The 119334-nt window shown below is 33.5% G+C and overlaps 8 protein-coding genes and 1 long non-coding RNA gene across 15 annotated transcripts; 1 reads left to right on the forward strand and 8 right to left on the reverse strand.

The window, feature by feature from the left end:
• Positions 1–27118: 27118 nt before the first annotated feature.
• On the reverse strand, positions 27119–30145 carry LOC107432974 (probable glycerol-3-phosphate acyltransferase 8). The gene is made up of 3 exons (XM_016044208.4): positions 29717–30145; positions 29305–29617; positions 27119–28269 (listed from the first exon to the last, which is right to left on the reverse strand). The coding sequence occupies exons 1-3, from the start codon at positions 30037–30039 to the stop codon at positions 27388–27390; spliced, it is 1518 nt and encodes a 505-aa protein (XP_015899694.3). The 5' UTR covers positions 30040–30145; the 3' UTR covers positions 27119–27387.
• An 8270-nt stretch (positions 30146–38415) lies between these two features.
• On the reverse strand, positions 38416–41896 carry LOC107432991 (aquaporin PIP1-1). Its single transcript, XM_016044224.4, has 4 exons — positions 41398–41896; positions 40369–40664; positions 38809–38949; positions 38416–38707 (listed from the first exon to the last, which is right to left on the reverse strand). The coding sequence occupies exons 1-4, from the start codon at positions 41723–41725 to the stop codon at positions 38612–38614; spliced, it is 861 nt and encodes a 286-aa protein (XP_015899710.1). The 5' UTR covers positions 41726–41896; the 3' UTR covers positions 38416–38611.
• A 4189-nt stretch (positions 41897–46085) lies between these two features.
• LOC107432989 (signal peptide peptidase-like 4) lies at positions 46086–54505 on the reverse strand. The gene is made up of 14 exons (XM_048465017.2): positions 54239–54505; positions 52789–52944; positions 52546–52657; positions 52052–52168; positions 51549–51700; positions 51220–51402; positions 50307–50341; positions 49271–49436; positions 48681–48734; positions 47744–47836; positions 47380–47522; positions 46891–46961; positions 46701–46784; positions 46086–46434 (listed from the first exon to the last, which is right to left on the reverse strand). Exons 1-14 carry the CDS (start codon positions 54374–54376, stop codon positions 46316–46318), a joined length of 1623 nt encoding a protein of 540 aa, XP_048320974.2. The 5' UTR covers positions 54377–54505; the 3' UTR covers positions 46086–46315.
• Positions 54506–60678: 6173 nt separating this feature from the next.
• LOC107432970 (U-box domain-containing protein 33) lies at positions 60679–68560 on the reverse strand. Of its 2 annotated transcripts, none has more exons than XM_048465227.2 (9): positions 67558–68560; positions 66716–66837; positions 66307–66428; positions 65288–65392; positions 64592–65042; positions 64295–64435; positions 63250–63777; positions 61753–62517; positions 60679–61162 (listed from the first exon to the last, which is right to left on the reverse strand). In XM_048465227.2, the coding sequence occupies exons 1-9, from the start codon at positions 67814–67816 to the stop codon at positions 60980–60982; spliced, it is 2676 nt and encodes an 891-aa protein (XP_048321184.2). In that variant the 5' UTR covers positions 67817–68560; the 3' UTR covers positions 60679–60979. The 2 variants fall into 2 exon arrangements, with proteins under 2 accessions (XP_048321184.2, XP_048321186.2); XM_048465229.2 differs by having other exon boundaries at positions 64295–64432; positions 67558–68558.
• Positions 68561–77907: 9347 nt separating this feature from the next.
• Positions 77908–80957, reverse strand: LOC107432984 (uncharacterized). The gene is made up of 3 exons (XR_007238232.2): positions 80546–80957; positions 78476–79753; positions 77908–78298 (listed from the first exon to the last, which is right to left on the reverse strand). It is a non-coding gene; the product is annotated as an uncharacterized LOC107432984 (long non-coding RNA).
• Positions 80958–84325: 3368 nt separating this feature from the next.
• On the reverse strand, positions 84326–87623 carry LOC107432977 (pentatricopeptide repeat-containing protein At2g20710, mitochondrial). Of its 2 annotated transcripts, XM_016044210.4 has the most exons (3): positions 87244–87623; positions 85305–86603; positions 84326–84683 (listed from the first exon to the last, which is right to left on the reverse strand). In XM_016044210.4, exons 1-2 carry the CDS (start codon positions 87550–87552, stop codon positions 85341–85343), a joined length of 1572 nt encoding a protein of 523 aa, XP_015899696.3. In that variant the 5' UTR covers positions 87553–87623; the 3' UTR covers positions 84326–84683; positions 85305–85340. The 2 variants fall into 2 exon arrangements, with proteins under 2 accessions (XP_015899696.3, XP_060669040.1); XM_060813057.1 differs by lacking the exon at positions 84326–84683 and having other exon boundaries at positions 85124–86603.
• A 4193-nt stretch (positions 87624–91816) lies between these two features.
• LOC107432982 (pentatricopeptide repeat-containing protein At2g20710, mitochondrial) lies at positions 91817–94850 on the reverse strand. Its single transcript, XM_016044215.4, has 2 exons — positions 94487–94850; positions 91817–93726 (listed from the first exon to the last, which is right to left on the reverse strand). The coding sequence occupies exons 1-2, from the start codon at positions 94784–94786 to the stop codon at positions 92491–92493; spliced, it is 1536 nt and encodes a 511-aa protein (XP_015899701.3). The 5' UTR covers positions 94787–94850; the 3' UTR covers positions 91817–92490.
• Positions 94851–100169: 5319 nt separating this feature from the next.
• On the reverse strand, positions 100170–103257 carry LOC125419418 (pentatricopeptide repeat-containing protein At2g20710, mitochondrial). 3 transcript variants are annotated; one of them, XR_007238370.2, is made up of 3 exons: positions 102854–103257; positions 100647–102001; positions 100170–100482 (listed from the first exon to the last, which is right to left on the reverse strand). XR_007238370.2 is itself a non-coding variant. In XM_048465299.2 (2 exons), the coding sequence occupies exons 1-2, from the start codon at positions 103124–103126 to the stop codon at positions 100766–100768; spliced, it is 1509 nt and encodes a 502-aa protein (XP_048321256.2). In that variant the 5' UTR covers positions 103127–103257; the 3' UTR covers positions 100170–100765. The 3 variants fall into 3 exon arrangements, 2 of the variants coding, with proteins under 2 accessions (XP_048321256.2, XP_048321257.2); XM_048465299.2 differs by having other exon boundaries at positions 100170–102001; XM_048465300.2 differs by having other exon boundaries at positions 100170–102048; positions 102854–102994.
• Positions 103258–105061: 1804 nt separating this feature from the next.
• LOC107432981 (probable disease resistance protein At4g27220) lies at positions 105062–111160 on the forward strand. Of its 3 annotated transcripts, none has more exons than XR_009634688.1 (3): positions 105062–105282; positions 106371–109375; positions 110425–111160. XR_009634688.1 is itself a non-coding variant. In XM_060812491.1 (2 exons), the coding sequence occupies exon 2, from the start codon at positions 106373–106375 to the stop codon at positions 109301–109303; it is 2931 nt and encodes a 976-aa protein (XP_060668474.1). In that variant the 5' UTR covers positions 105062–105282; positions 106371–106372; the 3' UTR covers positions 109304–110309. The 3 variants fall into 3 exon arrangements, 1 of the variants encoding a protein (XP_060668474.1); XR_009634687.1 differs by having other exon boundaries at positions 106371–109368; XM_060812491.1 differs by lacking the exon at positions 110425–111160 and having other exon boundaries at positions 106371–110309.
• The last annotated feature ends 8174 nt before the right edge of the window (positions 111161–119334 follow it).

Consider the following 119334-nt stretch of genomic DNA (forward strand, 5'->3'; position numbering starts at 1 on the left):
AGGCAATTGTTAAAACTCCACATTGAAATTCATATCTTAAAATCCATAGCATAAAATAAAATATGCACGCTTGTAATGGAGGTACGTACAACACCTTCTACATGTTACGTAATCCATGATTCCAACTGTCGCCGACACTCTGCTACCAATACAAACCAGGGTGGTTGCCTATATTGGCCGTCCAATTCCCCGGGCTCGTAGGCAACATGATCATGGGGCTAGCTCTACATGGACCACATTGGTTCGCCGCCTCCATATGGTGCAGTATAATATCAAACAATATAACATACAGATACATGTATGAACACAAACCAAAAATACTTGAATAAAACACCTTTAATTTCAAATACCACTTTGAAAAGTATTTAATTTTGATAATCGATCGGGAAAATATTTTGACGCCTTGAAATCGATCGATCGACACACATCCTTAGACAATCATCTTTCTCCTCCATGAACGAAACGGATACCATTCACGATGATAAGCTTGACCTTCAAAAAGAAAAGGCATCCTCGACCATCGACTAGGCCATAGGAATTTCCTGTTAGGCTAGATGATCCTAATTGACACCCTCGAAGATTAGAGTTATTCAAACTCGGGCAACGAATTTACTTCGAGACAAACAGAAAGAACGCTTTCACACGGGTAAAACGAGAGATTAAACACGGATAGGATGCACAACAATGCACAGTCCCATAGGAATACTAGAACCTAGAGCTCTGATACCAACTGTCAGGACCCGTCCAGAATTCCTCCTCCGGAACCCTAGACAGCCCTGATCCCAGGGAAATACCACCGAACCTTCCAACGGAAAATCCGGCAGCACCTCCCCTAAGGGATTTACTTACCACAAATTTACCTGCACTGAAAACACACTTCAAAAATATCCCCTTATTCCTCCCACAAACTACAAATTGGTTCCACAAATTGCAGTACTTAAAAAAATAAATACAGTAATCCAGTGCAAAATAAATACAACAAGAGTGAAAGAAATATTACAACTGCAATAAAAGAATAACAGGGTACTGCCGAACTAAAACAGCGAGGAAGATCAAGTCCGCTCCGAGTGAACACCGACAACCTGGTACCTAGAGGAACGGAATTTAAGAGTGTGAGATGCTAATCATCTCAGTGAGCGACCCTACTACTATACCATATATTATCACAGTAATAAGTATAAATAATAATTATTTGGAAATAATATTTTCTCTCAAAACCTTTACAATTCACTCAGTTGGAAAGGTTCCCCTTTTAAAACAATTTCACAAAACCCTTTATCCATATTCCCCGAAAACCAAGACATCAATTAAATACCAGAAGCGGTAACAATTATATTTTTAATTCCAATTCAGTTTCCAAACATTTTATTTTTAAAACACAGTTCTGAAAATCATTTGATGCACCCACTATATACCAGTGGCGCCAACAGTACCCAGCGTCCCAAGGTACCGCCAGACAGGAGGTTATAGAGAGAAACCGGCATACGGTCGCGTGGCGTCCCACAGCGCCGCTGCTAACCTGGTGTCCCGGCCAAAGGGGGGTGGCCGCCCTCTCCGATGGCATCCACAGGACACCCTCATAATATCAACCGCGCGCTACTCACACCCACCTGCGCGCTAATCACATCACCTGCGCGCTAATCACACCCACCTGCGCGCTAATCACAACCGTGTGCACACTAACCATATCACATATACCATATCACATAATCAGAACACCAGTACGTGCACGGTGCATCTAAAAATTATAAAATCCATAAATTTAAATCATAAAACAATTTTCACATTTTTCATAAGCATAGCGGGCATAATCCATCTGCTTGAACCGGGAAATTCTCCACAATTTCCTTATAATCTATACCATAAATTCCATGATTTTCAAATCCACCAACTCCCAAATCCATCAATTCAAATATCCACATTTTTTTTTTCAAGCATAAATAATTTCTCGAAATATCATAATCAAATCCCATAATATTTTATGGGCATATTTCATAAAAATTGAAATCACCAACATAACCAAATATTTTCCTTGAAATATTTGAAAATCAAATCGTGCCCAATTTACCATTAAAACCACACCAATTTCAAAATCCTCAAAACCATAAAATAATTCCACACGGCATAAATTTGTAGAATTCGCATTTTCTTAAATCCAATAAGTTCATAAATACTTTTACAATAAATCCAATAAATATTTGGCACATAGAAATTAAATTCCAAATATTTAATTCACACATAATATATTCATCAATTAAATTCCCCAAAATTAATTTGAAGGTGGGTCACTCACCTGGAGCACGCAATTAACCCATGATCCACTACGGGATCAATTCTACAACTCACCGGTGCTCCTAGAACAAAATTCACAGACAGTCAAATAAATTAATATTTTATTCGGGTAAATAATACCCGGTACCCGGGGGGTCAAAACACAAACGATAACTAAAATTTACGAATTATATACCGAATCGAAGCTCGAGTGATGCTAATCACAGATCCGGTCTTAATTTCCGATGATCGTACCCGACGGGGTCGGAATTTTATCGGGAAGCTTTTCGGGTTTCGGCTCTGCAATTCTCCCAAACCGTCGCGAATTGGTGGAAACGGAAGTCGGATTTGGGTTCAGGAGGTCGAACACTGCGGACTGGAGCTGGCCGGAATTTTCGGGTACTCGCCGGAACAGTAATTTCCGGCGGGCCGCCACGTCACCGGCAACCGTCGCCGGAACAGTAATTTCCGACGGTGGCCGTTTGCTGTGAAATTTTGCAGATTTGTAGATCGTGAGGAGAGCAATCCAACGGGACTGACGGTGAGCAAAACGGAGGTCGGACGGCGGAGAAATCACCGTTTGAAGATTTTCGACCCCTCGCCGGAAAACGCTCCGATCCCGGCGCGTCGGTGGTCCGATGGCCGTGATTTTTGGTGGGTAGGCCGGACTTGAGGAGAGGATGCTGGGTGTATGGCGCGTGTACTGTATATCGGCCGGAATAGTGCCGATTCGCGGTGGCCGGCGGTGGAGGGGAAAAATCGCCGCCAAACTTCGGACGTCCGATCCGGGCGCGTCCGGCGGCCGTTCGCCGTGAAATTTGGAGGTTTTGCCGGAAATGAGGTGGGCAATCTGGCTGGCCGGCGCGTGTACAGTAACTAGGCCGGAAAAACGTGAAAATGGCCGGCGGCCGGCGGGTCCTCTCTCTCTCTTTCTCTCTCCTCTCTCTCTTTCTCTCTCTTCTCTCTCTTTCTCTCTCTTCCCCGAGAGTTTTTCAAAATTAAAACCCTGTGTGACACTGTTCATGCCACGTGGACCACTCAGAAGCTGACACGTGGCATTTCACTGTTCACGACCCAAAAACATTAAAATAATACGGTATCCGGTAAACTTCAAACGTCCATAACTTTTTAACCGGATGTCCGTTTTGAGCGTGCCGCTAGTCTGTGAACTCGTATCGACGAGCACTTCACAACCATGCATGAGTCAAAGCTCAATTCCCCATAAACAAAAAGTCAACTCCGGCACCCCTTGGACAGTTTGGACCGCAACTTGTTTCGTCCATAACTTTCAAACCGTAGCTCCATTTTTGACGTGCTACCAGTCTACGAACTCGTGGCATCGTGCACTTCGCCACGGTACCCTAGTCAACTCAAAATTCTCACCGAGTCAAAAAGTCAACTTTTGACCCCCTTCGGTCAACGGTCAACCTCGGTCAACGTGCACGGATTCCGGTGCGATTTGGGACGGGGTGTTACAGCCTTCCCCCCTTACAAAAATTTCGTCCTCGAAATTTCCACGCGTCACTGGAACAAACAAGGGTTATGATCACGCCTGCGCTTCGGGCTCCCATGTCGCTTCCTCGACTAAGTAGTTCCTTGCCAACTAATCCATGCCCAACACTACTTCAAGTCTGGAGAGATCCAACAGGATCAGGTCTGCTTCCATCACTTGATCTGTGAAATCGTCGGGCATAGTCCTGGCTCCCTGCTGCGTCATAGCAAACACCCGGCCTTGACTTGTCTGCTGGGGTCTCCTTCCTCTACCTCGACTCGATCCTGCAGACGGCTGGACTGATCCCGAAGAAACTCCTACTGGCTGACTTCCCTGGGAACTCTGTCCTGGAAATATCCCCGTATGCTGTGTCCGTCGACCTGCTTCTAGCACACTGCCGCTACCATAAGGGCAATCCCTCCTTATGTGGCCTGGCTGCCCACACCGAAAGCATAAACCATCCATCTGACACTGCCCAGAATGATTCCCCCTACAAAGTGGACAAATCCGCGGAGAACTAATGCGTGACTGCTGATACGAGCTTGTATCCACACTGATCGAATGGCGAGCTGGCTGGGGCATGCGATAACTATCTCTCCTCTGGAATCTGCCTCGTGGGCTTAACCCATCACTGTCTGAGCCTGAGCTATGGCTCTTCTTAGCTGCCCCCTGTCGAGGTACTCCGCTATACGATCCTTCGAATGATCTGCGCCTCGAGGGTCTGTGTATCTCCTCCTGTCTCTCTAGCTCGAGCGCTGCATCCCTGGCGGACTGATAGGTGGGATGTACTGATCCAGAAAGGGTGTAACCGATGCTCTCTTTCAATCCGTCTATGAACCTCACCTTCTTCGTGTGATCGTCGGGAATCAGGTGCATGCAGAATCCTGATAGTTCTCGGAATCTCCTCTCGTACTCGGTCACTGTCATGTTCCCCTATCGCAGTTCCTCGAACTCTCTCCTTCTCGCCTCACGGTACGCAGGAGGACAAAACTCTATCAATGGCAGTTGTTCATCCCAGCTACCACGAAACTGCATAATGCAAGACCTTAGCAGGTCTTCTAATGTCTGAATTGTGCACTCTGCTTGTCCATCAGATTGCGGGTGAAAAGCGGTGCTGTAGTTAAGTCTTGCTCCTAGTGCATCAGCCAATTTCCGCCATAGTCGTGAAGTAAAGCGCGGATCTCGATCGGAGACGATGGCTAACGGTACTCCATGAAGACTTACAATGCGTTGCACGAACAACTAAGCTAACTTCTCGGGTGAAAAATGTTCTCGTACCGGTAGGAAGTGTGCCGACTTGGTGAGACGATCAATGATTACCCAAATGCCGTCGTACCTTCTAGGTGTGGAAGGAAGCTTGAATACGAAGTCCATATTGAGTTCTTCCCACTTCCACACGGGAATCGGTAAAGGTTGGAGTAGTCCCGAAGGCTTCTGTCTTTCTGCTTTCACTTGTTGACAAATCAAACACTTTAATACGAAGTCTGCCACTTCTCTCTTCATACCAATCCACCAATAATACTTAACAAGCGTCCGGTACATCTTGGTACTTCCCGGATGCATCGCATACATCGAGCTATGCGCCTCCTCTAAAATCTCCTTCTTGAGTCCTGGAATATCCGGAACACAAAGTCGTCCTTTATACACGAGGGCTCCATCCCTCCTTATGGAAAATTCCGGATCAAGACCTTCTTGTACCTTGCCCTTAATTGTCCTCAACTTAGGATCTTCCATTTGGGTCTCTACTATACGATCCACCAACACCGGTCGTACCTGGAAGCTAGCCATGAGAACTCCTGAAGGATGCATATGCATTAACACCCCCATCTTCTTCAACTCCACCATGAGAGGTAGTTGGATGACTTGGATGTGAGCAAGGGATCCAGTAGCCTTCCTACTCAAAGCATCTGCCACTACATTCGCCTAATAGTGACTTTAACTTCCCTCTTGTGCAACTTTCCTTCTCATGCCCACTAATTAAGGATAGTCAAATTGGTCCACGAGAACACGATCTACAAGTCTTGGTCATAGTCGAACGCTAACCATAAGGTGCTTCTAAAGCATGCATCCTTAAACCAACAACCAACTCTCGTGACTCGATCAGCACTTTAAAAGGTTAGATTAGAACTTAAGTCTAATTTCCTCAAATACTGGTATCACCAAGTTAAGGTTGAGATTAATTCACTTATCTTCGATTACCCTCCTAGTACTTACAATTATAAAGCCCCTGCTCCTCATTGATTAACCAATAGCCTTAACCTCGACAAACATCAATCTTTCTTTTAACTAAATTCATCAAGGTCATGAATAAAATTCTCAACATCCAAATATCATTCTTGAAAACCCTAAGTTTCCCTTATTTCAAATAAATTCCATGAATCCACACCTCAAGCAATAAGAAATTTAAATCCTAATTCTAGCATCACCACCAATACTATGAACAAATCACTAGATCCTTAACCCAATAAAGTATTCCACACTTCTTAAATTCTAACTCCGTCCCAAAAATCATACTCCTTATCATTGTAAATTATCACCAACAATATCAACCACCTTGAATCGATGAAGCACCATCAATACGAACCTTAAATCTCCAAGGAAATAAGATATCAAGATCTTAGCTTCTAGAATGAAAAATAACCATGCTTAAACATCCAACCATGCCTAAGGAATCATCCTCATCTCATTAACCTCATCAACCACCAAGTAGAACTTTAGTCGCTATCCGGATCTTGCTTGATTCTCTCAACGCTGTCGTACCTTCTCTTTGTGAATGATAGTTTAAGCACGAAATCCATATTTACATCTCCCTACTTTACTTGTCGGTGACTTAAGTACCTTTATTCGGATCTTGCAACTTCCTTTATCATGCCAAACCACCATGTCATCCAGTGAGCATTCCATACGTCTTGGTACCCTTGGGGTGTATCGCATACTTTGAATCACGTGCTTCCTTTAAGATCTCCTTTTTGAACTCAACGATACCCTGCTTTGGATTCTTAATTGGCGATACTTAACCTTAAGTCGCTTTTGGAAAAACCATAACAATAAACAAATAATAAAATATATTTTTCAAATATACCTAACTTGCATAGGCAATTGTTAAAACTCCACATTGAAATTCATATCTTAAAATCCATAGCATAAAATAAAATATGCACGCTTGTAATGGAGGTACGTACAACACCTTCTACATGTTACGTAATCCATGATTCCAACTGTCGCCGACACTCTGCTACCAATACAAACCAGGGTGGTTGCCTATATTGGCCGTCCAATTCCCCGGGCTCGTAGGCAACATGATCATGGGGCTAGCTCTACATGGACCACATTGGTTCGCCGCCTCCATATGGTGCAGTATAATATCAAACAATATAACATACAGATACATGTATGAACACAAACCAAAAATACTTGAATAAAACACCTTTAATTTCAAATACCACTTTGAAAAGTATTTAATTTTGATAATCGATCGGGAAAATATTTTGACGCCTTGAAATCGATCGATCGACACACATCCTTAGACAATCATCTTTCTCCTCCATGAACGAAACGGATACCATTCACGATGATAAGCTTGACCTTCAAAAAGAAAAGGCATCCTCGACCATCGACTAGGCCATAGGAATTTCCTGTTAGGCTAGATGATCCTAATTGACACCCTCGAAGATTAGAGTTATTCAAACTCGGGCAACGAATTTACTTCGAGACAAACAGAAAGAACGCTTTCACACGGGTAAAACGAGAGATTAAACACGGATAGGATGCACAACAATGCACAGTCCCATAGGAATACTAGAACCTAGAGCTCTGATACCAACTGTCAGGACCCGTCCAGAATTCCTCCTCCGGAACCCTAGACAGCCCTGATCCCAGGGAAATACCACCGAACCTTCCAACGGAAAATCCGGCAGCACCTCCCCTAAGGGATTTACTTACCACAAATTTACCTGCACTGAAAACACACTTCAAAAATATCCCCTTATTCCTCCCACAAACTACAAATTGGTTCCACAAATTGCAGTACTTAAAAAAATAAATACAGTAATCCAGTGCAAAATAAATACAACAAGAGTGAAAGAAATATTACAACTGCAATAAAAGAATAACAGGGTACTGCCGAACTAAAACAGCGAGGAAGATCAAGTCCGCTCCGAGTGAACACCGACAACCTGGTACCTAGAGGAACGGAATTTAAGAGTGTGAGATGCTAATCATCTCAGTGAGCGACCCTACTACTATACCATATATTATCACAGTAATAAGTATAAATAATAATTATTTGGAAATAATATTTTCTCTCAAAACCTTTACAATTCACTCAGTTGGAAAGGTTCCCCTTTTAAAACAATTTCACAAAACCCTTTATCCATATTCCCCGAAAACCAAGACATCAATTAAATACCAGAAGCGGTAACAATTATATTTTTAATTCCAATTCAGTTTCCAAACATTTTATTTTTAAAACACAGTTCTGAAAATCATTTGATGCACCCACTATATACCAGTGGCGCCAACAGTACCCAGCGTCCCAAGGTACCGCCAGACAGGAGGTTATAGAGAGAAACCGGCATACGGTCGCGTGGCGTCCCACAGCGCCGCTGCTAACCTGGTGTCCCGGCCAAAGGGGGGTGGCCGCCCTCTCCGATGGCATCCACAGGACACCCTCATAATATCAACCGCGCGCTACTCACACCCACCTGCGCGCTAATCACATCACCTGCGCGCTAATCACACCCACCTGCGCGCTAATCACAACCGTGTGCACACTAACCATATCACATATACCATATCACATAATCAGAACACCAGTACATGCACGGTGCATCTAAAAATTATAAAATCCATAAATTTAAATCATAAAACAATTTTCACATTTTTCATAAGCATAGCGGGCATAATCCATCTGCTTGAACCGGGAAATTCTCCACAATTTCCTTATAATCTATACCATAAATTCCATGATTTTCAAATCCACCAACTCCCAAATCCATCAATTCAAATATCCACATTTTTTTTTTTCAAGCATAAATAATTTCTCGAAATATCATAATCAAATCCCATAATATTTTATGGGCATATTTCATAAAAATTGAAATCACCAACATAACCAAATATTTTCCTTGAAATATTTGAAAATCAAATCGTGCCCAATTTACCATTAAAACCACACCAATTTCAAAATCCTCAAAACCATAAAATAATTCCACACGGCATAAATTTGTAGAATTCGCATTTTCTTAAATCCAATAAGTTCATAAATACTTTTACAATAAATCCAATAAATATTTGGCACATAGAAATTAAATTCCAAATATTTAATTCACACATAATATATTCATCAATTAAATTCCCCAAAATTAATTTGAAGGTGGGTCACTCACCTGGAGCACGCAATTAACCCATGATCCACTACGGGATCAATTCTACAACTCACCGGTGCTCCTAGAACAAAATTCACAGACAGTCAAATAAATTAATATTTTATTCGGGTAAATAATACCCGGTACCCGGGGGGTCAAAACACAAACGATAACTAAAATTTACGAATTATATACCGAATCGAAGCTCGAGTGATGCTAATCACAGATCCGGTCTTAATTTCCGATGATCGTACCCGACGGGGTCGGAATTTTATCGGGAAGCTTTTCGGGTTTCGGCTCTGCAATTCTCCCAAACCGTCGCGAATTGGTGGAAACGGAAGTCGGATTTGGGTTCAGGAGGTCGAACACTGCGGACTGGAGCTGGCCGGAATTTTCGGGTACTCGCCGGAACAGTAATTTCCGGCGGGCCGCCACGTCACCGGCAACCGTCGCCGGAACAGTAATTTCCGACGGTGGCCGTTTGCTGTGAAATTTTGCAGATTTGTAGATCGTGAGGAGAGCAATCCAACGGGACTGACGGTGAGCAAAACGGAGGTCGGACGGCGGAGAAATCACCGTTTGAAGATTTTCGACCCCTCGCCGGAAAACGCTCCGATCCCGGCGCGTCGGTGGTCCGATGGCCGTGATTTTTGGTGGGTAGGCCGGACTTGAGGAGAGGATGCTGGGTGTATGGCGCGTGTACTGTATATCGGCCGGAATAGTGCCGATTCGCGGTGGCCGGCGGTGGAGGGGAAAAATCGCCGCCAAACTTCGGACGTCCGATCCGGGCGCGTCCGGCGGCCGTTCGCCGTGAAATTTGGAGGTTTTGCCGGAAATGAGGTGGGCAATCTGGCTGGCCGGCGCGTGTACAGTAACTAGGCCGGAAAAACGTGAAAATGGCCGGCGGCCGGCGGGTCCTCTCTCTCTCTTTCTCTCTCCTCTCTCTCTTTCTCTCTCTTCTCTCTCTTTCTCTCTCTTCCCCGAGAGTTTTTCAAAATTAAAACCCTGTGTGACACTGTTCATGCCACGTGGACCACTCAGAAGCTGACACGTGGCATTTCACTGTTCACGACCCAAAAACATTAAAATAATACGGTATCCGGTAAACTTCAAACGTCCATAACTTTTTAACCGGATGTCCGTTTTGAGCGTGCCGCTAGTCTGTGAACTCGTATCGACGAGCACTTCACAACCATGCATGAGTCAAAGCTCAATTCCCCATAAACAAAAAGTCAACTCCGGCACCCCTTGGACAGTTTGGACCGCAACTTGTTTCGTCCATAACTTTCAAACCGTAGCTCCATTTTTGACGTGCTACCAGTCTACGAACTCGTGGCATCGTGCACTTCGCCACGGTACCCTAGTCAACTCAAAATTCTCACCGAGTCAAAAAGTCAACTTTTGACCCCCTTCGGTCAACGGTCAACCTCGGTCAACGTGCACGGATTCCGGTGCGATTTGGGACGGGGTGTTACAGCCTTCCCCCCTTACAAAAATTTCGTCCTCGAAATTTCCACGCGTCACTGGAACAAACAAGGGTTATGATCACGCCTGCGCTTCGGGCTCCCATGTCGCTTCCTCGACTAAGTAGTTCCTTGCCAACTAATCCATGCCCAACACTACTTCAAGTCTGGAGAGATCCAACAGGATCAGGTCTGCTTCCATCACTTGATCTGTGAAATCGTCGGGCATAGTCCTGGCTCCCTGCTGCGTCATAGCAAACACCCGGCCTTGACTTGTCTGCTGGGGTCTCCTTCCTCTACCTCGACTCGATCCTGCAGACGGCTGGACTGATCCCGAAGAAACTCCTACTGGCTGACTTCCCTGGGAACTCTGTCCTGGAAATATCCCCGTATGCTGTGTCCGTCGACCTGCTTCTAGCACACTGCCGCTACCATAAGGGCAATCCCTCCTTATGTGGCCTGGCTGCCCACACCGAAAGCATAAACCATCCATCTGACACTGCCCAGAATGATTCCCCCTACAAAGTGGACAAATCCGCGGAGAACTAATGCGTGACTGCTGATACGAGCTTGTATCCACACTGATCGAATGGCGAGCTGGCTGGGGCATGCGATAACTATCTCTCCTCTGGAATCTGCCTCGTGGGCTTAACCCATCACTGTCTGAGCCTGAGCTATGGCTCTTCTTAGCTGCCCCCTGTCGAGGTACTCCGCTATACGATCCTTCGAATGATCTGCGCCTCGAGGGTCTGTGTATCTCCTCCTGTCTCTCTAGCTCGAGCGCTGCATCCCTGGCGGACTGATAGGTGGGATGTACTGATCCAGAAAGGGTGTAACCGATGCTCTCTTTCAATCCGTCTATGAACCTCACCTTCTTCGTGTGATCGTCGGGAATCAGGTGCATGCAGAATCCTGATAGTTCTCGGAATCTCCTCTCGTACTCGGTCACTGTCATGTTCCCCTATCGCAGTTCCTCGAACTCTCTCCTTCTCGCCTCACGGTACGCAGGAGGACAAAACTCTATCAATGGCAGTTGTTCATCCCAGCTACCACGAAACTGCATAATGCAAGACCTTAGCAGGTCTTCTAATGTCTGAATTGTGCACTCTGCTTGTCCATCAGATTGCGGGTGAAAAGCGGTGCTGTAGTTAAGTCTTGCTCCTAGTGCATCAGCCAATTTCCGCCATAGTCGTGAAGTAAAGCGCGGATCTCGATCGGAGACGATGGCTAACGGTACTCCATGAAGACTTACAATGCGTTGCACGAACAACTAAGCTAACTTCTCGGGTGAAAAATGTTCTCGTACCGGTAGGAAGTGTGCCGACTTGGTGAGACGATCAATGATTACCCAAATGCCGTCGTACCTTCTAGGTGTGGAAGGAAGCTTGAATACGAAGTCCATATTGAGTTCTTCCCACTTCCACACGAGAATCGGTAAAGGTTGGAGTAGTCCCGAAGGCTTCTGTCTTTCTGCTTTCACTTGTTGACAAATCAAACACTTTAATACGAAGTCTGCCACTTCTCTCTTCATACCAATCCACCAATAATACTTAACAAGCGTCCGGTACATCTTGGTACTTCCCGGATGCATCGCATACATCGAGCTATGCGCCTCCTCTAAAATCTCCTTCTTGAGTCCTGGAATATCCGGAACACAAAGTCGTCCTTTATACACGAGGGCTCCATCCCTCCTTATGGAAAATTCCGGATCAAGACCTTCTTGTACCTTGCCCTTAATTGTCCTCAACTTAGGATCTTCCATTTGGGTCTCTACTATACGATCCACCAACACCGGTCGTACCTGGAAGCTAGCCATGAGAACTCCTGAAGGATGCATATGCATTAACACCCCCATCTTCTTCAACTCCACCATGAGAGGTAGTTGGATGACTTGGATGTGAGCAAGGGATCCAGTAGCCTTCCTACTCAAAGCATCTGCCACTACATTCGCCTAATAGTGACTTTAACTTCCCTCTTGTGCAACTTTCCTTCTCATGCCCACTAATTAAGGATAGTCAAATTGGTCCACGAGAACACGATCTACAAGTCTTGGTCATAGTCGAACGCTAACCATAAGGTGCTTCTAAAGCATGCATCCTTAAACCAACAACCAACTCTCGTGACTCGATCAGCACTTTAAAAGGTTAGATTAGAACTTAAGTCTAATTTCCTCAAATACTGGTATCACCAAGTTAAGGTTGAGATTAATTCACTTATCTTCGATTACCCTCCTAGTACTTACAATTATAAAGCCCCTGCTCCTCATTGATTAACCAATAGCCTTAACCTCGACAAACATCAATCTTTCTTTTAACTAAATTCATCAAGGTCATGAATAAAATTCTCAACATCCAAATATCATTCTTGAAAACCCTAAGTTTCCCTTATTTCAAATAAATTCCATGAATCCACACCTCAAGCAATAAGAAATTTAAATCCTAATTCTAGCATCACCACCAATACTATGAACAAATCACTAGATCCTTAACCCAATAAAGTATTCCACACTTCTTAAATTCTAACTCCGTCCCAAAAATCATACTCCTTATCATTGTAAATTATCACCAACAATATCAACCACCTTGAATCGATGAAGCACCATCAATACGAACCTTAAATCTCCAAGGAAATAAGATATCAAGATCTTAGCTTCTAGAATGAAAAATAACCATGCTTAAACATCCAACCATGCCTAAGGAATCATCCTCATCTCATTAACCTCATCAACCACCAAGTAGAACTTTAGTCGCTATCCGGATCTTGCTTGATTCTCTCAACGCTGTCGTACCTTCTCTTTGTGAATGATAGTTTAAGCACGAAATCCATATTTACATCTCCCTACTTTACTTGTCGGTGACTTAAGTACCTTTATTCGGATCTTGCAACTTCCTTTATCATGCCAAACCACCATGTCATCCAGTGAGCATTCCATACGTCTTGGTACCCTTGGGGTGTATCGCATACTTTGAATCACGTGCTTCCTTTAAGATCTCCTTTTTGAACTCAACGATACCCTGCTTTGGATTCTTAATTGGCGATACTTAACCTTAAGTCGCTTTTGGAAAAACCATAACAATAAACAAATAATAAAATATATTTTTCAAATATACCTAACTTGCATAGGCAATTGTTAAAACTCCACATTGAAATTCATATCTTAAAATCCATAGCATAAAATAAAATATGCACGCTTGTAATGGAGGTACGTACAACACCTTCTACATGTTACGTAATCCATGATTCCAACTGTCGCCGACACTCTGCTACCAATACAAACCAGGGTGGTTGCCTATATTGGCCGTCCAATTCTCCGGGCTCGTAGGCAACATGATCATGGGGCTAGCTCTACATGGACCACATTGGTTCGCCGCCTCCATATGGTGCAGTATAATATCAAACAATATAACATACAGATACATGTATGAACACAAACCAAAAATACTTGAATAAAACACCTTTAATTTCAAATACCACTTTGAAAAGTATTTAATTTTGATAATCGATCGGGAAAATATTTTGACGCCTTGAAATCGATCGATCGACACACATCCTTAGACAATCATCTTTCTCCTCCATGAACGAAACGGATACCATTCACGATGATAAGCTTGACCTTCAAAAAGAAAAGGCATCCTCGACCATCGACTAGGCCATAGGAATTTCCTGTTAGGCTAGATGATCCTAATTGACACCCTCGAAGATTAGAGTTATTCAAACTCGGGCAACGAATTTACTTCGAGACAAACAGAAAGAACGCTTTCACACGGGTAAAACGAGAGATTAAACACGGATAGGATGCACAACAATGCACAGTCCCATAGGAATACTAGAACCTAGAGCTCTGATACCAACTGTCAGGACCCGTCCAGAATTCCTCCTCCGGAACCCTAGACAGCCCTGATCCCAGGGAAATACCACCGAACCTTCCAACGGAAAATCCGGCAGCACCTCCCCTAAGGGATTTACTTACCACAAATTTACCTGCACTGAAAACACACTTCAAAAATATCCCCTTATTCCTCCCACAAACTACAAATTGGTTCCACAAATTGCAGTACTTAAAAAAATAAATACAGTAATCCAGTGCAAAATAAATACAACAAGAGTGAAAGAAATATTACAACTGCAATAAAAGAATAACAGGGTACTGCCGAACTAAAACAGCGAGGAAGATCAAGTCCGCTCCGAGTGAACACCGACAACCTGGTACCTAGAGGAACGGAATTTAAGAGTGTGAGATGCTAATCATCTCAGTGAGCGACCCTACTACTATACCATATATTATCACAGTAATAAGTATAAATAATAATTATTTGGAAATAATATTTTCTCTCAAAACCCTTACAATTCACTCAGTTGGAAAGGTTCCCCTTTTAAAACAATTTCACAAAACCCTTTATCCATATTCCCCGAAAACCAAGACATCAATTAAATACCAGAAGCGGTAACAATTATATTTTTAATTCCAATTCAGTTTCCAAACATTTTATTTTTAAAACACAGTTCTGAAAATCATTTGATGCACCCACTATATACCAGTGGCGCCAACAGTACCCAGCGTCCCAAGGTACCGCCAGACAGGAGGTTATAGAGAGAAACCGGCATACGGTCGCGTGGCGTCCCACAGCGCCGCTGCTAACCTGGTGTCCCGGCCAAAGGGGGGTGGCCGCCCTCTCCGATGGCATCCACAGGACACCCTCATAATATCAACCGCGCGCTACTCACACCCACCTGCGCGCTAATCACATCACCTGCGCGCTAATCACACCCACCTGCGCGCTAATCACAACCGTGTGCACACTAACCATATCACATATACCATATCACATAATCAGAACACCAGTACGTGCACGGTGCATCTAAAAATTATAAAATCCATAAATTTAAATCATAAAACAATTTTCACATTTTTCATAAGCATAGCGGGCATAATCCATCTGCTTGAACCGGGAAATTCTCCACAATTTCCTTATAATCTATACCATAAATTCCATGATTTTCAAATCCACCAACTCCCAAATCCATCAATTCAAATATCCACATTTTTTTTTTTCAAGCATAAATAATTTCTCGAAATATCATAATCAAATCCCATAATATTTTATGGGCATATTTCATAAAAATTGAAATCACCAACATAACCAAATATTTTCCTTGAAATATTTGAAAATCAAATCGTGCCCAATTTACCATTAAAACCACACCAATTTCAAAATCCTCAAAACCATAAAATAATTCCACACGGCATAAATTTGTAGAATTCGCATTTTCTTAAATCCAATAAGTTCATAAATACTTTTACAATAAATCCAATAAATATTTGGCACATAGAAATTAAATTCCAAATATTTAATTCACACATAATATATTCATCAATTAAATTCCCCAAAATTAATTTGAAGGTGGGTCACTCACCTGGAGCACGCAATTAACCCATGATCCACTACGGGATCAATTCTACAACTCACCGGTGCTCCTAGAACAAAATTCACAGACAGTCAAATAAATTAATATTTTATTCGGGTAAATAATACCCGGTACCCGGGGGGTCAAAACACAAACGATAACTAAAATTTACGAATTATATACCGAATCGAAGCTCGAGTGATGCTAATCACAGATCCGGTCTTAATTTCCGATGATCGTACCCGACGGGGTCGGAATTTTATCGGGAAGCTTTTCGGGTTTCGGCTCTGCAATTCTCCCAAACCGTCGCGAATTGGTGGAAACGGAAGTCGGATTTGGGTTCAGGAGGTCGAACACTGCGGACTGGAGCTGGCCGGAATTTTCGGGTACTCGCCGGAACAGTAATTTCCGGCGGGCCGCCACGTCACCGGCAACCGTCGCCGGAACAGTAATTTCCGACGGTGGCCGTTTGCTGTGAAATTTTGCAGATTTGTAGATCGTGAGGAGAGCAATCCAACGGGACTGACGGTGAGCAAAACGGAGGTCGGACGGCGGAGAAATCACCGTTTGAAGATTTTCGACCCCTCGCCGGAAAACGCTCCGATCCCGGCGCGTCGGTGGTCCGATGGCCGTGATTTTTGGTGGGTAGGCCGGACTTGAGGAGAGGATGCTGGGTGTATGGCGCGTGTACTGTATATCGGCCGGAATAGTGCCGATTCGCGGTGGCCGGCGGTGGAGGGGAAAAATCGCCGCCAAACTTCGGACGTCCGATCCGGGCGCGTCCGGCGGCCGTTCGCCGTGAAATTTGGAGGTTTTGCCGGAAATGAGGTGGGCAATCTGGCTGGCCGGCGCGTGTACAGTAACTAGGCCGGAAAAACGTGAAAATGGCCGGCGGCCGGCGGGTCCTCTCTCTCTCTTTCTCTCTCCTCTCTCTCTTTCTCTCTCTTCTCTCTCTTTCTCTCTCTTCCCCGAGAGTTTTTCAAAATTAAAACCCTGTGTGACACTGTTCATGCCACGTGGACCACTCAGAAGCTGACACGTGGCATTTCACTGTTCACGACCCAAAAACATTAAAATAATACGGTATCCGGTAAACTTCAAACGTCCATAACTTTTTAACCGGATGTCCGTTTTGAGCGTGCCGCTAGTCTGTGAACTCGTATCGACGAGCACTTCACAACCATGCATGAGTCAAAGCTCAATTCCCCATAAACAAAAAGTCAACTCCGGCACCCCTTGGACAGTTTGGACCGCAACTTGTTTCGTCCATAACTTTCAAACCGTAGCTCCATTTTTGACGTGCTACCAGTCTACGAACTCGTGGCATCGTGCACTTCGCCACGGTACCCTAGTCAACTCAAAATTCTCACCGAGTCAAAAAGTCAACTTTTGACCCCCTTCGGTCAACGGTCAACCTCGGTCAACGTGCACGGATTCCGGTGCGATTTGGGACGGGGTGTTACAGCCTTCCCCCCTTACAAAAATTTCGTCCTCGAAATTTCCACGCGTCACTGGAACAAACAAGGGTTATGATCACGCCTGCGCTTCGGGCTCCCATGTCGCTTCCTCGACTAAGTAGTTCCTTGCCAACTAATCCATGCCCAACACTACTTCAAGTCTGGAGAGATCCAACAGGATCAGGTCTGCTTCCATCACTTGATCTGTGAAATCGTCGGGCATAGTCCTGGCTCCCTGCTGCGTCATAGCAAACACCCGGCCTTGACTTGTCTGCTGGGGTCTCCTTCCTCTACCTCGACTCGATCCTGCAGACGGCTGGACTGATCCCGAAGAAACTCCTACTGGCTGACTTCCCTGGGAACTCTGTCCTGGAAATATCCCCGTATGCTGTGTCCGTCGACCTGCTTCTAGCACACTGCCGCTACCATAAGGGCAATCCCTCCTTATGTGGCCTGGCTGCCCACACCGAAAGCATAAACCATCCATCTGACACTGCCCAGAATGATTCCCCCTACAAAGTGGACAAATCCGCGGAGAACTAATGCGTGACTGCTGATACGAGCTTGTATCCACACTGATCGAATGGCGAGCTGGCTGGGGCATGCGATAACTATCTCTCCTCTGGAATCTGCCTCGTGGGCTTAACCCATCACTGTCTGAGCCTGAGCTATGGCTCTTCTTAGCTGCCCCCTGTCGAGGTACTCCGCTATACGATCCTTCGAATGATCTGCGCCTCGAGGGTCTGTGTATCTCCTCCTGTCTCTCTAGCTCGAGCGCTGCATCCCTGGCGGACTGATAGGTGGGATGTACTGATCCAGAAAGGGTGTAACCGATGCTCTCTTTCAATCCGTCTATGAACCTCACCTTCTTCGTGTGATCGTCGGGAATCAGGTGCATGCAGAATCCTGATAGTTCTCGGAATCTCCTCTCGTACTCGGTCACTGTCATGTTCCCCTATCGCAGTTCCTCGAACTCTCTCCTTCTCGCCTCACGGTACGCAGGAGGACAAAACTCTATCAATGGCAGTTGTTCATCCCAGCTACCACGAAACTGCATAATGCAAGACCTTAGCAGGTCTTCTAATGTCTGAATTGTGCACTCTGCTTGTCCATCAGATTGCGGGTGAAAAGCGGTGCTGTAGTTAAGTCTTGCTCCTAGTGCATCAGCCAATTTCCGCCATAGTCGTGAAGTAAAGCGCGGATCTCGATCGGAGACGATGGCTAACGGTACTCCATGAAGACTTACAATGCGTTGCACGAACAACTAAGCTAACTTCTCGGGTGAAAAATGTTCTCGTACCGGTAGGAAGTGTGCCGACTTGGTGAGACGATCAATGATTACCCAAATGCCGTCGTACCTTCTAGGTGTGGAAGGAAGCTTGAATACGAAGTCCATATTGAGTTCTTCCCACTTCCACACGAGAATCGGTAAAGGTTGGAGTAGTCCCGAAGGCTTCTGTCTTTCTGCTTTCACTTGTTGACAAATCAAACACTTTAATACGAAGTCTGCCACTTCTCTCTTCATACCAATCCACCAATAATACTTAACAAGCGTCCGGTACATCTTGGTACTTCCCGGATGCATCGCATACATCGAGCTATGCGCCTCCTCTAAAATCTCCTTCTTGAGTCCTGGAATATCCGGAACACAAAGTCGTCCTTTATACACGAGGGCTCCATCCCTCCTTATGGAAAATTCCGGATCAAGACCTTCTTGTACCTTGCCCTTAATTGTCCTCAACTTAGGATCTTCCATTTGGGTCTCTACTATACGATCCACCAACACCGGTCGTACCTGGAAGCTAGCCATGAGAACTCCTGAAGGATGCATATGCATTAACACCCCCATCTTCTTCAACTCCACCATGAGAGGTAGTTGGATGACTTGGATGTGAGCAAGGGATCCAGTAGCCTTCCTACTCAAAGCATCTGCCACTACATTCGCCTAATAGTGACTTTAACTTCCCTCTTGTGCAACTTTCCTTCTCATGCCCACTAATTAAGGATAGTCAAATTGGTCCACGAGAACACGATCTACAAGTCTTGGTCATAGTCGAACGCTAACCATAAGGTGCTTCTAAAGCATGCATCCTTAAACCAACAACCAACTCTCGTGACTCGATCAGCACTTTAAAAGGTTAGATTAGAACTTAAGTCTAATTTCCTCAAATACTGGTATCACCAAGTTAAGGTTGAGATTAATTCACTTATCTTCGATTACCCTCCTAGTACTTACAATTATAAAGCCCCTGCTCCTCATTGATTAACCAATAGCCTTAACCTCGACAAACATCAATCTTTCTTTTAACTAAATTCATCAAGGTCATGAATAAAATTCTCAACATCCAAATATCATTCTTGAAAACCCTAAGTTTCCCTTATTTCAAATAAATTCCATGAATCCACACCTCAAGCAATAAGAAATTTAAATCCTAATTCTAGCATCACCACCAATACTATGAACAAATCACTAGATCCTTAACCCAATAAAGTATTCCACACTTCTTAAATTCTAACTCCGTCCCAAAAATCATACTCCTTATCATTGTAAATTATCACCAACAATATCAACCACCTTGAATCGATGAAGCACCATCAATACGAACCTTAAATCTCCAAGGAAATAAGATATCAAGATCTTAGCTTCTAGAATGAAAAATAACCATGCTTAAACATCCAACCATGCCTAAGGAATCATCCTCATCTCATTAACCTCATCAACCACCAAGTAGAACTTTAGTCGCTATCCGGATCTTGCTTGATTCTCTCAACGCTGTCGTACCTTCTCTTTGTGAATGATAGTTTAAGCACGAAATCCATATTTACATCTCCCTACTTTACTTGTCGGTGACTTAAGTACCTTTATTCGGATCTTGCAACTTCCTTTATCATGCCAAACCACCATGTCATCCAGTGAGCATTCCATACGTCTTGGTACCCTTGGGGTGTATCGCATACTTTGAATCACGTGCTTCCTTTAAGATCTCCTTTTTGAACTCAACGATACCCTGCTTTGGATTCTTAATTGGCGATACTTAACCTTAAGTCGCTTTTGGAAAAACCATAACAATAAACAAATAATAAAATATATTTTTCAAATATACCTAACTTGCATAGGCAATTGTTAAAACTCCACATTGAAATTCATATCTTAAAATCCATAGCATAAAATAAAATATGCACGCTTGTAATGGAGGTACGTACAACACCTTCTACATGTTACGTAATCCATGATTCCAACTGTCGCCGACACTCTGCTACCAATACAAACCAGGGTGGTTGCCTATATTGGCCGTCCAATTCCCCGGGCTCGTAGGCAACATGATCATGGGGCTAGCTCTACATGGACCACATTGGTTCGCCGCCTCCATATGGTGCAGTATAATATCAAACAATATAACATACAGATACATGTATGAACACAAACCAAAAATACTTGAATAAAACACCTTTAATTTCAAATACCACTTTGAAAAGTATTTAATTTTGATAATCGATCGGGAAAATATTTTGACGCCTTGAAATCGATCGATCGACACACATCCTTAGACAATCATCTTTCTCCTCCATGAACGAAACGGATACCATTCACGATGATAAGCTTGACCTTCAAAAAGAAAAGGCATCCTCGACCATCGACTAGGCCATAGGAATTTCCTGTTAGGCTAGATGATCCTAATTGACACCCTCGAAGATTAGAGTTATTCAAACTCGGGCAACGAATTTACTTCGAGACAAACAGAAAGAACGCTTTCACACGGGTAAAACGAGAGATTAAACACGGATAGGATGCACAACAATGCACAGTCCCATAGGAATACTAGAACCTAGAGCTCTGATACCAACTGTCAGGACCCGTCCAGAATTCCTCCTCCGGAACCCTAGACAGCCCTGATCCCAGGGAAATACCACCGAACCTTCCAACGGAAAATCCGGCAGCACCTCCCCTAAGGGATTTACTTACCACAAATTTACCTGTACTGAAAACACACTTCAAAAATATCCCCTTATTCCTCCCACAAACTACAAATTGGTTCCACAAATTGCAGTACTTAAAAAAATAAATACAGTAATCCAGTGCAAAATAAATACAACAAGAGTGAAAGAAATATTACAACTGCAATAAAAGAATAACAGGGTACTGCCGAACTAAAACAGCGAGGAAGATCAAGTCCGCTCCGAGTGAACACCGACAACCTGGTACCTAGAGGAACGGAATTTAAGAGTGTGAGATGCTAATCATCTCAGTGAGCGACCCTACTACTATACCATATATTATCACAGTAATAAGTATAAATAATAATTATTTGGAAATAATATTTTCTCTCAAAACCCTTACAATTCACTCAGTTGGAAAGGTTCCCCTTTTAAAACAATTTCACAAAACCCTTTATCCATATTCCCCGAAAACCAAGACATCAATTAAATACCAGAAGCGGTAACAATTATATTTTTAATTCCAATTCAGTTTCCAAACATTTTATTTTTAAAACACAGTTCTGAAAATCATTTGATGCACCCACTATATACCAGTGGCGCCAACAGTACCCAGCGTCCCAAGGTACCGCCAGACAGGAGGTTATAGAGAGAAACCGGCATACGGTCGCGTGGCGTCCCACAGCGCCGCTGCTAACCTGGTGTCCCGGCCAAAGGGGGGTGGCCGCCCTCTCCGATGGCATCCACAGGACACCCTCATAATATCAACCGCGCGCTACTCACACCCACCTGCGCGCTAATCACATCACCTGCGCGCTAATCACACCCACCTGCGCGCTAATCACAACCGTGTGCACACTAACCATATCACATATACCATATCACATAATCAGAACACCAGTACGTGCACGGTGCATCTAAAAATTATAAAATCCATAAATTTAAATCATAAAACAATTTTCACATTTTTCATAAGCATAGCGGGCATAATCCATCTGCTTGAACCGGGAAATTCTCCACAATTTCCTTATAATCTATACCATAAATTCCATGATTTTCAAATCCACCAACTCCCAAATCCATCAATTCAAATATCCACATTTTTTTTTTTCAAGCATAAATAATTTCTCGAAATATCATAATCAAATCCCATAATATTTTATGGGCATATTTCATAAAAATTGAAATCACCAACATAACCAAATATTTTCCTTGAAATATTTGAAAATCAAATCGTGCCCAATTTACCATTAAAACCACACCAATTTCAAAATCCTCAAAACCATAAAATAATTCCACACGGCATAAATTTGTAGAATTCGCATTTTCTTAAATCCAATAAGTTCATAAATACTTTTACAATAAATCCAATAAATATTTGGCACATAGAAATTAAATTCCAAATATTTAATTCACACATAATATATTCATCAATTAAATTCCCCAAAATTAATTTGAAGGTGGGTCACTCACCTGGAGCACGCAATTAACCCATGATCCACTACGGGATCAATTCTACAACTCACCGGTGCTCCTAGAACAAAATTCACAGACAGTCAAATAAATTAATATTTTATTCGGGTAAATAATACCCGGTACCCGGGGGGTCAAAACACAAACGATAACTAAAATTTACGAATTATATACCGAATCGAAGCTCGAGTGATGCTAATCACAGATCCGGTCTTAATTTCCGATGATCGTACCCGACGGGGTCGGAATTTTATCGGGAAGCTTTTCGGGTTTCGGCTCTGCAATTCTCCCAAACCGTCGCGAATTGGTGGAAACGGAAGTCGGATTTGGGTTCAGGAGGTCGAACACTGCGGACTGGAGCTGGCCGGAATTTTCGGGTACTCGCCGGAACAGTAATTTCCGGCGGGCCGCCACGTCACCGGCAACCGTCGCCGGAACAGTAATTTCCGACGGTGGCCGTTTGCTGTGAAATTTTGCAGATTTGTAGATCGTGAGGAGAGCAATCCAACGGGACTGACGGTGAGCAAAACGGAGGTCGGACGGCGGAGAAATCACCGTTTGAAGATTTTCGACCCCTCGCCGGAAAACGCTCCGATCCCGGCGCGTCGGTGGTCCGATGGCCGTGATTTTTGGTGGGTAGGCCGGACTTGAGGAGAGGATGCTGGGTGTATGGCGCGTGTACTGTATATCGGCCGGAATAGTGCCGATTCGCGGTGGCCGGCGGTGGAGGGGAAAAATCGCCGCCAAACTTCGGACGTCCGATCCGGGCGCGTCCGGCGGCCGTTCGCCGTGAAATTTGGAGGTTTTGCCGGAAATGAGGTGGGCAATCTGGCTGGCCGGCGCGTGTACAGTAACTAGGCCGGAAAAACGTGAAAATGGCCGGCGGCCGGCGGGTCCTCTCTCTCTCTTTCTCTCTCCTCTCTCTCTTTCTCTCTCTTCTCTCTCTTTCTCTCTCTTCCCCGAGAGTTTTTCAAAATTAAAACCCTGTGTGACACTGTTCATGCCACGTGGACCACTCAGAAGCTGACACGTGGCATTTCACTGTTCACGACCCAAAAACATTAAAATAATACGGTATCCGGTAAACTTCAAACGTCCATAACTTTTTAACCGGATGTCCGTTTTGAGCGTGCCGCTAGTCTGTGAACTCGTATCGACGAGCACTTCACAACCATGCATGAGTCAAAGCTCAATTCCCCATAAACAAAAAGTCAACTCCGGCACCCCTTGGACAGTTTGGACCGCAACTTGTTTCGTCCATAACTTTCAAACCGTAGCTCCATTTTTGACGTGCTACCAGTCTACGAACTCGTGGCATCGTGCACTTCGCCACGGTACCCTAGTCAACTCAAAATTCTCACCGAGTCAAAAAGTCAACTTTTGACCCCCTTCGGTCAACGGTCAACGGTCAACCTCGGTCAACGTGCACGGATTCCGGTGCGATTTGGGACGGGGTGTTACACTAGTACTGTTGAAGCAATAATTTGTACAAGAGATTGGTTGTTTGGAGAAAAATTTAATTATTTTTATTAATGTTTTTTTTATTTCATTTGTATATGTGAAACTTTTAAGGTTATATAACTGTTAATTTGTTTTCAATTAGACTTAACATGTTAGTAGAGGTTAAATTTATTTATTTTGTAAACGATAAAATATGTTTGATTTTATATTCATAACTATTGAGCTGAGCTTTGGATAAAATGTAGACAACCAATATCTTACGAAAAATAGAGAATTATTATTATTATTTTTTTTTTTGCAATTCAATTTTTTCTGCTTTCTATGTTTATTATGATAAATATTAATGATTTTTTGGTTTCACTAATTTTTCAAGCACAGCTTGATGATCTCATAAAGATGTTTTGAGTTGTGATATTAGTAAAGAAGACTCTTTAAATCAATGCTCTAATTATGCCAATACTCAAGCATAAGGTAATATCAATCTTAAAAAAAAAAAAAAAAAAAATTAACTTATTTATTATATTTTAACATTTTATTTTTCATTTTTTATTTAGTTGATTTTTTTTTTTCTTTATTTACTTGAACATGATGATTCTAGGCCGGATTGTTCAACATCAAAAATTGACATATTTGGTTTGGAGTTTGGACATTGACAAAAAAATTTGAAAACATAATGATGGTTTTTTTTTTTTCTTTGTTTTTAAATGTATTTGTTATAATTGGAGACTATATCTACATGGTTGTGATGCCATTTATTTTATTTTGTATTTGAAGTAGTATCATCAGCAATTATGAACAGTGAAATGTTAATGTTGGTGCATTAAAACGTTTTTTTGAAGCACATGTATTGAGACTTATGTATTGTGGATTAAGATTTACAAATATAATTAGAGGGTATATTACCACGAAATCTAAATACTGTATCTTAATTTATTAATGCTTAAATTATTTTTATGTTGTTTTTTAATCACTATTTTTAAATCATTTTCACATAAAGAGCTTGATTTTTAAGTTAGTAGAATAAATATATTAATAAACAAATTAATTTTCAATAAATAGATTAATAGGTTAATTTTCAGATTAATAGGTCAATATTCAGGATAACAAATTATTGAAATAATTATGTTAATTGGATCGTATCTATAAATAAATCGAATTAATATTTTAAATATCTAATACGATTAATAAATAAATTGAATTCAGATTAAATATTTTTGACATAATTATTAAACAATTGACTCGAACCCGACTCGTTGATTGCCACATCTAGTTTTGCCCATCCTATTTTAACTTTTGATAATTATTAATTTTTTATTAATTTTTGAAAAAAAAAAAACAATTATTAGTCGCTATATATAAATAGTTGAATCCAATTGTGTGATGTGGTATCAGAATCCTCAGATACATAATAGCTTCTTCTTCTTCTTCTTCTTCTCTTCTTGGGGCGTGGAGCTTAGATTGAGATTACGGTAGATTATATGAAAGAATTAGTAGAAACTGACGCAATAATTTTATTTTTTTTAATAAATTTGATAAGTGTTCGATAAAATTTTATTTTAAATTTATTAAAAATCATAAAATTAAAATTCTAGATAATAACCTGCTTAATTATCGGCCAAAATAGACAAGAATAACTATTTTTATATATATAAATATATTATTACTATTAATATATGTGTCTTTCTAATAATAAATTAATAACATATTTGCTTTTTTTTTAATTACTCCAACTACGAAAAATACATAACTTTATTTTGTTTTTGATATTATGAGTGGGAAATTCAAATTTATATCGTTATGTAGAAAATTATAGTTATTATTACTAGATTATCCTCATATAGATGAGAATTTTATTGTTAGTTGAAAAGTTATAGTAGTAGTTTAATAACAAAATTCTAACTATGCTAAAAGAAAATTTTAAAAAGCTATTTTTATTTAATTTTTAAATTCTAGCTTTTTTAGGTTATCTAGTGATTATTAGATGATCTAACTTTTATAGATTTACTTTATAAAAAATTCTTTCATATGGTCCAATTTAGAGTGTCTAAAAACAACCCTAAATAATAAATATTAGCTTGATATATAAAGATTTACTTTATTTCTTTTTCCTAGTTTCACTTGTATATAAATTTTGGATATTAATTGATGCAGCACTTTGTAATAGGTTGACAATTCAATAACCGAAAATCTTAAAAAATAAACATAATAAAATAATATTATATTATTTGATAAACAAATTTTACAAGTTTAATTTATTTATCAATGAAAGTTAATAAAAGTGTTAACGCATTTTGTTAACATTTATATCTTCGTATTTATTGCAAAGTATTATAGAACCTTTTACTCTATTCATGATTTTATCTTATATTTGCCAAGATCTAGCCCAGAAGTTCAAAAGTAGTGGACTATCACATCTTGGCAGTTGCAGGCCTGAATTTAATCCATATTGGGCTTCCCAATAAAAGAGACTTAATTACGATTTGAACCACCTGACAGTTGAAAAAAACCGAATGATCATGTTTGCTGTTATTGAATCTTTCCATAAAAAAAACAAAAAAACAAAAAAACAAAAAAACAAAAAATGTTTGCTTTTATCGAAGAACTCTGGGAGCCACATCGAACATATGAGTCTCACTTCCAAACGATTAATGTTTTTATGGAGAGGAGAGACAGTACTATTTTCATTTAAAATTCAAATACAAATCCATATGGCAATTGGGTTTATATCTATATGCGAAAGCCCATAAACTCCAACGTCCCTAAATTTGGCCCAACTTAACAAAAACAAGAAAATAAATAAAATTGAGAGTCCCTCTTAAATTCACCAAATCATATTATACCAACTAATCATCAATCACATTAAGCAGTTGGTTACATCAAGAATTTAACATTCGTTACAATTTGAACTATTATACCCTTCCACATGTATTATGTAGCCCCAAAAAAAAAAAAAAAAAAAAAAAAAAAACACTTTATGATGGACTATTCCTATCCATTGAAATGACCATAATACCCCTAACAGATTCCACAAAAGACGGAACCACTTTCTATACCTCTATCCTCTATCCCTTTTTGGCATTGTGAATGGACTCCACCTTCCCATCATTCCCACCCAGCAACAAGTACTTATCCTTCCTGGTTAATCCAGTGCGCTCGAACCCCAGCACATCAGCCAGCACCTTCTGCACGTGATTGGCCACCTCAATCGCTGATTTCCCACCTGCCTTACACGTCATCTCCTCCGGCAACCTATCCAGAAAAGTCACCTCGTAGACGGGCCTCGGGTTCATGAAGAAGAAATATGGGTCCCAGAACTTGACCCCACGAACTGTGGTCCCGTAAAACATGTTCTGCTTACAATTGACTGCCACGGGTACGATCCTATCACTCATCTCTGCGAACAAAGCACTGAATCGCAACAGATATGGCTCACGGCAAGTGGTCCCCTCCGGGCACACCACGAGATCGCCTTTCTGAAGCAGCGAAGCTATTCTGGCCGCGTCAGCCGCACGATCTCGAGTCAGAGCAACGGCTGGGATTGGAGATAGGAACCTGGAGAGCCTGCTCACGCTGTATGTGACACACGAGACTTTACGTCCGAGCGCGATGGCTATGATGATCGGGTCGAGAGCTGAACGGTGATTGCATACATAGAGGTTTCCTGGCGTCCCAGGGGATGGTGGGGGTGGTCGGTTGCCGCGGATCACGAGCTTGATCCCCAGCATCGCGTACGTGTACGGCACGATGCGTTCGGGGAGTGGGAGATTGAGGTACACGCGCAAGATGCAGAGGACGAATGCGAATGGAAGCCAGATGTAGGTGAGGATGGCGTTGAGTGGGTCAGGACGCTGAACTAGACGGCCATCGTGGAAGATGATTCGGCTTTTAAGGCTATCAAGTGGTATTGGACGTGCTGATTTGCTTGGGTGCACCATATAGCCCTCCTGCTCACCGTAGCACATAATTACCCTTCCAAGTCATTAAAATATTTGAGACCAAAATCTCTATGCTAGTAGCATGTGACATTTTCTACTGAGATAAGACAACTTTAATGGTAGTATGCTTAATAATAAACTCTATTGTAAATGTAATAAAGTAGAAATTATAGTTATTATAACTAGTATAATCATCCATTGATGATAATACGTGTTATTTATATATATGGGTTTGATGGGACATTCCTTAAGTAAAAAAAAAAAAAGGAAAAATGACAATAAATAAATAAAAGAGTGGGACCACCTAATCTTCATAGGTAGAAGGCAGTTGGGGAAGGTTAAAGACTGTGGGACCCAGTGGTCTCAATGGTCATCGACCAATTATTTTCCTACTTTTTAAGACTAGCATTTCCCTGCAATTGACACTGCGAGACTTTCATTTCATACCGACAAAATAAGATTTTGTTTAATAATATTAAATTGTATCCTTTAAGTTACAAATATTAGAGCATTGTTTCTTCTTACACTTGCTCATCAATTCTATTTCATTATTTTCATTTATTTTGTCTGATAAAGATATATTTCAATAATTTAATGGGTTTTCATTAATGGTTAGCCATTTTTACAGTTTAAATATATATATATATATATTTTTTTTTTTTAATTCTAAGACAGATGGTTAATGATTGATTGATAATTCTCTATTTAAATATTCATTTCTATAATTTTTTTTAATTTTTTTGTATAAATTCAAAATTATCATTCATAACTATTTCAAATAATTTCACTACAAATTCAAAATAATAAAAATAAAAATCATGTTGAAACCATTTTGAAAGAAAGTTAACTGTTCCTACATATCTACATGAATACGAACAAAAAAAATGGAATATATGAATATTTTTCATAAATCATAGAAAAACATGTTTCATGTGGACGCATGCTCATGCTCTTAAACGAATTAATGCAACGGCCTTCAATGAAACTCAAGCGTTTAATAACAAAAGAAATAAAAAGAGTGAAACAGTATTGAAGAAGCAGAACCTTGCAAACAGACATGAAATCGTGATCAGATTCACGGTCACCGATCCCAATGTCCGGCGATTCCTCCCCAAATTCCCGCAAGATCGAAATCCTCTTCCATTTCCCAACCAAAACACCTGGCTTCTTCACGAACCCCGTGGCTTTCTTCGTCTTCGGATTCACCTCGATCTCCGTTCCCAGCACTTTGTCTCCGCCAAGAAACTCCTTCACAAACGGCTCCACCATCACCGTCGGGTTTGCCGTCACCACCACCTTCCTCTTGCACCGGTCGAACACCTCGAAGCTCTCCGCCCTCACATCCGCCGCGTAAAACCTAAGCCACCACCACACATACACATCAGAATTCGAATTAGAGTACAGTCACACTACTGTTACCTTTTGGTAGATCAAGTCGATTCAGTACTATAACTACCTAGGCAAAACGGCGCGGGAAACGAGCTCGATGTCACGGATCTTGAGGCCGGAGAAGGAGATGTAGATGAGGATTTGGATGCCGATGGCTTCGGAGATGAAGAGGTAGGAGATGATGACGAGAGGGAGAGAAAGGAGGAGTATGAAGCCTCGGAGGAGGCTACCGGCTTCAATGGCCACGAGCATGAAGTAAGGGATGGAGCTTCTGGAGATGAGAAGCGTCCCGTCCAGATCGGCGGCGATCGATTCGTACGACGTCTTTGTGTTCTCTCTGCACTTTGTCACCGACGGGTAGTCTCGGCCCTTGTGTTTCGGGTTCGACATGTTTCGGCCGGTTCAGAAAAACGGTTTGGTTTCTGTTTTTTTTTTTTTTTTTTTATTCTCTCTCTCTCTCTCCCGGGCTTTTCTTCTGACTTTGGCGTGGTGAGGAGGGAGGGAATGGAGTGTTTGTGTAGTGAGGGAACGTTGGGTTTTAAATGAAGAGATTTATAGGCAAATTACCATTGTATCCTTGCTGTAGGAATTGATTTATGATTTATGATTTATTAATTTTTTATTTGGTTAAAGTTTGCATTGTTGTTTTCGTAAACTTTGATAATTATGGTTATAAAAATTTAAAAAAAAAAAGCATTGATATAATTTTTCGTTCTTAAAAATAAACATTTATTCAGGAGTATAATGAAACATGTCATAATTAAAAAAAATCTATTTTAATTTTATTATGACTTGGTTTGATTATGTTACTTAGACCGATTTTCTTGTTATAAATACACAAAATTATACTTTTTAAAAAAATTATTCATGATTGTTTATATAATTTGAAAAATAAATTTCAATCGACAGCCTAACGAGAAAGTTTTTTTATTTATTTTTTTAGATAAAAATTTAAAGTTCAAAATCTTCATTTCATGAAAAATATGGCCAATAACTTTTGAAAAAATCTATATTGAATTAATACAAGTTGATACTTTTTTTTTCTTTTTCTTTTTCATATATATATATATATATATATTTTGTCTTTTTGTTGGTAGAAGGTAGGGTGGCCTAATTAATATATGAGGAAAAATTTAAGAAAGTATAAATGGATTGGAAGGAGTAGGTAAAGGAAAGCATGTGGTGAATAAATTTTGTTTTATTAAAAAAATTAAAAAGAAAAATAAAGAATAAATTTAAGAGTATGGTTGAGCCGTAATAGGCAGCGGGCCACCGGCCTTAACAAAATTAAGAACCACTTCCTTACTCCTTTGACTTTGTCTCTTGTTTTGGTTTGTACTTTGTATGCCAACCCCCCAAAACTCAAAAAAGTGGCTAATTAATTTCTTTGTTGTTGAAAAAAGTGACTAATTAATGATTTGATAATGAAAACAATATCCTATATAATATTTTTTTTAATCATGTTATTTATTATTATTGATTTGATATATGATTATTAGTTTATATGATAAATTTTAAATAAAATATTTAATTTTATTATTTTTATTTAAAAATTAATTTTTTAATAAAAATAGTTTAAATTATTATTTGATGTGTATACTTCATTGATAATTATTGATTAATAAAGAAAATAATATTTTTTAATATTTTTATCAGCTAGACTTGATAAAAAAAATTTGTTTATAGATTAAAATCATTTTATATTCTTTAATTATTAAGCTTGTTATGCGCTTAATTTATATGTGGTATCATAAAAATTATCATGTTGTCAAATCAGTTCCATCGTGCAATACAATGCGTGTATGATATATGCGGCTAATTTTGTCAGATTATTTAAACAAAATTGCATGACTAGTTAAATTGCATGAAAATAATAATTCAAGAGGTAATGAGAGATACCTTTTACAATTTGGGAAAAAGGCAAAATGAATGATTGTTTAACGAGGTACAATTATAAACCCTTAAATTTAAGATTGTATTGATGTAAGTAATTAAATTAGCCATTCATTTTTTAGTAACTACCAATTTGATTAAGTAATTTCCTAAGAATGTTTTTACTTTTTTTTCCATGCCAAAGAAGAAGAAGAAGAGAGAGAGAGAGAGAGAGTCCCAAAATCATTACAATGTCTGGGAACATAAATGATGTAAAATCCCATATGTCGATTTTCTTTTTTTTTTCATTATTTTTTATTTAGTTGAGGAAAAAAGAAAAAATGAAAAATGACCATATGGAGCATATATTTATTTGGATATGGTATTACAACTTTTAAAATAGTCACTTCTTCTTTTTGTTTTTTTTCCTTCTTTTTTTTTTTTTTTTTTTTTTTTTTTTTTGTTTTGCTTGAAATAAAATAGTCACTTCACGCTTGCCGTATATTGACCATTGCGAGAAACCAACTTCTTCTTATGTCTATGAGTAATAAGCAAGAATTTAATGTCATATATGAGTATGTGACAAGGAGGTATGGCAACATGACATGTGTCTACCCAAAAACTGAAATATTTTGGCTTTGTACAATTTTCAATGTAAGGATGATCGTAATAAATTTGTAGCTTAGTTGCACTTCTAGTACAACGCGGTTTGAAGTTTCTTCCGAGTTTAAAAAAATTATTAAAAGAAAAAAAAAAAAAAAAAAAAAGAAGCATTAAAAGAATGTTAAGACGCTATCTTCCTCAAAAATTGTCTTTGATTTGCAAATCAAAACAAATTCATTTAAATTTTTTCAGCAACATTCTCAAAAAAATGCACATCATGAATGAAATTTTATTCAACATATGCATAATCAAGGTAATGGGATCGTTTTCAATTTGACCCCTGAAGTACGTAATAGAATCCAAGTAAAATAAGAATAAATCAAAACTAAATTAAGTTGTTGATTGTTGGATGTTGGATAAGATCTTCCAAAGTAATATTAAAATTACTCAAAAACTTAAATATTCAAGAAAAGTGTTAGTTGGAGTAGTTGAAGCCTTGAAAGGTTGAACGGTTTTCTGCAAAATCGTTCATACTTTCTTTGGCCCAGACAAAGAAAGCTTGTGCCATCCATGATTGCTGTGCAACTTAAGATCTTACGTCTTTTCTTGCGTGGAAAATTTGGGATATTTGTTATGCGATAAACTATGCCATTCATGTTGGTTGCTACAAATATAAAAAATTATTAACCAAATTTTAAAAAAATTCAATTAACATTTTATAACAATTTTAAGGGTCTTATACCAATTACATTTCTAATCTTTATTTCTAGCTCTCAAACAAAGACTAAGCTCTATTTAACATAATTTTTTAAAAGTTGAAAAAGCTACTTTTGAAGTTAAAAAATTATATGGGCTACTGTTTAGATAATTTTCAAAAAATATTTTAGATTTCAAAAAATACTTTCTAAACAAAGTTAATAAAAAGTGATTTTTTTTTTTTTCAAAAAATATTTTTGAAAAAGCAGAAGAAGAAGCAAAAACTATATCAAACAAGGCATAAATAGAACTAGTTTTTTCTTTTTTTTTCCCACCAAAAAAAGGGTTTCTTTAATTCTTTTGAGTATCCTTGTGTGGTTATCTATCTTCCTCCAATTTTTTGCCGATCACCCAAATAAAAATCTATGTGTATATCAAAGCTGCAAATTTTAAGTAAGATTGAACCAAGGAAGATATATAACGACTAAAGTCATGGTTGGAAGAATAATAATTTCTAAAAGATAAGGACTAATACTTTCTATGAATAAAAGATTGATGGAATAGGATACTCTTTACTTTTTGCAGTAATAATGAAAAAAAATACAAAACAATGGCCAAAAAAACATGTAAAAAAGGAGGGGAAAAAAAAAAAAGAAAAAGTAAACAGTATGTTTAAGTATTTCTATATTTTAAGGAATACAAATTTTGAATTTTTTAAGAGTGTTTTGAAAATTTTGGATCTCATAAACAAATAAGATAAATTCAATTTTAAAAATCCAACAAAATAAAAAAGGTCAAAATTTGAAACATACATATTCAATTCTACCATTTAATTCATAAACCAAACATATTATAAGAATTAGATTTTATTACTTGTAAATTATGATAACAACATTTAGATACAGTATTTTCCATCAAATATGATATGCATGAGTGGTTAATTATGGTTGTCAGCTTATATATCCAGATGTGCCATAAGTATTGTCATTTCTTTCTTTCTTTATTTCTTAGAAAAATGTATTTGTTATTTCCATTGCTGCAAATTTGTTTATTATTTTGGCTAAGATTGATATACATGTCTTTTTGAGTATAAAAGTTGAACAGTACTTTTCATTTCAAAATGTTAAATGATAGAGAAATTGTACAAATAAGTATTAGTAGGCCATATTTAATCTTAATGTGATATAGCGTTACATATAAATCAATATGGTAAAATTATCTACTCCAATAATAATTTGTGGATATCTATATCTTAAAATTGTTATATATATAATTTGTTGGAAGTATACTTACATATTAAATATTAAAAATGTTATTTCAATTAATATTTTAAAATTAAAAATCTAATTAGGTAAATAATAATTTTTATGTTGGCAAAAATATGGTATTTTAATACCATATTAAATGGTGAATGAAATTTGAAATGGTTTTGACTTTTATAACGCTAAATAAATTGGGTCAATGACATATTAATTTAAATGTTATGAATTAATGGTAGATTAATTTGACCATAATGAAAAATTAATCGAGTAACGGTTTTTTAATTTGATTAATCGTTATAAAATTATTTAGGAATATTTCAGAATTAATTTGAACATTATGAAATTAATAGAAATTTTACATAATTAATTGACAGAATTAACTAGGTAATTGGATACCCTTGCACGAATGAGTATATAAATTAACTTTCATTCTTAATTTTCAATAATGGAATTGCGATAGAGAGCTTTTGAAAAGTTAAAAAGCTTATTCTCATTACATGCCCAAAAACTCTTAGTGGTTATAGGTTTAGTATGATAGAAAAAAAGTAATTTCAAATTTAACTAGAGAAGCTCAAAAGTGCAAGCAAAATTTTGAAGTTTTTCAATCCTCCATTCAATTACAATCTTACAGGCTTTTTTATGTTGGTATCTTTTATTCATATATTTGTTTATTTTTTATTATTTGTCCAAATTATCCTTTACAAGCTTTCGTGTGTGAGTTTTATATATATAAATAGCTTGCTTTATTTTTGTAATTTATTGTACTATTTCTTTCAAGCTCTCTGTATAAATTATGTAAATATTCGTATGCATTTTTCATCCTTGCTGCTATTTTGTATATTATATTTTTATATAATACTTTCTAACACCTTGTACTTATCATATCCATACATTATCAATGCATGGGGCAAAGATCTATGTTTTTAATAAATTAAAATTCGATATGGGATTTAATATGAGCTTGTTATGTGATTTATATTTGTCAATTTACAACACTCAAAAAATACGTTATTTAAATATTTTTCAACACATTTAGATAGGGGAAAAAAAAAAAACCAAATTATAAAATCTATATGAGAATCACTAGTAATTATTATCAAATTCTTTTAATGCTAACTGCATTTTTTTTATTTCCTGTGAAGCTATTATGACATTTTCCTCTCCATAATTTTCTTTTATAAAATCCTTATCATATCATAATTGTATTATAAATTTAATTTATTATCAACACGGCAGGATGACAAACAAGAAAATGTTAGTTTGATTAGCATTAGCTTATATTAAATGATTAAGAAAATATATAGGGGACATTTTCTCAGTCTCCTTGATAAGCAAGAAATGTTTCAAATCCCATAGATTTGACAAATTTAAGTAGCTGACATAATCTACGCCTCATCCTCTTGTTAGTGTTAGCGTTGGATTTGTGAACGGTGAGGCCATTATTAAGTTTCACCATGGAGATTAATAACTTTAGATATTAAACCTCTATGAGAGATGTTCATATTTATACTAATCTCTGTGAAAGAATTTGGAGAGAAGGAAAAAGTTTTCTCTTGTTTGAAGGTTTTGAAACTTGAAAGCCCTTTTCTTCTCACACTTTCACTCTTCGTCTTCTCTTTCTTTCTTTTTTCTTTTTTTTTTTCTTTTTTTTTTTTTTTGGGTTTATCTCTGTCTCATATATAGAATTAATGGATGTATGGAGATAATTAACAGTTAATGTTTGTAAATGAAGCACATAAGAAAACAAATTACTCCAAATTCAAACCAGTAGTAAAATGGAAGGCCTAGATTGAAACAATTGAAAATAAAAGTACCATTTTGAAAGTGGGACTAAATTAGAGAGTCCAAAAGTGTAATTAACCCATTTTCTTGAATACAAACCCAAATTTCTTTTTCTTAATGAAAAAAAGAATCCAATTCAAAAACAAAAATTAATATCTTTTTTAGATAAAGTGGAAGAAATGGTTGTTTTACCCAAATTTTGTAAACAGGATAGAGTTGAAAATTGGATGGAAATGCATATAAAGAGTAATATTCTTAAGAAGACATTGAATTTGGGAGGAAATAATAGGAAACCACATGGAAAGTTTTACAAGTTAGACAGGTTTGGTGGATGTAACTCCCACCAACCATACCACGAATGCTCTCTCTCTCTATCTCTCTTATTACATTTAATTTTGCTGCCTTTGTAGGTGATGTAGTTAATATTGTGCCACAGAAATGCATACCCACTTTGCAACCACAATCACTAACACAAAACCCGGGGTTTGTGGCCAGTTGTTGATTTCGATAGTACTTGGGGATGGTCATTAATTTCCAGAATTTAGTCAAAATATTTTTTTTCCAGCTACTGACTCTGAAGTTTTCAGCTCCTTCATATATATATATATATATATATATATATTTTTTGGTATTGTGAGCTCCTTCAATTTGGTAAAGTAATTTGTTCCTCTTTTAATATTGTGATTTTATTTTTTCTATTTTTTGGTTTTTATTTCTTCATTTCTTTTTGCTTTCTTTTTCTTGTTTATGGGGCGGGGGCTGGTGAATAAAAACATTTGTTTTCTGCACAAGTACAAAATTTGAAGGATATCCTGAGCACAGACCAGTTTTGCAGACTGAGGAAAGCAGGTGTGGTAGTGCTGGTGCAGGGCTTGAATCGGATTTCCAATTTTTTTTTTTTTTCCTTCTTTTTTACTTTAATTTTTATTTTTAATTTTTGGGTTAAATGCTGGGTGAGTTCATATGGCAGGTTACAGCTGGCTTTGATAGCTGGTAATGGGAATTTGCATATGAATCTTGACATTGATTCAAATTATAGATGGATGGTACAGGTCCTGGGTGAGTAAATAAATGGTTTTGGGTGACTTTAATTAATGGGTCCCACCAAAAATGCTTTAGGTCCACACCTCACACCAAAGTAGCATACTAAACTCAGTCTGTGAACCAACTCACATGCCATCAAACTGTTCATCCGTGAAGCGTAGAGCCCTGAATTGGAGGGACAGTTTCCCTTTGATTAAATAGCGCACACACACACCCACAAAAAAAAAAAAAAAAAAAAAAAACCTCAAAATTTCTGGTAAATAATTCAAAGCATAGAACAAATTATATATATATATATATATATATATATATATATATATTATTATTATTATTTCTAGGCAACAAGAAACATTGTTAAATTGTTTTCAAAAATAATTTTTAATAAATGAAAAACAAATAATATGTTTAGAAAAATGATAAATTTAAAGTGATCAAATTTTTTTATTAAAATTTTAATATCTATAATTTAATAATTTTTAAATAATTTATCTATTAATATATATACAAGACAATATCAACTTAATATTATTAAAATATTATTATTAACATTATTAAAATATTATTATATAATTTGTTATTAAAATTTTGATAAAAAAATTTGATATTTATACCAGCATGGGTAAAACAATTATTTTTTGTTTTCCAAAAATCATTTGTTTTTTTATTTTATGAAAACACAGTACCCTAACAAAATCCACCTGAGTCTAAAAGCTGTTCGATAATTTTAGCTTTAGGGTTAAATTCCATCGATCTTTCTATAGTACAATCAGTTAGTCTCGAGTGGTAGCTCGGTTGGCAGAGCACCACAATCCATGGCTGGAGAGCTGGGTTCGAATCTAGGGGGGAACGGGGTGCCTGTGGGCATATAAAAAAAAAAAAAAAAAAGTTAGCTTTCTCTAGTTTGGAAAAGAATCACTTTGCATTCTTGGAATAGATTTTGACTAAATCTACTTACGAAATATCTGTTTTTACCTTCTTTTTTTTTTTTTTAAATAAATACATAAGATATTATTTCATCACTTACTTTATATCAAACAAATATCATTTTCGAGACACTACATTTATGCTTGATATTTAACCATGTAAATAGAAAGACTATTAAATAACATTTTTATTAAAATATATTGTTATGTAGAATAAGTTTATTTTATTACAATTTAGTAAAAAAATCAATTTCAGAAAATGCTGAGTGATAATTTTCCAAACATGAGAGGATTAAGTAATAATTCTACAAATCCCAGAATTTTGCGGTTCTTTCATCAAACCTCAACAAGGAGGTATATATGTTGTCTCTATCATATTAGCTGGCACAATGGATCAAGGTGTATATGTGTGTATATATATATATATATGTATGTATTAACTCATATTATGTCTTATGTTATATCATGAGGTTCAAATTCTTGAAAGCAATGTAGAATCTGGATCAGTCAAAAAAAAAAAAAAAATGTAGAATCTGAAAATTAAGAAAGAGTGACTTAATGCAGACAAGAACATGAGCATGATATCATCATAAACATAATCTTACATTCCATAAAGCAGAATAAGTTATACACATAATCAACCATATCCCAAGCCCAATCTCATCAGTATAAAACATAAAAGGAAAAAGGAAAATTACACAATAACAGACTAGAAGTTATAGATGACATAATACACAAGAAACAGAAAAAAAAAAAAAAAAAAAAAGGTTTTTAGAGTTTTCAAGCCCTGGTCTTGAATGGGATTGCCCTGATGACTATCTGGTGGTACAGTGCAGCAAGTGCAGCTCCAATGAATGGTCCCACCCAAAAGACCCACTGAAATTAATTAAATTAAAACATTATAATCTATAATATAAGCTTAATTTGTAAGCTGAATTCCTCAAAAGAAGAGGAATTAAAAACATTATTCTACTCACATGATCATCCCAAGCATGGTCCTTGTTGTAAATGATGGCAGCACCAAGGCTCCTGGCAGGATTGATGCCAGTTCCAGTAATGGGAATGGTAGCCAAGTGCACCAAGAACACTGCAAACCCGATCGGAAGCGGTGCCAAGATCTGCAACCAATTTTACAAATAGGTTCACTAATCAGCCTAGGTTGAAAGTTTAGAAGATAAAAATCTGCTATTTAGGTCTTTATCATTTCCTGTTCACTTGTCAATTGATAATGCAAGAGTTTTAGGTATCTTATCGGTCCTTGTTTCTTCTGGACATGGAAAAAGCATGAAAGTAATTCCAGCTCAATTGGTAATGATCACAAAACCAAAAAGACATCCTGCTTATTTAACAACAATAATTGACCATCATTTGAAATGAGTAAACTTTTTCTTCAAAACTAAAACAAAATGATTAAGGTATATTTTATGGCCAATCTTATTTGCATTTAATTTGCAAACTTCAGGTAAAGACTTTGTATTGATAATTTATGTTAACAAGCAGAAATAACCGCTACCAAGTGTTGCGGCATTGGTAAAATCAAAATTTATTCAGAAAGTTAAAGAGTAATAAGCTTAACAAATGCCAATGCAGAAACCCAGTAAAAAAAATACTATCACTTATAAGGAAAATACTACTCAGATTGCCAGGCGGCATTGCTATCCAGAAACAAAGGCCGGTGGTCAATAGGGAGCTCAACCTTTGTCCAAGAATACCGCCTTGGCAAGCTGTGATGCACTGAATTATTTGTAACATCATACATGATTTCCCATCAACAATTTCAATCAACAATTTCAAAGTAGTGGTAAAGGAATTATCATCTCTATTCAAAATAAAGCAGCAAAGAACCTTTTTCTTTTTCTTTTTTCTTTTTTCTTTTTTTTTTTTTTATCGTTTTTCTTTTTTTTTTTTGGGTACACCCATTCTAGATGGAACAGTTTATTAATGGTATTCAATACTATGTCCTCTCAAATTTAAATGCAAATAATTGTCAATTTATTAATAAACAAATGCAACACATAGCACCTAACGTAGATTGTTTTTGTTATTTCTTGTTCCTCAATCTAACATTCTATGCCGCTTGAGAGCGTTAAAGCTCCCAACCAAACAAACGCTACACATGGCGCCTATCACAAAAACAGAAGTAACTTCCTTTTTCACGCTACACAAAGTTGGTTTTTACTGACGATACATGATAAATTTTAAATTGTGCATATTCGCATGTCTCTTTGCATTTAATAGATCCAGATGACTACGATTGTCAAAGAATTTAAATATGCATCAACTGAATAATCTCCACTGCTACACTACCAAGAGTTATGATGCAATTTGATTTCTTTTTGTTTAAGGCACTTGACATAATTTCAGGCTTCTGAATATCTCTTAAAGTCATAAATGCTAAAGATTGACCAAAAACTATCAGAGGAGGAGGGCTGTTCAAATCAACTTTCCAAACTTTCTATTCTACATAGCACTTCCTAGTAAATTAAGAGCTGAACATTGAGACAAGACTAGACAAGCAAAGACGAAGCGGTACTTACGGGGACATGGGAGTCTCTGGCGTTTCTCTTGGCATCAGTTGCAGAGAAAACGGTATAGACAAGAACAAAAGTGCCAATAATCTCAGCACCAAGACCATCACCCTTGGTGTAGCCATGGTTCACCACATTGGCTCCACCACCAAGGACTTGGTAACGGGACTTCTCGAATCCCTTAATCACACCAGCACCACAAATTGCACCAAGGCATTGCATCACTATGTAGAATATGGCTCTGGTCAGGGACAGCTTTCTTGCTAGGAATAGACCAAATGTCACTGCTGGGTTTATGTGCCCACCTGATCACAACATAAACATATTTGCCAAGATTTAGAGAGATCTCAAAACAACTAAAATGCAGAAAGTGTTGGAAGTGTAAGAAAATTTTAAACCAACAAGTGGAGAGAAAAAAAAGAAAGAAAGAAAAAAAAAAAAAAAAAAAAAAAGGGTTCCAACTTAGAGAGGGAGAGGGGGGGGGGGGGGGGGGGGGGGGGGGGGAAAGAAAGAAAGAAAATTTTAGGTAAAGACCGTGCCTCTCTAAAGAACATAAGAACCCTATACCATATTATTCCTTCTGTTTCTTTTGGTCAATTTTCATGGAAATCAAACAAAATTTGAGTAAATGAACAATCTAAGACCATGTTGTCTAACCCTATACACAATTAGATCAAATTTTTATCTTCTAATTTCCCAACTTCTTTTCCTCAGCAAATACATATAAGAAAGATTCATTAGGAGTTCACTCCTCACGCAGTACCATAACAAAATACAACAGAGGAAAAATGAAAAAGAAGGGAAAAAAAAAATTATTTTTCACATGCAGCTTTTCATGTCCCTTATTTTCCTGAGAACCAAACAGAATGTAAGGGGGAAAAGAAAAAGAAAAAAAGAAAAAAATATGGTCTCTACATGTTGTTCAAGATAAACCCGTTAAACCTTTCTTTACAAAAAAGCAAACAAAAGAACCATAAGGAAAAGAAGTGACCAATATTAGATCAAACCACAGAGAGACAAAATGAGCGAGAAGCTGACCTGAAATACCAGCAGTTGAGTAGACAAGGGCAAAGATGGTGCCACCAAAGGCCCAAGCAATGCCCTGAATACCCACAGAGGCACACTTGTTTGGGGACCTGGAAACTCCCATGACAGTCAAAATAGTGATGTAGAGGAACAAGAAAGTGGCAACAAACTCAGCAATCCCAGCTCTCCAGAACGACCATGACTGCAACTCCCCAGGCTCAAACAATGGTGCTGGTGGTGGCTCTTTGTAGTCCTTGTCTGTCTGTGCTGAGGTCCCTATGGGTTGTCTCTCTGAGAACTTGTTGGCTCCAAGCCTCACATCCTCTTCTTTCCCCTCCATTGTTTTTCTTCTGCTCTGCTCTCTCTCTCTCTTTAAGGAATTTGAAGTTTGCAAACAAAGTGAGAAATGAAACAGCGAAATGGGTTATTATTTATACAGACCAAATAGGTACCAGTCCCAAAAATTTCATGCTTTTCAAGGAAACTAAGAAACTAGTGGAAAAAAACCAAAATAAAAAAAACAGAGAAAATAATTGTAATAGTAAAATATCCAAATTTTCTTCCAAGTTTCAACATTTTTTGTCCAATGCTATGTTGACAACTTCTTGTCACACAGACCTATTAGATGGTGAACTATATGAATTTGTACTCCTCCCTTTTTCTTAACTTTTTTGATAATATTCCTTTTTCTTATCTTGTAATGGAGGACAGTTGGTAACTTCACTATTAATTAATGTAACTTTCATCCAAAGTTTGTCACATAAAAATATATTGATATAAGATTGTATGCAGAATGAAATATATCTTATAGTCTAGGAATTTTTATTTCATAATCTTTTCAAAGTTTAATTTAATTTAATACCATATTCGATATTCAGCTAATCAATAACGGGTAGGATTTTCTGGTGAGATTTATCATTAAAATTTTGTGTAAAAAACATATATGCGATGTTTTTTTTTTTTTTTTTTTCCCTTGGATTTTACTCTTTAATTTATCATATGCTTTGAAGAAGCACCCACCAATAATAAACGCTATTAAATATAGTAAAATGCAATGCAAATCCAAGTTTCAACAACTTTCTACGAAGGTTCCGTAACTCAAGAATCAAAGATAATGTAGAACCTTTTTTTTTTTTTTTTAATTACTTTTTGATACTTTCAGTTGTCAGATGCCAGGCGCTTTCTTATATTAATTAGCAAAAAAAAAAAAAAAAACTTTTTTTTTTACTTTGAAAAAACAAATAGAAAAATCCCCATTTGTTAATTATTTATTCTTTGATGATAATTGGTTCGAACAAAAGAAAAAAAGCAAACATAAAATAAAATAAAATTGAAGAGTGGGTAAATGGAATGAGGGATGATCCTGGAAAGAGCACAAAGTTTGCAGGCAAGCACCTGTCTAAAGTGTCAGGAATGATGGACTGTCTTTATCTTTTTGAAGAAAACCCCCTCCTTTTTATTTTTTATTTTTTTTATTTTTTTTTCATCCCCACTTTTTATCCATTCATTTTTATTTTCAAAACCATAATTATGGATCATAGTTTATATTTACCTAAAAACCAAAAGAAGATAGACCATGATTTATATTTGATTGTTTTAGGATTTTTTTTTTCTTTTAAGTTTTCATTTATTAATTAAATAAAATTAATTTAGTTAATAAATTATTCAAATTTGAAATTGAAAATCACCGTGTACAAGTGCAAAACTGTAAATTCGAAAGCATCTAAGGTGAAAGAAATAAATATAAATGTTCAAAAAAAAATTTTTTTTTCCATTTAATTGAAAAGAAAAAGAAAAAGAAAAAGGAATTATGCATTTTACTTTAATTGGCAAGGCAACGTCGTGTTTGGTGGTATCAACAAAATGTGGGGCCCAAAGGGCCAGTTAAGAGGATTGATAAAGAAAGATCCAACGGTGGCTATATAATGAAAAATTGGATAGTTCATGAAATTTGGCGGTTTTAAGGGCCGTTGAGATAGTGATGGTGGAAGCCTTAAAAGAAGCAAAGTTTTTGGAAGTTTGTGAACCAAAAATAGTAATCACTACCATCCAACGGTCATACCTTGGAATCGATGAAGGTCCATGGTGGACCTTGCCTCATCCAATTACCACTGCCCTCACAAACTTTTTTCAATTTTTTTTTCTAAAAAATATTAATGTATATTATTTTTCCAAACTTTTATTTTTTGATGAATAAAAAAAAATATATTAGAAGGATAAAAATTAATGTACTCCTTTAAAGTCAATCGAATAGTTTATACATATATAATTTTATGGGTATGATTCCACCATCTTGAATAATAGATCTATTTATATTGATTGGACAATAATATTTATAATTGATGATGATGATAAAATTCAAATTTTTAATTTTCTTATCAACTTATAGTGCTTGAGTTATTTTTAAACCTTTACCTACGTAACAAAAGTTTTACCATTTCTAAACCCTTTTACATATATTGAGGAACAACTTTTAAAGCACTAGTCACACCGATCATTATTGGTGTTTTATTGGGGGAAAAAAAATAATAAAACTTGTCATCAGAGTGGAATTATAATTGACATAGTAATAATTAATTGACTTGGTTTAAAACCAAAAATCCATATATATATATAAAGGAACTCAAAGCTTCTATCAATTACATTATCATATCACCAAATATTAGTTCATTAATAGGGCTAAACTCATATACAATCACAATCATTATATGAGTGGCATAACAATTTACAAATATAATTTTTTATTTGTAAATATTTATGAACGATGTGGCGGATTATGGTTGGTCAATATCAACAGCCATGTCACAATTTCTAACTGTGACAAATCAGTATTCTATTTTTTTAGCACACATTATAAAAGTTTATGAAATCTATCATATAATTAACAGGTTTATAATAAATAGGTTTTACCTGTAAATACAAATGAGACTAAAATGGAATTAAAAAATAATAATACATTACATTTTTTTTTCCTTTTATGTTGTTGCCTAATATTTAAATTTTGACAAACCAATTTTGTAATTCTAGTATTAGAAGTAATAAATGGTAAAAAATAAAAAATAAAAATTATTGAATGTAAAATTATTGAAAACCACAATTCCTTTTTGGGACTAACAAGAACTTCAAAGTGGTATCGTAACGTCAGTGTCTAGTGATTGATACGGTTTAGGTTATAACACAGACTAATAATTCTAACTTCAATTTTTTTATTTTTTTATTTTTATTTTTTTTTATGAACGACTTATAATCTTAATTAGTTGACATTGACATATACTCAACTATTATTAAATAAATTTTCCCTTTTCTTCTTAACTTAGGGTTTTCTCAAACTTAGGTTTTCAAGTGTACCTAATTTGACAAGGATGGTTTACACATTGTTGTCTTTAAGTTTTGGTGAATTGACTGAGTTGGAAAGGGAATTGAGCAATTAAAAGGCCACAATAATAATAATGAAAAACAGAAAAAACAGAAACAGAAAGAAGTGGGTGGATCCCATGTGAGCTTACCATTGTTTGAGCTTAGTCTTCTGGGCAAATGGGTTCCATTTTCTTTTGTTACAAGTCATTTCATCATAAGAAGGACTCAAATCATTACCGCACATCTCATAAAGAGGCTGTGCTCTCCTGGTCTTGGGCCCTCACCCACATGCAATTATGGGTCCCATCCATCATCACCATCCCTTTCTTCTTTTCTTTTGATTTTAACCACCACATTCATTCTTCATCATCGATGTCCAAACCATCCCTTAATCCACGTGGCAGCCATCAAATGCACTCAACTTGCAAGTTCTATTCCCTTCCATTTGCAAGGAACAGCCACCAAAACGCCCATGGAATATGTTTCCAATGATAGATAGAACTGCCATTTATTCAAATTTTGTTGCTATTATAGTTTATGAGACAAAATATTTTCATTTATATTTTTGTTTAGACTTATCATCTTGATGAATTGTTGAGTAAATAATGTTTCTTTCTTTACAAAATGAAAAAGAGTTAAAGAGTAGATGATACTATATCGATTCAACCTGTTATCAGATTATGCAGAAAAGCAATGTTGGTGTAACAATATGCTAATTGAAAACGGGGAAAATAATTTTTGAAAAAATCGGTTAGGCATGAAGTTTTTTTATTTTTAGGTTAGACAAAGTTGAATCTAAGATAATAAAAACTAATAATGCAATATATCGAATATAATGATTATTAATAAAATATCACCATTTGTTTGGCATCCAAAAAATAGCTGGAGAAATAGACTAATTATTCAGAGTATGAATATTATATATATATAATTTTCCCGCGTGCCCTTGTTTGGTCATGAAAACAATAAAAATATTGCATCGTATTGATATTGAGAAAAAGGTTACTCTTTGTTTTAAATGTTAAAAAATAAAAAATAAAAATAAAAAAATAAAAAAAATTTCCCGATTATGACCCCATGAAGAGAATGAGCTGGAGTTATAGCCTAACACTCGCACACAGTTTCTTAGTTTTCATCATTTTATTAAACAAGTTGGAAGTTTTATATATATATATATATATATATAAATTATATTATATAATAGTTTATAAATAATATAGATATTTAACCTAACACTGACCCATGGAATGACATGGAGATAATGTTATTTTGGTAACTGGGACTATTAGAAGTCATTTGATCATCGTGCAAATTCTTATGTGAAGCCATGTGAGAGTTATGAAGAAAGAGAAAAGTGAAACGCAGAGTCTTTTTTAAAGATCAGTAGCTACAAACTGCTTCTAGTGTGTTCCCTTATGAGTTGGAAGTTTATAAATATCAACACGCTGAAATTGTTAACATGCTCTCTCCTACAACTTTTACAAGGGAAGAGTTAAAGACTTCCTTTTTTTTTTTTTTTTTTTGGGTGTATGAATCACTGAAAAACTATCATAAAATTACAGGTGAAACGTAGTTACTGCTCCTTTTCTTCCAACGGTTTTAGTTGCACGTGTGGACATGACCTCTCAGGTTCTCCTCTTGTCCACAGAATCTTCAGATCACCTCTCTTCTTTCCCAGTGTCAAAAACGTGCCTACGATCAATCAAAAGACCAGATCATTTAGAATAAAGGAAACTTCAGAAAAAAGCAGAGTTAGTTTATGGTACTGCTGCTTATGAATTGATTACGGAGCTTGTTCGGGAAATATCAGCCATTGGCAATTACAATGATGTCACTTGAGGGCCATGAATATCCTACTTGACCGAAATGGTTTACATTTTCTTTCTTGCAACGAGTGCATATCACACAAAAACAAACAAATAAACCAATTGAACCACTGTGAAACTACCGTATCTTACCAAGTGTGAAAGGTACTATGTATAGCAGAGCCGGTTGGCCATGTCCATCCATCAAGTTCAAAGCAACATATGTGATAAGGAGACCTGCAATGTGAGGTTTCAAGGATCAAAATGCAGGTTAAGAGGATACTAGTATAATGGTAAAAGTGGGAATAATGCTACAATTGGATGGTTCATCTATGTCTCATACCTAAACCGTAAGCAGTCATTGCCCACACAAAGTACCCATCTCTAAGCCTCTTATTTGCCAACCAATCATACCTGTAAAAAGTAAACCAGCACAATTATCAGATCTATTAATTGATTAAACATCGTGAATTGTTAAAACCCCCCATTTGAAAATACACCAAAGGACTAGACATTGGAGCAAAGACCAGGAAAAACATTGACATATATTACAGAGATAGTGTTGATAGTTGAGTCCCATGGTTTCCCTAATTGAAATTTTTTTGTAGAAAGTGACAATCTACCGACTCCTGAAGTATCTTATCAAACCGATGTTCGCTTTCATTTATGTTTCTATTAAAACACCAATTCAGGCTGTAGAGTATGAAATATGACAAAAACTTTACCCTATAATGACATAAAAAGAAAAAAGGAATTTCTAAAGAAGTGAAAGTCAAATTAGTTTCAGGGGACTTAATGATAGGAAGATTATATATATTGGCTCCTTAGTCACCTTAGCGAAAATGCTACCACTAGTCCTGGCAGTATAATGTCCCCAAAACCAATGATGCTGTAACCACCCCAAGGATCAAACATCCGAGGGATTTTTAGTAGCATGGGGATACCATCCTCTCCACTCTTATCGCCTCGAGCAACCTGTACAGAAGATGGAATAATAATACTGTAAATTACTTTTTACACGGTAGGGAAGGTAAAAAGAGAGGAGAGAGGGGGGAGGGGGAGGGAAGAAAAACAAAGAAGACAAATGGTTAAAAAAATAAAAAAATAAAAAAACAAACAAACAAACAAACGGTAACCCATTTTGTGGATTGCAGGAATAAAATAAATAAATAAATAATTAATTCTGATTTACTTACCACTATCATCACACTCTCATCAAACCACCATTTCGAAACGAATACCCAGAAGATGTCATACAAAAAGGCACAACTGAGAAGAACTGTTCCAACCTGATTGCATTGACAAAAAGAGGAAGGTAGGCTCAGTGAACAATAAAGTCAATAGGAGTGAATTGCTCTACTTACATATACGTTAAGGTTTCCCTTGAAGATTAATTTATCACAAAAAAAGGATTTTTATTTTTGCTCTTAGCAAAACTTCCACTCAATCATATATGGCCAATCATCTTGCTAAGTCAATAATAATCATTCATAAAAGTTACACAGAGCAAAAAAAGATGACTCATATCCATGTCTGAAACACCATTCTGGGATTTGTCACAATTTCTTAGTAAGATACAAAAGATAAAAAAATTATTTATCACAATCCTTATTCATAAAAATTGATAAGTATATCGAAGAAAAAGACGTGTACCCCAAATAAAATACCTATTTCAACCGGTTTACTGAGACTAAAAAGTAGGTCAATGCAAATGCTTTCAAAGATAATCGCAAATGATCCTGCAAACTAATAGCAACAAGGCAAAACTGAATGTTTCATCACCTCCAAACAACAAAATTCAACCCAATCTTACAGCTAGTTACAAGCTAGATGCTTTATACCCCAGCAGAAACAATTGTAACCACCGCCTCAAAAGAAAATAAATGAATAAACAAATAGACAAAATGATAGATTTGAACATGTTTACCATGCATTTTAAAGCCCTAGACATACATAAAATATAGATTTTGCTAGCATAATATATAAGACATTTTCATTTTATATCAATCAATCATTTGTATTTGTTAAAGTTACTTAACAATTCCAATCATCTACATTCAGCTGAATATTACTAAAAAATCACTAATACCATGTAACCAATAATCAGAAAAGGCTAAAGCGTTGAATTATCACCTTGAGATTTGGTATGCGCACAATCTGAAGAACTGTCAGTATCAAGGCAATACCCTAGAAAAAAAGGATAGTTAATCTATCATCAGTTGGATCCTCCAATCATTTACCAAACAAAATTCAATGGAACATAAAAGATAAGCACATCAACTTAAATCAATGTTGAAGTGAAGAAATGTTCTTCACTTCTTTGTGTAAAAATAAAAGGAAAAAAGCCAAGATAAGGACCAGTCCACGGAGTACTGATTAATTTCATTTTAGCGAAACAGGTTTTCAGATAACCATGATCTGACAAAGGTAACCAACTTTTTTAAAATGATACAGTACAACTGCTGAAGGATATAACAAGCTACCAAATAGCAATTGGAGTTTTAATTACTATAAAATTTCCTGCAACTTGAATAGGCATGTCGGTGTGGTGATAACATGTATAATTACAAAGGTATGTAAAGTGAAATGCAGTGAACATTTCCCCTTGATTAGCTTGGGATGTGTCCCAAAAAAAGAGATAAGAAAAGAGGTAGAAGGAAAGAAGATAATCCAAGAACCAGATGAAAATCAAAAGGAGAGACTATCAAGAATTTTTTTCTTACTAGGATATCTTGACCTATCCAAGCATAGGAAATGCGTCGTCGATAAACTGCCCAAACAACAGCGAGCACCATGCAGAAGGGTAAAACAGCTAGTGTCAGATACGAAACGGCTCCAAAGAAGGGAACTTTTACGTACGATTCTCCAGCATGTTTAAACCATCTGAAACTACATTTACATAGTTGTCAGCTAAATATATGTAAAAATAAAAATAAAAAACAACAACAACAACTATATATCAACAAGCATATAAGACAAATGAACTCTGGGCCACTGGACTACCACGGATTAATCTTTTTCCTTTTTAGCTCCAAAAATTAAATGGTTTTTGCATGTTTCTACACAACGACAAATTTACATTTTAGATAAAAATAGTCCTCAATCCTGATCTTCTATGTCAAACAAAAATGTATCCAAGTTTCATCAAACACAGCATTAGCTTTTGCTACAGGCCCTAATGTTATCAATTTCAAATCTATTAGGAGGGGGACGCATAAGAAATAGTAAAAATTTTTTGCCAACCAGGACAATTTTATCTTCTGATAGCATAATCAGGGCGGGTCAAAATTAGAGTGTCCCAATTACAGTTCACAGCCAAGCATTGAAACTTTCAGGAATCAATTCCGTCTGGAAAGTTCCCTGCTTCTCTTCCCTTTGTCAGGATGTGGAATTTAAACCTATTGACAAATTCGCATATTCTATTCGAAAGAAAGCATTCTGGATATAAAAAAAGGTTAGGGAAGCAAGGATCAAACCATAGGAAGAAACAACTTAAAAATAGTGCTAAGCAAAGAAAACAAACAATTCGTGAAAGGAGCTCACTTAATCAATTTCCACTTATTTATACATAAATTCTTAAAACCTTTTTTCCCTCTAAATTCACAAAAGGGATGGACTGACTTTCAATAGCAGAAAAATATGACAATAATGAACCCCCCACTAGTCCCAGTCCAATGGAAAAACACATTCATAACTTAAATAAGGAAGGAAAAGAAAGAAAAAAGAGGAAGGATAGGATAACAGAGGAAGAAGACATACCATGATAATAAAGCCACCAAGCAAGTTTGCAATCCCTGCAAACAAAGAGGACCTGTGAGGTTCATCATCAATCTCCAATAAATACTCAGAACAAGATGCATACTCGAGTGAAATGGTTCTTCAAGGGTGAGATTCCCTTTTACTTCTTAATAGATCATCCATATGCAAATAGTGTATTGTATATTTATGGAGGTGCAAACTTTAGATAACCTCAGGTGTTACCAAGAACTGAAGGATTCCCTCCAGCATTATACCAAACAGAAAACTATGATTTTACTAACAACGTGAACATTTAAACAGCTTAGTATCCTACAGTGCATATCTCTATAAATGCATAGTTTTATACATTTCCATGTATTTTATTAAAAAACATAAATAATACTTGTCTGCTTATTCATCTAACATATAAATTAAAGCTGATTAACAGTTGCTGTAAGCAAGACAAAGTAAAGTTCTTTTTTTCCTTTCAAATGAAAGAACCATCAGCATCATGCTTCAAACATTTGGAGGTCTTGGTACCCATTATCAAATCTTTTACCATGTCTCTACTTACCTCACCAACAAAAAAAAAAAAAAAAAAAAAAAAATTGAATTTTGCTCAGTGCATACATGAATGGGAAATTATACCCAGTAGGGATACTAATTGAAAATTGGTGAACAAGTTAAATTAAAATATCACAGCTTGGGAAAATCATGAAAATATTTGTGTAAAACTCAATAGTGAACAATGCAAGAAATCGATAAATGCTTCCTGTGATATATATATATATATGTGTGTGTGTGTGTGTGTGTGTGTGTGTGTGTGTGTGTGTGTGCATATATATATGCATATATAACATAGACACACACATATGCATTCATGCATGAATGTATTTGTGCACATAAAATCCTGAGTCACAGAAAACAGCCGCACCTCTACTCCACCAATGCAAAAGAGAACCACCAGAACCTCCAAAAACCATAATGACATAAGTTTGTAAAGCATAATCAGGAAGCACGAAGCAATCACAACAAAGAGAACTGCTGCAGTGGTGTTAATGTCCACATAACCTGAAGAACCTACACCTTCCGAATGCAAAGTTCCATCCGGATCATCCTGCAATGACAGTAGAAATCCACATATAATTTGACAAAACAAGTGAACTGACTCAGCAATTACTCATGCATCATGAAGGAGAAATCTGATTTCAAAAAAAAAAAAAGAAAAAAAAAGAAAAAAGGCTATTGAAAGAAAGAAATTACGTTTAAAAGCTTATCATGCTCAAGAGCTGCTTCTCTTGCACTCCATGCAGACCAATAAGAAGCACACAAGATGGTACCAACAGCCATAAGCCATAAAAATACTTCCGCAATGTCAACCAGCGGACGCAGTGGAGAGTATAGCTGCACCGACACTGAAGAAAGAGGATTGGATCATGATTTGCAGAGAATAACGAGAGAAATTCTTCAATTCTATATTTCATTGATCGAATATGAGTACAAACATATAGACAACCTAAACAACATATAAGGAAATGCATATCTGAATCCTGAGTGATAGAAATAATATTATTTGCTAAACTAAACAGGGAAATCACATACAATTTCCTACAATGGAAAAAGTGAAAACAGAACTTACCCACTCAGATAGAATGTTATGTATGACTAAGAAAGAAAATTGTTCAAACTCAATACTGTACATAGCAACAGATTTATCACTTATAAGCAAATGTTAGGTAAATATAAGCAGAATAGGGAATATATACCTGTCAAGTTATTCTTTAGATCATTTTCCAAGTTTGTACCAGCATCTTGAGGGAGCATAACGGTAGGTATGCTTATATTTGTATCACTTTCATTCTCACATACCATCTTGAAAAGTTCTGCATAACAGAAAGCAGTATTTTAATAGAAAATTATATTTTGCATAATTGGTTGTCATCAATTATTAATTATGAGTCTAAGAACCATAAAAACTATGACTCCTTTTCCTGCTCTCAACTGTTGTTGTACTCTTCGTAAGTTGTACAGAGCATTATTGTCCAGTTAGAAAGATACATATCTTACTAGTAATTAGTTCCTCCTCCGATGCATGAACATAAACCTACAGATATCTAACTAATGTATTACTCAAATATGGCTTCTCACTCTTAGAAATATAATGATTGGCCTGAAATCAATGCACATTAGGTATGCAGCTTTTGTGATTGCAGTCAGCAATTTGGACCATTAAGAAAACAAAAAAGGTGCATGCAAATACCTGTATGGTAGTTTATAACGAGAACAGCTGAAGCATTAGCAGCTTCAGCAAAATTTGCCTTGTCTGTGAAACTGCAAGTTCCTCGGTGCACCAAAATGACCTCGCCTGAAAGCTAGCAAAAGGCCAAGCGTTCCAGATTATGGATCCATATAACAGATTATATAGCTTGTGAGTTCCAATGAGAAAAAAGCATATTTGAATCATTATAAGACATGTGAAAAAAATAGTTAAGAATAGAAATACCTTCCTTTGTGTTTTGCAACAATCAGGAGGGTCTGCTAGAACAACTCTAGTATGGTTGGCACGTTTTTCTTTTGATTCCAAGGTAGGTCCAAATCGAGCACCAACACCAACATACTCACTACCTTCTATGCCATTAATCCAAGTTGGAACTTTCACCTAAAAAACAAAATGTGGTTCATATTTGATGCCAAATCCATTAAAATTATATGTTTTAAAAAAACAATTTAAAAAGAACAAAATACCATATTTACCATGCAACCACAGGATCAGTTTGGTTGAGTTTATAGTCAATAACTTTTCATTCCAATAAAAAGAATTAGTAAATGATAGAGAAATATGCATATAATTAAATTCCTACGATCAAATCAATATACATTGTGGGTAAAATAAATAAATATGAATCAGTTATGCATTAGTAGCTAACTTCACTGAATATGGAAAACAATCATGGGGTGACTCAGAAAATTTCAACTTATTCAACTTAAATTAAGATGAGAAGAAAACAATTACCCCAAAACTAAATTCCAATGCCAAACAACAATTATGAACTTAAAAGCATAATTGGTACTTTCAAAATTACAAACTTCATACCCAAAGAGGTCAAAAAGTAATAATTCAGAAAGAGATTGGAGGGCTCCATATGTAAGATTATAATAAAAACATTAAGTTGTCCAAGGTTAACATTCTGAATTATTGCAAGTTTGCAAGAATTAAGTATCAAATTTTGTTTGACAAGTTATCATCATTTATCACCCCCCCAAAAAAAAAAAAAAAATGTAAATTACCATAAGACAACCTTCATTTCAATAATCCACTCGATCTGAATCTTTTTTTTATTTTTGGACGTGCACTCAACCTAAATCTGAAGTTTTATTTTCAATAACCTTAACAGCATAATTGACAAAATAACCAATTATCACCTTCCCTAGTGCCTTAGTCTCATTTTCCAGCAACCAAATAGAAACTACGAAACTGTAGATGGTAAAAAAGCAACTTTCAAATTACTAAAAAGTCAACTGAAATTCAATAAACACTTCCATTCCCAAACTCCAAAACAACATTAGATATTAATTAAAGACAGTAAAAGTTTTTCTTCCTTTTCCCCCCCCCCTCTCTTTTCTCCGTTTTCTCAGCAACCAAACAAAAATTCAGTACAATTCATTTTTGCTTCTAATTTCCCCCATAAAACAGCTAAAACCAACTGAAATTCCAAAAAAAAAAAAAAAAAGAGAAATGAAAAAACAAAGATCAAAATCTCTTTTCCTTCCCTTTTCCTCAAATTCTCTCCACTTCTAGCTACGAAAAAGAAATTCCCAGTATGGAAAATAAAAAATAAATAAATAAATAAATTTTTTAATCGAATTCAAACTCCCAAAAAAAAAAAAAAAAAAGCCTTGAAAACATCAAACAAAAGAGAGAGTTGAATTTGGGGGGCAGGGTTTTTTCTTACCAGAACAAAGTTGTTTTCACAGCCAGGTCTCTTTGGAGCAATATTATCCTGGTGAACAATATCTCCAGCTGAAACCAAACTCGTACTCAACACCAAAACCAAAACCACTACAACAGCTACACTTCTCTGTAAATCCATTTCCACATCCAGAAAAAGCAAAATTTCCGAACTTCAAAAATATAGTAAAAATTACAATTTTTTAAAAAAAAAAAATCAGAAAAGGTTAGGGTTTTCAGAGAGGAAAAAAAAAAAAAAAAAAGAGGCCCGAAGAAGAAGTAAGAAGAAGATGAAAAATGTGAAATGGAGGAGAAAAAAAAAAAAAAAAAAAAAACACGGCGAGAGAAAAAGGGAAATATCGCGGAATGTAATATGTACGTATGTATTGGTCTGCGTTTTATTCTTCGCAGCTTGTCGTTTTGGCCGACGAAGAAAATTTAGAAAAAAAAAAAAAAAAATTAATAAAAGGGAAGACCTTTGCTGTTTGTAAAACCGTTAACTGGTTTTCGTCTTCTTTGGCTTTTTGGTGTGGTGGACTGGACTTTTGATGGACTTCCCTCACCGCCTCAAATTGGCGCGTGGTTTACACCGGTATGTACGGAAAATTGACAAATTGGTAAAGGGTTGGGAATTTTTGGACAATGAGGATAAGAATTTTGGTGGGGTTGTGTGAATGGGAATATGCCAATATGGGAAATGATTTTTTTATAATTTTTTAGACTTTTTTTTTTATTTTTTATTTTATTTTTTGGGTGAGCAAGTTTTGGTTTAGTGTCAAGAATTTTGAAGTCACTTGTTGACAAGGATCTCTCTCTCTCTCTCTCTCTAAAGGGATTGCATGGATTTAGGGGAGTTTGCATTAATTGAGGATTTAATACAAACTCAAAGATTTAGGGGGGCATTTATTGGGAAAGTGTCTAAAATTAGCTTCAGAGTACAATCTTAGAGTAGATTGCACTTGTCCGATTTTTATCTATATATATATATATATACACACACACAAGATGTAGAATTTGTTTTAGACTTCTTTTACTTGTATGCAAAACTATCTGTAAGCAAGCCATTATTTCTTAACAAATATTAAGGTGTGGTTATGTATATATGTATTAGGATTAGGTATAAATAAATTTATTAGATTATAATTTATTTTGAATGAAAATTTATATTATAATTAAGTAAACATGTTTAAAGGTAAGTATCAAACAAGTTCGTCTTGAATTATTGTACTTAACTTAAAATTGACTCGTCTAGAAAAAAAAAACTTTTTTTATGAGAAAAAAAAAACTTAAAATTGACTTGATTAATGATTATATAGACTTGACTTGATTTTAATATTAAAATCTGTATATATTAATTATAAAATCATATTAAATATTAAAATTTATTTAGTGATATATTGAATTTTTATTTTTAAAATCAAAATTTATTACAGCTTAAATTATAAATATATTTTTAAAAAACATTTAATGATAAAATTATTAGATTCACCTTATGGTATTGGTACGAATAGGTATCCTATATAAGCTCATAACTATTGAGTTGGGAAAAGAATGTAAGAACCAATTGAATTAAAGCAAAAAAGCATGCAAGCAAAATTTTGAAATGTGGAAGAATGGATTTTTACGACATGGCAATGACATAGCTATTCGATGATGTAACCGATGATGCAATCTACTAATACATCATAAACAATTAGCTCTGCAACGTGTTAAGCTTTATGTATGGATATATATATATATATATATATATATAAATATATGGGTAAAGAAATATTTTTATAGTGTTGAACCTACTAATGGGGCATATTGTAATGCGTAAATGCACTTTACACATTTTAATGATCATTTGGGGATTTTCAAATATTTTTTCCCCCACTTTATACCTTTTAAGTTTAAAATTAAAGTTCATTTCAGGGTTTTCAAATTTTTTTCCCATTAAATATTACTGATAATTTTTAAAAGTTACACATTACCGATAAAACCATTAAATATTACTGATTCAACAGTTCATTAATTTTTTTTTTAACTCTAATATTAGTTTTTCCATTTATTTTGCAATAAAATATTGAAAATTTTGATTATTTGGTATGCTTTAACAATTAGATTTTTTTTTTTTATAACAAAAAGATAAATGGATGAACTGTTATAGTCTTGTTAATTTAACAGTATTAACGCAAATATGTAATTTATTAGAACTTTTGAGGTATCAAATGTAAAAATCAAATAAATAATCCAAAAAGTGAACTCTCTCTAAACTAAAAAAAAGGTATATTTAGCTCAATATTTTTATTCTTAAATGAATAAATAAATTTGTCTTGTAAAAAAATATTTATATTTATAAAATTTGGATTTAAAAGAGAAAAACAAAAACCTTTACATTAGAGTTTAGTTTACTTTGTTACTTTCTTCATGCTTTTAGATATTTCCGCTCAATAAAGTTTTGATGAAGTGGGAGGATTTCTTAGGTTTTATCTATTTTATATTTGTTGTTGTGGTTTTTCTTCCTCCTTGTAATAACTTTTTTTTTTTTCCTTTCTTAATAAATTTGGCTCTCACTCTATTAAATTACTTTACACAAGTTTTATCATTTCAACTTTTAGGTAGAAAAAATTTACGTACTTTTTCATTTTATTACAAAACTTTATCCCTTGTAGAAACGTGATATCTCATCTCCACAAAAACATACTTTACATGTTTTTTATTTTATTATTATTATTATTATTATTAATCATTTTGTGAAAACACACACGTTTCATGTTCACTATGGTAGGTGTAGTGTAAACAACGTGAACAGCGCGTGGTATAAAACCACACATTTTTCTCATATGTTACCGGCTACAGCCTGAACCGGTCAAAGATGTCCGTATTGCGCCGTACAAATAAGACGGCGGATTAAATGAATTTATAAATTTGCACCCCCTTACAGATGACGATCACCTACTTACGAGCCTAGAATAGCGAGAAAAATGTCAGAAAGTCACTGGACGTCGAAAAATAAAAAAGTCAAAAAAACTTGTTGACGATTTTTGTATTTACTTGGTATGATCTAATAGATTAACGGCACGTGTAAATCCTGAGTAAGATCGACATCATCTATTCGTGGGAGGATTTTTATTATTTATTTATTTATTGTTTTGAATAATAGACTTTCCTTAAAACATACGGCACCAATGGCGTAAAGTAGGGCCCCCACATGGAACAAATTTTTATCTTAATGGTCCACTTTCTCCGCACATGCACCATACTTAATGGATGGAATCACACGTGTGGGATTTCACATGTGTGGACCCCACATCAAAAGTTTTTTGTCCTGGCCTTCTATCATCATCATCAAATGGGCTGCTTCCCACTGGACATATTGTACGAACAACTTTTTCTATCCTTTTTTTTTTTTTTTTTACATATATAATTTTATGTGACCCATCAATTAATAATATACTTAAATGATTGGAATGCATTATTTTTATGGTATTGTTGTTCGATTTTCATTCCATATGATAATTAAAAATTTTAATGTTTTATTGAATATATGACAATCGAAAAGTGACATTATATGATATATTGAATTCTTTGCATCAAGCACCTTCACTTATGCTATGTACGGAAATTTGTAATTATTGCTTATGAAGTTGACCATACAAAAGGTTAAAGTATTCTATTTTTAAAATACATTTAAAAATTATATATTACTACAATATTTGCTTGATTTGATATTTTTAATTTTGTTTTGTTATAACAAAACAAATCCTTTTTTATACATCAAGACATTGAAGATTACAAAATAATTAGCATCCATTGCTCATTTATATTATCATCTTATTTGTATTAGTTTTTAATTTTATAAAATTAAAATATTTTGATGTAATAATTGTTGTTGTTAACAAAATAACTTGTTTATTATTTACTGTTTCTTAATGTTTTGACACAATTACTTAAATTAGTAGTTGTTTTTCGTATTTTGTATTAGTAGGTCAATGTTTAAATTGCAGTTAGAAGTTTTGAGTATGATTAATAAATGGGTTGACAATTAGTAAAAATTAGTAAAATGATTAACAACATGGATTGTCATTTTGAGTTAGATAAGTTTTGAACATATATATGTTTCCATCTAGATATTTCATTTGTCTTTGTTTTTTTTGCAGCTTTGAGAACAAAAACAAATTGTGTTTCTCCATAAACGAAATTCTAAAAGTTCATTATAAATTATTCATATTTATAAAAAGTAATTTTTTAAAACAAGTTTAGAAGATATTTTTGGGTAAATGAGATGCAATTATGACCTAGGTTTAACTGTTTGCGGTGAACTCTTCTTGGGGACACTTATTATGACCACTTTCCAGCAAGACAACTTAGAAATCATTGGAAAGAGACATGACCGCAGCCCTAAATTTTGTGTCAATTAGCCCAAAGGCATTGGAATATCCTCCCCCATATACCATATGTTTTGTGCGCTTTTTTCCATGTTGTTATTATTATTTGTATTTCAAATATTTATTAGTGTTTTAACAAATAAAATTTATCAGGTATATCAAATAATTATAAATATGAAAAAAGAAATTAAATTGAAAATAATTTCAACGGATTAAAAAAAATGTATTTGATCTAAAATTTAATAGATTTAAAATGAACTATAGATTTAAAAGGATTTGATGGATTGTAATGGAATTCCATAGATTTTATAAAAAATTTATAAAAACCCAACAAAATCATTGAGATTAAGATTGGATTTTATATTAACAAATTTTTTTATAATTTCACTGTTAAAATCCATTAAAATCCATCTTTTTAAAAATCTTTTAAAATTAATGATTTTTTTAATATCATTAAATTTCAAAAAAATTCTACGAAGTTTTAATTAAATACATCTGGATTTTAATGAATTTTTATAAAATCTATTAAAATCTGAATTGAATATAATTGGATTTGTATAGATTTTTTTAAAATCTAAATCAAATACCTCCAAACTTTTAAACACTTTTAAAATCTTTCAAACCTATATCGAATACATCCCCTTTAAAATTCCTTCTCATCAAAATTTTACATAAGGTTTTAAATCCTGGATTTCAACACTTTTCATTTTTTTTTAAACTTTGTAGGTATTTAAAATGTACAATAAACTTTAATTAATATGGTGATGTCTATGCTTTTTTATATATAAGGTATTGGATTCAAGCAATAATAATAATAAAAAAATCCATACAATTATGAAAAAAAAATAAAAAATAAAAAACAAATATGTTTACTAAGCAAGCAATTTTTTTATTTTTTTTTTGTCTCCTTCCCGTGAAATAGTTACAAACTTTTGAAAAATGCTACAGCAATTTGTACCAAAACCATTTATCAAACAAAACAAGTTTGTACCTAAAAAACCATTTCAAAGATGAATTAGTCAAAATATAATTTGTTTTTGGTGAATAATTAGTCAAAAGATAATTAATGTTGGTACAACATGAAATGACGTATTTGATACATACTTTTCAAATTGCAAAGTGGGGCCTTGATGACAAGTACCAAACATTGCCGCTTTTAAGGTTCACTGTATCGGTCTAAATTGGTGGGATGGGTAGGTTTATTATTGCGATCTTCTTTAATTGGATCAAAATTTGGGTACACGATGAGAATACTTACTGCACATAACACATATAATTACTAATATGCTCGAAGCTAAAAGAATATGTAATTACTAAGGTGTCCTTTGTTAGCTGTTAGTTTTTGTTTTTTCTTTTAAATTTTTTGTAATTCGATTACAGTATTAATTAATGGTAACTATAGTTTATTAAAGATTTCAATTAACTCCAGATGTGAAAAAGGGCAAAAAGGAACAAAAATTAAAATTAATATAATTTCAAATTATGCTTCATTTGTTCTTATTTATTTATTTTTTGTGCACTTAATACTTTACTATAAACTTTCTCACATTCTTTTTTGAACTATTATATTTTGATGAATGAATATTGTTAAATTAACTATATACAATTTATGTAACTTTATTGTAAAATTGTATAATTTCATTTTATAACAGTGTGTGTACCTAATTTTATCAAATTTATTAGACGAAATCACATTATTTGATTAATACATAAAAACAGAATAGGTTAGAAGGCAATTTAATCCATATTTAAAGGGAAAGTTTGGGGGGCAAAATGTAATCAAAAGTAAGGAGTAGTTCAAAATGATAAAAGTGTAATTAGCCTCTTATTTTTATTTATTTTTTCCTTACCATACACCACATCCTAATTGGGTCACATGACTCTTGACATCTCCTCTCTAAATTCTTCTCCTTCATCTTCTAACCCTAATATTATTTTCCTTCTAATCTTCAAATTTTACATGGGTAAAGAAAGACTCCACTTTTCGAATTTGGACCTTCTGCAAAACTATAGTAATAGTGAAAGATTTTCAAGAATCCTTACAAATTACAACTAGGGTTTACAATTGGCAAGCTTATAAAGCTATAAAAGAATATGAACTACCATTTGGAACAAATATGCATCTTCTTCTATACAATAGGAGAATCAAATGTATAATCTAAAACGACCATCTTTCCTGTTTTCTATGTACAACAGGATGAGAATATAATGTTGCAACAGAGTTCTACATTTAACTTTCAAATGCTAAAGCCAACGTGGGATAGAAGAAAACCATAAATCATATTTGCATATTACTATATATATATATATATATATTGTATAATTTTTCTCGTACGGAGTATAGAAAATATGTTGAACAAAAGCTCATAAAAATATCAATGCTGTTGTAGCCACTCCTGAATTGCAGAGCGAAGAGCATGGTTGGGGACGAGACTGAAATGTTCGAGCTTAAGATTTGTCATAGGTGATGTGTCATGTCCACTATCCAGCCATCCCCTTAGTGCCTCTGCTTCATAAGTAAATCCATCTGCTGCAACATGTGGCTCTTGCATTACTTCCTGCAAGTTAGCAAAGTAAAAGAAATGTATTTTGCTCAGAGACAATGATATGATTAAAATGGAAGTGATAAAATTACTCAATGAAACAAACATCCAAACCAAAACTATATTCCTCGTGGACCTAAATTCAAATGTATTTTGTTTAGAGACACTTATAATTGAAATGAGCGTAATAAAATTACTCGATGAAACCAACATTCAAACCAAAACTATACTCCTTGTAAATTCAGAAGAGACGAATACTAGAATAACAAACACTCATTGTGATAACGTGTTTGGGACATTTGTGATTAAAATTGTAAGTTCCAAGAGTAAGGAGTAAGTTTCATTCACTTATTGAGAAACAAAAGGTGCTTCATTATCTTTTTGAGAGAATAATACCAAAAAATAAGCTTCAAGAGAATAATACGAAAGGTTCAAGAGATCAATGATTACTAGCATCAGAAAACAAGTTACAAGAATAAGCTTCATTTTTTTATTTTTTTCTTGGTCACCAGGAGGTTTCATTCAGTTATAGAAGTTAATATACATTTTAAGAAATTCCAAAGGAATAGCAAATGTGAAAATAAATTATAAAAAGAGGAATATACCTGGAAAATGGGACATATAAAATATGAAGGCGGCTGACAGTGCTCTTCAGAACCCAGACGGAAAGATGATGAACCACGGCAAGAAGCCCTCATTGGTTCAAGCATCCTCCAAACATCTGATGAAAGATCTGCCCGGCTCTTACGGTTGATTTCACAACATCTTAACGCCAAATGAGCCAACTGTTCTGCCTGCACAAATGGCCAGTCTCCAGCTAAAGGATCTAAAAGTGTTTTTAACTTTCCAGCATCTATAGCATATTGCACCTCCTTTGTAATTCCCAAGGCTTGCTTACCAGTCAGTAGCCTCAACAATATAATTCCGAAAGAATAAACATCTGATTTTGGAGTAAGCTCTCCAGTTGATAGGAGCTCAGGATCCATGTATGCAAAAGTACCCTTTGGATCAGTTCTGCAGCACAGTGTCGTATTATTGCTGGAACTTTCAACACGAGATAATAGACGACAGATTCCAAAGTCACTTAGTTTGCTAACAAAGTTGGCATCAAGAAGAATATTGGCGGGCTTCACATCACCATGTACTATACTGTGAGGTTTACTGGAATGAAGAAAGATGAGAACAGAGCATAACTCTGCTGCAATTCGTATTCGAGTTTGCCATGATAATGGAGGAGTATTGTCCCTGCAGCTGAGGCGATCTTCAAGGCTCCCATTGGGGAGATATTCATAAATGAGAGTCCAAGCTTCAGGGCAGGCTCCAACAAGTGTTACTAGATTGGAATGTCTCAACTTGCTCAAGACATCAACCTGATATACAATGCCAAAAAATGAGCACAAACATAATTTGATTTTATCATCTTTTTAATTTGCTACTGAATTTTGAACAAACTAGTACAAAAAATCAAATAATTTGTTTAGAACTACAATTTCAGCCATATCTTTAACAACAACGTCATGAATCCACAAATAGATACCATAATTAAAGCAACACAATGTGATACTGCATAAGATAAACAAAACTCAGGACCATATGACAAACTCAATTGTTTAAAAATTCTTTGGAATGCAAAGTATTCAACGTATCAAAGTCATGCTAGATTCAGTAACTCAAATTATCAAGATGGTATAAGTATAAAATAAACAGGGCAATGGCTACATAGTGGAAGATTACATTCACCAATTAAGCAGACAGAAAGACGTCCAAATAAAATATAAAACACATATGGGGCAGCAAACCTTCATATGAATAAGTTCCCTAAAATCTAGACTAATTGCACTAGAGCAAAATATACAGCATACAAAACATTATCTGCTTGGCTCCATTTGCCAAGATTATGTTGTAAATAGTAAGGCAACCTATCTGAATGAAACAAACAGGACCTCCATCCCAATATGACCCTAGTAGCATTCAACATACAATAACCAAAATTATTAGCATTAAATCGCCTGGTCATATAATAAATTTTCTATACGTTCAAAGCATATTTAACCTAAACAAATTAGTCAACTCATTTCTATACGGATAAACAGGCATCCTACCTCCTGCTGAAACTCTGAGGGGCCCTGCATACTATTTGCATTTAGCATTTTTATGGCAACTTGGGTGTGACGCAATAGACCTTTATAGATACTTCCATATCCACCTTCTCCAATCTTCAGAGATGGATCAAAGTTGTGAGTAGCTTCTTCAATTTCAGCGAATGAGAACTCAGAGAAGAACTGAGGCATGTGTGTGCTTGTAGCCTCTCCTTGTTTTTTCCTCAGCTCCTCAGCTTCTCTAAGTGCATTGTCACGCTCTATCTGCAACTCATCCCGTTCTTTTTTGTAATTCTTTAGCAGCTCAACGGCAGAGAAAATTTTTTCTTCCAGTTCTTTTACCATCTCATTAGATTCTTCAATTTGGGTCTCCAGCAAGGTTTTCTGATTATGGGCAGCCTTCAGTTCTTCCATGGCTTCATTGTGTAGGTTCTTGATTTTATTAAGTTCTTCTCTCTCTTTTGCTAGTGCTTCCTCAATTTCTTTCCTTTGTCTCAACTCGTCAGCATACGAGCTCTCTGATACTTTAGCCTGTAAAAGTAGTTGAGTCAAAATTGAGATTTCATTTATTTTCTGCCTTTTTGAGGTTTACATTTTCAGTACCACATATGTAACCAACACAATCACTTGAAGAGGATGTCTATGTACTTCAATAGTCTAAGAGTAAATTAAGTATGAACCATTCTAAGATTGACATAATAAATGCATCTACTGTCTGGACTTCTATGTAGAACTGATGTTAACAAAAAAGTTCAGTGGTGCACTTGAATCTTCTGCACCTAGTCATCATAGATATGACAGTCATATGATTGCCTAGTACAACTGAACAAGGTGTGTAGTATGTTTCCAATTCAAGTAGGGGTTGTCAAGTAGGGGTTGCCATCACCTAATATACCTGTGTTGAAGTGTAAGTATGTTCAAGCAGCATCTAAGGTAAGCATTAGGAGATAAAAAGTCATTAAGATAACGAATAAAAAAAAAAATGATAATAATAATAAAACTCAGCGGTGAAAAACAGAAAAGAAATCCTAAAGCAAAATAAACTTACCCTCCGTATAGCATCAATAGCATCCTTTTCAGCTTTTCCACGCCTGACTGCCTCATGAAATGCTTCTCGTTTTGCATTTTCAGCCTCAGCCAGCGCTTGTTCAAGGTGATCATAAAGTGCTTCATCAATACTTCCATCCTGCTAGAATTCATCAAAGGTTTAAAAAACACACTTGATGTAGTTTGGTCAAAGAATTGACTCAGATAATCAGGGCCATAGAAAGCTAAAATGCTTCTTTTAATACTGAAATCTAACGCTAAAACTTGCACATCCCATAAATGATAATTTTTCACTTACTAATACACTTGGTGGAGAAGAATGGTGGAGATCTTCTTTTAAATGAGGAAGTGCACTTAAGTCTGACCCACTTTCACTCCTTGCAGTCCTCACCAATGGGACCGAAGCTACATCAGAGGATGCTGAATAATTCGAACCAGGAGAATAACTCCTTCTTGATGACCTATCCCATTCATCATAACTAACTTCTGCAGTCGTTCTGCCCCTTGGATTTATAAGCTCCTCACTATTGTCTATGGATTCTGCAATGCTCCCACCGGATTTCTCAATATTTGCTGATCTTACCCTACGGAATAAATCTTGAGCTGGATTGGTGAGTTTCACTCGATTACTCTGCCCCAGATTAACAGATTGCGATCTCAAGTGTGTCGGTCCAGTTTCAGAGTTCAGACTTGGAGTTGATTGCAGCGGTGAAGCTTTGACCTCAACAACAGCTCCATCTACAGCTTCCCTATTTTTCATGGTTGCATTAGTCATATCACCAAAGTCAAGTCAAAATTGAGATTACAAAGATACTGTTGTATTTAGCAATGATAAATGTATATTCTCCCCATTAAATCACCAATCAAGCATTATTTGCCATAAATATTAATCACACAGTTACAGACCGATTGACACATCGTCCCCATACATATACATTAATACATATTTACTTCTTCATCATAAAGAAGTAACTAAAAAAATATGTCAGCAAACCTGGTATAAATTAGGTGACCCTTGCAAATAAAATGTATATGACAAGAAACAGGTGCTTGTTCCCGAACATAGATTGCTTTCTTAGATTTCAGGTCCATCATTCTCCTGCAATATTAAGCATAGAGTAAGTTAGTCTACCTTATGGTAAAAATTCAAGCATGATTTTCAATTCAACAGGACAAGATGCAAGATAGGGTCACTCTTAATACAAATGAGTTGAGTTCACAAAAATGGGCATAGAAATTGGACAATCTAAGAAGGAGGCAAGTTAATCATCATAAAGATTGAAACAAAGAAGAATAAATAGAAGTAAAAACCATAGCTCCAGTAAAACTCTTAATTTTCTGTTTCTAACACCTGTAAACAGTTTTTCAGTACATGACCAAATAAGTTCATAGTTTCTAAAGACCAGGAAGCATACAAGAGATTCCTTTTTTTTATGCAACATCAACAACATCTTAAATCTTGCAGTCCAAAAAAATAGGAAAAAAAAATTGATAGGAAAGAAACCAGCCAACCAGGAGATAAACCAATCAATTAAAACCTTTAAGTTGATGAAGGACATTCCAAAGGCGAGAACAAACAGGAATGCCTAATTGCCGGTTCAAAGTCTTGTTCTAAATCCTCAATTAACCACACAGATACTCTTTTCTTGTTTCCGGTCTTTGTCAATAGCAATTCATCTTGTTACACGCACATTTAGGAGAAATACATGTTTTCAAGGTGAACAAGAAAAGTAACACTACAGACACAACTTATGTTATCTTCTGATATCAAATAACATGACTGTTTCACTTGTTCATATTAGACAGCACTAATTGGTCTAAAAAATTGTTAGCAAATTAAACAAAACTGCATCAATTGATATCCAAAAGTTGGTAAAAATATGTTGGTGAGTACAGAGTCATGGATAAAAGAAAACTGCACCAAAAGAATTATATCCACGGGCGTTATACAGTTGCTCTGGATCTTTGGGGACTCACAGTGGGTATATGAGAATAGTTCTTATGTAACTGTACCTTGAGTGTGACTTGTCTGCTGCTGCTCCCATTACTAGTTTCCTGATATCATGCTGGGAGATGAGCTCAACAATTCCCTTTTCAATACTGTCCATTTCGATATACAGTTTCTCTGCCCGTACCTACAAGGCCAACAAAAATTAGAAAGCTTATTTTAGCTTCCACCTCAGCATTTCAAAAAGAACTCCATTATTTATGATGATGTATATTTTAGTACTCTTAGATGATACAGTCATTATTTCTAACGTCCTGTTTATTTTCAATGACACTAGCATGGAAAAAGTTTAGTTCCATATTTCGATATTCAGTTCTTGAAAAACCTGAATACCTTCTTCTTGATAGTAACCTTTTATGAAGGCAAAAAAATCAAACACACGCATAATTTAAAATACAATGAAAGGAATATTACCCCCATCCGCCGACAAAGAACAAGGTATTCATCCAGGATCTTGAGCATGTTTTGCCTTTCGATTTCGCGGTATGCTTTAACTTCCTGTTCCTTCAGTGAGCTTGCAGGGAATTTTGTACCCACTAACAAAACAAAGAGATGAATTGTAGACCAATCAGTTAAACTAAAAACCATAAGACAAAATCTGGAAACTGCAAGACTGAATAGGATCAACACTTCAGCCAACATAACAAATGCAAATAGCGAATATAAATCAGATTACCAAATCCTTAGTGTAATCCCAGGCTAACTAATAGAAGTCTGCTTTTTTCCTAACTTCTTTCCAAATTTGGCCTAATCTTACTCAACTGTGATTGTTTTCTTCATCCAAGTTTTGACATTCCCATTAATGGGTATTTGTTCTAGTTCTGAAACTGATAAAATATGAAGAAACGAGAGAGTAAAAGATAGAAAAATAACACCCAGAGAGTTACATTTCTTCATACTCTCTTGCTCATGATACACGAACAAAACACCTCTTGTTATAGGTGCATATAATATGTAATAAAGGAGATAGAAAATATGCAATAAAGGAAATAATCAATATATCAAATATAATTGACTGAGGAAATCATAGAGTTAATTCATATCATCAATTGTGTTGACATTTAGAAACTTGGAATCCCATTATTTGCAAATCTTCAATAAAAAAACATAATAAATTCCTAAGAAGAGACTACCAAATCCACTACCACTAATCGAAAGGAGGCAAATCATTTTCAAGTTTGTGGAGTTGATGTGTAAATGACAAACTTCAGGCAAGACAAACACACACACACACATGTAAATGTTTTCAGACTTACTCAGAGGAATCATTTGTGCAGGCACATGAACATGAATTATGCCAATCTTCTTCCCTCCTGAGTTCTGTAGAGCCCAAACCAGCGTTGATTTGCTTTCTTTCAAATCTTTTCCGACCGCTACGTATATTATATTTTCGACCACCCGGGTCACTGGCTCCTCTATGATCTCTCCTCTACTAGACATGATGTCTGAAAGGTCAGGATACCTTATTCGATCCACGTTTTGCGAAATTGAAGCAACAGGACTCAACACAGCCATGGTTCTACATCTTGAAGCATTCCGTCATCGAAATTTTCATACCAACCAATCAATCAATCGAATTTTCTCTCAGAAACTTTTCCTTTTCCACGCAAATTTTTTTTTTTCAGTTGCGAAACTTTAATCAAAATTCTCACTCTACCTCAATAACTCTCTCTCTCTGAATACGCAACCCAATCAACAAAATCACATTCTACCCATTACCCAATTCAACTTTGTCTCTCTAAATCTCCAGCAAACAAACAAATTCTATCCTCTCTCTCTCTCTACAAGAAACTCTCCCTCTTCTTTACCCAAAACAAAGAAAAAAAAAGGAAAAAAAAAGCGCCTTTTTCATCAAAAACCCAATTCAACTTTCCCTTTCTAGAACCCAACTCTATCAAAATTCAGCTCTCTTTTTCATTCTCTTGTTTCCTTTTCCTATCACCATGAAAACGTACCAAGAACAAAAAATATAAAGAGATTTATCAAAGTTTGAACCCAGAAAACAACCAAACACAGAGAAAAAAAGGTTTTGGGTTTGAAGGTGTTGATGGGTATGATTTGGAGGGACTAAAAAGGGATTCTTTGTCTTGAGCAACCAAAAAAAAAAAAAAACAAATTGTTGCTACCAAATTTCCCAACTGACTTTTTTTTCTTTCTCATAACAATTCCCCAAAAATATTTCTCACTCTACTCCCGGAAGTTACATAAAAAATTCCCATGGCGGGCTCCATTTCCTTGGTCCACTGCTCTCTCTCTCTCTCTCTCTCTTGTCTGTCTTTATCTGAGTCTCTCTTTTTCGCTGGCTCATTTTTCTTGGAGATGAAGCTTCCAAGTATCAAAGAAAATGGGCTCCACTGTCAACAGGCTAAATAAATTTTTAAAAATATAAACAACTAGGGGGGTAAAACTACCATGTGAAAGTCCTCCTTTTTTCTATCCTGCGCCTTCACTTCTTATGCGTTCGTTTTTCTATTTTAGTTTTGGTGTTTTGAAAGGTGATTGATTCATGGGTCCCATATCGATATTCGGATCATATGGAGCCCGCACAAGTCTCACTGGCGAGATTTTCCTCAATTTGAGATCTCGTTTAATGAATATGCTTATTTGTGCTCTCGTTTTCTTCACATTCTAATACCAAAAATCATTTTCAAATATTCAATTACTACTACCACTTTTTAATAGCAAAACATTTTCAAGAATAAAATTTCTGCAACCACTTTTTTATTTTTTAAATTCTTATTCTTATTTTTATTCATTTTCTTATTATTATTATCTTTTGCACTAACATTTGTATATGAAGTGAGTTTTTTGAATTTCTTTTTTTATGATTTAGAAAATATTATTCATTTTAATTTTATATGTTTTTATTGGTCAATTTTATGTTTTTAACAAGTTATATAAATTTTTATTTTAATTTAATTTCCATAATATTAATCTTACTTTCGTAAATAAATTTTTGAAATTTTATTTTGTAGGTTATATATATGGTCGATTAAATTTCAATTAATAATTTTATGCATTGTATTTAGATATTAAGAAAATATATTTTTTAAAAACTTTCAGAAATACAAAAACATTTACGACATAAGAAATTTTTATAGTTTTATTTATGAATTTATTTTTTCTCTATAACTTTATAAATATGTTTTATTTGAAGTAAAATTTAGTAAGAATATATATATATATATTTATATAAACAGTAGCAATATATTAATGATTGTAAATTGTAAAAAACTGATAGAAATGTGGCGGAAAAACCAAGTTGTATGATACAATTCAATTATTTGCAAGACAATTTATATGATAATAGCCTTCTGTTTAATACTAAATTTTAAATATACTTTATGATACAATTCAATTATTTGCAAGACAATTTATATGATAATAACCTTCTGTTTAATACTAAATTTTAAATATACTTTTGGTGTCTAAAAACTCAAATTTGACGTAAATATTTACTTTAGCGTGATACACATGCGATTGCAGCAAAATGATGCCGCAGATGCAATCAACGTCATTAATAATAAACGGTGATTGAAATGAGATTCCACGATAGGAAGATGAGCACGGATATATTTTAACATTATCGAAATAAAATTGCTCGTCAGCTTGTACGGAGGAAAAGTGGGGCCAGGTTTGGAGAAATATTCTGCGGACGAGTTTTTGATTCTCACATGTAACCCTCGCGTTTTCTTTGTCCACGTCATCACCGACAAGCATGGAAATACCGCCACCGGCTGGTTCACTTCGATTAACCGTCCGATCATCCCACGTGGCATCGGTTAAACCGCCCGCTTTACCCTCTTCTTTCCACACAACGATAGTAATTGTGTCGAATTTTTCACTTTTATTTTATTTTATTTTTTTACATATTCAATTTTAAAAATTCCAACTGATTATTTAACTAAAATATCTTGTTGTTTCTAGCATTGAATTTCACTCAAAATTATTTTCATCTTTTGCTAATTTGATTGTTCCAATAATTTACTACTTTTTTAAGGGGCAAGCATTTCTATTATAGCAAAAATTGAAAAAAATTTAACTGAAATTTTATAAATTAAAGAGACACTTTTAAAAATCAAACCGCCGTATTATTATTATTATTATTATTATTATTATTATTATGTAATTGCTCATGTCTAATTATAATATTTGATTGTCTACTTTCATTCAAAAATTCAAACATATGACTTTTTGTATATCTAATGGTTGTATTATGCCAAGGAATATACCCCTCTCATTGTCAGAGTATTCACCACAAAATATGTTAATTCTTCAATTCTTTATTAGAATTCAAAAGTTCAATCCCAAATAACAAAAAGAAGTTAGATATTTTGTTTTTTAATTATATCATTATTAATAAGACATAGAAAAATAATAAAAATATGAAAAAGACTTGAATTGAATTTGATATATACGCTTTGGTATTTTATAGTTATTCAAATCTGGGTGAACGTACGAGGAAACTGCTGGGGTAACAGTAGGAATGTCGAATAAGTTATTTTGACTTGGAATGAAAAACAAAACAACAATTTCAGAACTCAGAAGAAAGAGACTAACTGGCATCCTTAAATGACCAGAAACCATTAAACCAATACAGACTCAATCACCTCTAACAAGTGGGTGTTTTATTATTATTATTATTATTAGTTTTTTGGTGTCGTGATTTTAAATACAATATGTATATATATATTTTATATATAAAATTCGTTTATAGAGTGGATGTCTATATATAGATCTATAATATTAATAATAATTTTTAAAAAATCATCATCAATACTATTATATAAAAATAATTTTTTTAAAAATATCAAAAATTATTATCAATATTATAAATTTTTATAATTTATACAGTAAAATTTTTCTGTATATATATTTATTGAACCTGATCATAATTCAGTGGGATTTAGATAGGTCAAAAATCTTGGAATCTATGCTGTACGTTGAGGCATATTGGGTTACTGGTATGGCAGCAATTTTTGTCTCAACTAATTAAGTCCATGTAATTCCAAAAACAGTAATGAATCCTACGCGTTTTCAACCAATTGTCACACTCATCTTCATGTAATCAAACATTTTTGTGAGTTTTGGACTTATCAGAATTACATATAAAATGTAAATTTGTTTATGCAATGGACTTTAGTGATTAGCTAAACGAATGATGCTGAGCAAGAAAATTAAATACAAAAATTTTACAAAGAAGATTCATATATTTTATCAGTTTTTTGTTTCCCCTTAATAAGGATATTTGCTGGTGTTTCTTAACAATTGTAATTATTTAGTCTACCTATCCATACATGACTCTCTCTCTCTCTTTTATAATATAAATATACACCATTAATGACTAGTCTATGATTATATTAATATGATAATATTAATAATTAGAAAGACATATCGTATTAACCTTTTAATTTAATTTTCAAAATAACAATATTATATGTATCAAAATATTTATCAAATTTATTTACAAAATAATATGTATACAAATATCATTGTTTGACATATTCATATAATCTAAATTTGAATAAATAAATATGTAAATAAATAAATAAATTAAAAAAAATAAACTAATTAAATATTACAACATTATTCATCATATAAGTTGATCAATAAATTTATTGAATATTTAGATAATTTTAATATTATAATTTTCAAAATAGTAATGCCATACATACAAATATATTCTTCAATTTATTTAAAAAATAATATGAATTAAAATATTATCAGTTGTTAAATTTATAAAGTCTAAAAAATCTCACCAAAAACAAAAAAGAAAACATTTTCAGTTTCTAGATTGAATAAGAGAGTTTCAAACTTATGGCTCTATTCTTTGTTTACAACCCATCACATCGATTGTATATTTAATCAAGAGAAAGGTTTGAATTTGGCAACTTTCCCATGTGTGCCTGTCTTTGAAAATGATATGGACCATGCTAGAGATTTTTCCATTTAGAGATTAGGAGAAGAAAAAAGGTAGACTAAAAGGAAGAAAAAAGAGAAAAAGATAAAAAGGGATATGGAGATAAGATTATATATAAATATATATATATATATATATATGCTTCTCTAAGGTAAATTTTTTTGCGATATGACCTTTCCCCCATGAACCTCAATATTCTTATCTCACTGTAAACAAATTGCAATTTAAGATTTTTCTATTAAGTGGGTCCTAAATAATTGAACACCAAAGTTGTAAAGTTTATTTTAATGATTGACCAAAATAGACACACCTTCATTGGTAAACAATTTTTTATATATATATTTTTTCTTCTTCACCAATCAAGTCTCGAACACAGGATCTTGCCATTCTCAAATGGAGTGCAATGACAACAAACTGAGCTCGAGAATCGGTCGTAAACAATTTTTTATAATGCACAGTTGAGTGCTGATAGCCAATGCATACAAACTGCTATAATAAAAAGACTAACCAACAGAAATTCCATGCTTCAAATGGTTTGAAAAATTAACATATAGACTTAAATATTGTCCTTGCCTTTTTTTTATTGTCCTTGTCACTATCAATATAGTTATCAGATTATATAAATTATTAATGTTGAGGAAAGGAGTTAAAAAGGAAGCAAAAACATGAATCTATCATCATTTTAGTACTTAATAATCATTTAATTAATCTATACTTTGCAATAACCAAGAAACTATACTTTTATTATTTGTCATACAAAACTTTTTTTGACGACTTATTATGGAAAGTGGTAAGCACAAAATGGTTTGATGAGTTTCCACTTGGTTATAATGTCATGTGGCCAAAACCCTACACATGTGTAAAATATGTTGTTTAATCTATAATAGATATATACTAAGAAAAGAATTTGACTTTAGTTTGGGGAAGAAAATTCTCAAGGCCAAAAATTGACAGGGAAGAAAAAGATAACCCTCCAAGACTTTTGAAGTTTTGAAAGAAAGTCTACAGCTTTTGTAGCTCTTGTGGAGGAGATGGAATTTTGAGAAAAAGATTACCCTTCAATATATAATATATATTATATACAATTTAAAACTTCCTTGGGAAATTGAGGTTGATACCTCATTCCTGCTCTACTGAGAAAGAACTGAATTTTTGAGGGTTAAACTAGTGCTACAAATTCTTTTTCTTATTTTGTTCATCCCCCCTCCCCTTCCCAATTCTCTTCAAAGTAAATGAATGGTATTAATTTATGCGAGCAAAGTCTACTTTATTGTTCTTTATTATTTTACTCTTTTTTGTATTTTGTGTTGGCAATAATACGAGCGAATTCCACTTGCAGATTGAGACTAGTCCTAGTCAAATGGACTCTAAGAGAGTACCAAAAACTAGACTCAAAATTAAGATTTAGAATATTTTAAGCAATAAAATAATGAAAACCTTACCAATAGCCCTTGTTTCTAAGGTAGTTTCATTGTTTTATATTTAGTCCTTCATTGGTATTTATTTAATTTTATGTACAATTATTATTTTAGATGTCACTGTTTAGATCACCTGTTTATTTATGTTTGACTTTTAATTATAACCATTTATTTTATAATTATTCAATTTAAGGCCTAAAATTAATATATTACATCATTTAATATAACACATGACTTTCACATAATCATTAAAACTCATCTTTTTCTTTTTTATCTCTTTATCGTAGATTATGTTCGGTACAATTTTGTTTTTTAAAAACTACTTTATGAAAGAGCCACTCGTTTTGGTTGGAAGTATTTTTGAATGTTAAAAACATTTCTTAAAAATTATACAAGTGCTCCAAAAAGTAGTTTTGAAGCCTTAAAAGCCATGTTTAATAAAACCTTAGTCTCATTCAATCTCCTCCTATTTCCATTAGCTCTTTCTCTCGTCCCGCACTTGCAGCCTTTTTTTTTTTAATTTTCTCTTTTTGATTTCAAATTCTCATATGGACTATAGAGCTCACCACAACTTATATTATAAAAAAAAATTAAAATAGTTTTGTGATGTTACTTTTATTACTTGCCAAATGTAACATTTGAATTTTAATGTTTTTCAATGATGATTCCAAAAAGAGAAATAATAATAATAATAGTAATAATACTAATAATAATAATAATTGCTGCAAATGTGGAAGGAGGAGAGGAAAATTATGGAAATGGGAGGAGATTGGGTAAAACTAAAAGAAGAGGAGAGGCTGAAGAAGAGGAAGACCAATAGTATTACACATGAAGCTTTGGTGATTATAGAAAAGTCATGTGATATATTAAATGATGTGTCATTTATTTTAATTTTTGGATTAAATGGTTTGAAAATAAATGATTATGATAAAAAACCAAACTCAGACAAGCATTAAAAAAAAAAAAAAGAAGGAAAATCTAATAGAGGATCCAAATCCAGTCAAATAAGCTTTATAAGGAACATTGAAAACATAAATTCAATATGGTTTCCTTACTATACATGAATTCTATATAGTTTTCTTGTTATTTCCTTATTCTTTCAAATTTTCATTATTCTTTTTTTTTTCTTATCAAGGGCTGAGTTTATTAGGTGATTGTCCTTTGCATAACACATATGTTGCTTATTTTTCTTTGTATCTTTTCTTTTTTTCTATTGTCATTATGATAAGAATGAGGTACAAAATAAATATGACTTGTTGTCGTATGTATGTTTGTTTGAAAGGGTAAAAGATGGTGACATAAAAATTATAAAAAGAAAATATTTGTATTGAAATTAAGTTGATGTACTAATTTTCACCAAACCAAAATAAATTGATGTACTGAACGATTAGACATTTGAATCGGCCTTGACTATTTTTTCATATATTGAAAACCACATCTAAAAATTATAATGGAAGATATTTTACTGTGATAAGGACATTAATGTCTTATTAAAATTTGGAAAATAGTTTATAAAGGAATAATTATATATATAATATATGATTTTAATTTGTTGGAACTAGCTAATTTCTATTTTATAATGGAAACTGACTAAGATTACAAGTGTGATTTGCCATTTATTCAATTAAATTTTTCGTTTTACATCATTAATTGATATGACACTTCTAGGTTTCACATTGTGATATTTTTTTATTTTGGAATATTTTCAACAAAATTTATTTTGCCACATCAAAAAAATAAAAGTAAACCACCAATAAAAATAAAAAAAACTTATCAATCGGCTGTACAAATACTTTGTCAAACTAATGCGGATAAAAATAAATAAATAAATATATATATATATTTAAATATTTTGTTGATATATTTTATACTTTTGGAGAATCTATCAATTATTTTGAAATTTACTAAAAAATATTTTTTTTAAAAAAAATCAATTCTTTCAAAAAATAAATAAATAAAATAATTAATTAATTAATAAATATAAATAGTTTTTATATATATTACCATTAAAAATTAACTTTATAATTAATTAATATACATTTATACTATTTAAATTTAAATAGTATCGATTTATATATTACATATAAAATAATTTGCATTCAAAATTAGAGATATTTTATAATGGAAATATATTTTCAATAAATTATTATGAGATATATATGTACACTTCAAGCATTTTTTTTTTCCCTTTTCTTATTTTTATTTTTGTATTTATCACTTGAACCATGTTGGCTGACCTATGGGTGGTGAAACAATGATAAAGTTTCAACTTACATCACTAGTAAAGGCATTTGGCCTAAACATTTATTTATTTTTTTTTTTGAGCTCGCAATTGGCTCAAACTTACACATGTAAATATAGATTCTGTATGCTTGATAATTGTTGCACAACATTATTGCATATAATAATATATAGAACATACCACATTATTAATCACATATTTTAATGGCACCAAGTATAATTATATTTCATAATCACTGAAGCATATTGTAGCAATAACTAGAGACAAATATGGTTATTTCATGAAGTATTGCAAAAATAAAATAATAATTTCCCATAAAAAAATAAAATAATATTATAGGGAGAGAAAAGTAAAAGTATTAGAATGGCCACGACATGCGTAGGGAGACTTGAGAAACAGTTTGAATTATGTCGCTTTGCTGCACACATATCACATGGATGTTAATTAATTGAGTCCAAGTCTATGAAATTTAAGTCAACTAATCCATGGCTTTTCTTGTTTCAAATGTCCACTTCTTTTAACTATTTAATTTGAATTTTCTCCAAATTAACAACAACATCATTAGGAATCTCAGGTAGACATATAGATAATTGTTGATGCATTTCGTGAGGTTTTATTTTATTTATTTTATATATATATATTTTTAAAACTTTTTTCAAGGTCGACCAACTGTGGAGATTTCATAAGGGTCTTAATTTTAGAAACATTTTCTGAAATATTTCATGGATACTCCAAATATTTTATTTCCTTACATCATTTTTAGCCGTAACCAAAATTTATTAATCAATAATGTGTGTATTTATTTATTTATTTTGATATTGAAATGAAAAGATTCAAATTTAGAATTATTTTCGAAAAAGTAATAGTCTTGTTGTGCAGTATGGATTTATTTGTAATGTTTAATCAAGTTGGAACTCAGCTTCAGTCCAAAAATAAAAAGAGTTGGAAGTCCACTAGTTTATATATACTACCATTTGGAAGATTTGTGATTGCACTTGTCAAGAAATTAGAGAAGAGTATTGACAAATCAAGCGGCTTATGCTTCTTTTATCTCATGAATAAAAATATTTTAAGGGGATTTTTTTTTTCTAGGGAAAAAATATTTATTTTGCTCGAAGGGAATTTCGTTGACCATCATTGAAGTTTGGCATAACTAAAAAGAAAAAAAAGAAAAAAAAAATTAACTTTATAATTCTAGAAGTCCATCATAAATGACTTCCTTACTACGTATTATCAAGTACCAATCACAATGTTTCAATTTATTCATATTAATTGACTTTCAAAAGTAGCAAAATCATATACAGTAAACATAAAGAAAATTATACAATTCCCTTAACGACAAAATCTTATCCTATTTGCTCAACCATTTCATGAAATTCTACCTCTAGAAAAGTATACATTGTAAGTACTACACTCAAAATTTCCAAGTAGGAACTTGCTCAGAAATAAAGATCAATAAAAATGATCTATCAAAAAAGAAAAAAGAAAAAGAATAAAAAGTGGCTTCTTTAATGTTGTCTCTATCTACAGCTGTAATTCAATAAATGCTATAGTGCCATTTTGTTCATTTGAGGAAGCAGAATCACAATAAAAAAGAGAACTTGATAGAGTGCTGGTTTCAGGTCTTAATCATGTTACGTAATAGGGTATACAAATAATTTAGTTTTATTTCAAACCAACCGACTTTTGTGAATTTCTGATTGAATTGCAAGAAAAATTCCACGACATTTTATATATATATATATATATATATATATAAAATCTCTCACGCATATTTTCGTTTAACTCTTCTCCTAACAGTGACCAATTAAACAAAATCAAATTGGTTTTAAATTATGCAAGCAATGTGTTGGTTTGTCTAAAACGTTACTCTATCTATAACGTTGTATCTAATGATTTGAGATATTCTTTTGATATTTTATGTCTAAAATGAAACTCTAAACTTTGCCAATTGCCACATTACGATATATTAAAATAAATAATAATAATAAAAAAAACGAAATTGTTTCCTAATTAGTCAGGTAAGAACATTCAAAGCATCGTCACTTCATTTAAATTTCACTCAATCCCTATAAAAATCAAGAAATCAAATTGTAGATGTTTTCACTAGTAATAGCACATTTTCAACATTTCTATCACCACCCAAATCACATAAATAGCAGGAATAATATTATAAAGAATATGAGGAATTATGCTGAATGATGAAAAAATTTACTCGTTGCGTCGAGTTCATCTTATGACAGATTGAATTCTTTCATCTCTTCTTGAGGTTCTTGATATCAGATTCTTTGATCACTCCTTTCCCACTCTGTCTTCTCTTTTTGTACCCTCCATGAGGATTCTCAGAGAGAGAACGATAAAATTATTAATTTGATGGAAGTTATATAGTCTTCAATCATAACATCACCAGAAGTTAGCTGATGATTTCCAGAAGAGTATTGATAAATGGTTTGCCATTAACAAAGAAAAAGTTAAAATTATGGAGTTTTTATGATAAATTTACAATTCACATTAACACGCATGATACGGGGGAAAAAAATAAAAATTAAGTAGATATTTGAGTGTGAAAGATTTTAAATTGGTTGCATGCTAACCTCATCGATAAAATTATCAAGCAGCTTCATCTTGGTGAATGATGTTACTCAAAAGTTCCACCATTGAGCTACTCTTCTAAGGTTTTTACAAATAATTTGGCATTTGTTTCAGGCATGTTTCTGCTTTAGCTACCTTCCTCCTCCACTGCTAAGTGTGTGGAAGGTTCTTTGTATTCATCGATAGCATTCACTAAAATAACAAATGGTAATGCGGCGTTTGATTCCCCATCTTTAATATAATCCAACACTCTCTCATGAGTATCCTCAGACACAAAACTCTTATCCCTAACTAGTGTGATAGTTTCTTCTGCTCCCTCCAAATCTCCTTTTCCTTTCAAGTAATCTAGAGAAACACCCTAATAATACTTGCTTGGCCTCCAAAAGGACCTGGCAACAGAAATTTCTTGTTTTCTAGCTTCAACAGCCTTCTGCATTTGTTCATGTTCAAAATAACTGGACACCAAATAGTGCCATGTCTTTACATCTGGTTTTCCCCCCCTTTTCTATCAACTGGTTAAAAAGGCTTTCAGCCTGTTCAATAAGACCTTTCTGCAATAAGCAGCAATCAAAAAATTTGGCATACAAATATCATAGTTTAAATTCTGGGATTCCCACTCCTCAAAGATTTTCTCAGCACTTTCAATGTCATCAAACTTCAATAGAGAGGCTATCATGCTGATATAGCCCTGATTATACCTTCAGATTCTTATTGAAAAGTTCCCATAATCTTAACACTTCATCTTTCTTGTCTATTGAAGTGTATTGTGTGAGAATACATTCATAGGCTGTAGACTTTATCTTCGCAGTTAATATCAGTTCCTCCAATTTCTTTAACATTGAGAAAGCTTTATCCACAAGCCCTGCTTTTCTACATCCATTTGCTGCAGCTGAATAAGTAGACCAATCCAAAACTTCTGGATCAGTTTCCATCCTTGACAGAATCCTATCAGTTTCCATCTTTCTTGTCTATTGAAGTGCATATGTAATTCTGTCATGGACAATGCCCTTAAGCAAAATGTTATAAGACGGTATTGACCTTGCAAATCCCATATGCTTCATCTGCTGTATAACAGCCTCTGCTTTCTTCACTAGTTTGGCACGAGCATAACAATTGAGGAGAGCGCTGTAAACCTGAAGGGATTTTAATTTTGTTGGAACATTTTAAAAATAATTCTCAACTTGTTCTATCCCATGAACTTCTGAGATCAAGTCAAGCCGAATGGCAACAGGGGCATGTGTAAGCGGATAATATTTTTTGTCTGTCATACACATAGAAACCTTTGAACCAAAAAAACCTAATCAGAAATGGATTGCAGGTAAATAAGCTGAATAAGATATAATAAATTTCTTAAAGCCATGGCAAAATCCAAAACATACAAGAGTTAGAATAGCTTTATTTGCTGCTACATCAGTTGCATCTAAAAGTGTGTACTAGCTCCATAATCCATGCAATTCTCAAAACAAGTTGACTAGTAAAATAGCCAGGCCGATTCATAAGATAAGATTGGTTCACTGATACTACCTAGAGAACAATCCCGTTACGAATTTCATGAGTCAAAGAATCTTTATCATAATTAGCATTCACATAATTGGCATATTATGGTTTCAGTCACAAAAATCAAAGCCTCAAAAGGGACTTGATTTCTTCAAAATGAGGGCACTCTTTGTGTAATTAAGAAATAAGATGTTCACTTCTAATTATTAATTATAGACTGCAAATAAAGCAAACCATTTTCAACAAGAAAAAAAAACAGTGGCGGATATTGAGGTGAGGCACATTAACAACAAGTTTTTGTACACAATTTGCCTTTATCAAACTCTAACCCAATGCTAGTTTCCATGTAAAATACCACTATATTCTATATGTAAGAATTTGCATAACAAGTTCATAATTTTGGGTACTACAATAACAAAAAAGTAACAAAAATTAAAATAAAATAAAAAACTTTAAAAGACCCATCAACTTTTAGCTACTATTTAGTTGTGAGATGAAGTAAAGTAAAGTAAACAAAAAAAAAAATAATAATAATAACATAATAATTTTCCCACAATTTTCATGGCAATATATACCTGAAGAGCATTGGTAAAGCGACCGTAAAGCCTGAGCTTCATGATGATATCGTAGAGACCAGTTTTGTCAACAAACTGGCCATCCTGGACCTACTAATCGAGGACCAGAACGACGGACCCCTTAGGATCTCCGACTGGGGCAATCTTACGGTACAAAGCGTCCACGTGTTCTTTTCAGGAACTTCTTGGGGACGCTGAATAGTAGTAGTAGTAGTAGTAGTACAAATACGAGTGACTCAACAAGCTTCTCGTTCTGCAGGAACGAAAAATGGGTTCGATTCCACGAGGGTTTTTTTACAGAGAAATTTACAGCACCAGCCATACACAAGGGTTTTAAGCCTTCAAAAGCCAAGGAGAGGACGACGATGAAGACCAAGAAACTTCTACGTATTAAACGCCGTCGTCCCTTTTTTTTTTTTTTTGTTTTTTTTGGTTTGAGCTTTGCCGTCTGGCTAAAGCACCATGCCGAAACGTTTTGTCGTATTACCATTGAAACTCTACGACGTCGTTTTATCTGTTTTATGGCAATGGCTGTCATGGTACAATTGATATGCCTTGTGAAAATTTGATTTCATAACCACAGTGCCTTTCTCCCTACGTTCACATCCAAAATTCAAAAAAGGAAAAGATATGCTCTTTCACTTGTCTAAATTACTTGGATATCCAAATAAACCAAGAATATGTTTCTAGTGTACAGCATGTTATCGGGGTAAATATTTTTGCAATTTAATAACTTCTAATTAGGAAAAAAAATTGTATTTTGGATCTTTAAATTTAAAACATTATAATTTGAATTTTTAAAATTTAATTTATTGCATTTTGATCTAATTATATATTTTAAAAAAAAATAATAAAGGCATAATAAAATCTATTGGAATATTTACCATATAAAAAAGTATTATTGTTTTATTGAATTATATTTATTTACATTTATTTTCTGATTTGAAAATGATCAAATTTAGCTGGAATATGAAATTTTTTTGTGTCTAATAGTTTCTAGGTGGAAATTGAGGATTTAAATTATTTTCAATGTTTTTTTCTAGTGAAATTTATATAGTATAGAGTTTGAAAAGTATTAATGTGTATGTAAAGTTTTATATCCGACTAAAATTAAACTTCATTAAAATATAATATATTGGAAAACAAAAAAACGATTGATCAATGAAACCATACCAACAGAATCTACGAACCTGATGAATAGAAAGAAGGCACGAGCAAGAAAAATTCATACAAGGAGAGAGAGAGAGAGAGAGAGAGAATCGGAAGCTTTTTCTATCCTTTCTAAAGGTGTAGATTTGACTATGTTTTCTATTATTTTATAATATTTTTAAGTTTTTTTTCTTTCCCTTTTATACCATTTAAATGGAGGTCTCTTGAGTACTTCACTTAATAAAATATATATATATATATATATATATATATATTTTTTTTTTTTGGGAAAAAGCATGTATAGTGTTGTATGGTAGTAGCTGCACTACATTATAGCTATTTATGAATCCAAACCAATTAAGCCCACGATTCCCGATTTAAAAATTGTGAAAAGATAAATTACAAGTAGAATTTAGATTTTAAATCATATATATATATATATATATATTTTTTTTTTTAGTCAATATATAATAAATATATAAAATTCAATAAAAATAAATAAAATATTAATTTAACTTATTTAATAGAATTTTTAAAAATAAATAATTTTTTTCAAAAGCTTTTATTTTTATTTTTGTTATCATATCGGTTTGATGTAATTAATATACAGAATTATTAAAAAATTATTTTTAAAAAAATTATAATTATTTATCTGATATGACAAAAAAATTTTAGATGGATAAAACTATTAAATAAAACAACTAAAAATATTCTAAATTGCCACAATTTAAAGCTAGGTTTTAAATTGAAACAAATTGGATTAAATCGCAATTTATTATAGAAACATAAACCATTTTTAGACAAAATATCAAATTATATTAAAAATAAAATAAATTAAAATAAAATAAATTGAAATTTGAATATCTAAATTATAATGTCATAAATTTGAAAGTGTCGAATGCTACTAAGTCCAAATTAGGGGGTAAATTGCAAATTGCAATTTAAAAAAATAAAAAAATAAAAAAATAAAAAAATAAAAAAATAAAAAAATAAAAAAATAAAAAAATAATTTGCAATAACAGTCACAGAACATCCATTTCTATTGCTCCCACCCTCCTAATCTCATCCCAGAATCATAATCTGAACAGCCAAAGCAATTTTTCTGCAAATCATCAGCTCAGCTGCTTTATCTTGCTCCACCTCTTCTGCAAATCATCATAATACAATTATAAAAAGTATATACAATACTTTCAAGATACAAGTACATTTTTATTTTTAAAAAGCGGAAATGATTTAACTGAAATTTAAAAGTTAAAGAAATACATTTCAAAAACCTAACTGAAATAAAATGTATTTTGTTTTTTGAGTGATTGTTCATATGGAATTATCGTTTTTGATTTTTACATATTTGAAAATTCAAACATATGTTAATATTTGTATTAAATGCCAAGGGAAAATAAAATATATAATAATTGTTCTTATAATTTGAAGGGTTATAACCCGTGATTATTGTCATTCCAAACTAAAATAACAAAAAAATTAAGGGCGGTTGGATAAGTTTCTTATATTTTATTTTTGGTTTTTGTTTTTATTTTTTCTTTTTTATTCTGTGTAATTTTCTGTTTGTATTGCAAGAAAATTCCACAATTTTTTTTTCTTTTTCCTTTTTTTTTTTAAAATCTCTCTCTTGCTTATTTTCATTATCTTTTTCCCTACTCCATTTTTATTTATTTATTTATTTTTTCTGTGGTAGAGTAACAGTGATAAAAAAATAACAAATTAGTTTAAATAATGCAGGCTCCATGTTTTTTTTTATTTTTTTATTTTTTTTGGTGAAAATGCAGGCAATATATATATATATATATATATATTTTGGTGGTTTGTCTAAAACCTAACTGAGAAATTTACTGTTTAAAGCTTCCAAACAAGGATTAAACACGAAGAAACTTTTAGATATCAAACGACGTAGTTTTCTGTCCTTTTTCTAATGTGTTCTTAAATTGGTCGTACACGATCTTTATTGAATTAATTTCCTGAAACAATTTTAAAAACTACTGCACAACAAATTTTTATTTACTTATTTATTTTTAAAATTTTTGTCAATCTAATCATTAAACGTAAGATACCGAGATCTCTTTTATTATCATCACCTTTTTTTTTTTTAACCAAAAAATTATTATAATCCAATAAAAAATAAAGAAATAAAATAAACATAATAAACTTTTCCATCCACATATCACTTGAAACCAAAATTATATACCAAAAATGACAAAAAAAAACCCAACCATAACGAATTGATCTAAAAGATAATACAATTTAAAATATTAACCAATATTTTCTATCATTTTCGCTTTTCATTTCAAATGCTTGATTTCCTTAATCAATTCAATTCAAATGCTTGATTTCCTTAATCAATTTCATGTAACATGCACTACTAAATTTATAGGGAAATAATCTTTTTGAAGGTTGAATGTTTGAACATTCCGCAATATGTTGCAAGATGTTTAGGCACCCTATGATACCCGGGCTCTATCCCTAAAAGAATGGAACTATAAATTATGTGTATAGACATGATTTCTTAACTTACGAATGCTCTTTCCATACCTACAAAATTTGGTCCACTTAAGAGAGTGTTTAGTTGGCAATAACAATTATAAACCCTCATCTCAGCTACTAAGTTTAATTAAGCCATAGCTAAAAATGTTAAATCTGCATTTCTTTTTCAATAAGTCACACCATATAATAGAATAAGAAAAAATAAATAAATGAAGAAAACAAATAACCTTATAATGACTATGAGAAACTGGGAGTCCTGCATTTGCAAGGAAATTTAACCATGATCTAGGACCATTGTGAGGTTAAGTTCTTCGAGGTTTAGGTTCCATTTCTTTCTTCCCCTCCGTAAATTTAAGATATGCAACTTACAAGCACAAGTATAAAAAAGAAATGGATATTTCTAGATAGCCACTAATAGTTTGTTATTGATGTAGCCTAAACTTTAACCTAGTATTGCAGATTGAAGGCTTCCTTCATCATCGTTCCACCTATCCTGCAAATCATCATAATACAATCTATTGTAAAAAAATAATTTAATACTTTCAAGATATAAGTACAATTTTACTTATATATATATTAAAAAAAAATAATTTGAAAATGATTGAACAGAAATTTAAAAGTTAAAAAAAAAAAAAAACATTTTTCCAAAACCAAACTTAAATAAATTATATATATATATATATATATATATATATACACTTTAATGTGATTGTTCATGTAGAATTACCATATTTGATTGTTACTATTTAAAAATTCAAACATACGACCATGTATATATACTGTTTGTATTAAATGTCAAGGAATAAATATACCTCTTTCATTGGAAAAACATCACCATAAAATATAATAATTCTTAAGTTCATTATTAGAATTCAAAACGTGCCGTTATATAATTGCATGTAATTGCTTATTTTAAATTAGAGGCATGGTAATTATATATATATATATATAAATAAATTATTGGTTTCTTATAAAATGATCTGGAATTCGATTTCCCGAACTCCAACATAACAAAAAGAAAAATAAACGAATAAATTTTATAACAATTTTGAATGCAAGATCTAAATGGATGATGTTTGTCTTTCGAACTGTTTAATATTTTTTATTTACTTACTCAAAGTTCCATCATTGACTCGCACTTCCGAAGTTTTCACAAATTATCAAGCATGTTTCTGCTATCGCTAGCTTCCTCCTCCACTGCTAAAAGTTCAGAAGGTTCTTCATCTCCATCCAAAGCATTTCGTAAAATTTCAATAAGCACTTGTGAATTTGATTCCACATCTTGAATATAGTTCAACAATCTCTCCTGAATATCCACAGATACAAAACCCTTATCCCCAACTAGTCTAATAATTTCCTCTGCTCCCTCCAAATTTCCTTTCCCTTTCAAGTATTCCAGATAAGCCACCAAACTATCCCTGCTTGGCTTCCAGAAGAACTTGACAACGGACATTTCTTGTTTGATAGCTTCAGCTGCCTTCTGCATTTGATCCTTTTTAATATACAATGCTGTCAAATAATGCCATGTCTTTGCATCAGGTTGTCCTCCCTTATCTATCACCCGGTTAAAAAGGCTTTCAGCCTTTTCAAAAAGACCTTTTCTGCAATAAGCAGCAATCAAGAGATTTGGGATACGGATATCATAGTTTAAATTCTGGGTTTCCCACACCTCAAAGATTTTCTCAGCACTTTCAATGTCATCAAACTTCAATAGAGAGGTTATCATGCTGATATAGCCCCGATTATACACCTTCAGATTCTTATCGAAAAGTTCGCATAATTTTAACACTTCATCTTTCTTCCCTAATGCAGCATATTGTGTGAGAATATGCTCATAGGCTGCAGACTTTTTCTTTGCGGTTGATATCAGTTCCTCCGATTTCTTTAACATTGACAAACCTTTGTCCAAAAGCCCAACTCTTATACATCCATTTGCTGCGGTTGAATAAGTAGACCAATCCAAAACTTCATGATCAGTTTCCATCCTTGTCAGAATCTTGTCAATTCCCTCCGCATCAGAATTAGCTGCATATGCACTGATCTGAATGGCATATGTAACTCCGTCCTGACCAATACCCTTCTCTTCCATCTCATGCAAGAGATTTTCCATTTTTTCATAACATCCAGTTTTATAATATAGATTAAGCAAAACATTATAAGACAGTGTTGACCTTGCTAAGCCTATATCCCTCATCTGCTGCATAACAGCCTCCGCTTTTTCCACTAGTTCTGCATGAGCATAACAATTGAGGAGAGCACCGTAAACCTCAAGGGATTTTAATTGTCTTGGAACACTGTTAAAATAATTCTCAACTTGCTCTATCCCATGAACTTTTGAGATAAGGTCCAGCCGAATGGCAACATCACCATACGTAAGCGGATAGTATCTTTTGTCAGTCATCCACATAGATAGCTTTGAACCAAAAAGGTCTAATCAAAATCAGGATTCAGGTAAATAAGCTGGATAAGATAAATAAATATCAAAAGCCTCACGTAATCCAAAACTTCAAGAGTTAGAACGTAGATTTGCTGATACCATTTGCATTTAAAAGTGAAGGCCAAAAATACATGCAATTCTCAAATGGGGTGTGACTAATCAAAAATGCCTAGCCAATTCATAAGATTGGTAAAACTGATGCTACCTAAGAAAGCACTCCCACAATGAATTTCAATTTCATGAGTTAAAACAATCTCATTATAATTGACATTCACATAATGGACTTTACTTAATGGAAATTCCAAATCAGTTTCATCCTGAATGAACATAGGCACAAATTAAATTGCATATGGAGCATTATTGCAAACCTAGGGGTCTGAAAAGTTTAATACTCAAAACATTAATTTCAAAAATTGCTAGCAGAAGATTTACATGCTCACTAGGTCACAGTATTGCTTGAAAATTTTCTTACAAGTTCATAATTTTAAGGGATACCCAAATAAATAAATAACTCAATAATTCATTTGCATACCAAAAAAAAAAAAAAAAAAAAAAAAGGACATTCATTTTCGAACAATTTCCAGGCAACCAAACAAAGAGTGGGAAAATTGAGTACCTCAAGTGCGTGCTTATAGCGTCTGTAATGCCTGAGCTCCTTGATGATACCCAGTAGACGTCTTTTGTCAACGGCTCGGCCATCGTGGATCCACTTGTCGAGAACAGGAACGATGGAGACCTTATGATCTCCAATGGGTGAAATCTTACGGTAGAGAGCGTCCAGCGAGCCCTTCTGGTTCCTGGAATTTCTTGTCGATTCCGTTTTTGTTGTAGTTGTTGTTGTTGAGTAAAACAAGGGGCTGATGAACATATTTTTAGAACGGAAATGGTTGTAGAAATTCAATTTGGAAAGCTGCTTCATCTTCATTTTCCCACTTGGGGTTTTAAATTTCAAATAGAGAAATTTACTGCTTGCACAGCAACCCAAACAAGGGTTTTAAGCTTCAAGCTGTGGAAGGAAGACTAAGAATACGATGTCGTTTTCGTGGCCTTTCTTATTGTCCTTTAAATTTGCTGTATCCTCTTTTTATGTTTTTAATTTTTTAATTTTTTATTTTGCAGATTGTCAGTTTGACTGCAATGTTACTTAATCATCATTTGGGATTTACCAATGTGATCCACTGCTAATGTAGCATTTATTAATTCTTAGCGATATTTTATTTTTTTATTTTTTTTAATACTAAATATCTAATAAGAAAGGAAACTGAATTTTTAATGATTATAAATTTTGTTTTTGGCAAATTTTAATGACAGCAAATTAAATTATTATGTAGTTCACAATGGTGCTCCATTTTATGTTCTTAGGTAGTTCAAAATGGTGCTCCATATTATGTTCTAAGATATATGTCATCTAAATCCTAAGGATTGTACTAATTATAATTTAATTTATTAAATTTTATAAATTACAGCTAGCACTTTAAATAATATTAATCTGGAACAAAGTTCATTTAGATTTCATTCAATTTTACTTTAATTATATTTAATCCCTATTTTTTTTAAAATTATTATTAACCTTTCTTAGTTTTCATAAATTATCAAAAATAGACTTATCCTATAACACTATCTTCTTTTTAAAAAATAAAACAAAAATAAAAAGCATTAAATTTGACCTAAGAACAATTTTGAATTTTGAAAATTACAGTAAACACCCTTATAAAATATTTTATAGCAATCCGGCTGGAAGTATAAATGAAAAGAGTGGAACAAAGTGTTGCTTCGGGAAACATAGGTATTGAAAATCTTAAAAACCCTTGGGTTCCCAAATTTAAAAAAAAAAAAAATAATTCCTGCCAAAATTTCAATTTTGCCAAAATTATATTTAAATTCTTAATTTATCATTAACTTTTTTTTTAATAATTTACATATATTATCAAAAGAGGGTCATCCTTCATTTTTTACCTGTCAATTTTAATGTCAAATGTCAAAATTGTATTTATACAAAATTATTCAATTATAAAAAAACTATTTGAAAAAAAAATCGAAAAAAAAAATCCATTATATTTGACCTTAAGAACTAACGAATAGGATTATTTTCATGAATGATAATTGGAAAGGTATTAGTGATGAATTTTTTAGGGTTTAATTTCATAAACACCTCCTGATTTTTCGTTTGATATCAAAGACCATACATTTCACACACCTCCCAAATTAACAATGAGAGGGTGAGAAGGTAATTGGAAAGATGATTTGCATTTGGTAGTGCATCTGAGCAGATTGTGGCGTAAAATGTATTACTGGGTAGTGACTGTGCAGGTTGCATTGTGCAATAGATGAGCAGGTTTTCGGACTTGTGTTGGTTTGAGTGTGAAACGTGTATGGTCTTAGCTTTTTCAAGCCTGTAAGAAAAAAATTTATGGATTTTAAACAAAATATATGGTTGCATTTATACTGCATTTTATATTTGTTGGCCAACAGCTTAATATTTTGTTGATTAATATATTATAATAATTTATATTTAAATTATATATAGATAAATGAACAAGATAAATATTATTAAATATAAACCAATCAAATATTAATATGAAATGTTTGATATACGCTTGATACATTTGTTTTATATAGCTATTATTATTCTTTGTTTTTAATTTTTACTTTTTATTTATTTTTTGTATTTTTTATTTGTTTGTTTGTGTATTTTTTTAATATATTTGATTTAAGCAGTTACCGAAAGCATTTAAAATTTGTGAGTGAGCCAAAAAGGATATCTAGGATAGCATACAAATTTAGGGTGCTCTATAAAATTTTAGAAATATATGGAGGTGTACTTCAAATATAGGTGTAATAAACGGGGTCTCAGTGAAATTTTCTTATTTTGGAAGCATGAGATTTAGGTGTAATTAGGGTTAAATGAAATTTGTTTTATTAATCAATGGCTATGAACAAAATAATAGCGGAAAATGATAGACCTTTTGAAATCTAGGAAGAAAGAAGACGATATTTAAAATGATCAAATTTTATTTTAGTCAAACTTCAAGAAAAGTAAATAAAATTGACATAATTTATTCGAGACTGATATTTCATACTTGCTCTACTGACCATGATTGAATTTTGAGCGTTAAACATATAGCACTACAAATTATCTCTTATTTTGTTTGTCTCAACCTCTTTCAGAGTGAAAGAATGGAATTAATTTATACAAGCAAAGTCCACTTGAAGACTGATTTAACCCCCAAAAACAAAATAAAAAAAAAAAAAAAGGTCCGCTTGAGGACTGGGAGTGTCCTACTTAAAGATCAACAAATTTACGACTCAATTAATGTTTGGAATATGTTTTTTATTTTTTTAATCATTTACTATAATTTTCTCCATTTTATGATATTTTGAACTTAAAATCTTTTAGGCGTGAGTGACTGTGTGTACCAGTAACATAGCAATTGAACAATTAAACCAACCTTTCTTGTTAATGTTTGGAATATGTTAAAGTTATGAAAAATCTACTTAGCTAGCCCTTGTTTCCGTGGTGGCATGGATCTTACTTTAATTTGTGGAAGCCTAGACTTTACTGCTTAGTATTTGCTCTTCATTTTTATTTTTTAATTATATTGAAAAATATGCAATCTGAACTCTAAATTATTGCTAGAGAAAATAATAGATTTGTAGACCGCCCAAAAGAGCATATTTGCCTTTCACTAATATGTGTTTATTGCACACTCTACAATTTTAGGGGCTTCGCAATGATATATAGGGTTCAAATCAGCTATATAAGTAACAACGAAAGCATAAATTAACTTGGTTTTTTTGTTAATATGATTGGCTTTTAGTTTTAGGATTTTTTTAATCAATTAATTTATTTAGTTTCTCTATCTAATTGTGCAATTTGCTTATTCAAATGTTAGATGGTGTTAATCAGTTAGGTATTTAAGTTAATTAGGAAGTTAAATGAGAAAAAAAAAAATATATATATATATATACATATATAAAAACCAAATTGAATAAAATTTAAAATTGTATCTTTTTTTTTTCTTCCATCAAATATATAATTGTTTAAGATATCCAAAAAACTATAACTTTTACCAATTAACACTTGAAATAAACAAAAAGTATATTACACTGCACATTTTTGAGATTTTTTTTTATTACAATTGGATATCCTCATATTTATATTTTTATAGTTTTATAAAGGTATCTGATTGTAATTAAGAGAAACTTTGAAGGTGTGCAGTGTAATATATCCAAAAACAAATTACACACACAATTAGGTAGAAAAAAATTAAAAGATAAAGATAAAATACTGACCACATTATTATGCGACTTCTTACTATTAATTACGCATGCATGCCCCAAAAAAAAAAAAAAAAAAAAGAGCAAGCAACAACAACAACTCTTACCATGTCTAAGTTCTTCCAACTTTCATTAATTTTTCGTATCAGGTTCATTAGGTGATTGTACGTTGCATATGGCATATACGGTAGCCTATATATATTTATACATATATATATATATATATATATATATATATATATATATATATATAATTTATATAATATAATATTTGAACGGATCATAAAGTTATAAATTGAAATTAGAAGGTTTAAATTACAGCATTTTAAATTTTAAGCCCTACAGTGTAACTTTCCTAACTTATAGCACATAAAAATGCAATTAACTAGATGATTTATGATTTCACCGAAAACACTCAATAATTTATGAATTTACTCCTCAGGTGTCTTTTGATAATATGGTTATTTTGATTTTGATTTATTTATTTATTTTATTTGTTCTATCTAATTGTGTATAATTTGCTTTCCTCCGAGTGACAGTTAGTAATAGTTAAGCATCTAAGCTAACCATAGAATTAAGGGAGAAAAAAACCAACTAGAATTTTGTTGTTTTTCTGTTTGTATTGCAAGAAAATTCCGCATGTAAACCCAAAAAAAAAAAAAAAGTCTCTCTTGCAAACGTTCATTTAAAACTCTTCTCCATACTCTTTTGTAGAGGAACGGTGATAAAAAAAAAAAATTAACAAATTGGTTTAAAATATGCAGGTCAGGTGTTGGTTTGTCTAAAACGTTAAACTAAAAGTGATCATGTTTATCACGTTGTATGTAATGATTGAGACATTCTAATTTAAACTCCAAACTTTGCTAATTGCCAAATTAAGAGATAAAAAATAAAAGAAAAACGAAAATACATCTCAAGGAGTAGGGTCACACTCAATGCAGCGTCATTTTCTTTAAATCACACAATTCCCATAAAAATCAAGCAATCAAATTGACAATGTTTCCACTACTGAAGGCAATAGCACATTTGCAACACATTATAAACACCCAAAAATCACATAATAACAGTAGAAGTAATTTTATCAAGAATGAGGAATTGTGCAGAGCGATGAGAAAATTTAGTTGTTACATCGAGTTCATTTTATGACAGATCGAATTCTTTCATCTCTTTTTGACGTTCTTGCTCAGATTATTTCATAACTTCCTTCCCATTCTGTTTTACTCACGTCTTCTCTTTTGTATTCTTCGTGAGGATTGTCACAGAGAACAAAAATTTGGCACAGATTTGATGGAAGTAACAGTCTTTAACCAAAAGGTCATTGGAAGTTAATTGCAAGATTTCCATGAATGGAGAAAAATGAAATATTCAAGAGTTTTTATGGTAAACTCACATTAATAACATGATATGGAAATGAAAATTAGGCAGATATTTGAGGGCCCAAGATTAAAGTTGGTTGCATACTAACCTCACGGACAAATATATCAAGCTTCATATTGGTGGATGATGTCACTCAAAAGTTCCACTATTGACTTACACTTCCCAAGTGTTTATAAAGAATCAGGCATTTGTTTCAACATGCTCTACTTTAGCCACCTTCCTCCTCGACTGCTAAAAGTTTGGAAGGTTCTTCATCTCCATCCAGAGCTTTTGCTAAAAGTCCAAATGGTAATGGTGAGTTCGACTCCCCATCTTTAATATAATCCAGCACTTTCTCCTGAATATCCCAAGATACAAAACCCTTATCCCTAACTAGTCTAATAATTTCCTCTGCTCCCTCCAAATCTCCTTTTCCTTTCAAATAATCTAAAGAAACGGCCAAATAATATTTGCTCGGCCTCCAAAATGACCTGGCAACAGAAATTTCTTGTTTTGTAGCTTCAACAGCCTTCCACATTTGATTATGTTTAAAATACCCCGATGCCAAATAACGCCATGTCTTTTCATCTGGTTTTCCCCCCTTTTCTATCACCCGGGTAAGAAGGGATTCAGCCTTTTCGAAAAGACCTTTTCTGCAATAAGCACGGATTAAAAAGTTTGGAATGCGGATATCATAGTTTAAATTCCTGGATTCCCACTCCTCAAAGATTTTCTCTGCACTTTCAATGTCATCAAACTTCAATAGAGAGGTTATCATGCTCATATAACCCCGATTAAACACCCTCAGCTGCTTATTGAAAAGTTCCCATAATCTTAGCACTTCATCTTTCTTCCCTATTGCAGCGTATTGCGTGAGAATGAACTCAAAGGCTGCAGGCTTTTTATTTGCAGTTGATATCATTTCCTCTGATTTCTTCAACATTAACAAAGCTTTGTCCACAAGACCAGCTTTTATAAATCCATTAGCTGCAGTTGAATAAGTAGCCCAATCCAAAACTTCAGGATTAGTTTCCATCTTTGTCAGAATCTTGTTAATTCCATCCACATCAGAATTAGCTGCATATGCACTGATCTGAATGGCATACGTAATTTTGTCATTGTCAATACCCTTCTCTTCCATCTCATGCAAGAGATTTTCCATTTTTTCATAACCTCCAGTTTTATAATATAGATTAAGCAAAGTATTATAAGATAGTATTGACCTTGCCAACCCCATATCCCTCATCTGCTGCATAACAGCCTCCGCTTTTTCCACTAGTTCTGCACGAGCATAACAATTGAGGAGAGCACCGTAAACCTCAAGGGATTTTAATTGTCTTGGAACACTGTTAAAATAATTTTCAGCTTGTTCTATCCCATGAACTTTTGAGATCAGATCCAGTCGAATGGCAACATGACCGTATGAAAGTGGATAATATCTTTTGTCGGTCATCCACATAGATATCTTTGAACCAAAAAAAATCTAATTAGAATTGGGGTTTCAGGTAAATAAGCTGAATAAGATAATAAATTTCAAAAAGCCGCCTTAGCAACTCCAAAACTCAAAGAGTTAGAATGCTTTATTTGCTAACCGTTAGAATGCTTTATCTGCTAACAGTTGCATTTAAAGTGAAGCGATGATTCATGCATTTCTCAAAAATCAAATTCTCATAGGATACTCGAATTCTTCAAATGAGTATTCTTTCTTCTACAGTTGGTGACAAAAGTAAAGTAATATTCTGAGTGCTATAAATTTAATGTAGAATCTGAAAGATTAAGAATTCTCCATGAATTTCCATCTAATCCTACTCTCGTAGTCTCACTCAGTGCTTGTGCCTCACTCTGGTACCGTTTGTACCTAGTTTGGTTTCCCTGGAAAGCAAGCATCAATATGTTTACAAATAAAATTGAACATGAAGCATCATTGCAAACCTATGGGTGGTTTCATTGGTATAATACTGAAAACACCAATTTTCAAAATCTTCACCGAAAGCAGATTTACTTCCCCTCTAGGTCACAGAATCTTTGAGACAATTTTCTTAACAAAGTTCATAACCACGAGGGCTAAAATAACAAAAAGATATTCACTTTTAAGCAACTATTTGTATTGTAAAATGATGTTAATGTAAACATAAAAGACATTCAAATTTTATTTATTTATTTATTTTTTCAAAATTTTCATGGAAATTTATAGCACAGAAGGATGAGAAACATAGGTGTTGTACCTCAAGAGCGTGGCCATAGCGTCCGTAATGCCTGAGCTCTTTGATGATATCGAGGAGACCAGCTTTGCTAACATATTGGCCATCCTGGACCCACTTATCGAGAACTGGGACGATGGAGACCTTTGGATCTCCCATTGGGGAAATCTTACGGTACAGAGCATCCACCGGTTGTTTCCAGGAACTTCTCGGGGATGTTGAGTAGTTGTAGTAATAAGAGACGCTCAACAAGCTTCTCGTTCTCGAGGAACAAAAATGGTTGCCGAAGAATTTCATTATGGAATTGAAGCTCGAAACCTTCATCTTCTTCAACGAGACGAGGGTTTAAGGCTTCAAGCCAAGGAGGATGACGAAGATGAAGAAGGTTTAAGTATTATACGGCGCCGTTTTTCGGGCATCTTATTTTATTTTCTTTTTAACTTTGTCGCACGACTAAAGCACAAGAATAAAAAAGTTTTGTCGTTTAGCCATGGTATTATACGACACATCGTTTTGTATACATCTCGAGTCCAAATGCCATTTGCAATGCGAAAGAATGCTTAGTTACCAATTATTACCAATTTAACCCAAAAAAAAAAAGGGGGAAAAACAACTGTCCCAACTCCCATGCACGCCATGTCCCTTTTTATTTCAACTTGATCACTTTTATATTAGGATTATTTCGTTTTATTTTTTTCCAAAAAAAAAAAATAAAATGTACAAGTTGGTGATTTTTTTTAAGAAAAATATTATATAGATGATATGCTATAGTAGATATTTTTTAAAAATTTAATTTTTTAATCGCAATGCATTTTATTATATTCACATATAAAATAAAAAAAAATTATTAGCTTTGTTAGTCCTTAAACTATATTTATATTTGCATTTTAATAATTTTTTATAAACTATTTGCACCTTCATTTTTGAAATTTTTTTTTTTTTGGCGATTTGGTTTCTAAATTTAAGTTTTTTTGGTAAATATAGTTTTTAAAATTATTTATTGTTTAATTTTTAGCAACTTTAAAACATACAATACATTTGATGTAATATATAAAAATCTTATGGGTTCATCAGATTTTGTAAACAATTTTTTTTTTTTTTTTTTAGGGGTTGCAGTAAGTATATAGCATCTACCTCAAAAGCACTAAAAACAATTTTAACGATTAAAATGTACTAATTATAAACCAAAATGTGAAAAAAAAAATACAAAAATTAAAATCCAAGGGTATAATTCAGGAAGTAACATAGTTAATAACCCTAAGAAGAATGATAAGCCAATCACTTTTCAAAATTACTTGAATAACCCAAGCATTGATTCTATTGTACATCAAGTTATAAAGTAGAAACATTAGGGGAGAATATCTTTTTACAAATACAAAAGATGTTAGTTACATAAATTCATAGAGCTCACCTTAATCTTTTTCCATAATGTCTATGTTTTTTTATAACAATTTAGTGGCCTGAACAGTTTGCACGTAGCTTGAATTAGATGGGACAGTCATCTTCAAGCTTAGACAAAATTTATCGACAACAAATTATATAGAGCAATATGAGCATCCCAGACCCACACAAAGTAAAAATAATTTAGGAAAATCACTTAAGCTAGTTTTAATTTCGCAAATATAGAGATTTAATATTTCCTTTCCTTCTTTGTTTAGAAATATTTTTAATTATGGGATTTAAGTAACTTGTTATTTTTGTTTTTATGAATTTATGTACTTCAAAATTTTTAATTCGGTGCTTATATTGTATTGGTGATTGTAAAATTAGTTGCTAATGAATTATATTTTGAGTTTTCTCATTTTTTTGATATTTTGTGGAATGAATAAGATTTAAAATATAAAAATTTGGATTATTCATGAGCAAATTAAAATATTAAATTATTCATTATATGTATTTATGAAATTTAATTATTTTTCACGCGTCCACGCTGCATCACTTAATCTGCAGTGTTTTAAATTTGAATGCCTCAAGTGCCATTTGGCCAAGTTAAAGGGTAAATTGCAATTAATCTCTATTTTTTTTTTATTTCTTTTATTTCTTTTATTTTAGCAAAGGAATAAAAGAATTTCATAAAAATAATCAATACTTTACAGTCACAGTCACAGATCGTTTGTCTTTTACTCTTAGCCTCCTAATGTCATCCCAGAATCATAGTCTGAACAACTAAAATGCACATTCCATCCTGCAATTGCAAATAATCAGCTCAATTGCTCTCTCTTTCTGCACATCTTCTGCAAATCATCATAATACGATTGTTAAAAAACAAAACAAAAACAAAAAACAAAAGTAATACTTTTAAGATACAACTACATTTTTATTTATAAAAAAATGGGAATTATTTAACGGAGATTCAAAAGTTAAAGAAATACATGTCAAAAGCCAAACAGAAACAAAATGTAATTTTTTTTGTTTTTTTTTTTTACTTGGTTGTTCATGTGGAATTATAGTATTTGATTTTTACTTATTTATAAATTCAAACATATGACTTTATGTATATTAATAATTGTATTAAATGTCAAGCAATATACCTCTTTCATAGGAAAAATATAATAATTGTTTTCAGGATTTGGAGGATATCACAATCCATCCTTTCTATCTAGCTATCTTCAAGGATGGACATTGTTCAGTTAATTATTAGGATTCAAAACTTCCAACCCCGTTAAAAATTAAAAAAATATTAAGGCTGTTTGAAACCATTTATGTTTTTTATTTTTTTATTTAAGTATGTTGTAATTTTTCTATTTGTACTGCAAGAAAATTCCACAACATTTAAACCCCCAAACAAAAAAAAAAAAAAAAGTTCCCTGTCTCTTGCATATTTATTTTCATTAGAGACCAAAAAAAAAAGGGGTTTAAAAATGCAGGCCCTATGTTTTTATTTTTATTTTTATTATTATTATTTTTTGGGTGAAAACAAAGGCATATATTGGTTTGTCTACAACATTACTTTAAAATATTTGTAGAATTAGTTCAGCAGTAATAAGACTTCGTTTGAGATTGATTTTGAAACTACAAAATTAATTATAAAAGAATTTAAAGTTACTTTAAATGTATAATAAAATTTAAAAATTTTGATTTTACAAAAATCTATATTCTTTAGTAATTATTTTTAAGAAGTATCAAAAGACTTATTATTGAGATTTTGATTTTTGCTTATCCAATAATCTCTAATTAAAATTTCAATCTTAATATTAATTAAAAAATTAATATCATATTTATCATAAATCAATTGATATCCCACTGAACAACCACCATACAATCAACATTTTCTATTCTTTATTTTTTTTCCATATAAAAAAAACTGTGTTAAATACAATCAACTCTTACTATGTCTTTGTTCTTCCAACTTTCATTACTTTTTCGTATCAATTTCATTAGTTGATTGTACATTGCATAAGGCATATACGGTATCCTCTCTCTCTCTCTCTCTCTCTCTCTATATATATATATATATATATATACATACATATGTTTATATATATATATATATTACTATCAGGTCTAACCTGATTAAAATGATGCAGTCTAAAAATATGGAAAAATATATGGAAAAATGATCGGTCATTGGATTTCAAACTTATTACACGGACAGCTCGGATGACAGGACAGCTCGGATGACAGACTGACTCATGTGAGAAATATTTGACAAAATGGGTGAAGCCTTCCCGCTCGCACCATCGTTCTAGCGACGAACCTTACCTCTTCAAAATTTCCAAATCCAACTTCAGGGTTGACCTTCCTCTTCTCCTCTTCTCCTCTTCTCCTCTACTTCGTGTTGCAAAATGAAGACCTTCTTTTCTGAAAGTGTGAATAGCCCCCCTACGGGTTTAGAGCATGCGCGTTTAAAAGAGTCCCACTTTCACCTTCTTTTTTCCTTCTTTGATTTTTATGCTTGTCCTCTCTCTTTTACCTTCTCATGCCTATCATGTTAGTGTAAATCCATGTTAGTATAAATCCATAAGTGTTATACAGAAAGCTTACTGGTGTGGGGGAGAAAAGTGGGCTTGGACGGTGGGCAAATGTTTGATGATTAAATTTGGTGGGTTCCCTTTTTTACCTTGAGGGATCAAATCACATAAAGGTTATACCTTATTTTAGTGTGTAGATGGAAAAGTCACTGAAGCTGAACAGTGAATTCGTGTTTTTTCTGTAGTCTTCTTCCAAGGACTTATGAAGAGCTCGTTGAGGGTTTCAATGAGTTAAATCGAGAGCATAAAAAAAAAAAAACAAAATAATAAAAAAAAAAGGAAATGATGTCAGTTTTCTAAAAGCTGTCATCGAAAGGGCGAAAAATCGACGTTTTTCTATAAAAACATCGATTTTTCTCATTTTGATGATGATTTTCTAGAAAATTTTTGCCTTTTTTTTTTATTTTATCTTTTTGTGACAATCGAGAGCATAAGTTCCATTGCCAAACTATCTTCCAAACAAATTCCTTACCAATCTATTGGTTTTGTAAAGTGCGGACTTTGCCTGTAAACAACACTTTTTTTTTTTTTTTTGGGGGAAAAATCTCATTTTATTGTTTCCAAAGCCCAGCAGTTGCCAAAACAATATCTTTTTTACCCACCAACAAAAGCAAAACCATTCCAAATCAAAGCAAAACAAACCAAAACCCATACCAAATAAAAAAAAATAAAAAAACACTCAGACTTTTTTTTCTTCTTTTTTTTTTTTTTTTTAAGAACATAATTGAACCAAAGTGAAGTTATAGAAAAACACAAAAAAGAAGAGAAGAGGAGAAGAGGAAGGTCAGCCATGAAGTTGGATTTGGGAATTTTGAAGAGGTAAGGTCCGTTGGTGGAACGGTGGTGTGAGAGGGAAGGCTTCCCTCATTTTGTCAAGTATTTTTCATTTGAGTCAGTCTGTCATTTGAGCTATCAGTACGATAAGTTTAAAATCCAATATATGACAATTTTTCCATGTTTTATGACTATACCATTTTGATCAGGTCGGATCAGATAATAGAAAATCTTTATATATATATATATATATACATAATTTATATAATATAATATTTAAACGGACTAAAAAGTTAAAAATTGAAATTAGAAGGGTTAAATTACAACATTTTAAATTCTAAGCCCTCAAGTGTAACTTTTTCAAATTATAGCATATAAAAATGCAATTAACTAGATAATTTATGATTTCACCAAAAACACTCAATGATTTATGGATTTACTCCTTAAGTGTCTTCTGATAATATGGTATTTTGATTTTGATTTATTTATTTATTTATTTTATTTGTTCTATCTAAATGTGTATAATTTGCTTTCCTCCGAACGCTAGTTGGTATTAGTTAGGCATCTAAGCTAACGATAAAATTAAGGGAGAAAAAAACCAACTAGACTTTTGTTGCTTTTCTGTTTGTATTGCAAGAAAATTCCGCGACATGTAAACAAAAAAATAGTCTCTCTTGCAAACATTCATTTAAAACTCTTCTCCCTACTCTTTTGTTGAGAAACAGTGAACAAAAAACAGTAACAAATTGGTCTAAAATGTCAGCCGTTAGTGGTCTAAAACGTTGATACGTTGTACGTAATGATTGAGACATTCTAATTTAAATTCTAAACTTTGCTAATTGCCAAATTAATAGATAAAAAATAAAAGAAAAACGAAAGTATATCTCAAGGAGTAGGGTTACACTCAAAGCAGCGTCATTTTCTTAAAATCACACAATTCCGATAAAAATCAAGCAATCAAATTGAAAATGTTTCCACTACCGAAGGCAATAGCACATTTGTGACACATTATAAATACCAAAAATCACATGATGGCAGTAGAAGTAATTTTATCAAGAATGAGGAATTGTGCAGAGTGATAAGAAAATTTAGTCCTTACACCGAGTTCATTTTTATGACAGATCAAATTCTTTCGTCTTTTTTTGACGTCCTTGCTCATATTCTTTGATCACTTCCTTCACATTCTGTTTTACTCATGTCTTCTCTTTTGTACTCTTCTCGAGGATTGTCACAGAGAACAAAAATTTGGAACAGATTTGATGGAAGTAACACAGTCTTTAACCAAAAAGTCATTGGAAGTTAATTGCAAGATTTCCATGAGTGGAGAAAAATGAAATATTCAAGAGTTTTTATGATAAATTCACATTAATAACATGAGATGGAAATGAAAATTAGGCAGATATTTGAGGGCGCAAGATTAGAGTTTGTTGCATACTAACCTCACGGATAAATAAATCAAGCTTCATATTTGTCGATAATGTCGCTCAAAAGTTCCACTATTCACTTCCACTTCCTAAGTGTATAAAGAATCAGGCATTTGTTTCAAGCATGCTCTACTTTAGCCACCCCCCTCCTCGACTGCTAAAAGTTTTGAAGGTTCTTCATCTCCATCCATAGCATTTTCTAAAAGTCCAAATGGTAATGGTGAGTTTGGTTCCCCATCTTTAATATAATCCAACACTTTCTGCTGAATATCCCAGGATACAAAACCCTTATCCCTAGCTAGTCTAATAATTTCCTCTGCTCCCTCCAAATCTCCTTTTCCTTTCAAATAATCTAAAGAAACAGCTATATAGTACTTGTAGGGCCTCCAAAAGGACCTGGCAACAGAAATTTCTTGTTTTGTAGCTTCAACAGCCTTCTGCATTTGATTATGTTTAAAATACCCTGATGCTAAATAACGCCATGTCTTTTCATCCGGTTTTCCCCCCTTTTCTATCACCCGGGTAAGAAGGCATTCAGCCTTTCCTAAAAGACCTTTTCTGCAACAAGCACGGATTAAATAGTTTGGCATGCGGATATCATAGCATAAATTCCTGGATTCCCACTCCTCAAAGATTTTCTCTGCAGTTTCAATGTCATCAAACTTCAATAGAGAGGTTATCATCCTCATATAACCCCGATTAAACACCCTCACCTGCTTATTGAAAAGTTCCCATAATCTTAGCACTTCATCTTTCTTCCCTATTACAGCGTATTGCGTAAGAATGAACTCAAAGGCTATAGACTTTTTATTTGCAGTTGATATCATTTCCTCTGATTTCTTCAACATTAACAAAGCTTTGTCCACAAGGCCAGCTTTTATAAATCCATTTGCTGCGGTTGAATAAGTAGCCCAATCCAAAACTTCAGGGTTAGTTTCCATCTTTGTCAGAATTTTCTTAATTCCATCTACATCAGAATTAGCTGCATATGCACTGATCTGAATGCCATATGTAATTTTGTCATTGCCAATGCCCTTCTCTTCCATCTCATGCAAGAGATTTTCCATTTTTTCATAACATCCAGTTTTATAATATAGATTAAGCAAAGTATTATAAGACAGTATTGACCTTGCTAACCCCATGTCCCTCATCTGTTGCATAACAGCCTCTGCTTTTTCCACTAGTTCTGCACGAGCATAACAATTGAGGAGAGCACTATAAACCTCAAGGGATTTCAATTGTCTTGGAACACTGTTAAAATAATTCTCAGCTTGCTCTATCCCATGAACTTTTGAGATCAGGTCCAGTCGAATGGCAACATGACCGTATGAAAGTGGATAATATCTTTTTTCGGTCATCCACATAGATATCTTTGAACCAAAAAATCTAATTAGAATCGGGGTTTCAGGTAAATAAGCTGAAAGAGATAATAAATTTCAAAAAGCCGCCTTAGCATCTCCAAAACCAAAAGAGTTAGAATGCTTTATTTGCTAACAGTTGCATTTAAAAGTGAAGCGATGATTTGTGCAATTCTCAAAAACCAAACTGTCATAGGGTACTCGAATTCTTCAGATGAGTATTCCTCGAATTCTTCAGATGAGTATTCTTTCTTCTACACTAAACGAGTATTGTTTCTTTCTTTCTTTTTTTTCTTTTTTTCCCCTTTTTTGGGTTGGGGGGTGGTGTTCTTGTTGTTGTTGTTGTTGTTGGTGACATAAGTAATATTGTGAGTGCTATAAATTTAATGTATACAACATACAATGCTCCAGGGGAATCTGAAAGACTAAGAATTCTCCATGAATTTCCATCTAATCCTACTCTCACAGTCTCACTCAGTGCTTGTGCCTTACTATGGTACCGTTTGTACCTAGTTTGGTTTCCCTAGAAAGCAAGCATCAATATGTTTACAAATAAAATTGAACATGAAGCATCATTGCAAACCTATGGGTGGTTTTATTGGTATAATACTGAAAACACCAATTTTCAAAATCTTCACCGAAGGCATATTTACTTCCCCTCTAGGTCACAGAATCTCTGAGAGAATTTTCTTAACAAAGTTCATGAGGGCTAAAATAATAACAAAATGATATTCACTTTTAAGCAACTATTTATATTGTAAAATGATGTTAATGTAAACATAAAAGACATTCAAAAAATTTTTTTTTTTCAAAATTTTCATGGAAATTTATAGCACAAAAGGATGAGAAACACAGGTGTTGTACCTCAAGCGCGTGGCTATAGCGTCCGTAATGCCTGAGCTCTTTGATGATATCGAGGAGACCAGTTTTGCTAACATATTGGCGATCGTGGACCCATTGATCGAGAACCGGAACGACGGAGACCTTTGGATCTCCGATTGGGGAAATCTTACGGTACAGAGCGTCCACCGGTTGTTTCCAGGAACTTCTAGGGGATGTTGAGTAGTTGTAGTAATAAGAGACGCTCAACAAGCTTCTCGTTCTCGGTGAACCAAAATGGTTGCCGAAGAATTTCATGATGGAGTTGAAGCTCGAAACCTTCTTCTTCTTCGACGTGACAATGGCTTAAGCCTTCAAGCCAAGGAGGATGACGAAGATGAAGAAGGCTTCAGTCTTATAAGGCGCTGTCTTTTGCGGCCTTTTTATTTTATTTTCTTTTTTTAACTTTCGCTAAAGCACAGAAACTAAAAAGTTTTGTCGTATGACTAAAGCACTAAGACAAAAAAGTTTTGTCGTATAACCATGATATTTTACGACACATCGTTTTGAATGCATCTCGAATGCCATCTGCAATACAAAGAATGCTTGTTACCAATTATTACCACTGAATGTATATATACATATATGGCAAAACCGCTTTAGCTGTCTCAACTCCCATGCACGCCAAGTCCCTTTTGTTTTTCAACTTGATCACTTTTATATTAGGATTATTTCATTTTATTTTTTCCCAAAAAAAAAAAAAAATAAAGAAGAAAAACTATAATATAATTGTTGTATGGGTGATTCTTTAAAAAAAAATTGTTCTATAGGTGATATGATGCAATAAATTCCCTTTAAAAATTTGGTTTTTTTAATCACAATGTATTTCATTATATTCACAGACAAAATAAAAAGAAAAATTATTAACTTTCTTAGTCCTTAAACTATATTTATATTTGCATTTTAATCATTTTTTATAAACTATTTGCACTTTCATTTTTAAACTAATTTGGTTTCTAAATTTAAAGTTTTGATGAATATAGTTTTAAAATTATTTATTATATAACTTTTACCAGTTTTGCAACATGCAATATTTTTAATGAAATATGTAAAAATCTTATGAGTTCATCTGATTTTGTAATTATTATTATTATTTTTTTTTGGTTGCAGTAAGTAACGATCAAAATGCACTAATTAAGAACCAAAGTGTCAAAAAAATCTTAAAAATTAAGAACCAAAGTGTCAAAAAAATCTTAAAAATTAAGAACCAAATTGTCAAAAAAATTTAAAAATTAAAGTACAATTGTGGGTATAATTTAGGAAGTAATATAGTTAATAACCCTAAAAGAATGATAAGCTCTTCACTTTTCTAGACTACTTGGATAACCCAAGCATTGATTCTATTGTACATCCAGTCATAAGCACTGGCGGAGAATATCTTTTTACAGATACCAAAGATGTTAGTTGCATAAATACATAGAGCTCATTTTAAGCATTTTCCATAATGTCTATGTTTTTAATAACAATTTAGTAAGTACCCTGCACTTTGAACCTTTTTAAGTTCAAAATAATGGTAGCCTGAATGTTTGAGAGTAGCTGGAACTAGATGGGACAACCATCTTTAAGCTTAACCAGAATTTGGCGACAACAAATTATATGGAGCAATATGAGCATTCCAGACCCACACATTAAAAATAATTTAGGAAAATCACTTAATTTAGTTTTAATTTCGTAAATATAGAGATTTAATATTTTCTTTTTAATTTCGTAAATATAGAGATTTAATATTTTCTTTCCTTCTTTGTTTAGGGATATTTTTTAATTATGGGATTTTAGTAATTTGTTATTTTTGTTTGATGAGTATCACTTCCAAACTGCGAGTCTGCAACATAATTTCTAAAAAGCCTTTATGTTAAGTTTCTTGTAAGAATTAAAGGTTGAATAGGACATGTAACTTGTAAATTACCTACCAGGCTGATATTTCCAGAACACTGTTTATAATATATATATATATATATATATCTATAAACAGAGAGAAAGGGTACGACACGATCCACCGTATGCGGATCTGTATCAAATCTGATGCTTTTTAAAAAATAAAAAAATCAATTTTAATACGAATCTGAATGTAGATGGACTGCACTTAAAAATTGCCGTGTATGTGTCATAACTTTTGTTTGATTCTTATTTTCTTATTTAGGCTGTCAACATACATGTCAGAGAGGACCACTTGCACCAAAAAATTACCAATAAAACATTAATGGACAATGAATCCATTCCAAGTCCTACCTTATCCATTCCTTCTTGTGTTTTTGCACACAATTTCACCAGGACCGTTGACTATGACTTTGAAGTTCCCAAATAGGAGTTCGAGTTCTTGGATCTAAGCATACCACTAGTTACTTCCTCATCAGATTAGGAATTCAGAAAGGAGCTTTTTCATTCATCCCATTGTAATCGAACTGATAACCAAGGTAAATGCTCTAAGATTCTGATTTACTGTTTGTCTCACTAGATGAGCTTGTTCAGGTAGGTTCTCTTAGCTTGCATGCCTATATTGAAGTGGGGTTTCCTCCTAGTACTGCCACAGGGCAATTTTTCGTTGAATTGTTTTATCATGCTAAGAATGTTTTATGGATTTATGAAATGTGAATGCTTTAGTGTAAGTTGCAAGTAGAGGAACCACCATCCAGTGGCCTTTTATCTTTATGGCTTATTCACATTCAGAATAGGTGTCTAGTCACTCTGTGATGGATGTTTGGTTGGCCTTGGTTGAGATACTTTTGCTTAATCAGTTCATTTTTCTAATTAGTATTTAGTTTGAGTTAAAACATTTGCGTATCTCAACATGTTAGAATTGTACAATTAATATTTTGGTCTGTTGCTTTTTGTGTTCAAGTATATGTACAGCATGTACTAATTATGGCGTACATTGTAGAAGGTGTAAGCAATTTTGAGAGCAATCTGAATGTTTAAAGAGTATAGGAGGAGATATTGAGGAAGAGGTCAAATATGCAGAGATCTTGTGATGGAGAACATGAATAACGTATTTAATCTTATGTTTTATTAGGGCTCTAATTACTAACCAAATGATGAAAATTTATTCTTTTATTCTGTATATATTTTTACTCATTTTAATTTTCCTCTTCGATGATATTTTTCCATCTTAATTTCTTGTTTCATCTTGAAGTTGATTTAGAGAGAATTAATTATTATAAGTTATGAAACTTTAAAATTAGTGTAATCGAGCTTCTAATTAGATCATATGAAACAGTTGGTGTGGACTCATTAGTTTTTCTTTATGACTTATTCACCTTAAAAATAGATATCTTATTCTGTGGTGGATGGATGTTTGATTGGTCTTGGTTGTGATGCTTTTGCTTGGTTATTAGTTTATTTTTCTATTTCTTTTTTCTTTTGATAAAATGATTTTTCTAACAATAGATTTATTTGAGCCAAACATTTCCTTATTTAAATCACATAAAACACTCACCTGTTAGAAATATAGAATATTTTTTATTGTTGCTTTATGTATTCAAATATATAGTACATATTTTATTAGGTATGGAGTACGTAAAGAGTACAGCGAAAGTTGTAGAAGGTCTAAAAAATTTTGAGGGCATTGATGAAAAGATGGAGAAATTAAAAAGGAAATTCCAACATTTAAAGAGTAGAGAAGAAGATGTCAAGGAAGAGCTCAAATATGCAGAAGAATTATCATTGAAAAAACCAAGGAAAGTAGTTGAAAATTGGTTGACAAATGTTGGAAACATAAAGAATTCAATTGAGCAGATAGAGGAACAAGTTCGAGAAAGAAGATGGTTTTCATACATGCCGCTAGAAATGGAAATGGGCAAATTAACAGAACAAGTGACAGAACTCATTCAGCAAGGTGGATTTCCAGAGGGGCTTACACTTCAAGCACATGGTAACCAACCAATCGAGTTGATAACAACAAAATTAATCGGTCAAATGTTTCATCAACATAAGGCTGTGATATGGAAATACTTGGTGAGGAATAATGTCTCAAAACTTGGCGTATGGGGAATGGGGGGAGTTGGAAAAACAACCTTGCTTACCCATATTCACAATGAACTTAATGCTCATCAACAATTCTCTGTTTCTTGGGTGACTGTGTCACAGAACTTTAGTATCCATAAACTGCAGAATGACATTGCAAAAACTATAGGACTTCAAATAGAAAATAATGATGATGAGAGGAAAAGGGCTGCAAAGCTAGCACAACGCTTGAGAAATATGAAAAACTTTGTGCTCATCTTAGATGATTTGTGGCAAGATTTTCAATTAGAGAGGGTGGGAATTCCTAGTGGTCGAAGTGGATGTAAGTTGATTTTAACAAGTCGATCATTAAATGTTTGTCGAAGTATAAATTGCGAAGAGTATATTAAAGTGGAGCCACTTTCTGAGAATGAAGCTTGGGAGTTATTTACTGAGAAACTTGGGCATGGCAGAGCACTTTCTCCTGCAATTGAACCCATCGCAAAGTCACTTACAAAAAAATGTTCAGGTTTACCTCTTGCGATTATTTCCGTTGCGGGATCCATGAGGGAGGTGGATGACATAAGTGAGTGGAGTGATGCACTGGAAAAATTGAAAGAATCAGTGGCAGACCATGATGATGAAATGGGAATTGAGGTATTTAAAGTATTAAAATACAGCTACGATCAGTTGAAAGATCCAAAATTACAACAGTGTTTTATATATTGCTCGTTGTTTCCTGAAGACTTTGAAGTTGGAAGAGAAATGTTAATTGAGTATTTTATTAATGAGAGATTTATTGATGGATTGAGGAGTAGGCAGGCAGAATTGAATAGGGGCCACACCATATTGAATAAACTTGAAAATGTTTGCTTATTAGAAGGTGGTGTATCAATATATGGTGGGAGAAAGTATGTGAAGATGCATGATTTGGTAAGAAGCATGGCCATCCAAATTGGAAAAGAAAATTTTCAATATTCAGTAGAAACTGAAGAACAGTTAACAGAGATACTAAGGGAAGAAAAGTGGGCAAAGGATCTTACAAAGCTTTCTTTGATGAAGAAAGATATATCAAACATTCCTTCTAGTGCCTCACCAAAATTTCCTAGACTTACAACACTGGTGCTAAATGATTGTGGAGTACTATACATCATTCCAGATTGTTTTTTCAGTCGTATGCCTACGCTTAGTGTTCTTAATTTGTCTGGTACGAAAATTGGAAATCTGCCCACATCAATTTGTGAGTTGGTGAATCTAACTGCATTATGGCTGGAAGGTTGTTCGAGATTGGCATATGTACCATGTTTAGAAAATCTCAAGGCATTAAGAAGGCTGAACCTTAGATGGACAAGAATAAGAGAAGTGCCCCAAGGCATGGAAATGTTGTTGAATCTCAGATATCTCAATCTTGAAGAAACACTAATAGAAATGATACCAGATGGCATTTTACCCAAACTATCTTGTCTTCAATATCTTGGAATTGAAAATGAGATTGGGAGAGCAGGGTCATCTCCACCAAGGAAAGTGAGAGGAGAGGAGATAGTGAAGTTGAGAAAGCTTGAAACATTTAAAGGGTACTTGTATGATATGGACGACTTTAATAAATATGTAAGATGGCGGGAGAATAACAGAGGAGGCCCCAATAATTACCAACTTTTAGTGGGACCGAGCAGCGAATTTTATCGCCTGAGTGCTTTTGAAGGCTGTACGAGAAGTGTATGCTTGCAAAGATGCAAAATAAGTAAAAGTAAAAATGGAGAAGACTCAGACTCACTGCCTGTGCTCCCTACAGACGTCCAACTTCTCTGTATTCAAGATTGCAACGATGCCAGTAGTCTATGTGATATTGCGTCATTAAAGAATGCAACCCAGTTGAGCAATTGTTATATTGAGCGTTGTCAAGGGATGGAACATGTTGTTTGTTGTTGTTCCTGCAACCTTCCTCTCATCCAAAGTCTAGTATCACTAATTCTGATTGAATTGTGGGAGTTGAGGGCTTTGAATGAGAGAGAAATATGTTGTGCATCTGCATCTGCATCTGCATCATCATCATCATCAATACTACTCCAAACTCCTATGTTTTCCTCCCTTCAACGTTTACGCATAATTGGATGTCCAAAAATAAAGAGGTTGTTCATGCCCATACTGCTACCTAACCTTAAGAACCTAGTCCATTTGACAGTTCAACTTTGTGAGGAGATGGTGGAAATAACAGGAGAATCATCAGATGAAGATGAAGATGATGTTAACCAGGAAGCAGTAAGTACAAGTTGTATCATATCGGCTTCTCTCCCCAAATTAAGTATTCTCCACTTCCATGACCTTCCAGAATTGAAGAGATTTTGTTCCAAGGAAATTGTTTTTGACTCTCTCAAAGAAATTTGTATTAGTAGATGTCCGAAGCTGTCCTTCAATGGAGTACAACATGTTGAAACCGACTATAGTAAACATATATATAGTGTGGTTAATTCTCGCATAGTTGAGCGCATAAGATGAGGAATTTTAAGATGGTGATCTGGTCAGAAGTTGAAAGACAATCAAAGCATTGGACACATTTGGAGGTCTGTCGTAAGTGTAATTCCTCTTTGTACAAATCTTCATCACACAGCTGTTGCTCTTCTTCACCATTAATCATCATCTTCTGGCCTTGTATAATGAGTAATGAAATTCCAACATTTTTTTTTTTTTTAATAACAGACACACAAAAAATAATAATAATACATATTGTTATTCTACTTTTTTTTTTTTTGAATATTTTATCACTTTAGATTTCGCAAATCTAGATCCGTTAATTACTAAGCTTCTTATTTATTTTGGTTTTTAAAAATTGAGTAGCGCAGTCTGTTATCAATCATTAGTAAAATTAATATTTGAATTTTTCATACTTTCTATTTTTTGTTGCAATTTTATTTTATTTTTTGGAAACTTCAATGACATTAGGAAGAAAAGTTCAATACATCAGCAATAATTTTTCATACTTTCTTTTGTCTGCAATTTTAAAAGAACAATCCGTTCCCTTTTTATTTTATTTTATTTTTTTAATTTTTCTATTATATGTTGGTAATATAGTATATTAAATTCGCGGGGTGACTAGTGATGAACATGATGAACACATCTAACATTCATGGTTACATTTTGGTGATTAGCTAACATTTGGTGCAGGTTTCATAATTTTTAAGACTATGTTGTTGGTTATTTATTCAGGGAATGATGATCACCGATCCTTCAAGTTAAGAGAGGAAAATGCATGCATTATTAATATATATAGTGATTTTGACACTGTATATTAAAGTGAAATTAATGAGTCAAATGAGTAGTGTATGCTCTTTTACCCAAAAAAGAAAAAAAAAAATGAGTGGTTTATGCTAACCTCAAACAATTTATTTTTTTAAGAATAAAGTGTACCTTATATTTTTGAGTAAAGTTTTTATGTTTCATGATCAGATTTTGATAAAATAAATAACACCTTTTTTTTTTTTTTTTTAATCATTGGAGTGTGGTGATTCAAACTCAGAATCATGATATTAGAAAGCAATGGTTTGAGTTGGCTTTGAGGACATTTGATATGCATGACTATACTATATTAATTCTAGTTTTAATAATCTCATTTCGTGCAGGAAAGTATTTTTGGTGGGTTTCAGCCTATTAAGTTCTGGTTGCTCTTGGATTCCTACCACATAATTAAGCTCTGGTTATGGTTTAAAAGAAGCAATATCGGAGACGAAGAAGCTTGTCAGAGGTGAAGAAGCTGATGGAGGCGGGGTGCATTCCTCTGCTTATCAAGACGCTTGAGGCTAAATCGAAGAGCACCACAGAGGTCGCGGTGCAGGCAATCTCAAGCTTGGTAACTCTTTCTCAGAATTGCAGAGAAGTAAGAAGGGATGACAAAAGTGTGCCAAATTCGGTCCAGTTGCTTGATCCAAGTCCACAGAAGACTTAGAAGAAGAATGCAGTTTTCTAGCTTGCTTCACTTTCTTCAAGTAAATAATGGAAGAAGTTGATTTTATATGGAGCAATCGGATACTTGAAGAAGCCAACAGAGACTGACATCCCCGCGGCCAGGAAACTGCTTGAAAGACTGGTAAGAGGGAAGTTGAGAAGTCAGACTCCTGAAGTTGAGAAGCTGCTTCTGGTGTCGTTTATCAGGAAATAGGGGGAAGAAAATGCTAGTACCCTTATGCATGATGAAAGTATCATAAATATATTTGGTATTTTGGTTGTTTCATTGTCTATGTGAAAAAAAGTAGTTCATGATATGAACTTTGGTGCACATGCTTTGCTAATCTGTCTTAAAAAAAATGTTGTACTACTTTATAAAATGTATAATCTCTATAATTCTATGAGTTTTCTATTTTTCTTTTTCCCATTTATTTTGTTAGCTTCATCTTAGAAAGAGCTTGATTTTATGTTTCTCTCAGTATTGTCTTTATCTATTCTGTACAAAATAATCATATTTCTAGTTTACTATGCTCTATTTATTACTCCTCCTGACCTGGTAGGCCTTTTGAATTAGATGAAATCATTTAACTTTGGCGGGTTTGAGTTCTACATGATGAAATTTTATTCTTTATGTCAAATTTGCTCAAAAGGGTCGGATTTGACCCACCTCTCAGGTATTAATTGCTTTGAAATTCTATTTTAGGCGATCTTTTGTCACAAATTTGTCAATTTACTTGTATATTTCTGTCCATAACCAAAATGAATTCCGTCTAGTCATTAAAAAATAAAATTAAGTATATTTGTAGAAGGAGCCATAAATGTTTACCAGTTTGATCAGTTTTATTGTGGATATAGTGAAGGGTTTTCTCTTTTCGTCCCCCAAGCTGCAATTTATGTAACACTACCGTTATTATTCTATTTATAAAAAAGTTTATGATCATATTAAGAGCCTGCCAAATTACTTGAGTAATTTTTATAATAAGTGAAGAAACTTTGGAATGATAGCGTTCTATGAACAATTACATATATATAGAATAAGACACACATATAAAAGGAAACTAATAAAGACTAATCCCTAATTATGTGCAAGTGAATAAAGGTTTTTCATTTCCAACTTGCAAGTAATTGTTTGAAATAGATGACTTGCAAGGCCCTTGGTTAGTACATCTGTAAGTTGTCCATTTGTACAAATGGTGTGCATATAAGTCCATTGTCCAACTTCTCCTTAATGAAATGTCTATCCACTTCGATACGTTTGGTCTGATCATGCTGCACTGGATTATGAGCTATATTAGTAGCTGATTTGTTGTCATGATCTAGCTTTATTGTTTCTTCCCATTTGATCCCAAAGTCTAGGAGTATGATCTTTAGCCATAACAATTCACAAATTCCATGTGCCATAATCTTCAGCTTCTACACTAGATCTAGCCATCACATTCTGCTTCTTATTATGTAACTAGGTTTCCTCTAATGGATGTACTATAACCTGATGTAGACCTACGATTTACAATTGATCCTGTCCAATCTCCATCAGTATATGTTTCTATATCTAGTCTTTTGTTCTTCCCAAATAATATACCCTTTCTAAGCGTAGACTTCAAATAACGAAGAATTTTATAGATTTGCCTCCATATGTGGTTCTTTTGGTGCATGCATAAATTGGTTGACTACACTTATAGCATAAGCTATATCTCGCCGGGTACATGACAAATAGATTAATTTTCCTACTAATCTTTGATACATTCCTTTATCAACTATAGCATATTCTTTAGCTTCGAAAGGGCTTTTTTCGCTTGTTTAGTAAGGTCATGCTTTTCATTTTGATAGGAGTAGGTGCTTGCTGGGGCAGGTTTTGCTCAATTGGAGTATCAAATGGTTTGCATCCAACCATTCTAGTTTCCTTGAGAAGATCAAGTATATACTTCTATTGTGAGATTAAAATTCCATCCTTTGAGCAAGCCACTTGAATTCCAAGGAAATACTTTGGCCTTCCAAAATCTTTTATCTCAAACTCTTCTTCTACGAGCTTCTTCAGTTAATCTATTTCTTCTAAATCATTTCTAGTGATTATAATATCATATACATATACAATCAATGCTATCACCTTTCTTGTAGTTGGATGTTTGATGAAAAGGATATGATCTCCTTGACTCTGTTGATACTTCATTTCTAACATAGCTTTTGTAAACCTTCCAAACCATGCTCTAAGAGATTGTTTAAGACCATACAATGTCTTTTCCAACTTATGAACTATGTTGCCATCAACACACTTTTCTAGTCTAGAAGGTACTTCCTTGCATACTTCTTGCTCCAAGTCCCCACGTAAAAATGCATTTTGACATCAAATTGCTGTAAAGGTCAATCATAGAAGCAAAAGATAAAAAGACATGAATAGTGTTCATTTTTAACATTGGAGCAAAAGTTTCCTGATAGTCTATCGCATAAGTTTGAGTATATCCTTTAGCTACAAGTCTCTCTCAAGTGTACCATCTGCCTTGTATTTTACAGTAAATAACCACCTATATCCAACGGTCTTTTTCCCTTTAGGCAATTCCACCAATTCCTAGGTTTTATTTTTATCAAGAGCTCTCATCTCCTCATCCATGGCAAGTCTCCAACTTTTATACGTTAAGCCTTTTGAAATGGGATTCAAATAAGTGAGAAAAGCTTTACGAGTAGGTAATAATTTGTTAAATGAAATAAAATTGGAGATGGGATGTTGAGTGCATTTTCTCGTTCCTTTCCTAAAAGCTATTAGCAATCTCAAATTACTAGAAATATTTTCATAATTGAATTTTTCATCATTTTTAGATAAAGTTTCAAGTCGTTTACCTGCCATAGGTTCGACATCATGGACATGCAAGGGTTCTAGGCTAATCTGCTTCCTCCCTAAATAAACCTTTAGTGTAAAAGATTGATCATTGCATACCTCCTTTTCACTAAGATTGCAATCTGGTTTGGGCTGAGGATCATTGCATACCTCTACTATACCAAAATGGTAAACTAATGACACTAATTATGTGACTCTATACAAAAACTGCATTTCCTTAAAAAAAAAACTGCGACACTGAGCATAAAGCATTAGCTAAAATGCTAAAATTAGACGATGCTTTTACAATACAGGCATAATAACAACAATATGTGACTCTTTTTTTGCCATTGTTTTCTCTTTGAATAAAAAACATTAGCTGATGCTTTTATAAATAAAGCATCACTAAAAAAAAAAAAATTGATATTGGATGACGCTTTTGTGAAGAAAGCACCAGCTATTATAATTTTTTTTAAAAATTTATTCTAATTTTATTTGATTTTATTAATATAAAGAAGACTAACTATATCAAAGAAGAAAAACTATATTAAGTAGAAATGTACACAAAAATAAATAAACAATTTAATTAATTGATTTTGTTTTCAATGTTAATGTGATTAGTAAGTAAATTAAAAAAAAAAGTTGATATTAGACGACGCTTTTTATTACAAAAGCGGCGGTTATTATATTTTTGCTCAAAATTTATTCTAATGTTATTTAATTTTGAGAAGTATAAAGAACACTAAATATATTTGTTACAATTTTAGCAACACTAACATTCAACAAATTAATTAATAAAACAGATAAAAAACACAGAATTCATGAGGTTTGATTCATGATTGAATCTACGTCCTTGGAGCTCCACAAGGAGTTCAATGCACTATAACTGAATGTGTTTTACAGATTATATATAGTTCTCTTTCTTTGTTTTAGAAGCTAATCTAAAACCCATATACCATACCCAAGAATCCCCTTTTACAACCTTTCTCACCTCACAACTCTCACACAAGAGAATTCTAAAGAGAAAAACCTTAAAGAGAAAGAGAAAGAGAACTTCAATTATACTACACCAAAGAAAACGGTTGCTGCAGAAATGTTGTTGTAGAACTCTATTGTTGTTAGGATTCTTGGAAAACCTTTACGTGACTATGCCAACTTCTCTCTAAACCACCAAGCAAAAACTCACACTTTTGTTTAATGATATAAGGTGAACCGACGTAGTTTTGATGACAACAACTGTGCAGCAAAAATAACCTCAAGCTTGACTTCTTTGAATCATATAACCAACAATCTCCACCTTGATTCAAATAAGTCAAGCAATATAAAGCCCATTGAACTTCCTTTGCTTCTTAGCTCACTTTCTTCATTATCAACTTGTATCAACCTTGAGCAAACTTTTGTAAAAGTCAAGCTTGCTTAGAGGTAACACCTTAGTTCTCATATCTGTAGGATTATTTTCTATGGATATCTTTTCCAACTTTACCAAACCTTCCTCAACCACATCTCTATTAAAATGATATTTAATATCAATATGCTTAGTCTTCTCATGAAAAACTGGATTATTACAAAGTTGAATAGAACTTCGACTATCTGAATAAACCATTGCCTTTTGTTCTAACAACTTTAACTCTTCTAACATGCCTTTCAACCAAAGTGCTTCCTTTATAGCTGCTGTTGTTGCAACATATTGAGCCTCAGTTGTGGAGAGAGCTGAGACTGTAATTGTGATTTCCAACTAACACAAATGTCACGCACAGTAAATCTATAAGCTGAAGTAGATCTTCTTCTATCTTTATCTCCTCCATAATCAGCATCTACATAGCCTCAAAGTACCACACCATCTTTGCAATGATTAAATACTAAACCAAAATTTGAAGTTCCTTTTAAATACCTTAACATCCACTTTATAGCTTCCCAATGTTCTCTTCCTGGATTAGCCATATACCTACTCAAAACACTAAGCGCATGAGCCAAATCCTGTCTACAACAAATCATGATGTACATGATAGTACTAACTACACTGGAGTATGGAACGTAAGCCATTGTCTCTTTTTCTTCTTCAATGTTAGGACAAAGCTTTGCAGATAACTTGTAGTGATTTGACAAAGGAACACTTGCTGATCTCTATTCTGAAATTAAAAAGATAGAAAGGATTTTCCGAATATAATATTCCTGATTCAAGAATAACACTTCTTTCCTCTGTTTCCTTTAATACTCATTCTCAAAATCTTCTTTGCAGGTCCAAGCTCCTTCATATCAAATTTAGCTTTCAAAGCTTCCTTAACTTGATTGATATTCTCTAAACTTTGACCGGCAAGCAACATGTCATCCACATATAGAAGTAGATAAATTGAAAAATTAATATTTTTACATTTGTAATACAAACAACTATCATAACTACTTCTCTTAAAACCAATTCTAATTACATAGGTATCAAACCTCTTGTACAATTGCTTAGGAGATTGTTTCAACCCATATAATGACCTTTTTAATAGGCAAACCAGCTGCTGTTTTGAATTCTTCACCTCAAAACCCTTAGGTTGTTTCATATATATTGTCTCATCTAATTCTCCATGTGAAAAAGCCGTCTTAACATCTAGCTGCTCTAATTCCCAATTGAAATGAGCGACCAAAGATAGTATTTCTCTAATAGTTGTATACTTTACCATAGGAGAAAAGATTTCCTTGTAATCTATACTTTTTTACTTGTGTGAATCCCTTGGCCACAAATCTAGCTTTAAATCTTATAGGTTCTAAATCTGTCATACCTTCTTTCACCTTGAATATCCATTTATAATCTACCAACTTCTGACTTTTTGGTTTGGGAACTAAAATCTATGTTTGATTCTTATGTAGAGATTCAACTCCTCTAACATGGCATTTTGCCACTACTTAGCTTGTTTACCTTTTATTGCCTCATTATATAACTGTGGTTCATTTTTTGAAAGATCCTGATATGAAACCAAAGCAAACATATTATAATCAGAAGGATTAAATTTGATTGGGGTTCTTACCACCCTTCATTCTCTATCTCTAGCAAGTTGGTAACGTTGTAATGGATTATACTGCTGTGAGATGACAGATCTTTGATTTTGTTGAGGTGTTGTCTCCCCTTGAGGTACATCTACTTCTTCCAGTGGTTGTACTTGCTGAAATTCACCCATTTCACCTGCTGGCTGTTGAGTTTCTTTACTTCTTGGCTGGTTATAAGGCTCCACTTCAAACTGTACAGTATTTCTTGTAGTTGTTTTACTAGAATCTGCAACTTGGTCATTCAAACAAGACATTATATCTTCATTAAACAAAACATCTCTACTAATAATTGTTTTATAGCTTTTTTAGTCTCTAACCCATAGTTTATATCCTTTAAATCCCTTATAATAGCATAGAAAAATACATTTAAAAGATCTAGGATCAAATTTTCCATTATTATGATGTACATAAGCTGCACATCCAAAAACTTTCAGTTTTGTATAGTCTGCAGGGTAACCACTTCACTTTTCTTTTAGATTTTTCGACTCAATAGTTGTTGAAGGGCATCTATTAATTAAATATGCTGCTGTCATAATAGCCTTACCCCAAAAAAAGCTTTGATTAACCAGAACTAGTAAGCATACATCGAACATTTTCTAATAAGGTTCTATTCATCCTCTCAGCAACACCATTTTGTTAAGGAAAATATGGAACTGTTTAAAAATTATCAAATTCATAATTGCAAAACTCAAGACCATTAGCAGTTCTTAGAACTTTGAGTTTCTTGCTGGTTAGGTTTTGTACTAAAGCATGCCAAATTTTAAATTTTGTAAAACTTCACTTTTATGCTTTAAAAGAAAAACCCAAACTTTTCTAGAGAAATCATCAACAATAGATAAAAAATATCTATTACCTCCATGAGTTAGTGTTATTGAAGGTCCCCACAAATCTACATGTGCATAATCTAAGATTGAGGTTGATTTGTGTGAGTCTAGCTTGAAACTCAACTTATGTTACTTCCCCAAAACGCAATACTCATAGAATCTTACTTTACTGATCTTATTTGTTCAGTACTTGAAGCATTTTTTCACTAATGTGCCCCAATCTTCTATGCCATAGTTGTGTTTCATCATGATTTTTTGAACTTGCTACTGCAATAGACCCTATTACTGTCTGCCCTTGAAGAACATATAGTCCATTCCTCTTGATACCTTTCATAACTATCACAACTCCCTTTGAAATCTTCATTTGTCCATTTTCAAATTTGCAAGAGTATCTAGCTTCATCTAATACCCCAATAGAAATCAAATTTCTTTGCAAATCTAGTACGTACCTCACATTACTCAATATTCTAACCACTTCATCTGCCATTTTGATTGAGATATTGCCTATACCAACTACATTGCAAGCCATATTGTTTCCCAATCGAACCTGTCCACCACTAATCCTTTTGTAGTTCCTAAACCAATACTTTCTTGGACACATGTGAAAAGTGGAGCCTGAGTCTAGTATCCATTCTTGACTTGCTTGATCAATTGATACAGCAAGAACATCACCAATTTCACTCTCATTGCTTGCCAAAGCAGCATCTCCATCTTCCTAAGATCTTTCTCTATTTTCTCTGCTTTCTTTGTTCTTACTTTTATAACAATCTTTGATAAAATGGCCTCTTTTTGACAATAGAAGCATCTTTTTCCTCCTGTTCCGGACTTAGATATACTCTTCCCCCTAGATTTGGTTCTCCAATTATTGTTATACTTTCCAAAGTCTCTACTACCTTGCCTGCCTCTAGTAATAAGTCCTTCTCCATGTATATTTTCGTGTTTTTCAATTTTCATCTCTAATTCCTTGGATCTTAAAGAACTTATTACAATTTCAGTAGTTAGAACCTTTCTCCCATATTTAATTACATTCTTTACTACTTCTTAGCGTTCAGAAATTGAATTTAGCAAAATCACAACTTGGTGCTCATCTGAAAACTTCTCATTACAATTTGCTACATCTAAGCACAAAATATTTAACTCATCTAGATCCTTAGAAGGATTCATCTTGAATCCAAAAACATTTTCTCGAAGATATATTTTGTTGGGAAAAGATTTTCTAGAATATAATTGTTCTAATATTTTCCAAAGAGCAAAGGTAGTATTTAAATCATTTACCTTTCTTAGAACACTATCTACAAGATGGAGGATTATGGTGCTATAAACTATCTCATCCATATCGTTCTTTTGTGATTCAATCAGTTCTAGAGGGAAAGAATTGTCCAATGCTTTTGCAACTCTTTATTGGACTAGAATAGCTTTCACCTTTTGCCTCCAGAGAAGAAAATCCCTTTTGCCATTGAATACTTCAAGTTCCACCTTTAAACCCATAAAGTTGCTTCTTGGGAATTTTATCAAACACCTTATAGGCAGGAGTTAATGCCTTTAATCCTTAAATGTGTTAAAAAGCTCTGATACCACTGTTACAATTTCAACAACACTAACATTCAAGAAATTAACTAATAAAACAGATAAAAAGTACATAGAATTTACGAGGTCCGATTCAAGATTGAATCTATGTCCTCGGAGCTCCACAAGGAGTTGAATGCACTATAATTGAATGTGTTTTACAGATTATATTTAGTTTTCTTTCTTTGTTTTAGAAGCTAATCTAAAACTCATATACCATATCCAAGAATCGCCTTTTACAACCTTTCTCATCTCACAACTCTCACCCAAAAGAATTCTAAAGAGAAAAACCTTAAAGAGAAAGAGAAAGCGAATTTAGATTTTACTACACCAAAAAAAATAGTTGCTGCAGAAAT

Source organism: Ziziphus jujuba, chromosome 11, assembly GCF_031755915.1.
Source record: "Ziziphus jujuba cultivar Dongzao chromosome 11, ASM3175591v1".
Classification (NCBI taxonomy): Eukaryota; Viridiplantae; Streptophyta; class Magnoliopsida; order Rosales; family Rhamnaceae; genus Ziziphus; species Ziziphus jujuba.

Bases quoted from the DNA above. Each gene is read 5' to 3' on its own strand.
- LOC107432974 (XM_016044208.4), bottom strand. From the start codon at position 30,039: ATGTCGAACCCGAAACACAAGGGCCGAGACTACCCGTCGGTGACAAAG. The intron at 29,618-29,716 runs GTAGTTATAGTA...GTGGTGGCTTAG, and splicing joins TCCCGCGCCGTTTTGCCTAG to GTTTTACGCGGCGGATGTGA. The intron at 28,270-29,304 runs GTTCTGCTTCTT...TACGGTGAGCAG, and splicing joins ATTTCATGTCTGTTTGCAAG to GAGGGCTATATGGTGCACCC.
- LOC107432991 (XM_016044224.4), bottom strand. From the start codon at position 41,725: ATGGAGGGGAAAGAAGAGGATGTGAGGCTTGGAGCCAACAAGTTCTCA. The intron at 40,665-41,397 runs GTCAGCTTCTCG...TGTTGTGATCAG, and splicing joins CTCAACTGCTGGTATTTCAG to GTGGGCACATAAACCCAGCA. The intron at 38,708-38,808 runs GTGAGTAGAATA...AATTAATTTCAG, and splicing joins ACCATGCTTGGGATGATCAT to TGGGTCTTTTGGGTGGGACC.
- LOC107432989 (XM_048465017.2), bottom strand. From the start codon at position 54,376: ATGGATTTACAGAGAAGTGTAGCTGTTGTAGTGGTTTTGGTTTTGGTG. The intron at 51,701-52,051 runs GTATATATTCCC...CTCTTTCTTCAG, and splicing joins TCTAAAGAATAACTTGACAG to TGTCGGTGCAGCTATACTCT. The intron at 51,403-51,548 runs GTAATTTCTTTC...CTGTCATTGCAG, and splicing joins AGCATGATAAGCTTTTAAAC to GATGATCCGGATGGAACTTT.
- LOC107432970 (XM_048465227.2), bottom strand. From the start codon at position 67,816: ATGGCTGTGTTGAGTCCTGTTGCTTCAATTTCGCAAAACGTGGATCGA. The intron at 65,393-66,306 runs GTACAGTTACAT...TTAATATTGCAG, and splicing joins GCAGACAAGTCACACTCAAG to GAGAATGATGGACCTGAAAT. The intron at 63,778-64,294 runs GTAAGTTTATTT...CTACTTTTACAG, and splicing joins CTATTGATGCTATACGGAGG to GCTAAAGTATCAGAGAGCTC.
- LOC107432977 (XM_016044210.4), bottom strand. From the start codon at position 87,552: ATGAAGATGAAGCAGCTTTCCAAATTGAATTTCTACAACCATTTCCGT. The intron at 86,604-87,243 runs GTACTCAATTTT...TTTGGTTCAAAG, and splicing joins GCTATAAGCACGCACTTGAG to CTATCTATGTGGATGACTGA.
- LOC107432982 (XM_016044215.4), bottom strand. From the start codon at position 94,786: ATGAAGGTTTCGAGCTTCAATTCCATAATGAAATTCTTCGGCAACCAT. The intron at 93,727-94,486 runs GTACAACACCTA...TTTGGTTCAAAG, and splicing joins GCTATGGCCACGCTCTTGAG to ATATCTATGTGGATGACCGA.
- LOC125419418 (XM_048465299.2), bottom strand. From the start codon at position 103,126: ATGAAATTCTTCGGCAACCATTTTGGTTCACCGAGAACGAGAAGCTTG. The intron at 102,002-102,853 runs GTACAACACCTG...TTTGGTTCAAAG, and splicing joins GCTATAGCCACGCGCTTGAG to ATATCTATGTGGATGACCGA.
- LOC107432981 (XM_060812491.1), top strand. From the start codon at position 106,373: ATGGAGTACGTAAAGAGTACAGCGAAAGTTGTAGAAGGTCTAAAAAAT.